This window comes from Mus caroli, unplaced genomic scaffold (assembly GCF_978045245.1).
Source record: "Mus caroli unplaced genomic scaffold, Mus_caroli_1 scaffold_8, whole genome shotgun sequence".
Classification (NCBI taxonomy): domain Eukaryota; kingdom Metazoa; phylum Chordata; class Mammalia; order Rodentia; family Muridae; genus Mus; species Mus caroli.
This window is the reverse complement of record NW_028227263.1, coordinates 128651412-128795590: the sequence shown is the minus strand read 5'-3', so window position 1 is coordinate 128795590 and position 144179 is coordinate 128651412. Positions and strand designations below refer to the sequence as shown.

The 144179-nt window shown below is 38.6% G+C and overlaps 1 protein-coding gene across 1 annotated transcript; it reads right to left on the bottom strand.

Annotated features, from left to right (window-relative positions):
* Positions 1-26820: 26820 nt before the first annotated feature.
* Positions 26821-90113, bottom strand: LOC110287694 (sulfotransferase 2A1). The gene is made up of 6 exons (XM_085842155.1): positions 89930-90113; positions 88658-88866; positions 80579-80705; positions 53530-53624; positions 32448-32625; positions 26821-27059 (listed from the first exon to the last, which is right to left on the bottom strand). Exons 1-6 carry the CDS (start codon positions 90063-90065, stop codon positions 26947-26949), a joined length of 858 nt encoding a protein of 285 aa, XP_085698281.1. The 5' UTR covers positions 90066-90113; the 3' UTR covers positions 26821-26946.
* Between the last annotated feature and the right edge of the window lie 54066 nt (positions 90114-144179).

The window sequence follows — 144179 nt, the reverse complement described above, 5'->3', positions numbered from 1 at the left end:
CTTCCAGTTGCTCTCCATATAGTTTGGTGTTCGCTACTGGTTTACAGTATATTCCCTTTATTACATTTAGATATGGGCCTTGAACTCCTCATTTTTCCAAGTCTTTTAACATGGTAGGATGCTGAATATTTTCAAATGTCTTACAGTACCTAATGAAATTATCATGTGGATTTTTCCTTCAGTTTGTTTATGTAGTGTTTTATATTGGTCGATTGCTGTATGATGAATCACCCCACAATTCTTGAGATGAAGCCTACTTGATCATGGTGAATTATCATGATTGTTTTGATGTGTTCTTGGATTCAGTTTTCGACAAATTTGTTGAGTATTTTTGCATCGATATTCATAAGGGAAATTGGTATAAAGTTCTCTTTCTTTGTTGGTGTTTGTGTGATTTTGGTATCAGTGTAACTCTGCCTTCAAAGAGCAAATTGGGTAGTTTTCCTTCTTTTTCTATTTTGTGGAATAGTTTGAAGAGTAATGGTATTAGGTCTTCTTTGAAGGCGTGATTGATTTTTGCATTATTCCCATCTGCTCCTGGGCTTTCTTTGGTTGGGAGACTTTTAATGACAGCTTCTTTTACTTTAGGGGTTATGGGACTGTTTAGATGGTTTATCTGATCCTGATTTAACTTTGGCATTTGGTATCTATCAGAAACTTGTCCTTTTCATCCAGATTTTCCAGTTATTTGGAATATAGGCCTTTGTAGTAGAATCTGATAATTTTTTGAATTTCCTCAGTTTCTGTTTGTACTGGCTAGTTTTGTGTCAACTTGACACAGAGAAGGGAGCTTCAGTTGAGGAAATGCCTCCATGAGATCCAACTGTAAGGCATTTTCTTAATTAGTGATCAAGGGGGAAAGGCCCTTTGTGTGTGGTGCCATCTCTGGGCTGATAGTCTAGGGTTCTATAAGAGAGCAGGCTGAGCAAGCCAGAGGAGGCAAGCCAGTAAAGAATATCCCTCCATGGCTTCTGTATCAGCTCCTGCTTTCTGACCTGTTTGAGTTCCAGTCCTGACTTCCTTTGGTGATGAACATCAGAATGGAAGTGTAAGCCGAGTAAACCCTTTCCTCCCCAACTTGCTTCTTGGTCATGATGTTTTTGCAGGAATAGAAACCCTGACTAAGACACTGTTGTCATATCTCCTTTTTCATTTCTGATTTTGTTCATTTGGATTGTATTTCTGTGTTGTCTGGTGAGTCTGGCCAATGGATTATCTATCTTGCTGACTTTCTCAAAAAACCAGATCTTGGTGTTGTTGATTCTTCATATTTTCTTTTGTTTCTATTTCGTTGATTTCAACCCTGAGGATAATTATTTCCTGTTGTCGACTCCTCTTGGGTGTATTTGTTTCTTTTTGTTCTAGAGGTTTCAGTTGTGCTGTTAGGCTCCTAGGATAATCTCTCTGAAGTGACATTTGGAGTCACTCAGAGTTATGTGTTTTCCTCTTAGCACTGTTTTCATTTTTTCCCAAAAGTTTGGGTGTGCTTTTTCTTTATTTTCATAAAATTCTAAAAATTATTTAATTTCTTTCTTTATTTTTTTCTTGTCTAATTATCGATGAGCAGGGTATTGTTCAGCTTCCATGTGTATGTGGGATTTCTATTGTCTTTGTTTGTATTGAAGACCAGCCTTAGTCCATGGTGAATTATTAGTGTACATTAGATTGTTTTAATCTTCTTGTATCTGATGAGGCCTGTTTTGTGATCAATTCTATGGTTAATTTTTAGAAGGTACCATAGGGTGCCGAGAAGAAGGTACATCAATTTGTTTTAGAATGAAATGTTCTATAGATTTGGATATGTCAAATCCATTTTGTGCACTACTTCTGTTAGTTTCAGTGTGTCTCTGTTTAGTATCCATTTCCATGATCTGTCCATTGATGACGGTTCGGGATTGAAGTCTTTGACTATTGTTTTGTGATGTGCAATATGTGCTTTGAGCTTTAATATATTTTTAAAAATTAATGTGGATACCCTTGTATTTGGAGCATAGATTTTCAGAATTGAGAGTTCATCTTGGTAGATTTTTCCTTTAACCAGTATGAAGTGTCCTTTCTTATCGTTTTTGGTAACTTTTGGTTGAAATTTGATTTTCTTCAATATTAGAATAGAATAGAATATTAGAGTGGCTGCTTCAATTTGTTTCTTTGGACAATTTGCTTCGAAATTGATTTTCCAGCCTTTTCTCTGAGGTAGTGTCTGTCTTTGATACTAAGGTACATTTCTTGTATGCAGTAAAGTGCTGGGTCTTATCTTTTGTAGGCCTGTTTTGTGGAAAGCTTTGTGTAAATTTGGATTCATCATGGGATATCTTAGTTTCTCCATTTATTGTAATTGGGAATTTTACTGGGTATAGTAGCTGTGCTGGCATTTGTGTTCTCTTAGGGTCACTATAACATGTGCCCTGGATATTCTAGCTTTTATAGTCTCTGTTGAGATGTCTGTTTCAATTCTGATAGGTCTGCCTTTATATATTACTTTACTTTTTCCTCATATGACATTTAATATTGTTTGTTTGCTTTCTGCATTTGGTGTTTTGACTGTCATATGTCAGGAGAAATTTATTTTCTGGTCCAATCTCTTTGGGGTTTTGTAGGTCTCCTGTATGTTCTTGGGCATCTATTTCTTTAGGTTAGGGAAGTTTTCTTCTATAATCTTGTTGAAGATATTTACTGGCCCTTTAAGTTGGGAATCGTTGCTCACTTCTATACCTATTACCCTTAGGATTGTTCTTTTCAATGTGTTCTGGATTTCCTGAATGTCTGGGTTTAGAAGCTTTTTGCATTCTGTATTTTCTTTGACTGTTGAGTCAATGTTTTCTATGACATTTTCTGCCCTTGGGATTCTCTCTTTTATCTATATTCTATTGGTGATGCTTGCAGCTATCACTCCTGATCTCTTGCCAAGGTTTTCTTTCTCCAGAGATGTCTCCCTTTGTGATTTCTGTATTGTTTCTCTTTCCTTTTTTAGATAATGGATGGTTTTTGCAAGTTACTTCACCTGTTTGATTGTGTTTTCCTATGATTCTTTAAGGAGTTTTTGTGTTTCTTATTTAAGTGCTTCTACCTTTTTACCTGTGCCCTCCTGTATTTCTTTGGGGGAGTTATTTATGTCCTTCTTAAAGTCCTCTATCATCATCATGAGATGTGATTTTTCAATCAGGGTCTTGCATTTCCAGTAGGATGGGATACCCAGGCTTGCCGTGGTGGGAGTACTGGGTTCTGATGATGCCAAATAGCCTTGTCTTCTGTTGCTTATGTTCTTTCATTTGCTCTCACTATCTGGTTATCTCTGTTGCCAGCTGGTATTACTGTCTCTGACTGTGGCTTTTCCCTTCTTCTGACATACTGCCTGTATGTCAGTATTCCTGGAAGACCAGTTTTCTCTGGGAAGAATTTGTTTTTGGAGTGCTGTGGTACAGGGTTAGCTCTGGGTGCAGACAGAACCTGGATGGATACTGTACCTGGCTGTTACTAGGTTTCTGTGATCTGATGACTCTGGGTGGGTCCCTCTTGGGTCAGGGATTTAAGCAGAAATGGTGATCTTACGAATGTTCACAGGTATTTTGGCACTCCTGGGCATTCAGCCCTCTCCCAGACATATTTGGGTATGGAGTGATTTTGCATAGGATCAACTTCATGGGCTGTGACACAGGAGGAGTTTTTGGCACGGATGGAATCCAGAAGGAATCAGTCCATGTTTTCCCATTTTGTATTGTCTTCTAGGTTATTTTTTTTAAATTGTGTCTTCTAAAGTAGAGAAACAAGGAGGAATGCCATGTGAGGATATTTGAATCTCACTTAGATGGGGGAAGAAAATATTCATGGAGGCAGATGGAGTGAAGGAACTTTGTAACTTTGTAGAGAGTGGATGGGGGTGGGGGTGTGGGTTTCAGGATCAGGTGTGAGATGTCCAGCTACATGCAGGATAGGGTGTAGTCTCCAGAATAGCTCAGAGGCCTCTCAGGAGGTAGCAGTGTCTTGAAGAAGAACAGCAGCAGTGGTTGAACAATAGTGTGATGTAGGGAGGAAGGCTGCACCCTAGGTATTCTCCTTAGTGGCAGCAAGGTCAAGGTCTGGATCAGCCTGAAGCAGGCTGGGGTGGGAGGGTTACAATTTGCCACCTGTTATTAATATTTTAAAAAAGCTGGACTGAGGCATAAAATTTATTTATGCTCTATAGTCCTGCCTGGGAGTTATGGTGGCTGTCCTGCACACCTGTCTTAGGAAATCTTTGATCTTCCCGAACAATCCAAATTTTGTCTTGGAGGCTAAGTGCAGTGTGCTTGTGTTTATTTCACACAAAACATGGCTAGCATGTGTACCTGTTGTTTCGGTGCCCAATACGATCCTTTTCTTTTTCTTCCCGTGGAGCTCCATACCAAGCAGCGTTCCTCCAGCGTTTTTCTGTCATTTCTCAGGTCCCTGTTTGGACATCAGACTGTTGGAAGTTGACCCGCCGCTCACATGGACCTGGTTTCACCTGGTTGGCAAGCCAGGGCTGAAAAGAGAGGGGAACTAGGAGGTCAAGAGAAAAATGTAGCTAAGTCAAGGTTCCTAATCAAAGCTCAAATGTTTAATAGCAAATGTGCCTATAAACGGGGGCGGGGGAATGAGGTGGGTGGGTGGGGGATGCCCATTCCGCCAATCCATTCTTCCAGCCTGGAACCAGCTTCAGGTGAAGATGTGGAGGATAGGGTGTAGTCTCTGGAATAGCTCAGCAGCCTCTCAGCAGGTAGTAGTGTCTTGATGGAAAACAGAGGCAGTGGCTGAACAATAGAGTGATCTAGAGAAGAAGGCTCCACCCTAGGTAATCTCCTTAGGTGCAGCAAGATCAAGGTCTGGTTCTGCCTGCTTCAGGCTTGGAGGGCAGAGGGGGGGGGTACACAATAATATTGGTAGATTGTGTGAATAGATATATTCAGATTATTTCACCCTAAATTAAAAGAATATACCTTCTTCTCAGCACCTCATTGTGCCTTCTCCAAAATGACCATATAATCTGTAACAGAACAAACCTCAAACAATACAAGATTGAAATAATCCCATGTATTTTATCAGATCACCTTGGACTAAGGCTAGACTTCCATAACAACCAAAAAACAGAAAACTTATATGCCCATGGAAACTTAACAACTCTCTACCTAGTGAGAAATTGGTCATAGAAGAAATAAAGAAAGTAATTAGGTGCCTAGTCCTTTCTGCTGGGGCAGATTCTTGGCTGGTCTACTCCAGTGAAGACACCATTTTCTGATCCATCCTAGACAACCTGATGCACACAGACCAGTTGAGGATCTATTGCACTCAGAGTAGTTGAGGATTGGCTACACTCAGAGAAGTTGTACAACATCTTGAATGCTCCATTGAAGACACAATAGTCTTAAGGCCTCCCAGGAGTTCTACTGAATCCAGTGCAACAGATCAGCAGCTTCTCTATCCCTGTGAAGAGCTCCCAAGTTGAGGCCAACACAAGGTGGTCTGCTATAGCCAAGAGTGCAGGAGACCTGAAGTATCCCAGGGACAAAAGAGGCAGACTCCAGACAGTCACCAGACCAACAAACACCAGGGATATCCTGATGGCAAAAGGCAAATGCAAGACAATCAACAACAGAAGCCAGTATGCATGGGCATCATCAGAACACAGTTCCCTCACAACAGCAAGCCCTGAATACAACAGACCTGAATAATCAGAAAGGTGACACAAAATCATGTCTCGTGAAAATAATAGAGTCTTTAAGAAGGATACAATAACTCACTGAAAGAAACAACCACACACAAAAACTCACAGATAAACAGGAGTAGGAATTGAATAAAGTCATCCAGGCCCTAAAAGTGGAAGTAGAAATAATAAAGAAAACACAAATGGAGGCAAACCTGGTAATGGAAAACCTAAGAAAGAGTTCAGGAGTTACAGATGTAAGTATCACCAAAAGGATACAAGAGATAGGAGAGAATCTCTAGCTGACAGGACCCTGATATAGCTATCTCTTGAGAGGCTATGCCAGTGCCTGGCAAATACAGAAATGGATGCTCACATGCATCAATTGTATGGAACTCAGGTCCCCCAAGAAGGAGCTAGAGAAAGTAACCAAGTAACTAAAGGGGCCTGAAACCATATAGGAGGATCAACAATATAAACTAACCAATGTCCCTCAGAACTGTGTTTCTAGTTGCATAAGTATCAGAGGAAGGCCTAGTCAGCCATCAATAGGAGAAGAGGCCCTTGGTCTTATGAAGATCATATACCCCAGTACAGGGGAATGACAGGGCCAGGAAGCAGTAGTGTGTGTGTTGGGGAGCAGGATGGGGGGAGGTTAAAGAGGACTTTTGTGATAGCATTTGAAATGTAAATGAAGAAAATATCTAATAAAAATGAATTAAAAAAATAAAAAAGTAGAGAGAATCTCAGGTGTAGATGATACCATAGAAGAGATTGACAGCACAGTCAAAGAAAATTCAAAACATAAAAAAATCCTAACCCAAAGCATCCGAGAAATTCAGGACACAATGAAAAACAAACAAACAAACGGAGGAATAATCAGAATAGAGGAGAATCGAAGATTCCCAGCTTATTGGACCTGAAAACTTTTTCAACAAAATCATAGAAGAAAACTTCCCAAACCTAAAGAAAGAGTTGGACATAATGGTATAGGAACCCCATAGGACACAAAATAATGGGACCAGAAAAAAAAATTCTCCTTTAACATTATAATCACAACACAAAAAGCACACACACAAAAAAACAATATTAAAAGATTCAAGGGATAAGGGCCAAGGAACATTCAAAGGTAGACCTACCAGAATTACACAAGACTTCTCAGTAGAGACTATGAAAGCCAGAAGAGCCTGGTCAGAGGTCAAGCAAAATCTAAGAGAACACAAATGCCAGGTCAGTCTACTAGAGGAGAAAAAAACACTCAATCAAGATATATGAAGAAATCAAAATATTCTAGGACAAAATCATACTATATACCAGCCCAGCCCCACAGAGGATCCTAGAAGGAAAACGTCAACACAAGGAAGGCACCTGCACCAAAGAAAGGAGAAGATATTAAGCATCTGTCAACTACACCAAAAGGAGAGAACCACAAGCACAGAAAGACATCCATAAAAACAAACATATCAGGAAACAACAGTCATCTCTCTTTAATATCTCTGAATATTAATGGACTCAACTAACCTATAAAGAAACATAAGCTAACAGATTGGATATGCAAACAAGAGCCAGTATTTTGTTGCATAGAAGAAACACATCTCAATAACAAAGACAGGCACTATCTCAGAGTAAAAGGATGAAAAAAGCTTTCCCAAGAAATGGTCTCAGGAAACAAGCAGGAGTTGCCATCCTATCGTCCAATAAAATAGAATTTCAACCAAAATGTATCAAGTGTGAAGATGGACACTTCAAATTTATCAAGTGGAAAATCCACTAAGAAAAATTGTCAATTCTGAAAATGTTTACTCCAAATGCAAGAGTACCAATATTCATAAAAGAAACTTCACTAAAGCTCAAAACCTGCATTGAACACCACAGAATAATAGTGGAAGACTTCAATACACCACTCTTGATAATCGACAGGTCATTGAAACAGAAACTAAAGAGAGACACGGTGAAACAAAGAGAGGTTATGAACCAAATGAATTGAACAGATAGCTACAGAACATTTTACCCTAAAACAAAAGAATACATCTTCTTCTCAGCACCTCATAGTTCCTTCTCCAAAATCGACCATATCTTTGGTCAGAAAACAACCCTCAACAGATAAAACAAGATTGAAATAATACCATGCATCCTATCAGATCACCCTGGCCTAGGGCTGGTCTTCAAAAACAGCAAAAAATATAGAAAGCTCACATAAACATGGAAATTGAACAACTGTACTCAATGATAACTTAGTCAGGGAAGAATAAAGAAAGAAACTAAAGACTTTCTATAATTTCATGAAAATGTTGACACATCATACCCAAACTTATGGGACACAATGGAAACAGTGATAAGTGGAAAGTTCATTGTACTATTTGCCCTTCCACTGAAATTGGAGAGATCTTTTTTTTTTAATTTTCAATATTTTTTATTACATATTTTCCTCAATTACATTTCCTATGTTATCCCAAAAGTCCCCCATAGCGCCCCCCACTTCCCTACCCACCCATTCTCATTCTTTTGGCCCTGGCATTCCCCTATATTGGGGCATATAAAGTTTGCAAGTCCAATGGGCCTCTCTTTCCAGTGATGGCCAACTAGGCCATCTTTCGATACATATGCAGCTAGAGACAAGAGCTCCGGGGTACTGGTTAGTTCATCGTGTTGTTCCAACTCTAGGGTTGCAGATCCCTTTAGCTCCTTGGGTACTTTCTCTAGCTTCTCCATTAGGAGCCCTGTGATACATCCAATAGCTGTCTGTGAGCATCCACTCCTGTGTTTGCTAGGCCCCTGCATAGTCTCACATGAGACAGCTATATTTGGGTCCTTTCAGCAAAATCTTGCTAGTGTATGCAATGGTGTCCGCGTTTAGAAGCTGATTATGGGATGGATCCCTGGATACGGCAGTCTCTAGATGGTCCATGAAATTGGAGAGATCTTAAGCTAACAATTTAAGAGAATACCTGAGAGCTCTAGAACAAAAAGAAGCATACTCACTTGAGTGGAGTAGAAGGCAGAAAACAGTCAAAATCAGGGACAAAATCAAGAAACACAAACAAAGAAAAAGATACAAAGAATCAACAAAACCAGAAGCTGGTTCTTTGAGAGAATCTGTAAGATAGATTAAACCCCTAGCCAGACTAATTAAAGGAGCAAGAGTCAGTGTCCAAATTAACAAAATCAGAAATGAAAGGGAGGCATAACAACAGAAACAAAGCAATTGCAAAAAAAAAAAAAAATCAGATCCTACTCTAAAAGCCTATACTCAACACACTTGAAAAATCTAAAAGAATTGGAAGTTTTTATAGACAGATACCACATACCAAAGTTAAATCAAAAATAGGTAAACTATCTAAACTGGCCCATATCACACAAGGATATAGAAGAAGTCATTAAAATTCTCCCAACCAAAGAAGCCCAGGGCCTGATAGATTTAGTGCAGAATTCTACCACACCTTCAAATAAGATCTCATAGCAAATTTCCTCAAACTATTCCGTAAAATAGAAAGAGAACGAACACTACCTAACTTTTTCTATGAAGCCATAATTACTCTGACACCTAAACCACACAAGGACCCAACCAAAAAATAAAAACTCAGACCAATCTCGCTTATGAATATCTATGCAAAAATACTCAGTAAGATTCTTGCAAACTGATTTCAAGAACACATCAAAACCATCATTCACCATGAGTGAATTTACCATTCATTGAAGGGTATTGAGGGGTGACATAGGAAAAAGCCCTTAAGAACAATAGAAGAAATGGAAATATGCAATTATGGGTGTAGGATGTAGGAGGACCCTCTAGAATGTACCTACAACCTGGGAGGTGAGAGATTCTCAGGACTCAAAGGGAGGGACCTTAGATAAAATACACAACACTGGGGAGAGGGAGCTTGTACAGTCCACCTCCAGATGAAAGACAGGACATCTATTTGAGAGATGGGTTTGCCATCCCACAGTCAATAACTCTGATCCAGAATTATTCCTTTCTAAAAGAACTTCAGGGGAAAATATGAAAAAAAAAAAAAAAAAAAAAACAAACTGAAGGAAGTGACTAGTCAAATTTGGGATCCATCTCAAGGGGAGGCTCCAAGGCCTGTTACTATTATTTATGCTATGGTGTCCTTACAGACAGGAGCCTAGCATGGCTGCTCTCTGAGAGGCCCAACAAGTAGCTGACTGAGATAGATGTAGATACTTACACTCAACCAATGGACTGAAGTTGGAGACTCCTGTTTCCCTAGAATTAGGAAAACACTGGAAGAAGATGAGAAGGAGGGCAAATCCACAGTAAGACCAGTATTCTCAATTATCCCAGATCCCTGAGATGTCTCAGATACTGAGCAATTAATCCAGGCAACATACACTAACTTGCATGTGACACCAACACACACAGACACACACATATGTATATGTATATATATATATATATATATATATATATATATATATATATATATATATATATATATAAAACAAAAGACTACCTGGTCTGGCTTCATTGAGAGAAGATGAATGTAACCCTCGAGAAACTTGAGGCCCCAGGGATTAGGGATGTCAGAGGGCTGGTGCAGTTGGGGGTTGGAAGTTGGAGGATTTAGAAGAAGGGGAGGAAGAATGGTATGAGGATTTGTGGGAGAGAGGACTGGGAGGAGGGTAATGACTGGATTGTTAAAAAAAATGAAGTTAATAATTAAAAATAAAAAAGTAAAAATTTTAAAATAAAATAAAATAAAATGCCCTGCAGCCAGATCTTATGGAGGCATTTTCTGAATTGAGGTTCCCTCCTTTAAGAAAAGTTGTGTCAAGTTGATATAAAACTATTATGTTATATAATATTATATAGTACAATTAAATTATGGGTATGGGTCATCACTTGTGTGTGGAGGACAAAAAGAACTCTGTGGGGAGTTATTACTCCTTTCTGCTTTATGGATGATATGCAAAGAACTCATTACATCCCACTTGCAAAGCAGGTGCCTGTATTTGCTGTGCCAGCTATTGATTTTAACATTTTTTCCAACTTGAAGAAGGGCACTTTCAAAGTCATGTTAGGAGGCTACTCTGGTGGTCTCTACACTGTACTGGCTAGCCAATGGTAATAATAAATGACCCTCTGCTGTTACACAATTATAGCTCAGGAGAAATAAATGTATTTTTCTTGGTGTGAGGGTTTGGGCAACGTATTTATGTGTGATTGCCAGGGAAAAACACACAGACAATAAAAGGATAGCCAATCTTATTCCTCCCTGACATAATCAATAAGTTTGGCCTAGGGTAGGATTATCAATGAGGGCTGATTCCATCCACACTCTGAGAGGGTGTCAGAGGTTTTGAATTTTCTAAATTCCACTGGATTATGGTCTGAATTCCTTCATTGGATTAATGTGAGAAGAGGAATACACCATCAGAGATGCTATTGGCACATGCAGAAAGTTTCATTTATTTCCCTCACAATTTATTTTTTTATTCAAATTACATCCCAATTGCAGCCTCTCCCTTCTCTCCTCCTATCCTAGTCTTCCCTGAAAATGTGGACCTTACAGCTACTATCCATTTGTTGTGGATTGCCCTGTTGCTGTTTGTATTTTGATGCTAATTCTGCTTACACAAGAGAAGGCTGCCTGGAACAAGGAGTGAAATACTCAGGTGAGTTAAGGTGAAACTTCCTCTAATGAACAAAGATTTCAAGGAATCAATCACTGGGTGAATAGGCAGAACTTCCTGGTTGGAGAAAGGAAAAGGAGAAGCAGGAGAGAGGTCTTTTGAATGGGAGAGTGGATGGAGGACATATGTAGGTACCATATGTTCCATATGTTCTATATGTTCTTCTTCCACGAGAAGAATCAGAGGATCTTATCCAGGACAGTGAGCAACAGGTATTTATGTTAACACTGGCTTCAAACTTCATTTTTTAAAGGTGTTGCTGGAGGTGCGATAAGATACAGGTTAACCAGTGCTGGGTCCACTTAGGTTTGACAGCGAAATATGTGGGGGACTAGAAACTTTGAATAAGGCAGTTGTCCACAGCTTTCAAAAGCTCCTTCAGGCAAGAAGGATAGGGTTTAAAATAATAGAACAGGAGGCTGTCTACAGTCGAGAACTGCATCAGGCTAGAGGAATAGGGTTTAAAATAATAAAATAAAAATAAAATAAAATAAAATAAAATAAAATAAAATAAAATAAAATAAAATAAAATAAAATAAAATAAAATAAAGGAAAATGGATTTTGAAACTCTCCCAGAGACAGAGAGAAAATCGGGGGACGCCCTGCTCTATACTCTCTGGCCCCTTCAGGAGACATTCTTAGATTTGGTTACATCAAGTTCTCTACATTCTCAGTGTTGTTTGTGTTTGGTGCACCAATATTTGTTCATGTGTCAATTCATGTCTCTCTTTGTTTCGTTGTATGAATGACTGTTTTTTGTGTTATCTGTTGGAAAATAAAAATGGCTAAGACTTTATCTGCTGGTTCAGCAGAGCCTGAGACTGGATCACACTTTAGCCAAGAATCAAACACAGCAGGGGAGCAACTGCTGAAAAAAAATGCTTTTAAAGAAAAGGAGTCTGTAGCTTCTTAGTTTTAAGGCAAAAAAAGCTGATAGTTGTTTTTTTCCTAGAAAAATCTCTGGAATCATGTTTATTGTGTTTAGCAAAAGACAAAGTGCTTTTTTGTCTTATAATTATAGCTTTAAAAACTAAAATTCTTTGATTGGTCTAAATTTATAAGACCCTTGTGGCCTCTGCATTTGGTTCTTTACTGGTCTTAAATGTGTAACATTAGTAACAAGACAGCATTAAATTGGTAACTCAAGTTTGGAGTCTTTCAAACAGGTGGCATAAAGTAGGCAAAAATGTAGGCCTCTAAGGATACTTCTAGTTGAGATAATATTTAATGTGATTCTTATCCTAAAAGGTAGACTTAAAGATAAGATTTAAAACAATCATTCTTTAATGAAGCATTAAAATTTGCACTGTCAAGCATTCACAGGTATAAAATGGCAGCCAAAATTTCATAACATGATAGTAATGTTTCTAATATTGATTTTAAAGATGATAAATTGTTTTAAAATTGGGTTTTGCTTTCCCAAGGTTGGAGATATTATCCTAATGTTGCAAAAGAAACATAAAATTATGGTTAAAACTGCCAGTGTTCCATAGACTACCGCTTGCAGTTTGATCACAAATTTAAGATTTTCTACTCACCCATATATTGATAATTAAGATTATTACAAGAGTAATCATCTTATGAGAGCACTAATACAGCTCTCTGTGGCCATAAAGCCATACAAAGCTCAGAGCAGCCTGGGAGAGGCTTGTGTGACTTTGTTTTGCATATGGTATGCCTAAGGAAGTTCTTGAAACTTGCCTCTCCCTGCCTCCAGGGGAATTTCTCTTTAGCTAAAAGAACACTGTTGCAGATCTATCCAGATGTTGTTCTAATGAAGTTCAAATTCAAAGTTTATAAAAGGTCAACCAGACAGTAGGACTTATAAAGGCAATACAATCTGGCTTGCCTACTTCATGTAAAGTTATTATAGGTTTAAAGGTTTGCTTTTTCCTTTGCATCTTGATAATTGTAAAGGGTTTGCTTCTAGTGAACTGGTAATCACTGAAAAATTTTGCCTCCAGGTATGGTTAATAGAGCTTTACATTATGTAAGAAAAATTTTTATTGTCTCTCCTTTAATACAAGAAGCTAGGAGTTTGAATCTTTCACTGTATATTGTTTCCTAAGTGGAAAGCTTTTCATTAGCTAATGCCTCTCAGGGGAAGTTTACTTCAAATATTTGCTCTCACACAATGAGCTTTACAATTCTGGGGAGTAGCTGTTGCTCCAGAAATGATTCAGAGGCAATATCTTTTTAAAATTTAGTGTTTTAGTTATACTATAAAATTGTGGTACAGAAAATCTAGTACAAAAATTTGATTTGCTTCAAAATTTTATTTTCAAAAGCTTCCAGAAGATGGTAATTGGCTTAGGCCTCACCTTAAGTTCTTAAAGTGCCTTAAACTTTTTTCGGATGTTATCTTGAGAGACACAAATTAACTGGTAAAGAACAAAAGGCTTTGCAGAAGATAAAGGAAGCTTTTATAATTATCAATTTTAGTCAATGGTAATTAAATATTAGCTGCTTATTTTAGTTATGGTTATTAAATGTGCCCACAGCAATTCTTTGGCAAGAGAAAACATTGATGTAAAATCATCTTTCTTTGCCTCAAAGTAAAGTTTTAACATCCGATTAAGGCTGCTGTGGTGCTAATAAAGAATTGTAAGATAAATTCATATATTTAAAAAACCTAAAACAAAAAAATTGTGTCTTAAAAAAGTGACAAAATATCTGTTCCTTGTTCCAAACAGCAATTAATTTGGTTATTGCAGTATATTGATATTTGGCCTATTACATACCATCATTTTAAATAAAATTGATAATCATCATCCTAAAGATAAGTTAAAGATTGTTTTTATGCATGCTTTTTTACCATCTATAAATTCATGCATGCATCCCAATTACTGTGTTTAAAAACAGCCCTTCTATGGGAGAAAAGTATATGTGAATTGGATCACATGCTTATTCTTTTGAGTTTCCTCCTATTTCAGCACAGATAATTAAATGTGTGCTGTAGATGGTATTTTAAAATGTTGAATAACCAAGCTTTAATTTGTATATTAATAATCAACATTATATTTCAGAGCTTAAAATTGCTTAAAATTGTTCATCCCTCAGATACTATAAATTCTCAAATTTTCAATGGTTTGTGCATATATAACTCATAAGAAAAAAATGCTGCTCTTTTAAGAAGACTTTTTTTGGACATTTAAGGATTTGCCCTGGATTGCCTGGACATGACCCCTTAAGGTAATGCCATGCTGGATATATATCTCAGGCAGATTACAGGCCTTACATAAGAATAATCTTGTTCTTTACATAATCAAAACAGCATTGGCTTAAGATAATATTTATGTAGCTTTAGAGAATGTTCATACCAAATTGTAAAGAAAAGAATTTGTTCTTGATGTCCTCAGATTCTACCTGTTTCCACATAATGGTATTAATTCTCGAGGACTTATACTTAATCAATTGCTGCAAATGAATGTTCTTATTTCTAATTAATAAATAACTAAATTATGCACATGTGACTATTAATAACTTTTCATGCTTTTTAGTTACAACCGCTCTTCAAGGGAAACAAGTGAAAATGTTGTCACTGTCCATGTTATATTAAAACTAACTATAACAGTCAAGTATTTGAGATGTTTCGTCAACAATTTAATAATTCTCAAAGACAAGGTATTAAACTATAGCTTCTTAAAAAACAGAGAAGGGGAGGAATTATATCCCTGTGCACATTATTTAAATCATATTTTTATTTAAGAATTTTGAAATTTGGATGTCAAAGAACTTAATAAATGCCTTATAGTATCTTAAAACTAGACATAATCATGTCTAGGTGAGATGAAAATGATCTACTTATTGGCATATGGATTGATCCTGAACAGCTACCCTACTGAGGAAAGGGGAAAGTTTAGATTCTCTCCACAGAATGCTGAAGAAGCATGACAACTGTCAGAATGATTTGTGTGACAAACTGACCTGTAAGTTCGCTTAGTGCCCTGACTGTGGTGACAAGAAAGCTGAATTGGGTATATGTTTTTGACCCACCTTTGCTTGCTTTTGTCCCAGATTGGACAGGCTAAGATGCCTTGCTTCAAGCTTTTTAACCTTATGGAACATAGAACGTTAGAGACCATGGAATCTGACTTAGAAAGATTAGTCATAAGAAAGAGTTATAATGATTCTTCTATTTCCTTCAATGTGACAGGTTATTGTAACTCAATCTTAGACTGGTCTAGTAATAATTCCAATATAACAAATTCCTATTGAAGACAGCTAAAAATCTTAAATAACTAGCAAAGTTAATTTGGAGCATAGCCTCCACTTTCAGAGAATCTCCAGCATTTCTGCTACTTCTCAAAACCAGCTCCCCCACACCAGGAGGTCAGAGTCTGAGCTTGATCATTGCTAATTTGCAACTGAATAAAATACCTAGGCTTCCACAAAGAAACTTTTATTCTGTTGCTTTCCAACTATCTAAACTTTGTTTTTCAAGCAGGTCTGTCTCTCCTTATAGCCTGATTTCAGCAAATGTGCAGCCTCGCCTCCAGCAAGCAAAGGTGGCAGAAAATAATCAATATGAAGAAGCATATTCAGTATATATTTGTGGCTTTGGTCTGATTTGAGAATAAGTTGTGCTATGAGGCTTGGAAAGTCAATAACAGGCAACCAGATTTCGTTGCCAGATCAATCTAAGACAGAGGTATATGGCGAGAGGCTGTGGTTTGTTAATAATATACCACAGAGCCATGTTTGTGCAAAATAAACAAAAACAAGCTGCATATATTCTCCTTGGTGGATAAGAATGGCTTGGAAAATCTTAGATCCTAAAACAGATGCGACCACCAGCCACCAAAACTCCCAGGCAGGACTAGGGTGCATAAATAAATCTTATGTCTTGGTACAGCTATTTTTATTATACATTTAGGGAGGAATTGTAGCCTCCCCCAGCCTGAAGTGGGCTGGCACAAACCTTGTTGCCACTGAAGTGGTGCCACCTGCAGTACAGCTTTCCTACTTGGCTGGCTCATTTTTGAAGTGACAACTGCCCTGAGATTCTGCTACCTGCCGAGAGGCTGAACCTGTCTTCCTGAAACATTCATGAGTAAGCAACCAGCCTAGTGACCAAGTGCTGACAAAATGGCTCCAGGCACCAAGAGTGGAATGGGGGGGAATGGGCCTTCCTCCTTATAAGCACGGTCTCTTAGTATATTTGCAGGCCTTGAATAGACATGTGTCATGGTCTCCATTAATTTCTCTCTCAGTCTAAGTCTCTTTCAGCTCCAGCCTGACTCCCAGGTATACGTAGTTCATGTAGGCCATGGGCTGGCATACAAAACAAATTGATAAAAATTAGAGATGACTGTTGCATCCAACTCGATCAGCAAAGAAAACACAACCACAGGTTCTTCTTAAAGCAGTTTACTCAGGCAGCTTCTCTCTTCAAATCCCCCATGCTTCGGGGTATAAGCGTTTTTATCCACTCAAGCCACAACCATGCCTCAACCAATCACCACAGGTCACATCACTTCACCAGGCAGGCTTGCTCAGCCAATCAGGGATTAAGGGTGATCCATCCACCAAATATGGGCTTGTTTACTTCCTGGCATAGATTTCTGGCTGGCTGGCCAGGGAGTCCGGAATGGCTTCCCACAGATGACAAAGGAAGAACCCCTAAAGACCTTGGCTATAGACAAGAAGAAAGAGACAAATTAGGATGAAAAGATAGGTGATGAATATATCTCTGTACATGAAGACAGCTCTAGAACAAGCTGACATTTAAATGTCTATATGTAGCCAATAACACCTATTGGGTATAAAATTCTCATGACTTGTTGTTACCTACAATCCTTTAAGATGTCATTAATAGAAATTTATATATTTTTTGGTTATATGATCAAAGTAACCACTAAAGAAAAACAATTGTCTTTCTTTATTGATCTTCATTAATTAATTTTTGCACCTTAAACCTTTCATATGAAGGTCTTTACAGAGCTATGTGTAGGTTGTAAGGTTTATACATTGCAGAATGAAAGAGGAGGAAGACAGGCCTGACAATATTATGGGACCTTCCATTCCATCTCCTTGATTGATTTTATCTCAACTACATTGAAGCTGTTTCCTCTAAAGACTTCCTTCCAGGACATTTGCAGAACACCTAGCTTGTCCATCTAGCCATTCAGAATATTATAATCAGGATGTCAGCTAAGCTGTGAACTTTCTCAACACATAGAGACTGGAACGCAAATGATGCCAATTAGCCATCCTTTGACAAAACTAATTTTCCTATTTCCTTTAGGGCCCACATAAGGGAATTCTTTTCCCTAATTCAGCTAAAAGCTAGCAAAAGAGTTTTGTTGTTCCAGGCACTTAGTTTGGGATAGATGGTTCTTACTATTTTATAAATTATAGGTATATTTCCATTTTAAGGGAAAATTCACAAACGTGGCTTGGGACTGAGAGGAAATTGAGGAGCATAGAATAAGGGATTTTTACCTTTCCTTTCTTCTTCTCTATCCTTCCTTCTTAGGTAAAGGAAGGGGACATGGGAGTGGAAAAGTAGAGATATAGTAATATATGAATTAGAGGAATAGAAAAATAGGTATAGGTTATCAATTTTACTCTTAAACAAAACATTGTATAGCCATATCTTACACTGCAAAAATCTTTATGATTTGTGCAAATTATTTATAACTCTACATTGGTACAGAATTTAAAGATTATTTAGACCTGTGCCCCATTTTTTAAATGGGGTTATTTGATTTTCTGAAGTCCAATTTCTTGAGTTATTTGCATATATTGGACATTAGTCCCCTATCACATTTAGGATTGGTAAAAATCCTTTCCAAACCTGTTAGTGGCCTTTTTGTCTTATTGATTGTGTCTTTTACCTTTGCAATTTTATTAAGTCCCATTTGTCGATTCTTGATCTTACAGGACAAGCCATTGGTGTTCTGGTTAGGAATTTTTCCCCTGTGCCCATATCTTTGAGGCTTATCCATCACTTTCTCCTCTATAAGTTTTAGTGTCTGTTGTTTTATGTGTAGTTTCTGTAAGCATGTACAACCCGTCTGGCAGTTCCTCAGAAAAGTGAACATAGTACCACTGGAAGATCCAGCAATACCTCTCCTGGGCATATATCCAGAAGATGTTCCAACTGGTAAAAATAACACAAGCTCCACTATGTTCACAGTAGCCTTATTTATGATAGCAAGAAGCTGGAAAGAACCCAGCTATCACTCAACAGAGGAATGGATTCAGAAAATGTGGTACATTTCCACAATGGAGTACTACTCAGCAATTAAAAAAATATGAATTCATGAAATTCTTAGTCAAATGGATGGATCTGGAAGATATCATCTGGAGTTAGGTAATCCAATCACAAAAGAACTTACAAGGTATGCACTCACTGATAAGTGGATATTAGCCCAGAAACTTAGAATACCCAAGATAAAACTTGAAAAACACATGAAAATTAAGAAGATGGAAGACCAAAGTGTGGATAATTGTCTCTCCTTACAATGGGGAAAAATACCCATGGAAGGAGTTACAGAGACAAAATTTGGAGCTGAGATGGAAGGAAGGACTGTGCAGAGACTGTCCCATCCTGGAATCCATCCCTTAATTAACCACCAAACGAAGACATGATTACAGATGCCAGCAAGATTTTGCTGATGTGACTCTGATATAGCTGTCTTTTTTTAGGCTATGCCAGTGCATGGCAAATACAGAAGTGGATGTTCAGAGACATCTATTGAATGGAACACAGGGTTCCCAATGGGGGAGCTAGAGAAAGTACCCAAGGAGCTGAAGGGGTCTATAACCCTATAGTAGAAATAGCAATATGAACTAACCATTATCCCCTGAGCTCGTGTCTCTAGCTGCATATGTAGAAGATGATGGCCTAATTGGACATCATTAGGAGGAGAGGCCTTTGGCCTTGCATAGGATGTATGCACCAATACAGGGGAATTCCAAGGCCAGGAAGTGGGAGTGAGTGGGTTGGGGAGCAGGGCACGGGGGTAGGGGATATAAGGGACTTTCAGGATAGCATTTGAATTGTAAAGAAAGAAAATATCTAATAAAACTCTTATTTGAATGAATAAAAAAGAATATCAAGATTGATACATATTTAAGGTTTTCATTGTTGTGAATTTCTTATATTGATACAAAATTTGAAATTAATATTTGTTGTGTCCGGCCAGCAGATCACAGCCTGGGTTCTAGCCTGGAAAGGCATTTTGGAAACCTGGAAGAGAAGAGGGGCTAGGCAGCAAGAGAAGGGAATGAAGCTAAGACTAGATTCTGATCAAAGCTCAATTTTACTATTTCCAGACACTCAGTTTTAAAGGAAGGGGGAGGGAACCTGATTTCCCGCCAAGTAACTCAGGGTCCAGTAGCAGGACGAACACGTGTGTGCCTCCAGGCAACAAAGCGACAGGGTCCAGCAGTAGGCGTGGCAGGACGAATGAGCAGGAAGCTCCACCCTTGAGCAAGCAGGTTCAAGCAGGTGGGGGGAGACCACAAATATTGTTACCCTTTGATAGGCAATAAGTCTATGCAACTTATCTGAGAATACAAGGCTTAGACCAAGTTCTTCTAATAACCTCCATTACAAACTTTTTAGCATAATTAAGTAACACAAGTTAAAGACCAGATAGTAAACTCACGACTACATTATATTCTGATTTAATTATTATAAAGTGTTTTCAATGTACTCAAATAGACATGACTAAGTATAGTTAGGTTTCACAGTTCAGATATATTTTACATAATCTTCAAAAGTGTCAGAAACCCACAGGATATGACATTTAAGGCCATTTCCTTATTAAAGATCATTTGACTAGTGCCATCTGTGCTCCTGGCAACACCCCATTTTTGGTTCAAAGAAAAAAATGAGCAACAATGGAGTTTCTCCAGTTGTGGCAAGATACCTACTGGGCAAGAATTGCTCTAATTCATCTATTGACAAAAATACTGTGTGGGAAAGTGACACACTATGTGAAATAATCAACTGATAACTCTGACAAGAGAGGGAAACAAGTCCTTCATAATTCTGCTTTACATAGGTCTGTCAGATGATCCTGGGTCAGCACACCAAAGACTGATATTCCAACATTTTGAGGAATGAAGGTAGTCAACTGTCTCTATACATTAGTAATTGCAGGTAATGTATAAGTTGTTCTCATATTCTGACAAGGTTGTAGACTACTTATTGTGCCATACTCAACTCAAGTTGTTTAACATCGAGAGAGATGATATAGATTTGATAGGATAGTTTTCACATGGTAATCCAAGCTTAACCCATGACATAATTCAGGTATAATATTGTAAGCACTTTAAGTTTACATAGATGGTAGAGTGCTTCATCTGAATTCACAAATATAATGGTCTGAGTGTATCTTATACTTTATAATTCACATAATTGTAATGGTTGTGGTCAATTTATATCTTATAGAAAAGAGGCTATTTTTGGACAAAATCGGGGAAAGGTTGTGGATGGCTGTTGGGCTGTGGGTGTGTTTGAGAGAGTAATAGTATAGTTCCCGAGTCCCACCAGAGATCTGGTGGTCTGGATGTGTGGACATGGGAGGACTGCCGGATGCTTTTCACGTGGACCTGGATGGATATCTGGCTGTGTTAAGTCACTGACCCCACATTGTGGATGGTGGACAAGAGGCAGCCTCAGATACCAGATTCTCACCCTCCAGCATTGCATATGGATATGGCAGAGGAGCTGAGAACAGAATAGGGGCCCCAGGGTGGCACTTGGCTCCAGAGATAAGGGAAGAGGAGAGAGGGAGAGGCAGGTGCTGGATGATTCCCACGCAGGCAAGAGTACTTAGTCCGGTCCTTGGCTGCTCCATAGGAAGGTCTTCTGTCAGGAGTTTAGACATGGCTTGTTAGGAGAAAGCATATCCCATTGTTCAAGCATGCTGGGCCTTGATAGTCAGAGACAGTCTATGATTTTAGAGCTTTATGGGAGAAATGCAGGGGGAAAGAGAAAAGGTAGAAAGAGAGAGAGACTGGTCATTGCTATAGGCAAGAAGGGGTCAAGCAGCCCGTCTTATAGTAGGCTAGCTATCTTGCTGTTGCTAGATTAGTTTGAGGAGGAGGCTAGCCAGCATGCCAAAAGCTTGGGACATTGTCTACATGACTGCTAGCCACACGCTTGTGAAGGCTGTGGGTTTTGAAACTTTGTCAGGAGCCGGGGCTCCAGGAGTCATGATCTAACTCCTTCCGACCCATGTAGGTGGAAATTACCACCCATCGGGTCACCCTGGGGTTCAAGCCCTCAGCTTGACTGGAGATCAGGCTGTCTGTGCATAGCTCATTGCCTTACAGGTGGCCCTGGTGCTGTTTGTAGTCTGATGTTAATTCTGCATCCCCAAGAGTGGCTACTTCAATTAATAGTAGATCACATGTGAAATTTCTCCCCATTCTAACTGGTCAAATAAATGGTGGAGCCTGTGATTGGGCAATAGAAGGGATAGTTGGGGAATGGAAGTTTTAGAGAGTGGAAGAAGTTTAGGGCATGATAGAGAAGAAGGACAGAGAAAGAAGAGGTAGAAGGAACATGGAACAGAACCACATGGCTTGGAGCAGCTGCAAGTAGCAAGGGATTTATCTCATCCTAGGGAATAGATTGGTATAGTGGTAGATCTCCCCAATCTAAGCATACAGAATATAAACATAACAACTGAGATGTGTGTTATCTATATGGGCTTATTGGGGTTGAAAATTTACTGCAATATGAATTGACAGTCATTGGTAATTAATATCTCTCAGCATCAATGTACTCAACTCCCCAATACAAAGTCACAGGCTAACAGAATGTGTGTGAAAATAGGATCCATCTTTCTGCTACACACAAAAAATACACTTCAGCAACAAAGATAGACATTACCTCAGAGTAAATGGCTGGGACATGATTTTTCAAGCAAATGTACCCAAGAACCAAGCTGGAGCAGCCATTCTAATGTCTAATAAAACAGACTACCAAAAAAAATGAATCCAGAGATAGGGAAGGACTCTTCATACTCATCCAAGAATAAAATACTTCAAGATGATATCTCAATACTGAAATCCATTCCTAAATGCAAGCGCTCCACATTTATAAAAGAATCATTACTAGCATTTAAATCACACATCAAACTCCACATATTAATAGTGCAAGACTATCACCTCACTCCTACTACTGGGTATGCTACCTAGACAGAAACTCAACAGAGAAATAATGAAACAAACAGATGTTAGAATGACCTGTCCAGCAGGTCCAGTTATTCGAGGGTCTCGAGGAGACCTTTTTCTAAGAACCAAATGGGGGGAGAGAGAGACAAGAACCTTGTGCAATGAACGACACACAGAAGCAGTCTGAGGAGCATCACGGTCTCACTGTATTTAGCAAGGCTCAAGGCTTAAATGCACAAGCAAAAGGGGAAGTACTTCTCAGCAGGAGGAATGAGGCAGTGGAAATGCACAGGCAAAGGAGGAAGTACTTCTCAGCAGGAGGGATGGGGTAGTGGAAATTTTTCTTTTGGCAACTACACTGGGAAGCAGGAACTTGGTGGTATCAGGGTAAATCTTTTGGTCAGGACATCCAGCGCTGACTTAGAGCTGGAAAAATCTGTGGTTGTTCTCAGAGTGGTGCGTCGGTGGCCCTCTTTTGACCCCCTTTTCTTGTTGGGGGGAGAGGCCCAATTCAGAGATCAGGACAATAGTGTTGTATTAATAGCTCCCAACATTATAACTCAAAAGAACCTAACAGATACGTACAGAATATTTTACACAAACATGAAAGAATATATTGTCTTCTCATCTTATAACAGAACTTTCTTTTTTTTTAAATTTATTTTTTATTAGGTATTTTCCTCGTTTACATTTTCAATGCTATCCCAAAAGTCCCTCATAACCACCCCACCAATTCCCTACCCACCCACTCCCCCTTTTTGGCCCTGGGGTTCCCCTGTACTGGGTCATATAAAGTTTGCAAGTCCAATGGGCCTCTCTTTGCAGGGATGGCCGACTAGGCCATCTTTTGATACATATGCAGCTAGAGACAAGAGCTCCAGGGTACTGGTTAGTTCATATTGTTGTTCCACCTATAGGGTTGCAGTTCCCTTTTACCCCTTGGGTAATTTCTCTAGCTCCTCCATTGGGGGCCGTGTGATCCATCTAATAGCTGACTGTGATCATCCACTTCTGTGTTTGCTAGGCCCCGGCATAACAGAACTTTCTTAAAAATTGACCATGTAATCAGTTCCAAAGCAAATTTCAACAGATACAAACAGAACTTTCTTAAAAATTGACCATGTAATCAGTTCCAAAGCAAATTTCAACAGATACAAAAAATCGAAATAACCTCCTATATCTTATCAGATCCCCATGGATTAAGTCTGGGCTTCAACAAGAACAAGAAAAATAGCAGAAAGCCTACAAACTGAAGGAGACTGACAACTCTACTGAATGACTTCTGGGTCATGGATGAAATAAAGAAGAAATTAAAAACCTTATAGAATTCAATGACAATGAAAACATAACATAACAAACTTATGATACACAAAGAAAGCAGTGCTAGGAGGAAAATTCATAGTACTAAATGCTTTCATAAAGAAATTGATGAGTTATCATGCTAGCTACTTAATAATACACCTGAAAGCTCTAGAACATAAAGAAGACAACATACACAACAGGAGTAGATTAGAGGAAATGATCAACCTCAAGTCTGAGATCAATAAATTACAAGAAAAGAGTACAATATAAACATACAATGAAGCAAATGATGGGCTTTTTGTTTGTTTGTTTTTGAGAAAATCAGTAAAATAGACAAGACTTCAGCTAAATTAAATAAAGACAGAAAAGAATTTTCAAATTTTCAAAATCAGAAATGAAAGGGGGACATAACAACAGACAAATAGGAAATACAAAGAATCATTATGTATTACTTCAAAAGCCTATACTTCATAAAGTGGAATATAGAAGTAAAATCAATGATTTTCCTGATAGATTTCACTTAACAAACTTAAGTCAAGATCAGGTAAACAATTTAAATTGAATTATAACCGCCAAAGAAACAAAAGTAGTCATAAAGCTCTTTCATTCCAAGGAAAACAAAGAAAGAAACAAACAGACAGACAAACAAGCCTCGGGAGAGATGGTTTTAGCACAGAATTCTACTAGACTTTCAAAGAAGAGCTAATACTGATAACTTTTCAAATTATTCTACAAAATATAAACAGAAGGAACATTGCCAAATTCATTTTATGAGTTAAATGTCACCCTGATTTCTAAACAACAAAAAGACAAAACCAAGAATGAGAAATACAGATAAATTTTCGTTATAAACATTGATGCAAAAGTACTCAACAAAATACTTGCAAACCCAATCCAAGACCACATCAAAATCATAATCCACGAGGATCAAATAGGGTTCATCCCAGGAACGCAGGGATGTTCAACATACAAAAATCTACCAATATTCTCTACCATATAAACAAACAAACAGAATGTGAAAAATAACATGTGATCACCTTGTCAGATTATGAAAAAAAAACTTTGAGAAAATCCAACATTCCTCCTTTATTTTAAATGTCTTGGAGTTATCAGGGATATATTGTACGTACTTAAACATAATGAAGGTAATATACATCAGGCTAATAGCCAAAATCAAATTAAATGGAGAGAAACCTAATACAATTCCACTAAAATCAGATACAAGATAAGGCTATCCTCTCTCACCATAGTTATTAAATGTAGTACTTGAAGTTCTAGATAGAGCAATAAGACAACAAAGAAGATCATGGAGATACAAATTGGAAAGGAAGAAGTCAAAATATCACTATGTGCAGATAATGTGATAGTATACATAAGTGACCACTAAAATTCTATCAAAGAACACTTATTGATAAACATCTTCAGCCAAGTAGCTGTATACACAAATTAACTAAAAAATTATTAACCTTCCTTTACACAAAAGATGAATGGGCTAAAGGGCGGGCATGGTGGCACACAACTAAATCCCAACAAATGGGAGACAGAGGCAGGAAGATTTCTGAATTCCAGGCCAGCCTGATCTACAAAGTGAGTTCCAGGACAGCCAGACCTATACAGAGAAAACCCTGTCACAAAAAACCAAAAAACCAAAAAAAAAAAAAAAAAAAAAAAAAAGACAAAGAAAGAAAGAAAAATTAGGAAACATATAAAATACATTGGTGTGACTCTAAACAAGCAAGTGAAAGATTTGTATAACAAGAATTTCAAGTGTCTGAAAAGAAATTGAAGAAGAAATCAGAAGATGGCATCATCTTCCATGCTCATATACAAGTAGGATTAACATAGTTAAAATGGCCATTTTACCAAAAGCAATCTATAGATTCAGTGAGACTTCTATAAAATTTCCTACAGAATTCTTTACCCACCTTGGAAGAATAACTCTTCATTTTATGTGGTTAAAAACAAAACAAAACAAGAAAGCTAAAAAATCCTGTACAAGAACTTCTGGGATGTATGACCATCTGTGTTCTCAACCTCTACTACAAATCTCAAGGAGTCTTATGAAAGAATTGTGGGTAAGATTGAAGGAGCTAGAAGTGTCAAGATCAACAGAAGAGAACCCGCAGAGCCAATTAACCTGGGTCTATGGGGGCTCCCAGAGACTGAACCACCAACAAAAGAATATGCACTGATTGGATCTAGGCTGCCTGTACATATGTAACAAGTATGCATCTTAGTCTTCATGTGTGTCTCATGAACACTAATTGAACCAGGGGCTGTCTCTGACTATGACTCTGTTGCCTCCTTTTGTATCCCTTTCCCAAGTTGGACTGCCCTGTCTGGCCTCAGTGGGAGAGGTTGTACTTAGTTCTATGCGATTTGATGCACCAGGGTGGGTTTGTCCCTGAGTGGGTGAATGCAAGGGAACCCCCTTCCTTGAGGAGAGGGGACAGAATGAGGAAGTTGTAAGTGTGCAGCTGGGAGGAGAGTAGCAAGGTGGCTGCAAGCAGGATGTAAATAGAATAAATAAACAAATGATAACATTAAGAATATATATATTTCCTTGCAAATAATGAAGCTGGTATTCATGCAAAGTATGATAAATGTACAAATACTGAGTAATTATTGTGCAATTTCCATAGTGTCACACTTAGAAAATTTTTCATGTCCAATCTCATTCAATAAAACTACAAATAAATGACCTATTTAAATGAAAATAAAATGTTTTAAAGCTGGAATTCTATAAAGTGAATTGGAATTTACTGATAATACACAACAAGACAATAATAATAGTAGCAAATATATGATGACTCAAGATTCCATGGTTCTAGGCTGAAGAGATGACTCTCAAAGATGGAGAGATATTAGTAGTACTGTATGGCTTAGGCAGAGGACCTGAGATGAGTTCCTAGGACCCAAAGAAGGAAGTTTACAGGTACATGCAACTGCAGGTCCCTCGGAACCAAGGCACACTTCTGGCCTCTGAAGGTAGTACAAACAGAAAGGTATACACACCACCACCACCACCACCACTGTTGCTACTAGTAGTATTAGTAACACAAGGTTTTAAAAAATCGCCCTCACAATTCCACAACAGGATTTATTCTATGATCATATCCAGGTATTCAAGATATAGAGCAACAGGAACATTAACATCAGTGTTCATATAATTTTCAAAAGTTTTGAAAACTTATTCCCATGAGAACATCCCTGGAGGGAATCCGGCCATTTTCTCCTGGAAAACTTTATCGAAGGCTTCATCTTGGGCTACTGTGAAGTGATTCTTCCAGTCCCCAGTTGTGCCTGTAAAATGTGAAGGAGACACATAGGTGGAATAATAATGGTTGTAACACTGCACTAGCTCTTCCCATCATATGCTTTTACCTTCTCTTTGATAATGATCACCCAGTTACTATGCTATATCCACTCCAGTAGTGACTCACATTACAGGTTTAGAAATCTGGAAGCAATCCTGAGGCACAGTTTTAATGAAAGAGCCTCCTGGAACCTTGGCATTCCCATAACTAGAATGCACCAGATTTGTTTCTGCAATATTGTGGAGGGTCTTGCATGTTTTCTTATGGTATTTTATTGGAAAAGATTTAGAAGTCTCAGGGGTAGCTTAGCAAAGTATACTTAGAATCTTCATTACAGCCAGGTATAGCAGGTTACATTGCATATTAGAAGCAAGTTGGTGAATTCTTCTGACAAATGGAGATTCCCTACAGACACTTTAAAGAACAGCCAAGTTACAGTCATATGCAAGAATTTACCAAGGCCTAGGATATAGAAGGGTTGTGGTATTATATTACTCATGAGAAGCTCTGCTAGAGCAGAACCCCCTGGTGGTGCTAGCTTTCACAAGGCTCAAAGGAGTAGAAGAAATTGTGACTAGGTTGTGAAGTCCTTACCTGACATTAGCTGACTCTAGGCAGGGCTGTTTTATCTTTACTGTAAATATTACCTAGTTCCTGTAAGTCTTTTGAAGTCATTTCTCTGTTTTGTGTCAGATACTTCAATGTACTTTGCCTGCTGTAACACCCTACTCCTTTCTTTTCTGTATTATATAAGACTAGTGTTTGATTTGTGACAATACATTCAGATTCAGCACACTCTCTCCTCTCTGTGTCTGTCTATGCTCACCTGTTGGAACCTTGATTCCCACAGGTTGAAAGGGGCTGACTGAGTCTGTTCTGTGGCATTAATATATCAAACTACCATTTTCTGTAGAAAATTTCTTCTTTCTTTCTCTCTCTCTCTTTCTTTCTTTCTTTCTCTCTTTCTCTCTCTCTTTCTCTCTCTCTCTCTTCTCTCCCTCTCTGTCTCTCTCTGTCTCTCTCTGTCTCTCTCTGTCTCTCTCTGTCTCTCTCTGTCTCTCTCTGTCTCTCTGTCTCTGTCTCTGTCTCTGTCTCTGTCTCTCTCTCTCTGTCTCTCTCTCTCTCTCTTTCTTTCCTTTCCCTGAAACAGGGTTTCTCTGTATAGCTCTGGCTGTCCTGGAACTCACTTTGTAGACCAGGCTGCCTCCCAAGTGAAGGGATTAAAGGCATGTGCCACCATGCCTTGCCAAAAATTTCTTAAGTCCTGAAATCATATATACAAACTTCTCCCTCTGTCTAAATTATGTCCTACCTTTTCCTCTCCCAACCTATATGCTAGACAATCTAACAGCAGCAACAATGGCTTGATCTTTTTATATATACACAGATTATTCCTGCTTCCCATCAAACCTGTTCCTATCATGCTATCCTACTCAGAAGTGTTTAGCATCTCAATGATCCAAATAGACTTCAACTGTTCTGCTTACATCTTAGTATTTACTTATAGAAGTAAATAATTTTAAAGCAACTTTTAACTAATATCTTAAAATAGTTTCTACTTATGTGTGTGTGGGTTCACATAAATGCTGCAGATACACACAGTTATGAGCAGCATTTCAGCTGTCTTGATTTTCTCACTAGATACAGTGAACCCAGCCCCTCACAGCTGAGGGCATTGAAGGACTCTGTTTTACTCATCCATGCTGTTTTGTGATGCATGAAGATCTGCATAATTTCAGCACATGTCCAATGTAGCACTGTGTCTTCTGACCATATATTGTTTTTCACCGCTCTATTCCAGAATGTCTTTAGTTATAACCTTAGAGATTAATTAACTGTTCATTCTGTGTTGTATCTTCTGTCATCCTAGAGGACTAATAATTTTCATATAATTACATCTTGCTCTTTGTCTTTTTATTAATGACACTGTAACCTTCTCTTCCCATCTTTCCTCCATTTACAACCCAGCAGGCCCCATCCTTGCTTTATTTCCTAGCTGTGACACTGTTATTTGTACCATGTATTTATGCTTTGAATATACACACAGAATATGCATCTAATGTATTTGGAAAGAAAGTGTTTCTGAAATTACTAAATGGTTCATTTTACAGAGTGACTGACATATAGGATATATTCAGTGTGGGATTGTTAAATAAATTTGTGCATACCTGAGAAAGGTATAGGCAGTGCTCTTATTTTGCTGATGAGGAAAAATTAGTCTTTGAGATGTTACCAGTATGACAGTGATGGATGTGTATTTGAATCCAAAAAGAATGACAATAGAAGCCATTCTTTTCTTTATCACATTACTTTCTTTCTGTATCATCACATATGTTAATTTCAATTCCCCAGAGGGCTATATTAAAGAAAATATAAAGAATTCATAAAAATGTAAATCCTTGATACAGCATATTAAAATAATATACTATAATTGATATGAATATAAAAGCCATCTAATGAGATGGGTACCTATTCATATCCATTGCTACTTTCAGGTTCTTTTTTTTTTTCTTTGTTAGAAGACATTTTCTTATTATTTTTTACAGCATGCCTGGATCCTGATAGGCAAAACCAGATATATGCTAGACTACAAGCATCTCAACAAATTCAATATGGATTCCCAATGGAATAAATCAGTCCATCTGAGAAACCACATCTTTGGAGGTACACACATGGAGCTGTAAGTTCACGTATATGCAAATTCTGTGAACCTTATGGATATACTTTTATTTTCATTCCTTGTTTCTAAAAATCTCCCCAAACTTTTGTGTATCAGATGGCTGGATAACCCTAACATGTGGTGTCTTAACTCTTGTTGAAAAAGAACTTCCTCATAGTTCTGGAGGCTGCAGATATCACATCAGAGTATTGTCCAAACCTTTGTAGGATTTTCTTTTTGGCCTGAAGATGGCAGGCTCCTTCCTCTGTCCTTGGGTCATCTTCTCCTTGTGACTCTAATTAATGTCTTCTGAAGGAACCAGTGAAAATGATTAATGGCCCAACTACTATTTTCATTAAACATATACTGTAAAGTAATGAAGGCTCGGAATTTTGAGGTTTGCCAGAATATATTTCCTATATATGTGGCATTGTCTTTACAAAGTCTTCTCAACCAAAAAGTAGCTGAATATATCTATAGTATGCATTCCTATAGAACCTAAATATTGAATTATAATGACTATAATTGCACGTGAAAAAATCATTGCTTGGAGATTAAAACCGGATACATCTCAACAACTTGAATGATTAAGCCTCTGGGATAAAGCTGACAAAGTAGTTCTCCAGAAGCAATAAAAGATAATTTCTTGTGTCTTGAGATAAGAATAATTAAAAGATATGGGAAAATAGGTCTAGTGAATTCCTCCTTGCTCAGGCAAGTCTAACATTTAATACAGCTTTTTAATGCTTTATGATTTACGGAATTAGGTTATCTAATGGTAAATAATGAAATTTGTTTAGCATTATCTTTGATTTGCTTATAGTTTGGTGATTCAAAATGGCACCAATCTGATAGAGGAATTGAGAAGATAAATATTATCTTTATATACATTTTCCTTTAAAAGTTATTTCCAGACATATCCATTTCATCATTCTCTATAATGAATTAGTGAAGCAAGTGGGTAATGTATTTGGTGTCCCCCATCAGTGACCTGGTTTCCAGAGTTACAAGGCTTACTGGCTATTGGTGTCACACTAGTATAAGAAAAATAATCCTCAAAATAAAACCTGTCTTCAAATGCAAAAAAAAAAGCTACATATAATTACTAGGATAATTAAATTTCAAAAGACTAATGAAATCTTATCAAGTAGTTTGGCAGAACTTTATTATAATTACTGTATGTATGTATGTATGTATGTATGTATGTATGTATGTATGTATTCCTGCTATCATCTGTGCTGCATGACAAATAGTATTTGTATTTAGAAGAGATTAAATCCAAGTGTGGTCTGATCATAAAAGAATCTTCCTGGAAAAGCAGAAACAACAGTTGTCTTCATGGAATTTTGTCTTAAATTCTATTCCATCTGCTCTGATTTGTCTCTGCTAATGCTTTTGCTTGTCAGTTTCCTTATTCCTTTGCTGTTAACAGAGCTACTTCATTCCTTTAGGTATGTAATAACAGACTTTTATTTTCTTACAATTTTTTAACTCTGTCAAATTCTCATTCATTATAGGAAATCAAGAAACAGAACACTTTGCTTTGGTGAGACTTTCATTTCTAGTGCAGAGAAATATGTCTCCACAGAGTCTGGAGTGCACGAGTCTGAGGGAAGCTGGGAAGAACAGTTTATTCTTCTACATGCCTTGATCTTTAGTGTATAGATTTCCATGTTCTTTTAGTGAGTGGTGACATATCTTTATGTTTAAATCTCAGTCACAATATACTATTATCTGGATAGTAAGAAAACTGGATTAAATATAATCTGGTAAATATTTTGACTTCATTTTTTTCTATGAAAACTCCTGATATCCACATATTGTTAGTATCCAAATCTCACACTCCAAAGCAGTCCATTCAAGGTAAAGGCTGAAACATTTAAATTATGGATAAAGAAAATTAAACTCATAATTTTTACTTCATTCATTTATACCCATGTTTTTATTCAGTGTTAAATATCTGATGACTGACACATTCTTTCTTCTACTCTTCACCTATCATTATCGAATTAGGTCTGGGTGAGGCTCAAGGTCTGATTCATTCTGGCAAAGTCACTCCAGAACTGTACACCTATGAAACGACACACACAAAATCTGCTCCCAGAATAGAGATTATTTAGCACACAAATAGAGAGGACTGAAATTCCCCTTCCAGGAGAGATAATTCCAAAGGAGAGAGGGATCATTAACCTAATCTGAACATAGGTTGGCAAATAACATCAGATTTTAACACTAGAAAAATTTTTTAGTCCTATTGGAGTATAATCTTGGCTTACACTGGGCAGCAATCTTGACCTGGTCAACATCTTTTCCAGCTGTTAATATAATTTTTGTGGTTCTATAAATATCATCTTAGATATATCTTTGGTCTCCTGCATTACACTTTTTTATTTTATATTTTAGAGATGAGGAATATGATACAGGGAACTTGACAGTGCCTCACAGAACACTGACTACTTTCCCATTCTTTTCATTGAAGTTATTGGACATGACCATCTCCAATCCAAAGTTCATCTCCCAGAGTAAATGAACATTGCAGAGTGTTTGAAGCCAACATCTTCTCCATAAAAACAAACCTTCCCTGTAATGTCTGTGAGAATCTATCAGTGATGAGCAGTGACTTTCAGTACATTTCCAACAACTACTTAGAGCTTCATTGGCACAACAAGCCCTTCACATGTTATGACATATTCTAAAGCTAGATGATCTCTTTACCTTTTCTCATGAGCTTCAAGCCATTAGTAATCTCATCTTCGTTAATGAGACTATAATTGGACATGTTGTTTTCTTTCATGGCTTGGAAGGAACTGTACTTGAGAACGGGATCCAGCTCTTCTGGTTCTAAGTTTTTCCCTAGGAACTCACAGATCTTCTTTATGGTTCCCTTTGTATCCTAAAAGAAGAAATGAGGGCAATAAACAGAGAGCACTGAGAGAAAAGATTCAAAAATGGGATCTGTGGATGGGGATGATCAAAGCCTTGTGAAAAGGGCATCATCAAATTAGAGAGCATGAATATATATTAGGCAATAAAAGAAATGGAACAAAGGCGGGAAGGACTCACACTCAACATTTATATATTGAGTGGGTTTGCGATGTGGCTCATCTCTGGTCTCTAAAAGACAAAGGTTGGGGATTCTTTTTGGGGAGGAGAAAATGAAAGAGAGAGGTTCTCATAGAACCAAGGTTAAATTTAAACTTGCATTTTAGAGGCTCATGACCTTGTATTTCAGACCCTACTAGGTCCATCTCCATAGCGCTGAGGTCACAGTTGTGTGCTGACAAAGTCACTCAGTATACTGAGTTATTTTTCTTAAGACAGGGTCTCACTATGGAGTTTTTTCTTGTGTTTTGGAATTTGCTGTGGAGTTCAGTATATGTCAAGCTCACACAGATCAGAAATCCATCTATCTGGCTTTTTCCTTCCAAGTGCTAGCATTGAAAGTATGTACAACCATACCTAACCTGCACTGGGACATTTAAAGAAACTTATAGAAATGCTACTAGACAATGATCAAGGTAAATGAAGACATGTGTACAAAATCCTCAGCAGATATTAATGTTAGTGCCAGATAATACTGTTTGCTTAGGCTAACTGAGAACAATCCAGATTTTATGACAGATTCATAGAAATGTTCTCAATATTTAATACTTGAGGGTACTTCTGAGAGAATTTGTTTAGAGTAAGCATCTCAGGTTTTGGCTTATGTGGGCATCACATTCCCAATTTTTCTGTCTCAGATCTCTGTTGCAATGATATCAGTGTATTACTACAATTAATTTAATCTTCGGATATAATCATTACAAGGTAAAACCTTAGAACATCAAAAATTGTGCTTTCAATCCTAGCCCTCCCCCTGGGGACATGAGGTTTTATTTGTTTAAAACTTTTTTAAACATATTTATCAGAGTTCTGCTTAATATTTCATACAAATGTAAACAATCATGACATTAACTGAAAAGAATTTGTTAATGGTCAGATAGAAGACTTATTGGAATGTGCAGTAGTGTGTAGCAGACAGCTAAGTAGTGATACTTTCTTCGGAAAACTGAAGTTAATGATGATAAAGTAAAAGATTCTACATATGGAAAAAAGAGTGTGATGAACCTTATTTATTTTTTAAAATTGATTTATTTTGTACAGTCTGTATTACTAAATCCGATCTACCCTATGACTGTTCCACATCACATACCTCCTCCCCACCACCATGTCTCTCCGGGGACGTTCTCCCCAACCCAACTGATTTCTAATCTCCCTGTGTCCTTCAGTCTCCCAAGTGTTAGGTGCATGATCTCTGAATGAACACTGACCAAGAAGTTCTCTACTGTATATATGTTGGGGGCCTTATATCAGCTGGTGCATGCTGTCTGTTCGGTGGTCCACTGTTTGAGAGATCTTAGGGGTCCAGATTAATCAAGACTCTTTGTCCTCCTAAAGGATCACCCTTCTCTTTAGCTTCTTTCAGCCTACTCTGATTCAAAAACAAGTGTCAGCTGCTTCTGTCCAATGGCTGGATGCAAACATCTTCTTTCATCTGCTTGCTGGCTTTTTCAGAGGACATTCATGATAGGACCATTTTTGTAAGCTATCCATAGCCTCAGATAGTGTCAGGCCTTGTGACCTCCCCTTGAGCTGGACCCCACTTTGGGTCTTTTGCTGGACCTTCTTTTCCTCAGGTTCCTCTCCATTTCCAACCCTGTCATTCTTTCAGACAGGAAGAATTATGGGTCAGAATTATGACTGTGGGATGGGCCCACTCTCCCTCATTTGATGCCCTGTCTTCCTGCTGGAGTTGGAGGTAGGGTCTATAACATCCTTGTCCCTAATGCATGGCATTTCATCTAAGGTCTCTCCTTTGAGTCCTGGGAGTCTTTAACTTCCGAGGTCTCTGTTGCATTCTTGAGGGTTCCCCCAACCGCCTATTTAAGAGGATGCCTGTTTCCATTCTTTCTGCTGGACATCAGAGTTTCAGTCCTTTTCCTTTACCCAATACTATATCAGGTTCAAATCTCTCCCCCATCCCAGTCCTCCCATACACTTTTCCTCCAAGGTTCCTCCCTCCTGCTTCCTGAGAGATAACACTACGAGGTCAGATTTATTTTTGAATAATTTCATCTTTCAGTTTTTGTCTGGTTGCACCTTTTCTTTTTATTAAGTATTATCTCCATCCCTTCAGGGAAGCAGGTAGGCTGACAGCAGATTGTTGACTTTCTCTCTGCTTTTCTAGGTCCCATGCCCAATTTGCATCTTTTTGTTGTTGTTGTTGTTGTTGTTGTTGTTGTTTTTCAAGACAGGGTTTCTCTGTGTAGCCCTGGCTGTCTTTGAACTCTGTAGACCAGGCTGGCCTCAAACTCAAAATTTCGCCTGCTTATGCCTCCCAAGTGCTGGCATTAAAGGTGTGAGCCACCACGCCTGGCTTCCAATTCTCATCTTTAGCTATGCAGCAGAAAATCTTTGGCATCATTTTCCTTCTCTAGTGGACCCAAAGATCTCTCCCTTCTTAAATTGCTCCCTCAAATCTTTGCATTATGCAAATTCATGACTCACTGGGAACTCACAAACCACTCTAGCCAGGGAAACAGGTAGGCTATTAGCAGACAGGTCTTCAGTTTGCCCTATGTGTCTCATAGTTAAACCACACAGACTCATACTTAACTCTGCAGCAGAACACCAAACTTTGGGGGGTGAATTGCTTTGTTCCAACTTCAGAATGACCGCCAAGGAAACCATGGCTCATTATGACAAAGGAAGCAATTAGGTTACACCTTCAGATCTTTATCTCTCCCTCCATTCTTCAAATTCAATCCCTAAGTATCATCCCCTCCTGTTACCAAACCTCCTGCTGTGGCCTCTTCTCAATATATGGCCCTCTTCCCTGGAGATAGTCTAAGCAGATCCTAGAGAAACATCCTGCTTTCTTCCCTCTTTAGAAGTCCCTCTGCCATGTCCAACCCATCCCATTCCTAACTCTCAGGTCTCCCAACCCATAAACTCATCTTACCTGGTAGCCCAATGTAGTTCCTACAGGCTACATAGGACCAACTCAAACTCATAATAACCAAAGTGAAACAGAAGCCAGATAACAAAACTCCCATACAATAATGACAAGACCAGATATCAGCCCCTAGAATTATTATCTTCCTAATCTAATATGCCTAAATGCCAGTATAAGATCAAATCAATAACAACCAGGGCAATATATCTCTACTAGGCTCCACCAATCATAACACAGCAGGTCCTGAATATTTCACCATAGCTGACACACAAGAAAAAATCCTTTAAACAACTGTATGAATATGATAGTGGTCTTTTAAAAGGAAATGAATATATCCTTAAAAAAAAAGGCTATGAAACCACAAAGAAATCATGGAATGTATTGAATTAATCTGATTTACACCAGAGTAGAAATAGAATCAATGCAAAAAATCCAAATTGAAGGAAATCTCAAAATGAAAATTTTAATAACTCAAACAGGTATCATAGTGGCAATCTTCACTAACAAGTACAATATACAGAGACCTTCAGTTATTGAAGATATGATAGAAGAAATAAATATATTAAAGAAATTATTAAATATAAAATACTACTGGCACATAATATCAAGAAAACCTAGGTCACTACAATGAAAAGACCAGATCTATGAACAAAAAGAATCAAAGAAGAAAAGGAAACCCATGTTAAAGAAACAGAAAATATTTTCAAGAAAATCATAGAAAAATACTGTGAAGAAAGAGATGCTTATCAAAGTCTATGAAGCCTAGAGAACACCAAGTAGATCATACCAGATAAGAAAGTCTGCTGAGCACATAATAGTCAAAACATTAAATGTACAGAACAAATTATGAAAGGATGTGGAAGGGCTAGGATGGGGGAATCAAGTGGGAAAGGGGAAAGGAGAGGGGGTTGTGGAGGTGAGTACAGGGAGAGACAGGTAGAGTTATTTGAGAAGAAGAATTGAAACCCAGTACAGTGGAAACTTCCTAAAATCTATGCACATGTGAAGGTAATCAAAGTGAAATCCCAAAATAATGCCCATCTCATGTCAGGAAGATAAAAGAATGAAAAATTCCATTAGTAGGATTGGGTTACAATTAAATGAGTTGTTGGCCAAATAGACCCCATGGGAATTCCTCTCAAAAAAAAATAAAATAAAAAACCCAGACTATTGCTAAGAGTATAATTTGCTCTCTATAGTTTGACAGCAAGCCCCATATTGCTATAAATAGACCTATACAAAATACTGGATGTGAAAATGTCAAGGTTGTCCTTACAGAGAACCTCCACTCTCACATCCTAGTGTCTTAATATAGAAAGGCACTCTTCATGCTCCACAAGGAGAAATATATACATTATACTAGACACAAATGTTTCTATCTATAGTGTAGTACTACTTTTGAGACAAGCTAAGTAACTGGTGGATCAAAACTTATGGGAATAAGAAACAAACAACTGATTTTTTTTTTTTTAGGTTTTTCTTTAATTACATCTTTTCCTCAATTACATTTCCAATGCTATCCCAAAAGTCCCCCATACCCTCCCCCCTAATTCCCTACCCACCCATTCCCATTTTTTTTGGCCTGGCGTTACCCTGTACTGGGGCATATAAAGTTTGCATGTCCAATGGTCCTCTCTTTCCAGTGATGGCCGACTAGGCCATCTTTTGATACATATGCAGCTAGAGTCAAGAGCTCCGGGGACTGGTTAGTTCATAATGTTGTTCCACCCATAGGGTTGTGGATCCCTTCAGCTCCTTCTGTACTTTCTCCAGCTCCTCCATTGGGGGCCCTGTGATCCATTCACTAGCTGACTGTGAGCATCCACTTCTGTGTTTGCCAGGCCCTGGCATAGTCTCACAAGAGACAGCTATATCTGGGTCCTTTCAGCAAAATCTTGCTAGTGAATGCAATGGTGTCAGCGTTTGGATGCTGATCATGGGATGGATCTCTGGATATGGCAGTCTCTAGATGGTCCATCCTTTCCTCACAGCTCCAAACTTTGTCTCTGTAACTCCTTCCATGGGTGTTCTGTTCCCAATTCTAAGGAAGGGCATAGTGTCCACACTTCAGTCTTCATTCTTCTTGAGTTTCATGTGTTTAGCAAACTGTATCTTATATCTTGGGTATCCTAAGTTTTGGGCTAATAGCCACTTATCAGTGAATACATATTGTGTGAGTTCCTTGGTGATTGTGTTACCTCACTCAGTATGATGCCCTCCAGGTCCATCCATTTGCCCAAGAATATCATAAATTCATTCTTTTTAATAGCTGAGTAGTACTCCATTGTGTAAGTATACCACATTTTCTGTATCCATTCCTCTGTTGAGGGGCATCTGGGTTCTTTCCAGCTTCTGGCTGGAAAGATTATAAATAAGGCTGCTATGAACATAGTGGAGCATGTGTCCTTCTTACTAGATGGGACATCTTCTGGATATATGCCCAGGAGAGGTATTGCTGGATCCTCTGGTAGTACTATATCCAATTTTCTAAGGAAACGCCAGACTGATTTCCAAAGTGGTTGTACAAGCTTGCAATACCACCAAAAATGGAGGAGTGTTCCTCTTTCTCCACATCCTCGCCAGCATCTGCGGTCACCTGAGTTTTTGATCTTAGCCTTTCTGACTGGTGTGAGGTGGAATCTCAGGGTTGTTTTGATTTGCATTTCCCTGATGATTAAGGATGTTGAACATTTTTTCAGCTGCTTCCCTGCCATTTGGTATTCCTCAGGTGAGAATTCTTTGTTCAGTTCTGAGCACCAATTTTTATTGGGGTTATTTGATTTTCTGGAGTCCACCTTCTTGAGTTCTTTATATATATTGGATATTAGTCCCTTATCTGATTTAGGATAGGTAAAGATCCTTTCCCAATCTGTTGGTGGTCTTTTTGTCTTATTGACGGTGTCTTTTGCCTTGCAGAAACTTTGCAGTTTCATGAGGTCCCATTTGTCATTTCTCGATCTTACAGCACAAGCCATTGCTGTTCTATTCAGGAATCCTTTCCCTGTGCCCATATCTTCAAGGCTTTTCCCCACTTTCTCCTCTCTAAGTTTCAGTGTCTCTGGTTTTATGTGAAGTTCCTTGATCCACTTAGATTTGATCTTAGTACAAGGAGATAGGAATGGATCGATCCGCATTCTTCTATATGATAACAACCAGTTGTGCCAGCACCATTTGTTGAAAGTGCTGTCTTTCTTCCACTGGATGGTTTTAGCTCCCTTGTCGAAGATCAAGTGACCATAGGTGTGTGGCTTCATTTCTGGGTCTTCAATTTTATTCCATTGGTCTACTTGTCTGTCACTATACTAGTACAATGCACTTTTTATCACAATTGCTCTGTAGTAAAGCTTTAGGTCAGGCATGGTGATTCCACCAGGTTCTTTTATCCTTGAGAAGAGTTTTTGCTATCCTAGGTTTTTTGTTATTCCAGATGAAGTTGCAGATTGCTCTTTCTAATTCGATGAAGAATTGAGTTGGAATTTTGATGGGGATTGCATTGAATCTGTAGATTGCTTTTGGCAAGATAGCCATTTTTACAATGTTGATCCTGCCAATCCATGAGCATGGGAGATCTTTCCATCGTCTGAGATCTTCTTTAATTTCTTTCTTCAGAGACTTGAAGTTCTTATCATAGAGATCTTTCACTTCCTTAGAGTCACGCCAATCCCCCTTCTGAATTAAATTTAATAAGGCCACACTTAACTGAGGTGATCAAATAATCTCTTCATCTTCAGATGAGCGGGCATTACCATGGCTGGGGGGACATTGACCCGATTCCTCCCGTGGGTGCTGTCACAGACCCACACTTGTGGCTCTTGGTATCTTTTGGGGAGGTGAGGCAGAGCCTTAGAAAAATTATTAATTGTAACTGAAATTAGATACCAACCTCTTCCCAAACCGGGTTTGTCTCTCAGGGAACTCAGAAATGGTCTATATGGACCTTCCCCTGCAATACTTAGTTTGCACCCATGCTGGGCCCATACCAGATTCGCATTTTTAACGAACCAGCATGCACAATTCTGAATTTTGTGCAGTTCTCATAGGAGAATTATCAACCTCAGACTCAGTAAGGCCTCTACAAGAATTATGTCAATTGTAACGCCACAATTTGTGGCTCTTAAGCTATAATAGGAGCTGGAGGTCACCCTTCTTTGTCCCTATTGTCTCCAAAACCTAAGGAACCAGGGGGACTCTGCATTAGCAGCAAGGGTGGAAAATTGGAGACGAGTCGCTGTTCCTGTCTCGGTGGGAGGAGGATCTTCTTCGTCTGAGTCCTGGATATCCAGCTGATGGTAGTGGACTGCAACTGGCTTACTTAGAGCAGCTTCAATCTGTGACTTAACAAAACTGGTTAGTTTTTTAAAGGCCCAGGGGCCAAAAGACAAAAGCAGCAAAATACCCAAGAAAGGTCCCAAAAGTGTGGGAAGCAAGGTAGTGACCCAGGGAGAAGTAGAAAACCAATTTTTATACCAATATTCTTGTTTCTCTCTGCTGCGTTTTCTCTCTTCCAAACTAGCTCTAACTTTATCTATACTATCTTGAACTAAGCCGGTCTTGTCAGAGTAAAAACAACATTCTTCTTTGAGGGCTGCACACAACCCTCCTTCTTTAAGGAACACTAAATCAAGACCTCGCCTGTTTTGTAATACTACTTCAGACAGAGAGACCAAGGAGTCTTTTAGATTTTTTAAGCCTCTCTGTAACTCTTGAATATCTCTGTCCACAGCAAGGTGGAGCTGAGTATACTGTTGTTGGGAAGTGACCAAAGATGCAATACCTGTTCCTGTGCCTGCAGCTCCTAAGCCTAGGATTACTGCTAAGGTTACTGCAGAAATAGGCTCTCTCTTATCACGGAATAGGTCTGTGTCACTCTTCCAGAGCTGGAGGAGGTCTTCTGCATGGTGTACTGTCAGCTTCGGGAGAAGCTGAACTACAACACAATAATCTCTGTCATTTAAAAATGTCTGAGTGACTATATAGGTAGTAAGTCCAGTAGAACATGCTAAATAAGTACCATTAGGTGTTCCTAGATATCTAGAGGTGGCCTCTACTATAATAGTCTGATTGCAAACCTCTAATAAGGCCTGAGGAGGAAGCATGGAAGGCCCTAAAAGGCATAAGCCTATGCCAGACACCTGACTTAAAGTGAGTCCATCATGGCTCTCGGGGTGCCATCCAAGCTTACTGGAATCATTAATTGCAACAACTGATCTGAATGTTGCCACCCCTTCGTAAAAGGGAGGTTGGGGAGAAAAGCACACCCAACATTCTTCATACTGAGTAGCATTGGCTGCATGTATAGTAGTAATCGATGCATTAACTAAGGATAAAATTAATTCTGCGGAGGAGGGAGATCCAGCAGGTAAAGTGGGCTGGAATATAGAAGTCCCAGGTGGACCTAAGGTAACAGTTTGTGGAATATTTGGTTTTTTAGGATAAGAGGAATGTAAAAAGAGATTGGGGCCTATAGCAGCCGACCCTAAGGATGGGGTGTTCTTAAGTAACTGGATTTTGAAAATTACTCCGAAGTCTTTTTCATTTTTATAGATACGTAAACCCCACTCAGCTCCTCGTGTATTTTCCCAATTAAATTTTTTCCCTGTATCAGTAAAGGAGATCTCTAAGGTGTTGCACCATCCTTTAGAGGTCTGGTTGGAACTATCACAGGCAGCATAATCTGGCTTGCTCTGGACCTTTATTAGGTCCCAATTGGAAGTGGGTTTCCAATAGGTGTCTCCCGTGGTCTCACAGCCCCAGGAAGCACAAAAATAATCAGGGGTGGAACCACATTTATAATTAAGAGTGCGACTCCTGTGACTGGGGCCAGGACAAATATACATACCCCATCTTTTTAAAATATTGGCAAGTGTTTTCCTACGACTTAAACTGGCACATCCAGGAGTGGTATAGGCAACTTGTCTAGGATCGTCAATAGCTTGTTCTTGTGGCAGGAATTCTAAGTGAGTTCCCCAATCATTATGACCTCCTAAGACTAATTTACAGAGGTCAACTCTCAGGATGGGCCATGGGACAGAACCTTCAATCTTGGAGGTGGCATTAGCTATGTCACCTGCCTCGTTGATGATCAACCAGGTGTAATTATAAAGTCGATAAGGACTTTTCTTAGCTTGGCCTACCACTGACGATACGCCTTTTATCAGGCAGAGACACAGCCAAATCTTGATGATTAGAAGCGACTTCTTTCTTGGCACTTTCATTTTTCTGTAAAGAAGCACATTTAGAAATTTCCTCAGGGTTTTTCTTTCCTGGACAGTTATAAGGTTTAATCAGACGCTCAGGGAGCCATCTAGCATTTTGTGCTTTTGAATCATAGATGCAAGCATGTCCTTTGCCCCATATGAGGACTGGGTCTGGACCTTGCCATTTGTTGGACAAGGGATCTCTCTACATAGCTTGTGCATAGTTATTAGCAGTAGAAGGGTGCCAGAGGCGATCTGCAGCAGACTTGCCTGCATTGTCGTAGGTTAGAAAGTTTAAAACAAATAATGCATGATTTAAAAGCATCTTGGAGTTACCAGACTGAGGATATAGGACTTCTCTTTTAGACTGTAATTTGAAAAGCATATTTTTAAGGGTAAGATGGGATCTCTCTACAACACCTTGACCTTGGGGATTGTAGGGAATTCCAGTAATGTGTTTAATGCCCATTTGAGCACAAAACTGTTTAAAGCTGGCACTAGTATATCCTGGGCCATTGTCTGTCTTGAGGATTTTAGGCTGTGGCACAGCCGCCAAGCAGGAGAGAACATGGCTGATAACATGTTTAGTGGCTTCTCCCGTTTGTAAAGATGCACAAATAAATCCACTAAAGGTATCGACAGAGACATGAATATATTTTAATTTTCCAAAGGGAGTGTAATGGGTAACATCCATCTGCCACAGTTCACCAGGAATTAGTCCTCGGGGGTTGACTCCCACATGTGGCTCTGGCAAAAGGGTCAGGCAGCCCTTGCACTGTCGGACAATTTGTCTAGCCTGTTCACGAGTGATGGAGAATTTAAGTCTCAAGGTATGCGCATTAAGGTGATGTAAATCATGAGCCTGTTGAGCAGCAGCAAGAGGGGTAATAGACAAAGCTGAAGCTATTATCTGAGTGGCCTGATCAACTATATCGTTGCCTTTAGACAAAGGTCCAGGCAGGCCAGAATGAGCACGAATATGCCCAATAAAAAATGGAAAATTACGAGTAAGAATAAGACCTTGAAGCTTAGCAAACATTGGAGATGCATTGGTAGAAGGGCGGATATAAGGAACAGTTTCTAAAAGAGGAACAGAGGCAGCCACATAGGCGCTGTCTGTATATAAATTGAAGGAAGCTTCAGGCAACAATTCAAATACTTTAACAATAGCTGCCAATTCAACAAGCTGTGCTGAGGAGAAGTTTGTCATAAAACGTGAGACCTTTCCATCGATATTAAAAGCAGCCATACCTGAGGAAGACCCATCAGTAAAAACTAACATAGCCCCAGGAATCGGGTTTGACTTTGTTCTCTTAGGGAAAACCACAGGTGTCCTATGTAGAAACTGAACCAATTTATCAGCAGGGTAATGATTATCAATTACACCTTGAAAGGAAATACAATTAACTGCCCAATCATCATTATTTTTAAGTAACCACTGAACTTGAGATGCATCATAGGGGAGAACAATAACATCTGGATCTCTGCCAAAAAGCTTAAGAGCAGCTTTTCTGCCTAAGCGCAGAACATTAGCAACTAACTGAGGATATGTGGGCAGCACCTTGGAGGGAGAAGCTGACATGTGGACCCAAAACAGAGGTTTGAGCTGCCACAGCAGACCTGTAGGTGAAAAGGGAGTAGGGAAGACAAGAAGCTGAAGTGGAAGTTCTGGGGAGAAATACCCAATATTTTGTTCACTGATGGCTTGTTCAACTCTGGCTAGTGACATTCGTGCCTCTTGAGTTAATATGCGTGGAGAGGATGGATCTGGGTCTCCTCTCAGGATGTCAAACAAAGGTTTTAACTCTCCTGTTGTAAGTTTTAGATAAGGACGAAGCCAATTAATATCTCCTAGTAGACGTTGAAAATCATTAAGAGTCTGCAAGGAATCCTGTCTCACCTGAACTTTTTGAGAGAGAATTTTGTTAGGAAATAACTCAAAACCTAAAAACAAGTGAGGAGGGTGGATCTGAACTTTTTCTGGAGAAACCTGGAGTCCTTGATTTTGAAGGGAATTAATAAGCTCTTTTAAGTCTTTGAAACGCAGTTTACGAAACTCTGTCTGTCTGATAGGAACAGTCAATTGTTCACCTGGCTCATGCTCTATTTCATTGTCACTCTCAGAACTTGTTCTGTCCTCACTGTTACTGTCTGAAAGATCGGCCTGGGGAGCTCTTGAAGGCCCGATTTCCACAGAAGCAGATCTGGTACGGATGGTTGAGAGCTGTTCCTCTCCCGTAGAGGTGGGCGGGTCACAGCTAGCAGCTCCTGTAGAGCGGGTGATTACAGGAAAAGCTAATGCTTTGTTTTTCACAGCTCGCGCGCGGAGCCTTCTTATTTACGTTGCCCGAGGCTGTGGCCGAGGGAGGGGCAAGAATGGTCTCTTTTAAGGAATTTTGGAGTGACGCAAGCTCTGTGGACAGGCGAGCGTACTGTTGCTGTAACTCTAATACTTCTCTTAATCCTGCTACTTGAGATGCGAGCTTATCTTTGGCATCAATGAGAGTGGGAACTGGTAAAGCTTGAGGCCATGGCGCGGGAGTGCAGATCGGCGGCAAGTAGGGAGGGGGATTGAGAGGAGGAGCTGAGGCACCCTGTAGCCGCTCCGGTTTACGGGGCCGGACTACTTGTTCTTCTACCTCTTCTGAGTCTCTAGAAATTAAAGGACCCTCTGCCAAAGATTTATTAAAGACTGGATTGATTAGTGGCGGGTTGGCAGGGGCAGGCTGCGTGAACTGTGCAGGCAAGACGCCTACTGGGACCTGCGGATAAAGAGTAGCCTGTGGAACTTTAGGCCCTTCTGCAGCTTTTGGAGCATTAGTAGTAGGGAGGGAGCCCTCTACAGCTTCCCGAGACAAGGGACGGAGGCAAAATTCTGCCACTGACAAAAGTTGCTGTTTCTCTGGATCATCAACTGCATTTTCTACCAAATCACGGATCAAACTCCAATAAGTAAATACATTTGCAGGGACCGCCTCGGGGCCCTGCTTTGCTAAAATGTCATTTAATTCTCTACCTACTCTTCTCCATTTCTTACAATGTATGTCCGCTCCATCTATAATGAACCACGGGCATACCTGCCACTTATCCCGTCCTGCGGGATTCAGTTATTCGTGGGTGCGAGGGGGACCGCGAACCTGGAAGGAAATGGGAGGAAAAGAAAGAGAGGCGGAGACCAAGTAGAATTGTACCTATCAAGGTCTCGTTTATTAAGCTGAGGTGCCTTCTTTTTAAAGCATACATCGCGGAGAATATGGGAGGGGTCGAGGGGGAATTATACAAAGAACAAAGAAGTGGGCATCTGCTGACATGGGGGCTGAGGTCAGGCGCCAAACTTGCGGGCACTCTGCATCTTATCTCTGGAACATAGATCTTCCCTGACAGCCTTGGGTGTCAGGCTGGGCTCAGGCGTAACTCATGTCCTTGGATGTCATGGGAACTCAGGAAGAGATAAGGAAGAGGGGACCATTATTCAACTTTACAGCCTTAGGTGTTAGGAAGGGAATAAGGAGAAAGGGGGGTGGCAACCAGCTCTTAGCACAAGGCCATTTGATTTGTTAAAGAGATTTGAGAAGGGATCATCTTCTCACGGGATGGTCTCTGACACGCCAAGATATTTTATATAATTTGTGACTATTGAGAAGGGTGTTGTTTCCCTAATTTCTTTCTCAGCCTGTTTATTCTTTGTGTAGAGAAAGGCCATTGACTTGTTTGAGTTAATTTTATATCCAGCTATGTCATTGAAGCTGTTTATCAGGTTTAGGAGTTCTCTGGGTGGAATTTTTAGGGTCACTTATATATACTATTATATCATCTGCAAAAAGTGATATTTTGACTTCATCGTTTTCAATTTGTATTCCCTTGATCTCCTTTTGTTGTCGAATTGCTCTGGTTAGGACTTCAAGTACAATGTTGAATAGGTATGGGGAGAGTGGACAGCCTTGTCTAGTCCCTGATTTTAGTAGGATTGCTTCAAGCTTCTCACCAATTATTTTGATGTTGTCTACTGGTTTACTGTAGATTGCTTTTATCATGTTTAGGTATGGGCCTTGAATTCCTGACCTTTCCAAGACTTTTATTATGAATGGTTGTTGGATCTTGTGGAATGCTTTTTCTGCATCTAAAGAGATGATAATGTGGTTTTTGTCTTTGAGTTTGTTTATATAATGGATTATGTTGATGGATTTCCCTATATTGAACCATCCCTGCATCCCTGAAATAAAACCTACTTGGTCAGGATGGATGATTGCTTTAACGTGTTCTTGGATTCGGTTAGCGAGAATTTTATTGAGTATTTTTGCATCAATATTCATAAGGAAAATTGGTCTGAAGTTCTCTATATTTGTTGGATCTTTCTGTAGTTTAGGTATCAGAGTAATTGTGGCTTCATAGAATGAGTTGGATAGAGTTCCTTCTACTTCTATTTTGTGGAATATTTTGCGCAGAACTGGAATTAGATCTTCTTTGAAGGTCTGGTAGAACTCTGCACTAAACCCATCTGGTCCTGGGCTTTTTTTGGCTGGAAGTCTATTAATGAGTGCTTCTATTTCTTTAGGGGATATGGGACTGTTTAGCTCCTTAACTTGATCCTGATTTAATTTTCATACCTGGTATCTGTCTAGAAATTTGTCCATTTCGTCCAGGTTTTCCAGTTTTGTTGAGTATAGCCTTTTGTAGAGGGATCTGATGGTGTTTTGGATTTCTTCAGGATCTGTTCTTATGTCTCCCTTTTCATTTCTGATTTTGTTAATTAGGATGTTGTCCCTGTGCCCTCTAGTGAGTCTAGCTAATGGTTTATCTATCTTTTTGATTTTCTCAAAGAACCAACTCCTCATTTGGTTAATTCTTTGAATAGTTCTTCTTGTTTCCACTTGGTTGATTTCACCCCTGAGTTTGATTATTTCCTGCCATTTACTTCTCTTGGGTGAATTTTCTTCCTTTTTTTCTAGAGTGTTTAGATGTGTTGTCAAGTTGCTAGTGTGTGCTCTCTCTAGTTTATTTTTGGAGGCACTCAGAGCTATGAGTTTCCCTCTTAGAAATGCTTTCATTGTGTCCCACAGGTTTGGGTAAGTTGTGGCTTCATTTTCTTTAAACTGTAAAAAGTCTTTCATTTCTTTCTTTATTCCATTCTTGACCAAGTTATCATTGAATAGAGTGTTATTCAGTTTCCACGTGAATGTTGGCTTTCTATTATTTATGTTGTTATTGAAAATCAGCCTTAGTCCATGTTGGTCTGATAGGATGCATGGGACAATTTCAATATTTTTGTTATCTGTTGAGGCCTGTTTTGTGACCAATTATATGGTCAATTTTAGAGAAGGTCCCGTGAGGTGCTGAGAAGAAGGTATATCCTTTTGTTTTAGGATAAAATGTTCTGTAGATATCTGTTAAGTCCATTTGTTTCATAACTTCTGTTAGTTTCACTCTGTCCCTGTTTAGTTTCTGTTTCCATGATCTGTCCATTGATGAAAGTGGTGTGTTGAAGTCTCCCAGTATTATTGTGTGAGGTGCAATGTGTGCTTTGAGCTTTACTAACGTGTCTTTTATGAATGTGGCTGCCCTTGCATTTGGGGAATAGATATTCAGAATTGAGAGTTCCTCTTGGAGGATTTTACCTTTGATGAGTATGAAGTGTCCCTCCTTGTCTTTTTTGATAACTTTGGGTTGGAAGTCGATTTTATTCGATATCAGAATGGCTACTCCAGCTTGTTTCTTCAGACCATTTGCTTGGAAAATTGTTTTCCAGCCTTTCAATCTGTGATAGTATCTGTCTTTTTCCCTGAGATGGGTTTTTGTAAGCAGCAGAATGTTGGGTCCTGTTTGTGTAGCCAGTCTGTTAGTCTATGTCTTTTTATTGGGGAAATGAATCCATTGATATTAAGAGATATTAAGGAAAAGTAATTGTTGCTTTCTTTTATTTTTGTTGTTAGAGTTGGCATTCTGTTCTTGTGGCATTCTTCTTTTATGTTCATTGAGCGATTAATTTCTTGCTTTTTCTAGGGCATGATTTCCGTCCTTGTATTTTTTTTTTTCTGTTATTATCCGTTGAAGGGCTGGATTCGTGGAAAGATAATGTGTGATTTTTTTTTTTTTTTTTTTTTTTTGTCGTGGAATACTTTGGTTTCTCCATCTATGGTAATTGAGAGTTTGGCAGGGTATAGTAACCTGGGCTGGCATTTGTGTTGTCTTAGTGTCTGTATAACATCTGTCTGGGCTCTTCTGGCTTTCATAGTCTCTGGTGAAAAGTCTGGTGTAATTCTGATAGGCCTGCCTGTATATGTTACTTGACCTTCTCCTTACTGCTTTTAATATTCTATCTTTATTTACTTCATTTGTTGTTCTGATTATTATGTGTCGGGAGGAATTTCTTTTCTGGTCCAGTCTATTTGGAGTTCTGTAGGCTTCTTGTATGATCATGGGCATCTCTTTCTTTAGGATTGGGAAGTTTTCTTCTATTATTTTGTTGAAGATATTTGCTGGCCCTTTATGTTGAAAATCTTCATTCTCATCAACTCCTATTATTGGTAGGTTTGGTCTTCTCATTGTGTCCTGTATTTCCTGGATGTTTTGAGTTAGGATCCTTTTGCACTTTGTATTTTCTTTGATTGTTGTGCCGATGTTCTCTATGGAATCTTCTGCACCTGAGATTCTCTCTTGCATCTCTTGTATTCTGTTGCTGATGCTTGCATCTATGGTTCCAGATTGCTTTCCTAGGGTTTCTATCTCCAGCATTGCCTCACTTTGGGTTTTCTTTATTGTGTCTACTTCCCTTTTTAGGTCTAGAATGGTTTTATTCATTTCCATTACCTGTTTGGATGTGTTTTCCTGTTTTTCTTTAAGGACTTCTACCAGTTTGGTTGTGTTTTCCTGTTTTTCTTTAAGGACTTTTCCCAGTTTGGTTGTGTTTTCCTGTTTTTCTTTAAGGACCTGTAACTCTTTAGCAGTGCTCTCCTGTATTTCTTTAAGTGAGTTATGAAAGTCCTTCTTGATGTCCTCTAACATCATCATGAGATATGCTTTTAAATCTGGGTCTAGATTTTCGACTGTGTTGGGGTGCCCAGGACTAGTTGGGGTGGGAGTGCTGCATTCTGATGATGGTGAGTGGTCTTGATTTCTGTTAGTAGGATTCTTACGTTTGCCTTTCACCATCTGGTAATCTCTGAAGCTAGCTGTTATAGTTGTCTCTGGTTAGAGCTTGTTCCTCAGGTGACTCTGTTAGCCTCTATCAGCAGACCTGGGAGGCTGGCTCTCTCCTTAGTTTCAGTGGTCAGAGTATTCTCTGCAGGCAAGCTCTATTCTTGCAGGGAAGGTGCCCAGATATCTGGTGTTCGAACCTGCCTCCTGGCAGAAGTTGTGTTCCAATCACCAGAAGTCTTAGGATCCCGTGGGGAATCCTTTGTGGGTCCTTGCAGGTGTCTGGAGACTCCTCTGGCAAGGCACCCCGATACTCGAGTGGACCGGAAGGGACTTGTGCCCCAGCAGAGGCCAGGTTGCCTGCTTCCCTAGTTAATGTAGTCTCAGGTTCCGCACGATTGGATTGGAGCAGATGCTGTGTTTCACTCACCAGAGGTCTTAGGATCCCGTGGGGAGTCCTGTGCGGGTCCTTGCAGATGTCCGGAGACTCCTCTGGCAAGGCACCCCAATACTCGAGTGGATTGGAAGGGACTTGTGGTCTTCTTTCTTCTTGTCCTTTCATATGGTCTGTGATTTGTGTCTTGGGTAGTCAGTACTTCTGGGCTAATATGCACATATCAGTGAGGACATGCCATGTATGTTCTTTTGTAAGTGGGTTACCTTACTCAGACAATCAGTTTCCTTAAAGAACTAAAAGAGGGCAGCTTTCACAAGAGGCTGGGCTCTCCATCTTCAATCAATGACTAAGAAAGTGACTTGCAGATTGTCGTACAGCCTGATCTTATGAAAGCATTTTTATAATTAAAGTTCTGTCCTCTCAATAGATGCCCATGAACATACAGGAAGCCTACAGAAATCCAAATACACTGGACCATAAATGAAATTACTCCAGTCACATAATAATCAAAACACCAAATGAACTAAACAATGAAAGAATATTAAAAGCATTAAGGAAAAATTCAAGTAACATATAAAGGGAGGCTTATCAGAATTATACAAGATTTCTCACCAGAAAATATGAAAGCTAGAAGATCCTGGGTAGATCTCATACAGACCCTAAGAGAACACAAATCCCAGCACAGGCTACTATACTCAGCAAAGTTCTCAATTATTATAAATGGATAAAACAAGATATTCCATGACCAGGCCAAATTTACACAAATCTTTCCACAAAGCCGGCTATACAAAGGATCATAGATGGAAAACACACACAAAAGGAGGGAAACTAAACCCTAGAAAAAGCCAGAAAGTAATTTTCCAACAAACCAAAAAGAAGATAGCCACAAAAATATAATTTCACCTTTAACAACAAAAAGAATAGGAAGTAACAATCACTTTTCCTTAGTATCTTTTAACATCAATGGACTTATTCTCCAATAAATTACTTAGACTAATAGACTAAATATGCAAACAGGACCCAGCATTTTGTTGCATACAAAAAACACACCTCAGTGACACAGATAGACACTACCTCAGAATAAAATGTTGGAAACAAATTTCCAAGCAGATTATCCTAAGAAACAAGCTAGAGTAGCCAATCTAATATTGGATAAAACCAAATGTCAACCAAAAGTTATCAAAAAAGTAAGGACAGAAACTTCATACTGGTCAAAGGAAAAAAAAATATACCAATTCTGAACATCTATGCTCCAAATGGAAGGGCACCCACATTCATAAAAAAAAAAAAAAAAAAAAAAAACTTTGCAAAGCCCAAAACATACATTGCATCCCACACAATGATAGTGGGAGTCTTCAACTCCCCACTCTCAGCAATGTACAGATCATGAAAATAGGAACTAAACAAAGACACAGTGAAACTAATAGAAGTTATGAACTAATTGGATCTAACAGGTATTTATAGAACATTTCATCCTAAAGCAAAATAATATACCTTCATCTCAGGACCTCATGATATCCTCTCCAAAACTGACCATATATAATTGGTCACAAAACAGGACTCAACAGATACACGCTAGAAAAAAATTCCCATGTATCCTATCAGATCACCATGGACTAAGGCTGGAATTCAATACCAAGAAAAAAAAAAAGAAAGGAAAGCACACATACACATGAAAGCTGAACAACACTCTACTAAATGATAACTTGTTCAAGGAAGAAATAAAGAAAGAAATTAAAGACCGTTTAGAATTTAATAAAAATGAAGACACATCATACCTAAACTCATGGGACACAATGAAAGCAGTCCTAAGAGGAGAACTCCTAGCACTGAGTGCCTCCAAAAAGAAACTGGAGAGAGTTTACACTCGATGCTTGACAGCATATCTAAAATCTCTAGAACATAAAGAAACAAATACACTCGAGAGGAATAGACAACAGGAAATAACACCAAACACTGGGCTGAAATCAAACAAGTGGAAACAAAAAGAACTATACAAATAATCAACAAAACCAGCAGCTGATTCTTTGAGAAATTCAACAAGATTAAGATAGACCTCTAGCCAGACTAATCAGAGGGCAAAGAGACAGTATCCAAATTAAGATCAGAAATGAAAAGGGAGATATAACAACAGAAATTGAGGAAATTTTTTAAAAAATCATCAGATTGTACTACAAAAGCTTATACTCAACAAAACTGGAAAATCTAGATGAAATGGACAGTTTTCTATACAGATTCCACAGTTATAACAGGATCAGATAACCCATCTAAACATTCCCATAACCCCGAAAGAAATAGAAGCAGTCAATAAAATTCTACCAACCAATAAAAGTCCAAGACCAGATGGGTTTAGTGGAGAATTCTATCAGACTTTCAAGGAAGACCTAATACAAGTGCTCTTCAAATTATTCCACAACATAGAAACAGAAGGAACACTAACTAATCCATTCTATGAAGCCACAGTTACACTGTGTATCATCTCTTGGTGATGGATCTATTTCTGTCTAATTGGGAACTTGTGTAACAATTTCCTTTCATAGAGAGCTTCATTATAGATTTTTTTCTACTTCTATCATGTTTAAAATTCCAAATATATTTTATAAAGAGACTGAGTACATATTACTTTTAACTCCCAAAAATATCATGCAAATTCAAGAGGCATTTAACTATTATAAATTATTACAATTTTTTTTACAGATACTGAGATACAGTTCACAGAGCTCAAAAAGGTCAACAAGCTGAAATGCCCAAGTGAGGATGCCTCAGCCCCACTTGGGAGGGAGAAGTAAGCTATCACAAGTGGGAAGGAAGGAGGGACCTAAGAGAGAAATGGAATGGGGGGAGTGAGGTGGAAAGGGGTACCTAATCTGGTATTGGGTAAAGGGAAAGGACTGAAACTCTGATGGCCAGCAGAAAGACTGGAAACAGGCATCCTCTGGAAATAGGAGGTTGGGGTGACCATCCAGAATTCACTGGAGACCCGGGAGGTGAGAGTCTCTTAGGACTCAAACTGAAGGACCTTAGATGATAATAACAGGCATTAGTGAGAGGGAACTTATAGAGCCTACCTCCAGCAGTAAGACAGAGCATCAAATGAGGGAGAATGGGCCCATCCTACAGTCATAATTTTAACCCACAATTGCTCCCGTATGAAAGAATTACAGGGATGGAAATGGAGAGGAACTTGAGGAAAAGAAGGTCCAGCAACAGACCCAAAGTGGGGTCCAGCTCAAGCGGAGGTCCCAAGGCCTGACACTATTATTGAGGCTATGAAGTGCTCACAAAAAGGGACTTAGCATGACCACAATCCAGAAGACCCAACAAGCAAATGAAAGAGTAAGATGAAGATATTTGCACCAACCAATGGACAGAAGCATCTGTCCCCTGTTGTTGAATTAGGGAAGGCTGAAAGAATCTGAGGAGCAGGGCGACCCTTAGGAGGACCAGCAGTCTCAATTAATCTGGATCACTGAGATCTCTCAAACACTGGACCACCAAGCAGTCAGCATACACCAGCTGATATGAGGCCCCCAACACTCATACAGTAGAGGACTTCCAGGCCTGTGTTCATTCAGAGATGATGCACTTAACTCTCAAGAGACTGGAGGCCCTAGGGTGTTTACAGGTCAGGTTGGGTGGGACATGGGGATATCCACATGGAAACACGCAGTGGATAGGATGTACGGGTTGTTGGACATGTAGGAGGATGGATAGAAAGTGGGAATAAAATGTAGAGTGTAAAAAATAAATTAATTCTTTAATTATAAAAAATAGAAAAATAAAGTAAAAAATGCTAATACTGAGTTGCATATTTTAAAATACTTTTTTAGTTTAATAAAAATACACAATTCCAAAAATTACACTATGACATTAAAAAGAAAATAAAACAGGAGCAAAAATAAATGACTGACTGACTGAATGAATAAATAAATAAAAGATTAAATAAATAAAATACAGTTCACTACTTGCAGGTGATAATATTTTTAAAAGTCAAAACAAATATACAAATCACAGTTCTCAGTAACTTTCCTCAATAGGTTCTCGTTCTTAACTGAGTGATGACTGTAAGCTCACCTTTTTCATGTCTTCATAGTACAGTACCAAGATGTTGTCCCATTCTCTCATGGACAGCCAGCCACGGACATGCTCAAACCATGATCCATATAATACTGTGTGCAGGAAGAAGTAGAGTGTGTCAATTACAAAGTAATAACACAGGGTCTGCTTGACTTTTTTCATTTTCTGAAAGCAGCAGCAGAAAGCTTCACTAAGAAAAATCTAACTAGTCTGTATTTATAGCATTAAACATGATGTTTGATGTTGATACACAAATAGAGAACTGATAAAATCAAGTTCATTATCAAACTCATTACCACACAGATTTACCATTGATGCCATGAGGAGATATTCTACTGCCAAGGTGCAAGGACAGAGGTGTGTGCTGGGGGAAACCTATCACACCAATACAGAAATCCAGAGGTGATTCCTGTAAGTACCTGCCTCCTGCTGAGGTGTATGAAGTCAACAGAAAGATTTGATAACAGAGATGGGAGAACAGTATTTTATATGGTGTTGGAAAGAAAGATTCCAATTTATACAACAACCTACTGGCAGAAATCTAATAGATGTATGAATCAAAGCTATATGACATCATTAATAATCACATCAACAAAATTAGTTAAGGGGATAAGGCACCTTTGTGTGTGTGTGTGTGTGTGTGTGTGTGTGTGTGTGTAAGGGAGAGAGAGAGAGAGAGAGAGAGAGAGAGAATGTTTGTGAAGTTTTATAATTATCTTAGCATATGTATTGGATGCAAATCTGTTGCTTATGAAAACTATATAAGGCACTGCCAAGTGGGGAAGACAAGAGACAGAAGAATTTCAACAGAATCCCTCAACTCAGCATACCTATGTCTACAATTCCCTTTGGGAGTATCTGGGGGTATCCTTTCCTGTAGCATTCCCCAGCCTGAAGTGGGATGGTGCAGACCTTGTTGCCACTGAGGTGGGGCCATGTGCCATGAAGCTTCCCAACTTGGCTGGCTTCTTTTGTTTGTGTCAACTACTGCTGTGCTTCCCTGGGATCCTGCTGACAGCTGAGACACCTTTGAGACAATCCACGTTGCACAGCGTCTTTGGGCTGGATCCAGGTACCTGGATGGACTGGCAGGGGGATAGGCCCACCCCCTATATAAGCTTAGACTCTAAGTAGACTTTAAGGTGCCTTGAACAGAGTACTTTTGTCTTGGCATCATCATTTCTCTCCCCATCTAGTCTCTTTCAGCCCCGGCCTGCCTTTCCGGAGTATCCAGTTCATTTAAGCTGCAGGCTGCTTACAACTACAGATTGGTGCCTCGAAAACAGACCTGAAAACAGTGGGTTACGGGACCTCTGTCTCACGTGGAGATCCATGAGAAGGGAAGAATAAGAAGATCGTATCCGGCACAGTGAGCAACAGGTATTTATGCTAGCGCTGGTTTTAAACTTCATTTTTTAAAGTGTTGCTGGAGGTGCGATAGGATACGGGCTCAGTTGGAATAGTGCTAACCTGGCGCTGTTTCCACCTAGGGTTTGGCAGCGAAAAATGGGACTAGAAACTTCAAAACAGGCGGCTGCCCGCAATAAAGAACTGCATCAGGCGAGAGGAGTAGGGTTTAAAATAATAAAATAAAGTAAAATAAAATAAAGTAAAATAAAATAAAATAAAATAAAGGAAAATGGATTTTGAAACTCTCCCAGAGACAGAGAGAAATCGGAGGACACTCTGTTTTATTCTCTCGCCCCTACAGGAGAAGTTCTCTACCCTCTTTGTATTGTCTAAGTTTGGTGCACCAATCTGTCCACGTGTCAATTCATATATGATTTTGTTTCATTCTCTGAATGACTGAATGTTCTGTGTTTCTTGTTGGAAAATAAAAATGGCTAAGACTTTATCTGCTGGTTCAGCAGAGCCTGAGAGTGGCTCACACTTTAGCCAAGAATCAAGCACAGCACGGGAGCCACTGCTGGAAAAACTGCTTTTAAAGAAAAGGATTCTGTACCTTCTTAGTTTTAAGGCAAAAAAGCTGATAGTTGATTTTTTCCTAGAAAATTCTCTGCAATCATGATTATTGTGCTTATCGCATGACAAAGTGCTTTTTTATCTCATAATTATAACTATAAAAAGTAAAATTCTTTGATTGGTCTAAATTTATAAGACTCGTGTAGCCGCTGCATTGGTTTTTTACTGGTCTTAAAGGTGTAATATGCTCTGCGTATCTTCATCATAGAGTTTTAGCTTATAAGTTATTGGGTATGATTAAAAGGATGTAACATTGGTTATAAGACAGATTTATATTGGTAACTCAGGGTTGGAGTCTTTCAAACACATGGCATAAAGCAGGCCAAAAAAACTAGGCCTCTAAGGATACTTCTAGTTGAGATAATATTTTACGTGATTCTTATCCTAGAAAGTAGACTTATAAAGATAAGATTTACAACAATGTCGCTTTAATGAAGCATTAAAATTGGCACTGTCATGCATTCATAGGTATAAATTGGCAGCCAAACTTTGTAACATGATAGTGGTATTTCTAATTTTGATTTTAAAGATGATAAATTGTTTTAAAATTGGGTTTTGATTTCCCAAAGTTATAGTTATTGTCTAATATGGCAAAAGTAACTTAAAAATTCTAAAATCTGTCCTCATGGCAAGAGGAACAAAGCTCAGAGCAGCCTCAGCAGGGCTTGTGTGGCTTTCTTTTGTTTTGCAAAGAGTGCATAGGGAAGTTCTTGCCTGCCTTCAGGGTAATTTACTTTTAGCTAAAAGAACATTGTTGCAGATCTATCCAGATGTTGTTCTAAATAAAGTTGAAATTCAAAATTTAAAAAATTTATAAAAGACTGTAGAACTTATGAAGGCATTACAATCTGTCTTGCCTACTTCATATAAAGTTATTATAGATTGAAAAGTTTGTTTTTTTCCTTTGCATTCTGATAATTGTAAAGAGTTTGCTTCTAGCAAACTGGTAATCACTGGAAAATTTTGCCTCTAGGTATGGCTAATATAGCTTTATATTATGTAAGAAAAATTTTTATTGGCTCATCTTCTATACAAGAAGCTAAGAGTGTGAATCTTTCAGTGTAGAAAGTATTTTATTAGCTAATGCCTCTAAAGGGAAGTTTACTTCAAATCTTTGCTCTCACACAATAAGCTTTAATGTTCTGGGGAGTAGCTGTTTCTCCAGAAAAGATTCAGAGGCAATATCTTTTTAAAATTTAGGGTTTTAGTTATACTAAAAAATTATGTTACAGAAAATATAAGAATGAAAAATTGATTTGTTTCAAAATTTTATTTTCAAAAATTTTCAGTAAATGTTAATTGGCTAAGACCTCACCTTAAGGTCTTAAAGTGACTTAAACCTTTGTTGGATGTTATCAAGAGAGATACAAATTAACTAGTAAAGAACAAAAGGCTCTGCAGAAAATAAAGGAAGGTTTTATAATCATTATCAATTATAATCAATGGTAACTAAATATTAGCTGCTTATTTTAGTTATGGTTATTAAATGTGCCCACAGCAATTTTTGGCAAGAGAAAACATTAATATAAAATCATCTTTCTTCACCTCAAAGTAAAGTTTTAACATCCTTTTAAGGCTGCTGTAGTGTTAATTAAGAATTGTAAGATAAATTCATATATTTTAGAAAACCTATAACAAAAAATTTTGTCTTAAAAACCTGAAGAAGTGTCTGTTCCTTGTTCCAAACAGCAATTAAATTGGTTATTGCAGAATATTGATATTTGGCCTATTGCATACCATCATTTTAAATAAAATTGATAATCACTATCATAAAGATAAATTAAAAATTATTTTATGCATGCTTTTGTACCTTCTATAAATTCATGTATGCATGCATCTCATTTACTGTGTTTAAAAACAACCCTTCTATGGGAGAAAAGTATATGGAAATTGGATCACATTCTTATTCTTTTGAGTTTCCTCCTGCTTCAGCACAGATAATTATATTGTGTGCTGTAGATGGTGTTTTAAAATGTTGAATAATCAAGCTTTAATTTGTATATTTAACAATATATATCTCAGAGATTACAATTGCTTAAAATTGTTCATCCCTCAGACCCTATAATTTCTCAATTTTGCAATGGTTTATGCATATACAACTCATAAGAAAAACTGCTCTTCTTTTCAGAAGACTATTTTTGGACATTTAATAATTTGTCCTAGATTGCCTGGACAAGACCTTAAGGCAATACCATGCTAGATTTATATCTCAGGCAGATTATAGGCCTTACACATAAATAATTGGCCATATAATCTCATTCTTTATATAATCAAAGCAGTATTGGCCTAAGATAATATTTTGGTATTTGAGAGAATGTGCATGTCAAATTGTAAAACATTTGTTCTTAGTGCCCTCAGTTTCTACCTGTTTCCACATAATGGTGTTAATTCTTCAAATCTTATACTTAATCAATTACTGCAAATGGATACTCTTACTTCTGATTAATAAATAAATTATGCACATGTGACTATTAATACCTTTTCAAGCTTTCTAGTTACAACTGCTCTACAAGAGAAACAACTAAAAGTATAGTTAGCCATTTCCTATGTTAATTTTTTTTATATACTTGGTGTTACAAATTAGATTACAACAGATATTGGAACTGGCTATAATTTGCAAGTATTTGTGATGTTTTGTCACAGCAGAGTTGACAGCAGTACTGAATGTTTTTCAGTCTGTAAATGATGTTTTTAATATTTTTACTGATAGTTTATATATTGCATAATCAATTCCCTTATTGGAGACTTGTGGTACGTTTAACTTTAATACACCAGCAGGATCTCTGTTTTCACAATTGCAAAACATCATTCTTGCCCGAAAACAACCATTTTATATTGGTCATATAAGAGCTCATTATGGTCTTCCTGGACTTTCAACTGCAGGCAATGATTGCATCGACAGAGCTCTAATAGGAGAAGCCTTAATTTCAGACCCTGTTGCTTTGGCTAGACGTGATCATGATAAATTTCATCTCTCTAGACATACCTTAAGGCTCTGACAGAAGATCACTAAAGAACAGGCAACAATGATTGTAAAACAATATCCTAAATGTATTACACATCTCCTATGCTGCATTTAGGAGTTAATCCACTAGGTCTTATGCCTAATCATATTTGTCAAATGGATGTAACTCATGTGGAATTTGGAAAATTAAAATATATACATGTTTGTATTGACACTTGTTTGGGATTTCTTTTTGCTTCTCTCAATACAGGAGAGGCCTCTAGAAATGTAATTCACAATTGTTTACAAGCCTTTAATGCTATTGGATTGCCTAAACTCATTTGTCGCGTCCAACTCGACCAGCAAGAAAAACGCAACCACCGGTTCTTCTTAAAGCAGTTTACTCAGGCAGCTTCTCACTTCAAATCCCCCAGCCTCTCTGGTTACAAGTGTTTTTCTCCACTCCAGCCACAACCACGCCCCCACCAATCACCACAGGTCACATCACCTCACCAGGCAGGCTTGCTCAGCCAATCAGGGATTAAGGGCAGGCAATCCAACGAACATGGGCTTATTTACAGCCTGGAATAGATTTCCATCCGGCTGGCCAGGAAGTCAGGAATGGCTTCCCACACTCATTAAGACAGAAAATTGGCCATCCTATACTGACAACAATTTCACTTCATTTTGTAAGGAATTTGGTATCAAACATAAAACTGGAATTCCTTATAACCCTATGGGACAAGGAATTGTTGAACGTGCTCATTGAACTCTGAAAAATTGGCTTTTAAAAACAAAGCAGGGGCCCTTCCAATCCATGCCAGCACTGAGGTTCCTTGGCCGCAGACTCTCTGGACACCTACAAGGACCCCACAGGACACTCCATGGGATTTTAAGACCTTTGGTGAGTGGAACACAGAGTCTGCTCCAATCCAATCGTGAGGGACCTGAGACTGCATTAATTAGGGAAGCAGAAAACCCAACCTGATCAGGGTCACAAGTCCCTTCTGGTCCACGCCAGCACCAAGGTTCCTTGGCTGCGAAGTCTCCGGATACCCACAAGGACCCCACAGGACCCTCCATGGGATCTTAAGACCTCTGGTGAGTGGAATACAGCATCTGCTCCAATCCAAACTCGCATGACCTGAGACTGCATTAATTAGAGAAGCAAAAAACCTGGCCTGATCAGGGTCACAAGTCCCTTCTTGTCAATGCCAGCACCGAGGTTCTTTGGCCGCAGAGTCTCTGGACACCCACAAGGACCCCACAGGACCCTCCATGGGATCTTAAGACCTATGGTGAGTAGAACACAACTTCTGCCAGAAGGCAGGTTCGAACACCACATATCTGGGCACCTTCCATGCAAGAGGAGAGCTTGCCTGCAGAGAGTACTCTGAACACTGAAACTAAGGAGAGAGCTAGTCTCCCAGGTCTGCTGATAGAGGCTAACACAATCACCTGAGGAACAAGATCTAACCAGAGACAACTATAACAACTAACTTCAGAGATTAACAGATGGCGAAAGGCAAATGTAAGAGTCTTACTAACAGAAACCAAGACCACTCACCATCATCAGAACGCAGCACTCCCACCCCACCCAGTCCTGGACACCCCAATACACCTGAAAAGCTAGACACGGATTTAAAAGCATATCTCATGATGATGGTAGAGGACACAAGAAGGACTTTAAGAACTCACTTAGAGAAATACAGGAGAGCACTGCTAAACAGGTAGAAGACCTTAAAGAGGAAACACAAAAATCCCTTAAAGAATTGCGGGAAAACACGACCAAACAGGTGATGGAATTGAATAAAACCATCCAAGACATAAAAAGGGAAGTAGACACAATAAAGAAAACCCACAGTGAGGCAACGCTGGAGATAGAAACCCTAGGAAAGAAATCTGGAACCATAGATGCGAGCATCAGCAACAGAATAAAGAGATGGAAGAGAGAATCTCAGGTGCAGAAGATTCTATAGAGAAAATGGACACAACAATCAAAAAAAAAAAAATACAAAACGCAATAAGATCCTAACTCAAAACACCCAGAAAATCCAGGACACAATGAGAAGACCAAACCTACCGATAATAGGAGTAGATGAGAATGAAGATTTTCTACTCAAAGGGCCAGCAAATATCTTCAAAAATATTATAGAAGAAAATTTACCAAACCTAAAGAATGACATGCCCATGAACATACAAAAAGCCTACTAAACTCAAAATAGACTGGACCAGAAAAGAAATTCCTCCCAACACATAATAATCAGAACAACAAATGCACTAAATAAAGATAGAATATTAAAAGCAGTAAGGAGAAGGTCAAGTAACATATAAAGGCATGCCTATCAGAAATAACCAGACTTTTCACCAGAGACTATGAAAGACAGAAAATCCTAGACAGATGTTATGCAGACACTAAAAGAACACAAATGCCAGCCCAGGCTACTATACCCGGCCAAAATCTCAATTACCATAGAAGGAGAAACCAAAGTATTCTATGACAAAACCAAATTCGCACATTATCTTTCCATGAATCCAGCCCTTCAAAGGATAATAACAGAAAAAAAAAATACAAGGACGGAAACCACGCCCTAATAAAAGCAAGAAAGTAATCCCTCAACAAACCAAAAAGGAGACAGTCACAAGACCAGAATGCCAACTCTAACAACAAAAATAATAGGCAGCAACAATTACTTTTCCTTAATATCTCTTAATATCAATGTACTCAATTCCCCAATAAAAAGATATAGACCAACAGACTGGCTACACAAACAGGACCCAACATTTTGCTGCTTACAGGAAACCCATCTCAGGGAAAAAGACAGACACTACCTCAGAGTGAAAGGCTGGAAAACAATTTTCCAAGCAAATGGTCTGAAGAAACAAGCTGGAATAGCCATTTTAATATCAAATAAAATCGACTTCCAACCCAAAGTTATCAAAAAAGACAAGGAGGGACACTTCATACTCATCAAAGGTAAAATCCTCCAAGAGGAACTCTCAATTCTGAATATCTATGCTCCAAATGCAAGGGCAGCCACATTCATTAAAGACACGTTAGTAAAGCTCAAAGCACACATTGCACCTCACACAATAATATTGGGAGACTTCAACACACCACTTTCATCAATGGACAGATCATGGAAACAGTAACTAAACAGGGACACAGTGGAACTAACAGAAGTTATGAAACAAATGGACTTAACAGATATCTACAGAACATTTTATCCTAAAACAAAAGGATATACCTTCTTCTCAGCACCTCACGAGACCTTCTCTAAAATTGACCATATAATTGGTCACAAAACAGGCCTCAACAGATACAAAAATATTGAAATTGTCCCATGCATCCTATCAGACCACCATGGACAAAGTCTGATCTTCAATAACAACATAAATAATGGAAAGCCAACATTCACGTGGAAACTTAACAACACTATTCTCAATGATACCTTGGTCAAGGAAGGAATAAAGAAAGAAATTAAAGACTTTTTAGAGTTTAATGAAAATGAAGCCACAACATACCCAAACCTATGGGACACAATGAAAGCATTTCTAAGAGGGAAACTCATAGCTCTGAGTCCCTCAAAAAAGAAACTAGAGAGAGCACACACTAGCAGCTTGACAACACATCTAAAAGCTCTAAAAAAGAAAAAAAAAAAAAAAAAAGGAAGCAAATTCATCCAAGAGGAGTAGACTGCAGGAAATAATCAAACTCGGGGCGAAATCAATCAAGTGGAAACAAGAAGAACTATTCAAAATTCAAAGAATCAACCAAACAAGGAGCTGGTTCTTTGAGAAAATCAACAAGATAGATAAACCCTTAACTAGACTCACTAGAGGGCACATGGACAGCATCCTAATTAACAAAATCAGAAATGAAAAGGGAGACATAACAACAGATCCTGAAGAAATCCAAAAGACCATCAGATCCTTCTACAAAAGGCTATACCTAACAAAATTGGAAAACCTGGACGAAATGGACAAATTTCTAGACAGATACCAGGTACCAAAGTTAAATCAGGATCAAGTTAATGATCTAAACAGTCCCATATCCCCTAAAGAAATACAAGCAGTTAGTAATAGTCTCCCAACCAAAAGAAGCCCAGGACCAGATGGGTTTAATGCAGAGTTCTACTAGTCCTTCAAAGAAGTTCTAATTCTAGTTCTGCACAAACTTTTCCCCAAAATAGAAGTAGAAGGTACTCTACTCAACCCATTCTATGAAGCCACAATTCCTCTGATACCTAAACCACAGAAAGATCCAACAAAGATAGAGAACTTCAGACCAATTTACCTTATGAATATCAATGAAAAAATACCCAATAAAATTCTCGCAGGATCAATATAGTAAAAATGGCTATCTTTCCAAAAGCAATCTACAGATTCAATGCAATCTTCATCAAAATTCCAACTCAATTCTTCAACGAATTAGAAAGAGCAATCTGCAAATTCATCTGGAATAACAAAAAAACCTAGGATAGCAAAAATCTTCTCAAGGATAGAAGAACCTCTGGCGAATCACCATGCCTAACCTAAAGCTTTACTACAGAGCAATTTTGATAAAAACTGCATGGTACTGGTATAGTGACAGACAAGTAGACCAATGGAATACAATTGAAAACCCAGAAATGAGCCCACACCTATGGTCACTTGATCTTTGACATGGGAGCTAAAACCATCCAGTGGAAAAAAGGCAGCCTTTTCAACAACTGGTGCTGGCACAACTGGTGGTTATCATGTAGAAGAATGGATCAATTTGCAATAATGCGAATTGATCTTCTCCTATCTCCTTGTACTAAGGTCAAGTCTAAGTGGATCAAGGAATTCCACATAAAACCAGAGACACTGAATTTTATTGAGGAGAAAGTGGGGAAAAGCCTCGAAGACATGGGCACAGGGGAAAAATTCCTGAGTAGAACAGCAATGGCTTGTGCTGTAAGATCGAGAATTGACAAATGGGACCTCATGAAACTGCAAAGCTTCTGCAAGGAAAAAGACACCGTCAATAAGACAAAAAGGCCACCAAAATTTGGGAAAGTATCTTTACCTATCCTCAATCAGATAGGGGACTAATATCCAATATATATATAAAGAACTCAAGAGGGTAGACTCCAGAAAATCAAATAACCCCATTAAAAAGTGGGGCTCAGAGCTAAACAAAGAATTCTCACCTGAGGAATACCAAATAGCTGAGAAGCATCTGAAAAACTGTTCAGCATCCTTAATCATCAGAGAAATGTAAATCAAAACAACCCTGAGATTCCATCTGACACCAGTCAGAATGGCTAAGATCAAAAATTCAGGTGACAGCAGATTTTGGCAAGGATGTGGAGAAAGAGGAACACTCCTCCATTGTTGGTGGGACTGCAAGCTTGTACAACCACTCTGGAAAACAGTCTGGTGGTTCCTCAGAAAACTGAACATAATATTACTGAAAGATCCAGCAATTCCTCTCCTGGGCATATACCCAGAAGATGTTCCAACATGTAATAAGGACACATGTTCCACTATGTTCATGGCAGCCTTATTTATAATAGCCAGAAGCTGGAAAGAACCCAGATGCCCCTCAACAGAGGAATGGATACAGAAAATGTGGTACATTTACACAATGAAGTACTACTCAGCTATTAAAAAGAATGAATTTATGAAATTTCTAGGCAAATGGATGGACCTGGAGGTCATCATCCTGAGTGAGGTAACCCAATCACAAAAGAACTCGCACAATATGTACTCACTGATAAGTGGATATTAGCCAGAAACTTAGTATACCCGAGATATAAGATACAATTTGCAAAACACATGAAACTGAAGAAGAATAAAGACTAGTGTGGACACTTTGCCCCTTTTTAGAATTGGCAACAAAATACCCATGGAAGTAGTTACAGAGACAAAGTTTGGAGCTGAGACAAAAGGATCGACCATCTAGAGAATGCCTATCCCGGGATCCATCCCATAATCAGCCTCCAAATGATGATACCATTGCATTCACTGGCAAGAGTTTGCTGAAAGGACCCAGATATAGCTGTCTCTTGTGAGACTATGCTGGGCCTAGCAAACACCTAAGTGGATGCTCATAGTCAACTATTGGATAGATCACAGGGCCCCCAATGGAGGAGCTAGAGAAAGTACCCTAGGAGCTAACGGGATCTGCAACCCTATAGGTGTAACAACATTATGAACTAGCCAGTACCCCGGAGCTCTTGACTCTAGCTGCATATGTATCAAAAGATGGCCTAGTTGGCCATCACTGGAAAGAGAGGCCCATTGGACATGCAAACTTTATATGCCCCAGTACAGGGGAACACCAGGGCCAACAAGTGGGAGTAGATGGATAGGGGAGTGGAGGAGATGGTATGGGAGACTTTTGGGATAGCATTGGGTATGTAATTGAGGAAAATACCTAATAAAAATATTTTAAAAAATAAAAAAAAAAAACAAAAAACAAAACAAAACAAAAAAACAAAACAGGGGCAATTATACCCCCCAAGGTCACCAAAGACACATCTTGCTTTTGTCTTATTTGTTCTAAACTTTTTCAAACTGATGTTAAAGATCAGTCTGCAGTGGATTGCCACTGGCATCCATTTACTTCCAATTCTTATCCAATGGTTAAATGGGGAGACCCATTAAGTAATCGTGGAATGGTCCAGACCCCATTTTATTCTGGGGAAGAGGTTCAGTCTGGTTTTTTTCACAAAAAGAAGATGAGGTGTGATGGCTGCCTGAAAGACTGGTTCATCAAGTGGGCACAGATCCTGAATCTTCTAGTAAGTATGATTACAAACTCGATGTTGGCTAAAAATCCTTTTTAGCCAGAAAAGTTAATTTGGAGCACAGCCTCCATTTCCAGAGAATTTATAGCCTTTCAGTTGATTCTGAAAGCCAGCTCCCCCACACTGAGAGGTCAGAGTCTGAGTTTGACTGTTGCTAATTAGCAACTGAATAAAGTACCTGGACATCCCCAAAGAAGCTTTTATCCTGTTGTTTTTCAACTGTCTCAACTTTGTTTTTTCAAGCAGGTCAGTTTCTCCTTATAGCCTGATTTCAGCAAGCAGGAAGCCTTGCCTCCAGCAATCGCAGGTGGCAGTAATTCATCATTATGAAGAAGCATTTTAAGTATATATTGTGGCTTTGGTCTGATTTGGGAATAAGATGTGCTATGAGGGCCGGTCAGTCAATGATGGGCAACCAGATTTCAGAACTATATCAATCTAAGACAGAGGTAAATGCCAAGAGGCCGTGGTTTGTTAACAATACACCACAGAGCCATGTTTATGTAAAATAAGCACAAACAAGCTGCATATAGCTCCTTGATGGATAAGAATAGTTCACTAAAATCTGAGTCCCCAAGCCAGGCAGTGCCACCAGCCACCATAACTCCCAGGCAGGACAATGGAGCATAAATAAATTTTATGTCTCAGACCAGCTATTTTTATTATATACTTAGGGAGGAATTGTAGCCTCCCCCAGCCTGAAGTGGACTTGTGCAGACCTTGTCACCACTGAGGTGGGGCCACCTGCGGTGGAGCTTTCCAACTTGGCTGGCTTCTTTTGTTTGTGTCAACTGCCTCTGTACTTAGCTGGGATCCTGCTGCCTGCTGAGACACCTTTGAGACAGTCCACATTGCAGGGTGTCTTCAGGCTGGATTCAGGTGCCTGGATGGACTGGCAGGGGATGGGCCTACCCCCTATATAAGCATAGACTCTAAGTAAACTTTAAGGTGCCTTGAACAGAGTACTTTTGTCTTGGTGTCATTATTTCACTCCCGTCTATTCCCTTTCAGCTCCAGCCTGCCTTTCAGGAGTACCCAGTTCATGTAAGCTGCAGGCAGCTTACAACTACACTTTCCATTTCTCAATTTTCAATTTTCAGTCCCTGATTTTTCACATAATGTTCTTATCCTGAATTGAAATCACATACTACAATATAGATGTGCCAGGCCAGATGTCTCTGTAGTGCAATAATGACACAATTGTTATGGGGTTACTTAAATGATGTCTGATTGGATTTGAGGCTTGATCCTTGAGATGGAATTCATGCCTGGTACTATAATTCTGGTCATGAACCCATGGTTGATGATGTCATACTTCCAAACTAGGGTTTCTACTGTCATTTTACTAAATGATCATATTGTCAAACTACAGTCTAAATATTTGTTTCTATACCCATGAATTTGTGCTGTTCTATATCTTTGTTAGACATTAATTTTGCAACTGGCTCTGGTTAATGTAGACTCATAAGTGATCAAACTGTGCAGCATAATTATGAGTGCTCAGTCAGTGATATATCATTCCCTACCCAAGGCTCAGGAAATACCATGGAACAGGAAGTAGAAAGTAAAAGCTAGAGAATGTGGTGGAGTGCTTCAAAATTTTCCTTTGTAAATATTGTCCTTTGAACATGAATTGGCTGTTATGCAAATGTGCTCATATCACCAATGGTTGACTATAGAAATACTCCATAACATAAAGCCAGTTAATATTCCACGATGCATGGGAGAGGATGTCCTAAAACTACACTCCTCACTGAATATCTATTTGCAGTTGATGACTACTAGATGAGAAAGACTTCCACACCCTTTTCATATAGGACCACTGTTATGTTTCTAGTGCCCACATGGACGGCCCCATGTCCATACACATATGAGAATCACAAATTAGCATTAGTGGGTTGTATTGTTTTGAAAAATATTAAGTTGCAGTATGGACATGTTATGCAATGTATAGTGCGTTGGAATGCACACTGGCAAATCTGGTACAATATAATATAACATTCATTTTTTAAATTTTTCAAAAATAGCAATATTACATAAAAACACAAAAAAAATTTTAAAAATTAATCAAGTACAAACAAAGGACATTGGAATATCTAATGGTTGTCTAAATTTAATTCTAGAAGCAGATAATTCAGGAAGAAGGAGCCAATATATGATGCTAATTCATTTTACTTCTGAAGGACACCAATTCCAATATCTAAGACCTATTTATTCCAAGAATGAGTTTTTAAATCTTTTTCAGAAACCACCTCATAATGAGTTTTCATGATAGTTTATCTCTCATCCACCATCAGAAAAGGTTATCCATGTAGTAAACAGAGATTAAGTCACAGACCCACAGCTCCTAATGGTGCAGACAATAAGACACTTTGGAGTGGTAAGCACTAAATTTGGCTTCTATACTAAACCTTTTTCTCCAATGTTCAGAGAACATTTAGGATGTGATGTGAATGTGATATATTATAGAGGCAGAGGTGGTGGATGACTTTACTAAAACTGTGTTTTCTGAACACTTCATGGCAGTTCAACACATGAACTCAGCAGTTGTGACAGTATGTGCAAGACCTGTATAAGTTTAAGCCAGACTGAGTCCCTGCATGGAGCAAGAGGTTGGTCATGATGTGCCAACTATGAAGAACTACTAGTAATTGATAGCTTCCTGAAGAGAGTCAATTTACTTTGTGACTGTTTATCCAACTACAGTGAATATGCATATACCCAAAAAAATATATAGGCAGAATTAATTGGAATGGATGGTTTTAAAAAGCAGTAGAACTGGAGAGATGGCTCAGGATTTTGCTACTCCCACAGAAGGTGTTGGTTCAGTTCCCAGTACCAACATGGTGACTCACTATCTTCTGTGACTTCAGTTTCAGAAGAAAATTTATACTCCTGGACACTGTGGGTAATGGTCTCATTATGGTTCAAATACATACATACAGATAAAAGGCACCTAGACATAAAATAAAACTAAATCTTAAAAAAATAATATACAAAGTTGGATGCTTATGGAATTAGAGCTGTATATGGGAGGAATCAGGAAAGGGAATGAATGTGATGTAAATGCAATGTACAAGATTATCAAAGAGTTAAAAGATATATTTAAAGACATTTTATACAAAGATCACAGAGATACTTAGTTAACTCAAAGAACATTAGTCTTGTAGCCTGTTACAAGGAAGATCAATGGAAGGAATGCCTCATTTTACAACTATATACATGGAGATTCAGAGAAAATAGTAAGCCCTAAATAGTTGAAGTTAATGAAATCATTTATAAGGATTTATTTTATTTTTTATTTCCGTATATGCCTGTGTGAATTTTGTGAGATTGCATGGCTGTGTGGTTATATTTGCAAAGGAGAGAGGAGGATGTCAGTTACTCTGACTCTAGAGTTATAGAAAATCATGACCTACGCAGGGGTGTGAGTGTGGGGAACCAGACTCAACTCCTCTAAAAATGCAGCCAGTACTATAGATCACTGAGCCTTCTCTCCAGCTCCTAATGGTATCACTTTTAAAAGAAAGATATGAGCAACTTTATTGAACAAGGAAAAGTAGAAATTAGTTAAATTTGATTTTTAACATTCAAAATTTTAAATGAAATGAATAGATTTACAAAAGGGAATGAAGGGATTGTTTTATGGCTCAAGGTATAAAAGTGTTTATCATATAAGCCTTATGATCAGATCTCAGTTTCTGTAACCTGAATAAATTAGAAGGAAATACTTGACTCCACAAAGGTGCCCTCAGGTCATCACTGATGTTCTGTGACATGTGTGCATCCACAGAGGCACTATGCACACATACAACCCAGATAATAATAAAGAAAATATCATTAAAAGAAAAAAAGAAATAGGAAACTGGACACAATCTATAAATATCTCAGAAGACAGTCTTAATGAGGAATCATGTAGATACTATTGGCATGTGTGTAAGTTTTTAAACATTTTCCTGATTGTTAATTGATGATATAGAAGGATAATGTATATTGTGGGCAGCACCATTTCTTACTCAGTGGGATCCTCAGAATTATAAATGGAGAAAAAATCTAAATAAAGGACAAAAAGCCATGGCCTATATATTTATTCTCTTCTTGTTCATGACTGTGTAAACAAAGAAAGTACATTGAAATCAGTGAGAGATCTGCTAAGCCAAATATAAAGGAAGGCATCTCAGAAAAGGAGACTCATTAACAATTCTAAAAGGCAGGAAGGCTGCAAATCTGTATTTCAAGTTCTAAAACGTTAACCACTTACAAGTCAGAGTACTATATCTGCCATTGCTACTTGTCATAACTGAAGGAGAAATAAATAAAGTTTATACATTGAAAAGCATATGAAATGAATTAATGGCCACCAAGTCTCTTCTACAAAATAGACTTGGGAAAAACAATTTTATCTTTAAAGCCACAACAGTATGAGTTAGTTCCAGCAGTCAACCTGATACTTACCAGTGTCACCTTAGACTCTAAGTTAAGAGATTGTCCCCATCAGATTTGCCTATGAATGTTTATTTGAGTGATTTTATTTATTGATCATTGAGGTGGTAGGGCCCACAGCATAAACATGTGGACCCGGACTGAATGAAAAAAGTGAGAGTGAGGCATTGAGAATAATAGTAAGCTGATTTGTAAACTGGTTTCACTTTGGTTCCTTCTCAAGATCCTCCCCTGATTTCTCCTGTTGATAGATTTTTCACCTGAAAGTGTAAGTCAGATAAACTCTTTCTGCTCTTAAGTTGCTTCTGGTAAGAGTATTTATTTTATCAGTGAAACCATAAACCAAGCTAGACCAATAGTTAAACAAGAAATAAGAGAACAGCTTGTGTACCTTAGCAAAATCATCAATATGACAGGCATTGATAGTAAACTTTCCATGATAACTGCATATTAATGTCACTTTTTTATTTTTATTTTTTATTTTAAGTTTTATTGCATTATGATGAGGAAAGATAATTTCAATTTATCTGAAATTAACATTTAACATTTTTAAAACATTTAAACTTTAAGTGTTAAAATTTAAATTAAATATGTTAATATATTTAACATTTAAAAACATATTTTGAGTAAATACATATACATCACATTCTTCTTTTCCTTTTTTACCCCAACTCCTCCCAGAGAACCCCTACAATACCTGCCATATCTTTCAGGATTTTTTATCATATTTTTTAATTTGTAAAATAATATAACAACAAAAATGAGTACTTTAAAATTGTTTGATATAAAACAACAATCAATTGAACATTCTTATATAGATTCTTGTCTACTGCAATACTAAAAATAAATACGTTATTCTCAATATAAATTTTAAATAAGTCCAAATATATTAACTGTATCATATTTTAAAATAATATATCACCCCTTCAAGTCCATGCCTACTCCTTGCCACCTCGTGTGCGAACTCAGCAGAAGTCCAATGGTCTCCAGAGGATTCTCCACTCTGTAGGTGCCCTAGCATGCACAGGATCTTAGGATCACTGGTGAGTCAAACACAACATCTGTTCCAAAATCTTCATGACAGGCCTGTGCCAGCAGGAGCAGGGACACAAAAAAACCCACCTAACCAGGGGGCATGGGTCCCTTGTGGTAAGTGCCAGCATGGGGCCACCTTGGCAGGAACTCTGCAGATCGTTCTACAGTACCCAGAGGACTCTCCATGCCTAAGGTGCCCTAGCACTCCCAGGATCACTGTTGAGTGGAGGGTAACATCTGTTCCAAAACAATCATGATGGGCCTGTGCCAGCAGGAACAAGGACACAGGAGCCCTGCCTGACAAGCAGCTCGGGTTCCTTCTGATCAGTGCTGGTCTACCTTGGTTTCGAACATAGTGGACAGCCCCATGGTCCCCAGAGAAGATACCAATTCCAGGCTCTGCAACACTCCCACAATCTTAAGATTTCAGGATCCGAGGTCCCAGGAGCTTGGTTACAATAGGATTTCAGGATCTCAGAGGAAGCTTGACTGTCAAGAACTCTGACACACCCAGAATCTCAGGTTCATAGGATCTCGGAATCATAGTATCATAGAGAAAGCTAGACGCTGAGGAGTCCTGAATCAACTGGGATTATAGGAAGGATAGTTTCCAATCAAGTATATTGAGGGTAGCAAGCACTTGAGATAATCAGATGATAGGAGACAAGCATAAGAGCAGAAGCAACAGAATCCAAGGCTACTTGGCATCATCAGAACCAAACTCTACCACCATAGCAAGTCCTGGATACACCATCACACAAGAAAAGCAAGATATGTACCTAAAGTCACTTTTCATGATGATGATTGAGGGCTATAAGAAGGAAATAACTCCCTTAAAGAAATACAGAAGAACACATACAATCAGGTGAAAGAATTGAACAAAACCATCCAGGATCTAAAAATGGAAGGAGAAACAATGAAGAAATCACAAAGGGAGACCACTCTGAAAATAGATAACCTACAAAAGGAGTCAGGAGCCATTGATGAAAGTATAACATACAGAATACAAGAGATAGAAGAAAGAATCTCAGGTGCAAAGATACCAGAGAAAACATTGACACAACAATCAAAGAAAATGTCAAATGCAAAAAGATCCTAACCCAAAACATCCAGGAAATCCAGGACACAGTGAAAAGAACAAACCTAAGGGTAATAGGTAGAGAAAATAGGAAAGATTTCCAACTTCAAGGGCAAGTAAATACCCTCAACAAAATTATAGAAGAAAACGTACCCAACCTAAAGAAAGGGATGTCCACAGATTCACAAGAAGCCTACAGAACTCTGAATAATTTGGCCCAGAAAAGAAATTCTTCCCATCACATAATAATGAAACCACCAAACCCACAAAACAAAGAAAGAATATTAAAATCAGTACAGGAAAATGTCAAGTAACATATAAATGCAGACCTATCAGAATTACACCTGACTTCTCAAAAGAGATTACAAAAGCCAGAAGAACATTGGCAGATGTCATACAGACCTTAAGAGAACACAAATGCCAGCCCAGGCTACTTACTATACTCAACAAAAGACTCAATTACTATAGATGGAGAAACTAAGGTATTCCATGACAAAACCAAATTCACACAATATTTCTCCACAAATCAAACCCTTCAAAGGATAATAAATGGAAAGCTTCAACACAATGAGGAAAACTAAGGTCGAGAAAAAGAAACAAATTGATCTTTCAACAAACCTAAAGAACATAGCCACATGAACAGTATTCCAAATCTAAGAACAAACATAACAGGAAGCATTAACAACTTTTCCTTAATATTTCTTAATATCAGTGGACTGAATTCCCCAATAAAAGACATACACTAACAGTCTGGTTATGTAAACAGGACCCAACATTTTGCTGTATACAGGAAACCCACTTCAGTGACAAAGACAGACAGTACCTCAGAGTAAAAGGCTGGAAAACAATTTTCCAAGCAAATGGTCCCAAGAAATAAGCTGGAGTAGCCATTATAATATCACATAAAATGGACTTTCAAACTAAAGTTCTCAAAAAAGATAAGGAGGGACACTTCTTACTCATCAAAGGTAAAATTTACAAAGATGAACTCTAAATTATAAACATCTATTCTCCAAATGCAAGGGCATCCACATTCATTAGAGAAACTTTGCTATAACTCAAAGCATACATTATACCTCACACAATAATAGTGGGACACTTCAACATCCCACTCTCATCAATAGACAGATCCTGGAAACAGAAACAGAAAATAAACAGAAACACAGTAAAACTAACAGAAGTTATGAAACAAATGGATTTAACTGATATCTATACATATTTCATTCAAAAATGAAAGGATATACCTTCTTCTCAACATGTCATGGTACCTTCTCCAAAACTGACCATATATTCAGTCACAAAACAGGCCTCAGCAGATACAATAAATATGGAATTAATTCCATGCACCCTATCAGATCTCCATAAATTAAGACTGATCTTCAATAACAACATACACGTAGAAGCTGAACAACACTCCACTCGATGATAACTTGATCAAGGAAAAAATAAAGAAAGAAATTAAAGACTTTTTAGAGTTTAATGAAAATTAAGTTACAACATACCCAGACTTATGGGACACAGTGAAAGCAGTTGTATGAGGAAAACTCATAGCCCTGAGGGCCACCAAAAAAAAAAAAAAAATCTGAAGTGAACATACACTAGCAGCTAGACTGCACACCTAAAAGCTCTAGAACAAAAGGAAGCAAAATCACCTAAGAGGAGAGGATGGCAGGAAATAATCAAACCCAAGAGTGAAATCAACCAAGTGAAAACAAAAAGAACTGTACAAATAATTAACCAAATCAGGAGCTGGTTCTTTGAGAAAATTAATAAGATAGATAAACCCTTAGCCAGACTAAATATAGGGCACAGGGACAGTATCCTAATTAACAAAATCAGAAATGAAAAGGGAGGTATAACAACAGAATCTGAGGAAATCCAAAAAAATCATCAGATCCTACAACAAAAGTCTATACTTAACAAAACTGGAAGACCTGGATGAAATGGACAATTTTTTAGACAGATACCAGGTATCATGGTTAAATCAAAATCAGATTAACATTCTAAACAGTCCCCTATCCGATAAAGAAATAGAAATAGTCATTAACAGTCTCCCAACCAAAAAAAAAAAAAAAAAAAAAAAAAAAAAAGCCCAGGACCAGATGGGTTTAGTGCAGAGGTCTATCAGACCATCATAGAAGGAGTGTTTCCATTACTCCTCAAACTACTCCACAAAATAGAAACAGAAGGTACTCTACCCAATTCATTATATGATGCCACAATTACTCTGATACCTAAACCACACAAAGATCCAACAAAGAAAGAGAACTTCAGACCAATTTCCCTTATGAATATCCACGTAAAAATAATCAATAAAATTCTCGCAAACCAAATCCAAGAACACATCAAAATGTATATCCATCATGATCAAGTAGGCTTCATCCCAGGGATTCAAGGATGGTTCAATATACAGAAATCCATCAATATAATCCCCTATATAGACAAACTCAAACACAAAAAAACACATGATCATCTCATTGGATGCTGAGAAAACATTCAACAAAGTCCAACACTGCTTAATGATAAAAGTCTTGGAAAGATCAGGAATTCAAGGCCCATGCCTAAACATAATAAAAGCAATATACAGCAAATCACTAGAAAACATCAAACTAAATGGTGAGAAAATGGAAACAATCCCACTAAAAGCAGGGACTAGAAAAGGCTGCCCACTCTTTCCCTACCTGTTCAATATAGTACTTGAAGTCTAATTAGAGCAATTAGACAAAAAAAAAAAAAAAAAAAAAGGAAGAAGTCAAAATATCACTATTTGTAGATAATATATATAAGTGACCTTAAAAATTCCACCAGAGAATTCCTAAACCTGATAAACCACTTCAGTGCATTAGCTGGATATAAAATTAACTCAAATAAATCAGTGTCCTGTCTCTACACACAGCATAAACAGGCTGAGAGAGAATTTAAGGAAATAATCCTCTTTAAAATACTCAAAAATAATATAAAATACCTTGCTGTGATTCTAAATAAAGAAGTGAAAGATATGTATGTTAAGAACTTCAAGTCTCTGAAGAAAGAAATCAGTGAAAATCTCAGATCATGGAGTGACCTCCCATGTTCATGATTGCCATGATTAATATAGTTGAAATGTCTATCTTGCCAAAAGCAATCTACAGATTAAATGCAACCCCACTGAAAAATTCCAAGTCAATTCTTCACCCTGTTAGAAAGGGCAATTTGCAAAATTCATCTGGAATAACAAAAATCCTAGGATAGCAAAAACTATTCTCAACAATAAAAGAACCTCTTGTGGAATCAAAATCCCTGACTTCAAGCTGTACTACAGAGCAACTGTGATAAAAACTGCATGGTACTGGTACAGTGACAGACAGATAGATCAATGGAACAGAATTGAAGACCCAGAAATGAACCCACACAACTAAGGTCACTTGATCTTTGACAAAGGAGCTAAAACCATCCAGTGGAAAGGAGACCGCATCTTCAAAAATTGGTGTTGGCTCAACCCGCAGTTACCATGTAGAAGAATGTGGATTGACCCATTCTTATCTCCTTGTAATAAGCTCCAGTCTAAATGGATCAAAGAACTCCACATAAAACCAGGGACACTGAAACGTATAGAGCAGAAAGTGGGGATGATCCTCAAAGGTAAGGGCACAGGGGAAAGATCCCTGAACAGAACACCAATAGCTTGTGCTATAATATCAAAAATTAACATAAAATTTTAAAGCTTCTTTAAAGCAAAGGACATTGTCAATAAGACCAAAAGGCAACCAAGAGATTGGGAAAAGATATGTACCAATCCTAAAGCAGATAGGGGGCTATTATCCAATATATATAAAGAACTCAAGAAGTTGTACTACCTCTCCTTTCTACTTTCATATTCCTTTTCTTTGTGTGTGTGTGTGTGTGTGTGTGTGTGTGTGTGTTTTACTCATTGAGTTCCATTAGGGTTTGTTACTGGAGCAAAGGAAAGAGTCATTTTTATTAACATGGGTACCTTATCAATAGCTACTCTACTGAAAAAAGACCTCCCTCCACCAGAAGCCACTAACATAATATAGAGGCTGGAAGGAGGGAGGTCTCATGAGCCCTGCCCCTATCTACTGTTAATTGCCTATAAATCCTCAAGAAATGGGTAGGGGTTTGGGAGTACCTCCTCTCACCTTGATAGAACATTGAAGGGCAAAATTTTGGAAGTCTTGAGCAATAGTCACAGATAATATGAGTTCAAGATTGCTGTGGCCAAGTCATATCTAGAAATCAATGTTCCACATCATTCTATCCCATCTTTGGCTCTTAAATCATACCTTTTTCCGTGGTGTTTTCTAAATTTATACTATGAACTATAGATGTCTCACTTATGGTGATCACTAAAAGGGTACTTATTCTCAGCACATTGGCTAGTTTTGAGTCTCTGAAATTACCTTTTCTTTTAAAAGAAGAATTTTTTAATCAAGTTGATGGTAGAGCTATATAAGCAGAAAATCATGACTACTTAGAAGACAAGATGATGTTCACATTATATCCATTTACCAGAATAACAATGACAGCTTCAACACTATGATCTATCCCCTCAACAACATGGATATTTAACCATGTTGAATAAGCATATGTGAATTCTTCTCAATGAAAGTAAAAAATGACTGTTTACTCCAGAACACAATAGCCATTATTAAGCATATCTTGTGAAGATGGTTGAAGTATAGATTAAAGTGTCCACAGCTGAGTAAGTGTTAATGACAATCTCCTAATAACATCCTGACTGACACTGTGAGGGGTATTCAACAGGAAGGCATAGTCCATCCTACTCCCAGCATGCTTCCTTTATAGCCCATGACAACCACATAAGGATGTCTTTAGCAATCGGGTCTTACCAACTACTTTTTATGGGCACATGACAACAGTGACAATTGCTTGTATTATTTGAATCCTCACACATTTTCCAGGCAACAACTCCTAGGGAGGGATGCCTTCCAACACTAACAGTGGAGTTTTCATTTAAGAAGCTATGGCTTCTACAAGCAGTATTTTCTACCTATATAATGTGTCTTGACTAATATATTAATGAGCTTTCAAACAAGTTAGTTTTCATAAGGCATTTTCATATATTCTTGTTTTGATTATTTATATCCTTCATCTTACCCCCCATCTTTGCTTATACCACCCCACTCTCATATTCATTCCTCTACTCTCATATTATAAGTATTTTGGAATGTCTGTTTGTTGTTCTCCTTCAAATGGCCCCTTGCTGAATTTCTGTCCTTTATATGTACTTAGATTTCAACACAATAAGAAATTATGTAGGATACTCATATGACTAACAACGAATACTGTTTGTCTGTGTCTAGGTTACCTCATTAAGTATATTTTTCAATTGCATCTACTTTCCTAAGAAGCTCAAAATTTATTTTTATACCTGAATGAAATTTCATTGTGTAGTGTACACACATTACAATTTCATTATCTATTTTTCAGTTGATGGGCATATAGGCTGAACCTATTTCCTGGCTTTTGTGGGTAAAGTTGTAATGAGCACAGATGTACAGCTGTCTATTAGTATTATATATCTAAGTATTTAGGAATATATACCTAACTACATAGTAGTATATTACTAAGTATGTATTAAGGATATAATAGTATACTTTCTCTCTCTCTGTCTCTCTCTCTCTGTCTCTCTCTGACATATGTATATATATTAGTATACATCTAAGTGTGTAGTAGTATACACCTAAGTGTATGAGTATGTACTTAATTTTGGACAGATGGGTTACATGAAAATGAGTTTTCAGCTGTTTGAGTGAACTCCACAGTGATTTCAATAGTGATGGTACAAGTGTGAACTACAACCAGTGTTTCTCTTTTTTCCACATTTTCTTTTTAATTTTTTTAAAAGTTCTTATAAAAATTTTAAGCATTTTAAGTTTATTATAAAGAAACTTCAAACAGAGGAATGGATACAGAAAATGTGGTGCATTTACAGAATGGAGTACTACACAGTTATTATAAACAATGAATTTATGAAATTCCTAGATAAATGGATGGATGGGGAGTATGTCATCCTAAGTGAGGTAACCCAATCACAAAGGAACACATATGATATGCACTCATTGATAAGTGGATATTACCCAGAAGCCCAGAATCCTTCTTAGAAGGGGGAACAACATACCCATGGAAGGAGTTACAGAGGCAAATTTAAGAGCAGAGACTGAAGGAACGATCATTCAGAGACTGCCCCACTTGGGGATCCATTCCATAAACCACCATCAAACACAGACAAAATGGTAGATGCCAACAAGAACTTGCTGACAGGAGCCTGATATAGCTGTCTCCTGTGAGGCTCTGTCAGTTTCTGGCAAATACAGAAGTGGATGCTCACAGACATCCATTAGACGGAGCACGGGTTCCCAATGAAGGAGATAGTGAAAGTCCCCAGGGAGCTGAAGGTGTCTGAAGGAACATCAATATGCACTAACCAATACCCCAAAGCTCCTTGGAGCTATACCACCAATCAAAGAAAATAGATGGTGGAACTTGTGGCTTTAGCTGTATATGTAGCAGAGGATGGCCTGGTCAGTCATCAATGTGAGGAGAGGCCCTTGGTCCTATGAAGGCTCTGTACCCCAGTATAGAGGAATGCCAGGACCTGAAATGGGAGTGTGGGGTTTGGGGAGCATGGTGAGCAGGGAGGATATAGGTGATTTTCAGAAGGGAGACTAGGAAAGGGGATGACATTTTACATGTATATAAAGAAAACATATCATAAAAGTTAAAAAAAAAAAAAGAAAGAGGTAGTTGGAAAAAGGATTAGAATCATCCAGAATGGAAAAAAGGCAAGAATGGCAAGAATGATAAATCGGCTATACTGAGATCAAAATACCCGTATACATGTATGGAAACATCAATAATAAAACACTTTATTATAGGTGATTAATATATTTCAATAACAATTTAAATCAAAACAGTGTATCAAAATTCACTACCCCAACTCTGTAAATATTTCAGAGACAAATAGGAGATTAGGATTTACAATATTTAGAAAGATGCCTTTTAAGGAAATGATGGATTATCAGGCTAATATATAAGATGTATATGAAGTCATTACAAAAAGAATAAGAAAATCTACAAATGGGAAGCACGGTAGGAAGAAAGCAGCATTTGTTATTTTTCTGTTCTGTGATAAAACACCATGATCAAAGGCGACTTAAGGAAGAGAGAGCTTATTTGTGTCAGGTGCAACTATAGGAAAGGAAAGCTGGGATATCATTTCCTCAACTATATGCAAGAAACAAATGGAGTACACTGGAATTGGTTTGAGTGTTTATTGTCTCAAAGCCCACCTTGAATGGAATACTTTCTCCAACCAGGCTGTGCCTCATAAACATTCTGAAAAAGTGCCACCAATTGGGATCAAGTGTTGAAATTTGGGGGCCTATGTGGGCCATTTCTTACTCAAATGATGACCAGTGTCAATATCAAGATTAGGTTTGCAAAGACTAGACACTCCAAATGGTGCTTAAATATTATGACACTGGACAATTTGTGTCTGTCTCCTGTACTGTGGTGATTGTGAGAACAGAAAGACTTCACAATCAGTGTTGAAATGATGATGAGTCCTGGGCCCATAGACTTGTTGAATATAGAGAGATAAAATGGAGCCTAGAGAATATTAAAAGACTACAGATGTAGGCAAGTTAGGTATCATACATGAAATTGTGTGGTTGAGCTCCAGCACAAAATAAGCAGAGTATACAGTAGGTGCTTGTAGTCTTAGAACTCAAGAGGTAGGAGAAGAAGGAACCATACTTCAAGGTCTTCCCAAGGTATATAGAGAATTCAAGGCCAACCTAAGCTATTTCTCACTTTGTCTTTAAAAAAATACTCTGAGACTTGGAACTGGGGAGACTCCAGAGTCTCTATGGTGTTGTCTCAATCTGAAACTCTTAACAGTAAGCGACATGGAGCCTGAAGTGCCACCTCCATTAGGCAGGCAGGAATCCCATTGGAGGGATAAGAATAGCAACTCATTCAGAAAACCTTTGGCCCCCAAAGTGTCCTAACTACAAGATGTCCAGCAACAAAGATGGAGCAGAGATGGAAAGAATGGGCAATCAATGACTGGCCAAAATTGAGACATACACCATGGGCAAGAAACAATCCATGACACTATTACTGATACTCTGATATGCTTGCATACATGAGCCCAGAATAACTGTACTATGAGAGGCTCCACCCAGCAGCTGAGTAAAAGAGATTGTATACGTCCACAGCCAAACATTAGTTAGAGCTCTGGAAGTCTTTTGGGAAAGTTGGAGAAAGGATTGAGGGACCCAACAGGGTTAAGAACTCCAGATGAAGACCAGAAGAGTCAACTAACCTGGAACTTTTAACACTCTCAGTAACTGAACCACCTACCAAAAAGCTATCATGAGCTAGAACTAGGGGCCCTGTACATATGGAGCAGATGAGCAGCTTGGTCTTGAGCAGGTCTCCAAACAACTGGTGCTGGGTCTCTCCCTTAAACTGTTTCCTGTCTGTGGATCCCATTCCTCTTGTCTTGTCTCACTGGGAGACGACACACTAAGTCCTGGGGAAAATTGATGTGTCATGATAGGGAGGTACCCTAGGGGAACCTATCCCTTCTCAGAGGAGAAGAGGATGGTTATAGGAGCTATGAGTAGGGGTAATTAAGAGGAGAGGGGTGCTTAATATTGAGATATAATATGAATAATTTAATTTATTAATTAATAAATTAATTAATGAAATAAATGTCTCTGAGTTTCCCCCACCTCCTATATTTCACAGCATACTCACCATTTCCTTTGAGGAACCATTCAAAATATGTTCTGAGTGACCCTGGATTCTTCACAAGGTTTGTGTTACCATAGAAAAAGTAACCAGACACAAGAATATCTCTGGGATTTCTGATGAGATAGATCGCCTTGAATGGAAAAAATGTAAATGAAAGTCAACAGTTATTCCTCACCTTTTAACTGTCACAATTTACATGAAATATTCAATTATCTAATGGTTTCTAAAATATTGTTATTTTTATGTGGGGCAAACATATACACAAGTGAAAAATCTACAGTCATAATTTCTATTTTCTAATTTTATTTGATTTGTAAAAATGGAACAACAAAATGGCTAGTTCATTAATAGTGTAAAAAAACACAGACTGATTCAAAAGTTCTAAAGATTACAATAACAATTGGTTATCCAACATCAAATGCCGAGCCTATAAAATATACATACAAGTAATACTGTAGTGACTGAGAAGAATGTACTGAAGTGTTTTGGGATATACAGATTTATTTAGGAATATATTGATTATTTATTTATTTAAGAATATATATTGTATACATTAGAAGCATGCAAATATATATTCATATAGGAATACATGAACATAGGAATATATTTAGGAATATATATATATGTATATGTATATGTATATGTATATGTATATGTATATGTATATGTATATGTATATGTATATGTATATGTATATGTATATGTATATGTATATGTATATGTATATGTATATATGCAACATGAATTAATGAAAAAAGAAACCATAAATTAGAAAGAGAGTAAAAGGGGATATATTAATGTTTTCAGATGGAGAAAAGGGAAGGGGAAATGATGTACATAATTATATTTTATTATAATAATTTCAAAACATAAAAGAAATAAATTAAAAGAAATAATTAATTTCTTTTATAAAGATTTATTTATTTTATATACGGAGTAAACTGTCACTGTATTTAGACATACCAAAAGACATTGGATCCCATTACAAATGTTCATGAACCTCCATGTTGTTGCTAGGAATTGAACTCAGTACCTCTGGAAAACCAGTTACTGCTCTTAACCATGGAGCCACCACTTCAGCCCATAAAGTAATCATTTTTAATAAAAGGAACTTTATAATTTGTACCAATTATTGTAGATCTCATCTTTTTTTAACTTCAAAAATATTGATTTATGCACGACTGAGTTCACACATTCATTTTTGCACACCATATGTGGACTGAAACCCACAGACATTAAGAAAAAGGGGGGGGGTGGATGCCCTGGGACTAGAGTTGCAGACAGTTGTGAGACACCATGTGGGTGTTGGGAACTGAACCTAGGTCCTTTGCAAGAGAAGCCTGTACTCTTAACAGCTGAACCATCTATCTAAGTCCTCTTAAAATTTTTAAATATTTTTTGTTGGATATTTTTTATTTACAGTTCAAATGTTATCACCTTTTACAGCTTCCCACTTCCTTCCTGGAAACTCCCAATCCAATCTCCTTCCCCCTGATTCAGCGAAGGTGAAACACCTTCCACTGACCCAACCATCCACTCCTACTTCCCAAAGATAGCAAAAATTATTCTCAACAATAAAAGAACTTCTAGGGGAATCACCATTCCTGATCTCTAGTTGTATTATATAGCAATAATTATTAAAACCAAACCAAAACAAAACAAAACAAAAACCCAACTCTATGCTATTGGTACAATGAAATGCAGGTAGATTAATGGAATAGAATTGAAAACACAAAATTGGACCCACACTCCTATGTTCAGTTGATCTTTTGCAAAGCTTCTAAAATCATCCATTGGGAAAAAGACAGCATTTTCAACAAATGATGCTGGTTGAATTGGCTGTCAGCATGTGGAAGAATGGATATCAATCAATTCTTATCCCCTTTTACACAGCTTAACTCCAAGTATATCAAGAACTTCCTCATAAAACCATATACATTAAAACTTATAGAAGAGAAAGTGGGGAAGAATCTCAAATACATGGGCACAAGGAAAAAGTTCCTGAACAGAACACAAATGGCTTATGCTCTAAGATAAAGAATTGACAAATGGGACCTCATAAAACTGTATAGTTTTGTAAGTCAAAGAACACTGTCATTAGGACAAAATGGCAACCAACAGATTGGGGAAAGATCTACATCTGATAGAGAGCTAATATCCAATATATACAAAGAACTCAAAAAATTAGGCTCCATAGTAACAAATAACCCTATTACAAATGGGGTACAGAACTAAAAAAAGAATTTTCAACTGAGAAATATGGAATGGCCTAGAACCTAAAAAATTGTTCAACATACTTAGTCATCAGGGAAATGAAAATGAAAATGATCCTGTAGGACCCCAAATCTAAGGACCCCCACTCTAGTTCAGGGACAGGAAGCACCCACGAACACAAGAATCCTCTCTTGTTGCAAGACGCACGAGGCTTTATTGGCAGAGCTCTGGGTCGACACATACCTCACACAGGAGGCAGGGGAGTCGACGCTGAGGCTCGGAAGCTAGGGGTTTTTTAAGAAGCAAAGGGTTAGGAATACAAAGAATTTTGACAAAGGCATGGGATTGATTCATTAACAGAAAGATTACATGTCAGCAAAAGGGGCATCAGAGCTTTGTTCCGGTGGGCTTGGGGCTTATCTTTGTACCCGGCACCAAGGGGTAATAGACAGAAGGGAGGTTCCGGCCAGATGGTGTGGACTTAGATAAGATGACTCTGCCTGTCTTCGGATTGAGGGGAGATTCCGGCCAGATGGTGTTAGCTTAGATAATGTAGCCCCATTTGTCCTTGAATACCTTTTCATCTTTACAGCCAAGATGTTCTTAGGAATGCCTTAACAACAGCCCTGCCCTGGCATGCCTGGGGGCTGTTCTTCTTTGTTCTCAGTCCCAGATTAGGGCTGTGGGCTCCTAAACAAGTTACAATATTTCATCTTCCTTCAATCCTGAGATTCCACCTCACACCAGTCAGAATGGCTAAGATCAAAAATTCAGGTGACAGAGATTCTGGTGAGGAACTGGAAAAAAGGAACACTTCTCCATTGCAGGTGGGATTGCAAGCTTGCACAACCACTCTGGAAATCAGTCTGGTGGTTTCTAAGGAAACTGGACATAGTATTACATGAGGACCCAGTTATAGCACTCCTGAGCTTATACCCAAAAGATGCTACAACATATAACAAGGATATATTGTCCACTATGTTCATAGTAGCTGTATTTATAAGAGACAGAATTTGGAAACAAATCAGATGTCCTTCAACAGAGGAAAGGATACAGAAAGGGTGGTACATTTACATGATAGTGTACTACTCATCTATAAAAAACAATGACTTCTTGAAATTCATAGGAAAATGAATAGAAATGGAAAATATCATCGTGAGTGAGGTAACTCAATCACAAAACTATACGAATGGTATGCATTCCCTGATAAGTGGATATTAGCCCAGTAGCTCAGAATAACCAAAATACAATTCACAGACCAAATGAAGCTGTAGAAGAAGGTCGACAAAAGTGCTGATACTTCCATCCTTCTTAGAAGAGAAAACAAACAAACAAACAAAAAAATCATGGGAGGAAACATAGAGACAAAGTGTGGAGCAGAGACTGAAAGAAAGGCAATACAGATACAGATACAGATACAGATACAGATACAGATACAGATACAGATACAGATACAGATACAGATACAGATACAGATACAGATACAGATACAGATACAGATACAGATACAGATACAGATACAGATGGATCTGGGGATCCATCCATATTCAGTAACCAAACCAAGACACTATTGTTGATGCCAAGAAGTGCATGCTGGCAGGAGCTGGATAGAGTAGTTTCCTGAGAGGCTATGCTAGAACCTGCCAAATATAGAATTCATCTCTTCAAGCTTCAGTTTCCCTAGTCAAAATTTTCCAAATCCAGATAAGACACACACTAGCAAAATTTTGCTGAAAGGACCCTGATATAGCTGTCTCTTGTGAGACTATGCTGGAGCCTAGCAAACACAGAAGTGAATGCTCACAGTCAGCTATTGGATGGATCACAGGGGCCACAATGGAGGAGCTAGAAAAAGTATCCAAGGAGCTAAAGGGATCTGCAACCCTATATAGGTGGAACAACAATATGAACTAACCAGTACCCCCCTTCCCCCCTCCCCCAAGAGCTCATGTTTCTAGCTGCATATATATCAGAAGATGGCCTAGCCGGCCATCAGTGGAAAGAGAGGCCCACTGGTCGTGCAAACTTTATATGCCTCAGTACAGGGGAATGCCAGGGCCAAGAAGTGGGAATGAGTGGGTAGGGGAGTGGGGGGAGGGTATGGGGGACTTTTGGGATAGAATTGGAAATGTAAATGAGGAAAATACCTAATAATTTTTTTTAAAAAGATAAGATTTAAAGCAATGTCTCTTTAATGAAACATTGAAACTTGCACTGTCATGCATTCATAGGTATAAATTGACAGCCAAATTTTGCAACGTGGTAGTGAAGTTTTAATGTTGATTCTAAGGTGATAAATTGTTGTGAAATGGAGTTTTGCTTTCCCAAGGTTGTAGTTATAGTCTAATATTGGAAAAGAATCTTTAAAATTATGAAATCTGTCCTCACAGCAAGAACAAATCACAGAGCAGCCTCTTTTGTGTGACTTTCTTTTGTCTTGCAAATGGTGCCAAAGGAAGCTCTCCTTGCCTCTCCTTGCCTTCAAGGAAAATTCCTTTTAGCTAAAAGAGCACCTTTGCAGATCTACCCAGATGTTGTTCTAAATAAAGTTTAAATTCTACGTTTATAAAATGTCAATCAGGCTGTAGAATTTATCAGGACATTGCGATTTGACTTGCCTACTTCATGTAAAGTTATTATAGATTTAAGAGTTTGTTTTTTCCTTTGCATCCTTAAAATTGTAAAGAGCTTGCTTCTAGTCAGCTAGTAACCACTGGAAAATTTTGCCTCTAGATATGGCTTATATAGCCTTACCTCATGTACAAAAAATTCTTAGTGTCTCTGCTTCAATACAAGAAGCTAACAGTTTGAATCTTTCAGTGTATATTGTTTCTAAGTGGAAAGTATTTCATTAGCTAATGCCTCTCAAGGGAAGTTTAGTTTAAATCCTTGCTCTCACACAGGAGCTTTTAAGTTCTGGGGAGTAGCTGTTGCTCCAGAAAAGATTCAGAAGCAATATCTTTTTAATACTTAAGGTTTTATTTATACTATAAAATTGTGGTACAGAAAATCTAGAATGAAAAATTGATTTGCATAAAATTTTTATTTTCAAAAACTTCCAGGAGATTTTAATTTGCTAAGACCTCAACCTAAACTTACCACGTAATATCTTGCCATATTATGAAGCAGTAGCTCAGATGATTATCCTTGGAATGAAGCAGGCACTAACTTATTTTGGCAAAGAGCCAGATATTATTGTTCAGCCTTACAGCGTAGGTCAAGACACTTGGCTGAAACAGCACAGGATGGATTGGCTGCTTGCTCAAATAGGGTTTAAAGGAACTATAGACAGCCACTACCCTCAAGATAGGTTGATAAAATTTTTAAATATATATGAGGTAATATTTCCTAATATAACCTCTTTACATCCCTTACACAATGCTGTTCTGGTGTTTACTGATGGCTCCTCTAAAGGGCCAGCTGAATATCTTATAAATAATCAACAGGTAATCATAAAGACTTCTGGCCTCTCAGCTCAATTAGCAGAATTAACAGCAGTACTGAATGTCTTTCATTCTGTGAATGATGCTTTTAATATTTTTCCTGATAGTTTATATGTTACACAATTGGTACCCTTATTGGAGACTTGTGGTACATTTAATCTGCTTCTCTGCATACTGGAGAAGCCTCCAAAAATGTAATTGATCATTCCTACAAGCCTTTAGTGGCATGGAATTGCCTAAACTTATTAAGACAGATAATGGGCCATCCTATTTTAGCAAAAATTTTACCTCATTTTGTAAAGAATTTGGCATCAAACATAAAACTAGAATTCCTTATAACCCCATGGGACAAGGAATAGTTGAATGTGCTCATCACAGTTAAAAAAAATGGCTTTAAAAAACAAAACAGGGGCAGTTATATCCCCCAAGGTCACCAAATGCACATCTTGCTTTTGTCTTATTTGTTCTAAATTTTTTGCAAACTGATATTTAAGGTCAGTCTGCAGTGGATCGCCACTGGCATCCAGTTACTTCTAGTTCATATCCCGTGGTAAAGTGGCAGGACCCATTAACTAATGAATGGAAGGGTCCAGACCTGGTCCTAATCTGGGGAAGGGGCTCAGTCTGTGTTTTTTCACAAAAAGAAGACAGAGCGCTATGGCTGCCTGAAAGTTTGTCAACTGGACACAGATCCTGAATCTTCCAGTAAGTATGACTCTGACCATGATTATAGCTAAAAATCCTCTTTAGCCAAAAAGTTAATTTTGCAGAAAAGCCTCCTCTCCCAGAAAGTTACAGCCTTTCTGTGATTCTCAAAGTCACCTCCCCAACAGCTGGAGCTCTAAGTCTAAACTTGATCTTTGCTAATTTGCAATTGAATGGAGTACCTGGACTTCCCCAAAGAAGCTTTTGTGCTGTTGTTTGTACTTTGTTTTTCAAGCAGGTCAGTCAACACCATTCAGCCTGACTGCAGCAGGTGTGCAGCTTCGCCTTCTTCATTGAAGAAGAATTTTAAGTATATATTGTGACTTTGGTCTGAATTGGGAATAAGGTGTGCTAATGAGGACCAAACAGTCAATAATGGGCATCCAGATCTTGGAACAATACCAATCTAGGACAGAGGTATATGCCAAAAGGCCATGGCTGTTGATAACACACCACAGACCCATGTTTTGTGTGAAATATAACACAAACAAGCTGCCGTAGCCTCCAAGATGGAACTGGATAGTTCGGGAATATCTAAGATTTCCTAAGACAGGCGTGGCCGCCAGCCACCATAACTCCCAGACAGGACTATAGAACATAAATACATTTTATACCTCAGTCCAGCTTTTTTAAAATATTAACAACAGGGGGCAAACTGTAACCTCCCTGAGCCTGAAGCAGGCTAAGCCAGACCTTGACCTTGCTGCCATTAAGGAGATTACCTAGGGTGGAGCCTTCCTCCCTAGATCATTCTATTGTTCAGCCACTGCCACTGTTCCTCCTGCTGAGAGGCCCCTGAGCTATTCTGGAGACTACACCCTATCATGCAAGTCATCACCTTGTAGCAGATTCCAGGCTCCATGGATGAATTGGTGGAAATGGGCCTCCCCACTCTCCTTTATAAAGCCCATTTGCCATTAAACATTTGAGCATTGATCAGGAAACATGACTTAGCTCCATTCTTTCTCTCGACCACCTAGTTTCCCCTCTCTTTTCAGCCCCAGCTTGCCTCAAAGGTGTACTCCATTTCTTGTGAGCGGTAGGCCGGCTTCCAACACACACACACATATACGAATGGCCACAAATTCCTTGTGCCATTTTAATGAGAGATTATTCTGTTTGTATTTGTAGTTGCAGCATAAACTATAGCTTTTATGGATGGAAGGATATACAGAAAACTTCCTTACTGACTAGAAGCTGTGATAGGTCAGTATGTGGATATCTCTAATTCCATCTACTGATCTTCTTTCCATTTCATGGGAGATTCCTGTGGCTACTGATCTCAATAGACAGCTAGACACATGATGACACTGTATATACAACTGATCTTTGAACATTGATGCTTGGTCTGTTTGCTTCCCCCATGAGCAATTATGTCTTAGGTGTTTCACACACAGGGCTTAGGGTATATGTTATAAATAAGATTCACACTTTGATGGCAATGATATACTAATATTCACTGTACATTAGAGTTTGAACTCTGTTTGGCCTATATATGTAGTTCCTGAAAGTTTCAGTGTGATATTTCACTTTATTTTTTAAAGCTGCCCAGGACCACTGTGTGCTGGTCCACAAATATAGTCCGATGTGGGGAAACATCAGCATCACCTAGTGCATGAGAATCCCATCTTCACATTTCAGCAAGACCTCTAGGACTTGTCAGATAAAATAAGTTGAAAGAGTGTTTAGTCAAAGAAAATCTCAACCACTGGACACTGACCTTGGCCTTGGAACTGAACAAAGACTTGGGGAAGAGATGGATGGGAAGATGGGAGGTTATGAGTCGTGGTCCTTCTTTATTGATTAATGCAGGATATCCTGAATCAGTCTCTAGCCAGGGTGAGCGGTCCCAAATGGGCACAGTTTGGATCCACTTCGGATCTCCCTTGGTCTGAATCAAGCAGACAATCTCAATCAGCCAGTGTGTTCCTGAATGAAAAGGAAAAGTGACTGTCACTCATTTCAACATTACTTGTGAAAAAGCCTCAAGTACAATATAAGCCCATACAATTTACAGTGCTGCCCATTTTCAAGCACACAGACTTGTGTTCACAATATCCATGTGACATAAGTGCAAAGTATATTCACTTTTCATATTCTAGACTTCATTTTGTAAAACAGGGACCCTATACTCAATAAACAGCAAACTGGCAATGGAATTTCTCCTCCAGCCCTGGGCCAACATCATTCTACATTCTGGTGGAATGAATTTGACTATCCCAGATATTTCAGAATGTTGTAATCATAGCACATGCCCTCTGAGACTACCTCCTTTAATTTAATTCATTGTCACTGGTATGCACCCATGCTGTAGTGTATGACTGAGTTCTTCTTTTTAAAGTGAATCAATTTCCTTGTGCATATTTATCACACACCCTTGCATTTGTGTTTATGTGTTCATTTGTCAGTATATGTTTCTCTAGATTTGTTCTCTGAGTTTTTGTCTGGTACTTTTTTCCTATATTCCCATTGCATTTGTAATTTCTGTGTCATTTTCCTTTCAATGCCAGCAGCCTAATATTTACTCAATGTTCAGTGTGTGTTCCACACAGCAAACATCCATACACCAAACTACCATGATGTCACTTTTGGTTTCTTGAGTTTTCAGACTCTTTCTACATCCTGGACAAGTTCCATAGTAATTCTACCTCAAACTGTCCTCTCCTCCACATATCCTCACATACATGCCTTTATCTTTTAATGTTATTTCTTGTATTTATTCTCATCACTCTCAGTCTTCTATCTCTTCCACAGAGAGAGGGACCAATGGCATATTCTGCCTCAGGGAGCACTATCATTGTTCTGGAGCCATAGCTAATCTCCTCTTTCCACTTAGGTCAGACTGAGTGGAGCACACACACAAATCTCCATGCCCACAAGTCATTTTACACATTAATATATAGAACACTCTACTCATCATACAAAATGAATTAAGATCAAAGTACTAACCTCCCATATACATTTCCGAATTAGTCTTACTGATGATTCTTACCTGACTTGGGGTAAGTCAATATAAACAAGTCTTCTTCTTTCACCACAAACTTACTACGGACATCTTCCAAATTTTCTCTTTGATATCCTATGGCAGGAAAAGGTATCCCTTCAAACCAATAATAGTCTGACATCATGAATAGCTCCTTGTAGGTGCTGTTAGAATTCCAGCCCAGGACACCTATTCAGCTAATGGCCAATTCTGAGAGGTAAGATTTATAGTGCAAGTAAAAAATCATTAACATCATCTTGCTTGTTGTGAAATATTTACTGATATGAAGAAATAAATATTGCAACCTACAGTCAAAGGTTACTATATTGAGCAATTTTAAAGTTGTACAAATAACATTCTGCAAAATTTGTGAGACCATGTTCATTACCCCAAACTGTAAACTCAGTAAGATGTAATAGGACATAGAAATGCAAGTTAATTTAAAGTGTCTAGTAATACAATTTAGCTTTCAGAATGATTTTGAATATGCAGAAAACAGAGATCATACAGAACCTTTCCAATGGAATTTCTTTTTTTTTTTTAAATAGTGATTACTTTTGAGAAACTCATAGTACATTGCCAAGGGACTCCAGTGGAGCCAGCTTGAGGCAGTAATGCCAAAAAGCTGCTCATGAGAAATGAATTCCTAAAACTCTCTTCCTGGCAGTCAGCACTCCAGTTTGGATGAGTTTGACAGGCGAAAAGCCTGGAAGCTGTTCATGAGGATCAGAGTTCCATGGTAATTTCTCTCCCGGAGGTTTGGCGTTTTCTCCCAACCCATAATATTCTAATTTCCACCGCGTTAGTCTAATGTATAGATTCACATGCACTCTATTTAGTATTACCTTATTGTAATGCCTTTTAAGATTGAATTCTAACATAGCTAAAGCCTTTCCCAGTGTTCTAAGATCCCAGATAACAGCAAGGAGCTTAACCTATTCAGTAACTAATTAAGCACTGCTATAAAAAAATAAAAAAAACTAGCCATTAATCCAGCTGTCTGCATAAAGAAGACTAAAAGTCTCACTGAGATAGAAATCTTTACTACAGGTTACATTCCATGTCAGGAGTGACTTAATATACTATCCTGATAAGTAAGAAAGTCTCCAGACAAGATAAAGTTTTACAAGACCTAGAATTTAGAGCTCCGCAATACCACATTATTCTTGAGGCCTGTCAAAGAGTTAAACCCCCTGGTGCTATTAACTTTAAAGTGTGAAATTCCTGCCTGGCATTAGGCTTTTCCCAGGCAGGGCTTGTTATCCCTAATGTAAACATTTAACTAGTTCCTGCAAATTCTTTTCAGTTGTATCTGGTAAATTTCAGTGTACCTTGTCTTACTTGTGATTTGTAGCTCCTGATAATTCGCTGTAATATAATAGTCTCATGTTTTACCAGAAAATCACATTCAGATTCAACACCTCTCTTGTGTGCTTGATTCTGTCTGCTGCCATCTGACTCTTTGCCCATCTGCTCGAGAGACTCGTTCTTACGCAGGCACAGGAAAAAGAAGGTCTGCAGCAGTACATTAACTACCCTTCTTCTTCCACTCAAAGCCTTCCCTCCTTTTCCCATATTTTTGGTCTTTACTTTAATATTTGTTGCTATTTATATATGCACACATGTAAAGTCAACCTACTTAGTCCATGCATTTGAACGTGTATGCAATGTATCCTGAGGCATGCAGTTGAGGTTAGAAAAATCAATGTGGGATTTAATCTCCAGATACAGCCTATTCTCCGTATCTTAACAACAATTGATATGAAGTATTTCTTCTTATAGGTTAAATCATATAGAATTTTTCCTGGCCTCTTTAGTATACCTACTAGTGCCATTATGCTGGTTTGTTTGGATAACTATACTGTTAAAAGTTAATGTGTCTATTTTCCTGTTGTGTCTAAAAAAGACATATTCTATCAACAGGAACCTTGGGCTTTTGAGGGAACAAAAAAGCCCTCTTCTGTGACTTTTTCTCTGAGTCTCTGATGTTGTAAGGATTTATTTCAGATATATCAGTTTGTGTTGGGCACCTTTCTAATATTATCTATATTTTGGCCCATTGTGGATCTTTGCCAGAGTCACCATATGTTACAAAAGGAAGTATCTTTGACAAGGGGTAAGAACTGTATTTACCTGTGGGTATAAAACAAGTACTTAGAAATCAGCTGGAAATTACACTGGTTTAGGGAACTGTTGGTAATGAGACTCATGGGGATTTGCTTTTTCCAGTCCACGAGGTTGTTTATGTTTATAATACCAGACATGGCTTCCCTATTTTTTAATAGGCTTAAGGTCCAAATATATAGCCTTTGATTACCCCAAGATAAAAGTGCCACCGCTTTGTTCCTTTGGATGTCTTGTCAGTCAAGTCATTCTTCTGGCTCACAGGCTTCATATCTGCATAGTTTGAGTGATTGTGCCTCTCCCTGGCAGAATGAGCAATGTCTTAAGTTATGAAAACCACTTCACTTGCAAGAGATTTCCAGGCTATTTTAACTCAATTCCTCCAAATTGTCTGAAGTGCATCATGTCTTCAGCAACATAATCTTATCTCCAAGTACTGCGAGGCAACCAAGAGCATCAATAACTGATGTTTTTTTTTTTTTTTTTGGGGGGGGGATTCTCAGATTCTCCTGACCAACTATTTTAGAGAATATTTCTCATGCATGATATTGGGGTTTTGTTATATAGTCCATAGTTCTTGTGGAGTTGTGGAGAACATTATCATTCCAAATAGCACTATCTTTAAAATACATATTAATGTTTCACACACACACACACACACACACATAGTATATATATATATATATATATATATATATATATATATATATATATATATACTATATGTGATTTTAGATAAATACTGGATACCATGATTTTCTATGTTATTTTCAACATCCTTGGTATTATTTATCCTTTTGTCTCTTCTGTCACTGTGCACTAGACTGTGTCTGTCCAAAATACACTCTGTCCCATTTTCCCCATTTCTCCCTCTGTAACACCTGTGTGCTATTCCAGTGTCTAAAATTTCTCTCTCAAATGATACCTTTTAACTTTCCTGGTTACTGTTGTTACTCCAAGTTATAAGCACATAGTTACAGATTCAAAGCCAGTAAGTACAAATCTCTTTTAGATCCACCAGTTTGCCTAAAAGTTTCATCATTTCATTTATCTCTACAGCTAAGTAGAATTTCATTGTACATATGAACCACACTTTCATTAGTCATTTATTAGTTGGAGGACATTTAAGTTGTTTTCATTTTCTAGTAATTATGACTAGAACAGTAACAAACATGGCTGAGAAACTATTTGTGGAGGAATATATCAAGTTCTTTCACATATGTCAAGGAATATTGTATCCGTGCCATATGATATATTTTTCACACTGAATTTCAGAGAGATGTCATCAGAATGAAATGCAGTTAAGTGCAGGAGAGTCCCCAAGTTCCCAAATTATTACAATCATTTATCTCACCTGCATTTGTTGTAAGATTTTTGTTTGTTCATATTATTTCTGACTAGAGTAGATTAAATCTCAAAGTTGTTAAATTTTTATTTCCTTAATTGCTAAAGTTTTTGACCAATTAAGAAGCTATATCTTATTTTTATTTTTATTTCTTCTCTTCTGAAGAAATAAAACTGGCCAGAGGTAAAGGCCAGTACTTTTTATAATTTTTTTATTCGATATTTTCTTCAGTTACATTTCAAATGCTATCCCAAAAGTCCCCTAGATCCTACTCTGGCCCTGCTCCCTTACCCACCCACTCCCACTTCTTGGCCCTGGCATTACCCTGTACAAGGGCATATAAAGTTTGCAAGACCAAGTGGTCTCTCTTTACAGTGATGGCCAACTAGGTCATCTTCTGTTACATATGCAGCTAGAGACATGAGCTCTGGGTGTACTGGTAAGTTCATATTGTTGTTTCAACTATAGGGTTGCAGACCCCCTCAGCTTCTTGGGTACTATCACTATCTCCTACATTGGGAGACCTGTGTTCCATCAAATAAATGACTGTGCGAATCCACTTCTGTATTTGCCAGGCACTGGCATAGCCTCACAAGAGACACCTATATCAGAGTCCTTTCAGCAAAATCGTCCTGGCATCTGCAATAGTGTCTGCGTTTGGTGGATGATTATTGGATGGATCCCCAGTTGGGTCAGTCTCTGGATGGCCCATCCTTTGGTCTCAGCTCCAAACTTTGTCTCTGTAACTCCTTCCATGGTTATTTTGTTCCTTATTCTAAGGAGGATTGATGTATCCACATGTTGGTCTTCCTTCTTCTATATTTTCTTGTGTTTTGCAAAATGTATGTTGGGTATTCTTAGTTTCTAGGCTAATATCCACTTATCAGTGAGTGCATATCATGTGAGTTCTTTTGTGATTGTGTTACCTCACCAGGATGATATCCTCCAGTTCCAGTCATTTGCCTGAGAATTTCATAAATTTATGGTTTTTAATAGTTGAGTAGTACTCCATTGTGTAAATGTACCACATTTTCTGTATCCATTCCTCTGTTGAGGGGCATCTGGGTTCTTTCCAGCTTCTGGCGATTATAAATAAGGCTGCTATGAACATAATGGAGCATGTGTCCTTATTAACAGTTGGAACATCTTCTGGATATATGCCCAAGAGAGGTATTGCTGGATCCTCCAGTAGTACTATGTCCAATTTTCTGAGGAACTGCTAGACTAATTTCCAGAGTGGTTGTAAAAGCTTGCAATCCCACTACAAATGGAGGAGTGTTCCTCTTTCTCCACATTCCAGCCAGCATCTGTTGTCATCTGAATTTTGGTTTGTAGCCATTCTGACTGGTATGAATTGGAATCTCAGGGTTGTTTTGATTTGCATTTCCCTGATGATTAAGGATATTGAACATTTTTTGAGGTGCTTCTCAGCCATTCGATATTCCTCAGTTGAGAATTCTTTGTTTATTACTGTGCCCCATTTTTAATGGGGTTATAAGATTTTCTGGAGTCCATCTTCTTGAGTTTGTATATACATTGAGTATTAGTACCCTATCTGATTTAGGATTGGTAAAGATCCTTTCCCAGTCTCTTAGTGACCTTTTTGTCTTATTGACAATGTTTTTTGCCTTACAGAAGCTTTGTAATTTTATGAGGTACCATTTGTCAATTCTTGATCTTACAGCATAAGCCACTGCTGTTCTACTCAGGAATTTTTCCCCTGTGCCCATATCTTTGAGACTTTTCCCCACTTTGTCCTCTATAAGTTTCAGTGTCTCTGGTTTTATGTGGATTTCCTTGGTCCACTTAGACTTGAGCTTAGTACAAGGAATTAAGAATGGATCAGTTCACATTCTACATGATCACCGCCAGTTGTACCAGCACCATTTGTTGAAAATGCTGTCTTTTTTCCACTGGATGGTTTTAGCTCCCTTGTCAAAGATCAAGTGATCATAGGTGTGTGGGTTCATCTCTGGGTCTTCAATTCTATTCCATTGGACTATTTGTCTGTTGCTATACCAGTACCATGCAGTTTTTATCAAAATTGCTCTGTAGTATAGCTTGAGGTCAGGCATGGTGATTCCACCAGAGGTTCTTTTATCCTTGAGAAGAGTTTTTGCTCTCCTAGGTTTTTTGTTATTCCAGATAAATTTGCAGATTGCCCTTTCTAATTCGTTGAAGAATTGAGTTGGAATTTTGATGGGGATTGCATTGAATCTGTAGATTGCTTTTGACAAGATAGCCATTTTGACTATATTGATCCTGCCAATCCATGAGCATGGGAGATCTTTCCATCTTCTGAGATCTTCTTTGATATCTTTCTTCAGAGACTTCAAGTGTTTATCATACATATCTTTCACTTCCTTAGTTAAAGTTATAGCAAGGTAATTTTTATTATTTGTGACTATTTTAAAGGGTGTTGTTTCCCTAATTTCTTTCTCAGCCCGTTTATCCTTTGTGTAGAGAAAGGCCATCGATTTGTTTGAGTTAATTTTATATCCAGCTACTGCACTGAAGCTTGTTATCTAGTTTAAGAGTTCTCTGGTGGAATTTTTAGGGTCACTTATATATACTAACATATCATCTGCAAATAGTTTTATTTTGATTTCTTTCTTTCCAGTTTGTATCCCCTTGACCTCCTTTTGTTGTGTAATTGCTCTGGCTATGACTTTGAATAATATATTGTATAGGTAGGGAGAAAGTTGGCATCCTTGTCTAGTCCCTGATTTTAGTGTGATTGCTTCAAGCTTCTCTCCATTTACTTTGATGTTGGCTACTGGTTTAGTGTAGATTGCTCTTCTTATGTTTAGGTATGGGCCTTGAATTCCTGATCTTTCCAAGACTCTTATCATGAATGGGTGTTGGATTTTGTCAAATGATTTCTCAGCATCTAACATGATGATTATATGGATTTTTTCTTTGAGTTTGTTTATATAGTGGATTCCGTTGATGGATTTCTTTATATTAAACCATCCCCGTATCCCTGGAATGAAGCGTACTTAATCTTGATGGATGATTGTTTTGATGTGTTCTTGGATTCGTTTAGTAAGAATTTTATTGACTATTTTTGGATAGATAGTCATAAGGGAAATTGGAAGTTCTCTATCATTGTTGGGTCTTTATGTTGTTTAGGTGTCAGAGTAATTGTGGCTTCCTAGAATGAATTGGGTAGAATACCTTATGTTTCTATATTGTGAAATAATTTGAGAAGAACTGTAATTAGGTCTTCTTTGAAGGTCTGATAAAACTATGAAATAAACCCATCCGGTCCTGGCCTTTTGTTGTTTGTTTATTTGTTTTTGTTTGCGAGAATATTAATCAATGTTTCTTTTTCTTTTTGGGATATAGAACTGTTTAGGTTATTAATATGATCCTGATTTAACTTTTGTACCTGCTATCTGTCTAGAAATTTGTCCATTTCATCCAGGTTTTCCAGTTTTGTTGAGTATAGCAATTTCTAGAAGGATCTAATGGTGTTTTGGGTTTCCTCCGGATCATTGTTATGTCTCCCTTTTCATTTCTGATTTTGTTAATTAGGATGTTGTCCCTGTGCCCTCTAGTGAGTTTGGCTAAGGGTTTATCTATATTGTTGATTTTCTCAAAGAACCAGCTCCTGGTTTGGTTGATTCTTTGAAAAGTTCTTTTTGTTTCCACTTGGTTGATTTGAGCCCTGAGTTTGATTATTTCCTGCTGTCCATTCCTCTTGGGTGAATTTGCCTCCTTTTGTAATAGAGGTTTGTTTTTTGGGGGGAGGGGGGGAGGCTTTTGCGATAGCATGGGAAATGTAAATGAGGAAAATACCTAATTTTTTTAAAAAAATAGAGGTTTTGGGTATGCTGTCAAGCTGCTAGTGTATGCTTTCTCTAGTTTCTTTTTGGAGGCACTCAGTGCTATGTGTTTTCTTCTTAGGACTGCTTTCATTGTGTCCCATAAGTTTGGGTATGTCGTGGCTTCATTTTCATTAAACTCTAAAAAGTCTTTCCAGTCTTTTACTCTGAGGAAGAATCTGTCTTTTTCCCTGAGGTGGGTTTCCTGTAAGCAACAAAATGTTGTGTCCTGTTTGTGTAGCGAATCTGTTAGTCTATGTCTTTTTATAGGGGAATTGAGTCCATTAATATTAAGAGATATTAAGGAAAAGTAATTGTTGCTTCCTGTTATGGAACTCACTGGGTCTAAAACAAGCACACACAAAGAAAAGAAATATGAAAGTAGAAAGTAAAGTTAGTTGGAAATAGGAGCAAGAGCAGCAAGAATGGGCAAAAGGCAAGAAAGGTAAGTGGGCTATTACTGAGATCAAATCCTTGTACACATATATGGAAAATCAATAATAAAACACTTTATTTTATATAATTTACATATTTTAGTACAAATTTAAGTAAAAATAATTTATCAAGAATCTCCTGCCCTACCTCTGAAAATATTTTAGAGACAAATAGGAGGTTAGAATTTACAATATTTAGAAAGATACCTTTTAGAAAATGTTTGATGATCAGGCTAATGTATAAGATATATAAGAAGCCATTACAAAAAGACAACGAAAATCCTCAAATGATAAGCATGGTAGGAAGAAAACAGAATTTTTTATTTTTATGTTGCTGTGATAAAACACCATGATCAAAGGCAGCTTAAGGAAGAGAGAGCTTGTTCGTGTCAGGCAGAGTTATAGGAAGGGCAAGTTGGGATCATTTCCTCAACTACAAGCAGGAAACAGATGGAGTATACTGGAAGTGTCTTAAGGGTTTAATCTCTCATAGCCCACATTGAATGGAATACTTCCTCCAACTAGGCTTTGCCTCATAAACATTCTGAAAAAGTGCCACCAATTGCTCAAATGTGTGACCCTATGTGGGCCATTTTTACTCAAATGATGACTGATGTCAGTATCAAGATTGGGTCTGCAAAGACTAGAGTCTACAAATGCTGCTGAAATAGTATGTCATGGGGCAAGCTGTGACTGTGCCCTGTTCTGTGATGGTATGTGAGAAAAGACTTCATAATCAAGTTTGAAATGGTATGAGCCCTAGGTCCTTCAATTTTTTTTTTTTAATTAGAGAGATAAATGGAGCCTACAGAAGATACTAAAGGGCTGGAGATGTAGGCAAGTTAGGTAACATATATGAAAATTTACATTTTAGCCCAGCATCAAACAAGAAGACTATACAGTAGGTGTTTATAGACTTAGAGCTCAAGAGGTAGCAGAAGAAGAACCATGGTTCAAGGTCATCCCTAGCTATATAGAGAGTTCTAGGCCAACCTAAGCTATATCTCACTTTGTCTTTTTTTAAAAAGTCTCTGAGACCTGAAACTGGGGAGAATCCAGAGACTCTATGTTGGTGACCCTATGTGAGACTCTTAACAATAGGTGATATGGAGCCTGAAGTACCACCTCCTGTAGCCAGTTGAAGAATAAGAGCAGCAATTCATCCACAAGACCCTTGGCCCCAAATGTGTCCTGCCTACAAGATGTTCATGGACAAAGATGGAACAGAGATGGAGAGAATGGGGAATCAATGACTGGTCAAAATTGAGACACACACCATGGGCAAGAAACAGTCCAAGACAGTGTTATTGATACTCTGATATGCTTGCAGGCAAGAGCCCAGAATAACTGTACTCTGATGGGCTCCACCCAGCACCTGACTAAAACAGAAATTAGAGTGCTGGGAGTCTTTTGGAAAAGTTGCGGAAAGGATTGAGGGATGCAAAGGGGTTAAGAACTCTATATGAAGACCAGCAGAGTCAACTAACCTGGATCTTTTAGCACTCTCAGAGACTGAAACACCAACCAAAAAGCTATCATGAGCTAGATATTGGGCCCCTGCCTATATGTAGCATATGTGCATCTTGGTCTTCATTTAGGTCTCTTTTCAACTTGATCTGGATATGGCTCTGCATCTTTTTTCTGTCTGTGGATCCCATTCCCCTACCTGGGCTGCCTAGTCTGGCCTCAATGGGAGAGGATTTACCATGTCCTACAGAGAATTGATGTGTCATGGTGGGGAGATACCCTGGAGACACCTACCCCTTCTCAGAGTAGAGGGAGGATTGGGAAAGCAGCTGTGGGAGGGGGACATTGAGAGAGGAGGGATGTTGAATATTGGGATATAATATGAATAAATATTTTAATTAATGAAATAAAAGTCTCTGAGTTTCCCCTATCTCCTATATTTCACAGGATACTCAGCATTTCTTTTGAGGAACCATTCAAAATATGTTCTGAGTGACCCTGGATTCTTTACAAGGTTTGTCTTACCACAGGAAAAATAACCAAACACAAGAACATCTTTGGGATTTCTGATGAGATAGATTGCCTTCAATGGAAAAAATATAAATGAAGGTCAATAGCTATTCCTCACCTTTTAACTGGCATAATCTACATGAAACATTCAAGTATCTAATGATTTCTAAAAAACATTTATTATTTTTTGGGACAAAACCTATGCACAAGTGAAAAAATCTATAGTCATAGTTTTCTTTTATAATTTTATTTGATTTGTAAAAATGTAACAGAAAAATGATGAGTTCATTAATACTGATAAAAACAAAACAAAACAAAACAAAACAAAAACCAGACTGATTCGATAGTTCTAAAGATCACATTAACAACTGGTTATCTAACACCAAATGCCCAGCCTGTAAAATATACAAATAAGTAATATTGTACTGACTAAGAGTGATGTACTGAAGTATTTTGGAAAATATAGATTTATTTAGAAATATATTGATTATTTACTTATTTAGGGGTATATATTGTATACATTAGAAACATGTAAATATATATCTATATAGGAATACATAAACTTAGGAATATATATATGTATATGTATGCAACATGAATTAATGAATAAAGAAAGCACAAATTTGAAAGAGAGAAATAAGGCATATATCAATGGGCTTGGAGGGAGAAAAGGGAAGAGGAAAATGTTGCACATAATTATATTTTATTATTATAATTTCAAAATGTAAAAGAAAAAACTTAAAAATCATTCCTTTTTAAAAATTAGATATTTTCTTCATTTACATTTCCAATGCCATCCCAAAAGTCCCCCATATCCTCCCCCCCACTCCCCTACCCACCCACTCCCACTTCTTGGCCCTGGCGTTCCCCTGTACTGAGGTATATAAAGTTTGCATAACCAATGGGCCTCTCTTTCCACTGATGGCCGACTAGGCCATCTTCTGATACATATGCAGCTAGAGACATGAGCTGCGGGGGGATACTGGTTAGTTCATATTGTTGTTCCACCTACAGGGTTGTGGATCCCTTTAGCTCCTGGGGTACTTTCTCTAGGTCCTCCAATGGGGGGCCCTGTGACCCATCCAATAGCTGACTGTGAGCATCCACTTCTGTGTTTGCTAGGCCCCGGCATAGTCTCACAAGAGACAGCTATATCAGAGTCCTTTCAGCAAAATCTTGCTAGTGTATGCAATGGTGTCAGCGTTTGGAGGCTGATTAAAATCATTCTTATTTTAAAAAGATTTATTTATTTTTGTATAGGAGTTCACTGTCCCTGTCTTCAGATACACCAGAAGGCATCATATCCCATTACAGATGGTATGATCCACCATGTTGTTGCTGGAATTGAACTCAGCACCTCTGGAAGAGCAGTTACTGCTCTTAACCACTGAGCCATCTCTCCAGCACCCAAAGTAATCATTTTTAATAAAAGGAACTTTATATTTTGTACCAATCATTCTAGAGCTCATTTTTTTAACTTCAAAAATATTGATTTATGCATGTCTGAGTGCACACATTCTTTTTCAAGCACCATATGTGGATAGGATATCACAGACATTAAAAAATGGGGTGGGATGACATGGACCTAGAGTTGCAGACAGTTTTTAACTACTATGTGGGTGTTGGGACCTGAACCTTGGTCCTTTGAAAGAGCAGCCAATACTCTTAACAGCTGAGACATCTCTAACTACCATTCGAATTTTAAAAATATTTTATTGGATATTTTTAAATTTACATTTCAAATGTTATCCCCTTTCCCATCTTCCTGCCACCTCCCTGAAAACCCCCTAACCAAACCTCTCTCCACTGCTTTTATGATAGTATTTCCCAACCCAACTATCTACTCCTGCCTCCCAAGGATAACGAAAATTATTCTCAACAATAAAAGAAATTCTGGGGGAATCACCATCCCTGATCTCATGCTGTATTACAGAGCAATAGTGATAAAAACTGTATGGTATTGGTACAATGAAAGGCAGGTAGATAAATGGAATAGAATTGAAAACCCAAAAATGAACCCACACACCTATGTTCAGTATTTTTTTTTTTATTGCAAAGCTTCTAAAACCATCCATTGGGAAAAAGACATTTTCAACAAATGATGCTGGTTGAATTGGCTGTCAGCATGTAGAAGAATGGAAATTGATCCATTCTTATCTCCTTATACACAGCTCAAGTTCAACTGGGTCAAGAACCTCCCCATAAAACCAGATACACTGAAACTAATAGAGGAAAAAAGTGGGGGAAAAATCTCCAATACATGGGTACAGGGGAAAAGTTCCTGAACAGAACACCAATGGCTTATACTCTAAGATTAAGAATTGACAAGTGGGACCTCATAAAATTGCAAAGTTTTTGTAAGTCAAAGTATACTGTCAATAGGCCAAAACGGTAACCGACAGATTGGAAAAATTTCTTTACCAATCATACATTGGATAGAGTGCTAATATCCAATAAATACAAATAACTCAAGAAGTTAGGATCCATATTAACAAATAAGCCTATTAAAAATGGGGTACAGAACTAAACAAAGAATTCTCAACAGAGAAATATTGAATGGCACCTAAAGAAATGTTCAACACCCTCAGTCATCAGGGAAATGCAAATCAAAATGACACTGAGATTCCACCTCAAACAAATCAGTATGGCTAAGTTCAAAAAGTCAGGTGTCAGGAGATTCTTTTGAGGATGTGGAAAAAAGATGAACGCTCCTCCATTGTTGGTGGGATTGCAAGCTGTTATAACCACTCTGGAAATCAGCCTGGTGGTTTCTTAAAAAATTGGATATAGAATTACCTGAGGACCCAGCTGTACCCAAAAGGTGCTCCAACATATAACAAGGACACATGCTTCACTATGTTCATAGCAGTCTTATTTATAAGAGACAGAACTTGAAAAAAGACAGGTGTACTTCACCAGAGAAAAGGATACAGAAAAGGTGGTACATTTTCAAAAGGGAGTACTAATCATCTATAAAAACAATGATTTCACAAAATCCATAGGCAAGTGGATGGAACAACAAAATATCATAGTGAGTGAGGTAACCCAATCACAAAATATCACCCATGATATGCACTCAATGATAAGTGGATATTAGCCCAGAAGCTCAAAACACCGAAGATACAATTCTCAAAACACATGAATTTCAAGAAAAAGAAAGAGCCATGTGTGGACTCTTTGGTCTTTCTTAGAAGTGGGAACAAAATACTTATGGGGGGAAATACAGAGAAAAAGTGTGGAGCAGAGACTGAAGGAAAGGCAATACAAAGACTGCTACACCTGGGGATGCATCCCATATACAGTCATCAAACCAAGACACTATTGTTGATGCCAAGAAGTGCATGCTGTTAGGAGCTGGATATAGCTTTCTCCTGAGAGGCTCTGCTAGAGCCTGCCAAATATAGAACTCATTTCTTTAGGCGTCAGTTTCCCCAGTCAAAAGTTTCCCCAGTCCAGATAACACACACACACACATATTCATATATATATTTCATTGTGCCATTTTAAAGAGCGATTATTCTAAGTTTGTATTTGTTGCTGCAACATAAACTATTTATAGCTTTTCTGGATGGAGGGATTTAAAGAAAACGTTCTTACTAACTAGAACCCATGATAGGTCAGAACGTGGATATCTCTGATTCCTTCTAATGATTCTCTTTCAGTTTCATGGGAGATTCCTGTGGCTACTGATCTCAATAGACAGATAGACACAGGATAACACTGTATGTACAAGTGATCTTTGAACATTGATGCCTGATCAGGTTGCTTCCCCTATGAGCAATTGTGTCTTAGGTGTTTCACCCTCCAGGGCTTGGGATATATGTTACAAGTAAGATTGGCTCATTGACATTGATGACAATATTATAGCAATATCAACTGTACATTAGAGTTTGAACACTGCTTGGCCTACACATGTAGTTCCTGAATGTTTCAGAGTGATATTTAAGTTTATTTCTTAACATTGCCCAGGATCACTGTGTGATGGTCCACATCCTGGTACTCTGAGTTGTAGGAAACATCATGTAGTCTGAGTTGGGGAAACATCAGCATCACCTCATAAGACTCCTACCTTAACATTTCTGCAAGAGCTCCAAGGCCTGTCAGGTAAAATATGTTCAGAGTGTTTGGAGAAAGAAAATCTCAACCGCTGGACACTGATCTTGGCCTTGGAACTAAAGAAAGACTTGGAGAAAAGATGGATGGGAAGATGGGAGGTCATGAGTCATGGTCCTTCCTTATTGACTAATGCAGGGTATCCTGTATCAGACTCTAGCCAGTTTGACCGGTTCCAAATAGACACAGATTAGATCCACTTGGGATCTTCCTTGGTATGAATCAAGCAGACAATCTCAACCAGCCAGTTCATTCCTGAATGAAAAGGAAAAGTGACTGTCATTCATTTCAACATTACTTGTGAAAAAGCCTCAAGTAGAATATATACCCATACAATTTACAATGCTGTCCATTTTCAAGCACACAGACTTGTGGTGTTCACAATGTCCTTGTAATATAAGTGCTAAGTAAACTCACTCAGCATATTCTAGTCTTAATTTTGTAAAACTGAGACCCTATACTCAGTAAACAGCAAACTGCTGATGGAATATCTCCTCCAGCCCTGGGCCACCATCATTCTCTTTTCTGGTGGAATGAATTTGTCTATCTAATATATTTTACTGTTATATAATAATAACATCTGCCCTTTGAGACTACCTCCTTTAATTTAATTCATTGTCATTGAGATGCACTCATGCTGCAGTGCATGACTGAGTTCCTCTGCTTAAGGTGAATAAATTCCCTTGTACATATTTATCACACACACTTGCATTTGTGTTTATGTGCTCATTTGCCAGTGGATGTTTCTCTAGCTTCCCTCTCTGAGTTATTGTCTGGTGTTTTATTTTTGTTTTGTTTTGTTTTCTTTTTCTCTATTCCCACTGCACTTGGATTTTCTATGTCATTTTGCTTTCAATGTCAGCAACCTAATACTTACCCAATGTCAGTGCTTCTTCCACACAGAAAACATCCATACACCAAACTACCATGATGTCACTTTTAGTTTCTTGAGTTTTCTGACTCTTTCTACTTCCTGGACGAGTTCCATAGTAATTCTACCTGAAACTGTCCTCTCCTCCACATATCCTCACATACATGCCTTTATCTCCTTTTGTTATTTCTTCTGCTTATTCTCATCGCTCTCCCTTTCTATCTCTTATCCACAGAGAAAGGGAGAGAGAGAGAGAGAGAGAGAGAGAGAGAGAGAGAGAGAGAGAGAGAGAGAGAGAGAGAGAGAGAGAGAGAGAGACCAGTGGTAGATTCTGCCTCAGAGTTCAATATCATTGTTCTGGTGCCATAGTTTGTCACCTCTGTCCACATAGGACAGACTGAGTGGAACACACACAAATCTCCTTAATCATAAATCATTTTATATGTTGGATATGTAGAGCACTCCATTCATCACCCAAAATGAATGAGGATATAATCCTTAACCTCCCTTATACAATTCAAAATCACTCATACTGATGGTCCTTAACTGACTTGGAGTAAGTCAATATAAACAAGACTTCTTCTTTCATCACAAATTTATTACAAACATCTTCCACATTTTTTTTTGAAACATTATGGCAGAAAAAGATATTACTTCAAACCAAGTACAGTCTGACATCATGAATTTCTCCTTGTAGGTGCTGTTAGGATTCCAGCCCTGGATACCTCTTCAGATTATAGCAAATGCTAGGAGGTAAGATTTATAGTTCAGGTCAAAAAAATCATTAACATTCTCTGGTTTGTTGTGTAATATTTACTGATAGGAAGAAGTAAATATTGTAACACACAGTCAAACGTTACTGTATTGAGCAATTTTAAAGTCATATAAATAACATTCTGCAGAATTTGTGAGAACAAGTTCATGACCCCAAACAATACTCAGTGAGATATAATAGGACATAAAAATGCAGGTTAATTTAAAATCTCTTCTAATAAAATTTAGCTTTCAGAATGATTTTCAATGTGCATTAAAATGACAGAGATCATACAGAAACTTTCCATGACAATTCTTTCTGTTTTCTTTGTATAGTGGTTGCTTTTGAGAAAATCATAGTAAATTAACTGCCCTTCTGCTTTACCTCAAAGCCCTCATCTCTTTCGCATATTTATGATCTCTTCTTTAATATTTGTATATATATATATATATTTGTATATATTTGTATATTTGTGTATATATATCTATATATACATACATACATAAATGTATAGTCAACCTTCTGAGTCCATTCATTTGGGATTTTATGTGATGTATTCTGAGATGTGTAGTTGAGATTAGAAAATCAATGTGGGATTTAATCTCCAGACACAGCTTACTCTCCATCTCTTAGTAGCTATTGGCATGATGTATTTGTTCTCCTAGGGTAAAACCATGCAGAATTTTCCCTGGTTTCTGTTGCTTCTGTTCTTACACTTGCCTCCCACCATCTGATTATCTCAAGTGCTTGTTGCCCTTGATATATCTGATTGGAGCCTTTCCTTCCTGGAATCACAGTTGAGTCAGAACTTCTCAGAGTACAGCTGTCTTTGTGATTCTGTGATTCTGTGATCCTGTGATTCTGAGATTCTGGATGTGTCAGAGTTCTTGGCAGTCAAGCTTCCTCTGAGACCCTGAGATCCTGGTGTGACCAAGTTCCTGGGATCATGGGATCCTAAGATCCTGGGCATGTTAGAGCACCTGGAAGTGGTACCTCCTCTGGAGACCATGGGTCTGTCTGTTGAGTTCGATACCAAGGTAGACCAGCGCTGACCAAAAGGAAGATGAGCCACTGATCAGTTTGTTATACGATGTCTGTGCTCCAGCTGTCCCCAGACACTCCTGGTTCTATTGGAACAGATGTTGTGTTTCACTCACCAGTGATCCTAAGATCCTGGGCATGCTAGGGTGCCTGTGGGGTCGAGAGTCCTTTGAAGACCATGAGACTTCCCACCGATTTTGGGCCCAAGGTGGCCAGGTGCCACATTTCAAAATGTCTTCAGTACTAAATTTAGAAAACAACAGTCCTGAATATCTATTTTCTGTTTGTGTATAAAAATTTGACTAAGCCCATTATTTTGATATTCTATCAGATACCATTTTGAAGAAAATAATGGATATTAGCACTATATAATAAATCAGATGAAAATACTGAATCATCTTGAATTACTTTCTAACAAACTGTTCTCTTCTGAGGTGCCAGATCTGATTATGATAGGCGAAGAACCAAGATATTAGACCATGGAGAGCCAGTATTTCCAGAATTCATAGCATAAGCAAATCTTTTTGGACAGTATGTTCATTTTACAAACAGACCTTAAAATCAGGGAGGCAGGATACGGATCAGTGGTTAAAAGCAATTATTGCTCCTCCAGTGAATCCAGGTTCCATTTTCATCTAAATGCCACTGTCTGAAACTGCAGCTCCTGGGAATTTGATGATCAATCCTGGCTTCTATAGACACCAAGTATTCATGAGGTACACAGACATGTATGCAAAAAGCCACACACATAAAAGTAAAGGAAATGTAAATATAATTGCATTTCTTTTTAAGGAACGAAACTAGTATGGTAATTGCAACATGTCTGTAGATTTCCTTTGGTACTTTAGTCATTTTCATAATATTGATTTTGTCAATCTGTCAATGATATGTGTGGATGTCTTCCCATCTTGTATTATTTTTCAGGTGGCTTTTTTTGGGGAACAGAGCATTTAATTGGAATTTAAAAACAATAACCAACATAAAATTTGGGGTTGAAATTTTATATACTATAAGACAACTACAGTTTGAAATATTTTGCATAACATAATATTCACAGGTACTCCAGAGAGTATTTTCATAACTAATAAAAGCATGATGCACATAAAATAATCAGTTGAGGATGTCAGCATTAAATATATTAAACATAATACACAACCTTTAAGAAAAAATTAAAAAATGTTAAAGTGTTCTTCACAAAACTAGTGACATGGTGATAAAGAAATGTACATGACTATATATCAAAAATAATTATTATTATGAATGTGCATCTTTTATTAGTTTTTATTAGCATTAATTATACATAGTAGTGGGCTTCATTATTGCATTTTCATGCATACATATAATATATTTGAATTATGTCTATTCTTCATTATTTTCTCCTTTTACTTTCATGATTAGTTTTTGTTGTTTTGTGACTCAGTGAGTTTAATTAAACTCAGGTGGCTTTTTAAAATGGTGTCTTCCAAAGAAGCTAAACAAGAAGGCAGGCCCAAGTGAGGATTTTTGAATCTCACTTAGAAGGGGGAACAAAATAGTCATTGAGGCAGATGGAGGGTAAGAAACTGGGTAGAGAGGGGTTGGAAGGGGAATGTGGGTTTCAGGATCAGGTGTGAGGAGGGACAGGAAAGATGGTAAGATGGCTATGAGAATGAATAGAAATCTGCAACTGACAGAGGTGGAGAGGTGGGGATCATCTGGAGGACATGCCAGAGTTCTGGGATGGGGAGGCATTCTAACTGTGACTCACAGCATTGGAGATGTGAAACCTGAAGTGGTCACATCCTATAGACAGGTAGGCTCCCCAATGGAGAATAGGTATACCAATGTACTCACAAAGCTTTTGACCCAAAATTGAGCCTGTCTACAAGAAATGCAGGCAGGGAGGGTGGAGGAGAGTTGGAAGGAATAGCCAACCAATAACTGGTCCAACTGGTGACCCATCCTATAGGTAAGCATGAATCCTTGATACTATAAATGATATTCTTCTATGCTTGCAGATAGGAGTCTAGCATGACTGTCCTCTGAGAAGCTTCACCTAGCAGTTGATTCAGATAGATGCAAAACACACAGCCAAACAGATGATGGAGACTGGGGACTCTTGTGGAAGAGTTGGGGAAAGGATTGAGGGATCCAAAAAGAGATAGGAACTGTGAAGGAAGACCAATAGAGTCAACTAAGCAGAAAGCTTGGGGCTTTCAAAGCCTGAACCACCAACTAAGAACACAAGCTGGACCTAGCTTCTACCCCACCCTACTACACATATGTAGCAGATTTACAATTTGGTCTTCATATGGGTCCCAAACAACTGGAGCCAGGGCTATTCCAAAAGTTGTTGTCTATCTGCAGGATATGTTATTTTTGCTGGGCTATCTTGTCTAGCCTTAGTGGGGGAGGAAGTGCCTAACCCTGTAGAAATTTGTTGTGTTAGGGTTGGGGGAATAACAAAGGAGGGGCTCCACCCTCTCAGAGGAGAAGGAGAGGTGCAATGTGGGAAGAGTTTTGGAAAAGGGTGATTGGGAGGAGGGCAGAAATTGGGATATAATGTGAAAAAATTAAAAAATGGTGTCATAAATATTTCCTGTCAATGTTCATGTCAAATGTCAAATGGTGTCATTGTTCAGGATTATTTAAAGTATATTCTAAAGTATTATGAATGAGATATTTTTCTAAACATGTTCATTTTGATATTTAGGAATACTAATTTTCACATATTGATTTTGATTAAGCTAACAGCTTGGATAGGCAAGCAAGATATAACATTTTACTGTCTACAAGAAACACCTCAATGACAAAGACAGATATTACCTCAGAGTAAAAGGATGGAAAAATGTCTTCTAAGCAAATGATCCCAAGAAACAAGCTGGAGTTGCCATTCCAATAGCCAATAAAATAGTCTTTCACACAAAAGTCATCAACTGAGAGGGGTAAGGACACTCATATTCATCAAAGGAAAAACCAACTGAGATCAAGTCTCAATTCTCAACATCTATGCCCCCAAACAAGGGCAAACACATTCATAAAAGCAACTTTATTATTAAAGCTCAAAACAGGCATTGAATACCACATAATAATATTGGGAGACTTCAAGCCCCGCTCTCACCAGTGGGCTCGTCATTGAAACACAAACTAAACAGGGATACATTAAAAGTACTATTATTTTTACTTAAAGTATTAAAAGTACTATTACTATGTATTACTAACGTAATACATCGAGGTTATGAACCAAATGGATTAAACAAATATATACAAAACATTTTACCATAAGAAAAGAATATACCTTCTTCTCAGCACTTCATGATACCTTCACCAAAACTGACCATAATCAGTCATAAAACAAGCCTCAAACAATACAAGAACATTGAAACAAACCCATGCTCCTGATCAGATCACTACGGACTAATGCTAGACTTCAATAACAACAAAAGCAACAGAAAAAACATATACCCATGGAGACTGAACAACTCTCTACTTGATAACTTGGTCAGGGAAGGAATAAAGAAAAAAAAAAAAGAATACTTTCTGGAATCCAATGAAAATGATCACAAAGCATACCCAAACTTATGAGACAATGGAAACAGTGTTAAGAGGATAAGTCATAGGACTACATGCCCTCATAAAAAAATGGAGAGATCTGAACACCCTAGAACAAAGTGAAGCAAACACACCCCAGCAGAGGCATATACATCAGGGAATAGTCAAACTTAGTGCTGAAATCAACTAAATAGAAACAAAGAGAATGATACAAAGAATCAACAAAACCAAAAGCTGGTTAGCTGAGAAAATCAAGAGGATAGATAACCCTCTAGCCAAACTAACTAAAGGGCCCAGAGACACTGTCCAAATTTACAAAATCAGAAATGAAAGGGAGACATAACAACAGAAACAGAAACAAAAAATCATCAGAAACTACAAAAAGTTTATAGTCAACAAAACTGGAAAATCTAGATGAAATGGTTGATTTTCTAGACAGATATCACGTACCAAAGTTAAGACAAGACCAGGTAAACTATTTAAACAGGCCCATATCTCTCAAGGAAATAGATGGAATCATTAAAAACCTCTTGACCAAAAAAAGCCCAGGGGCAGATGGCTTCAGAGCAGAATTCTACCAAACCTTCAAAGAAGAGTTAATACCAAAACTCCTCCAACTACTCCACAAAATAGAAACAGAAGGAACAATATCTAATTTATTCTCTGAAGCCACAATTACTCTGATACCTAAACCACAGAAAGACTTAACAAAGAAAGAACGCTTCAGACCAATTTCTCTTATGAATACTGATATAAAAATCAATAAAATTCTAGTAAGCTGAATCCAAGGACACATCAAAAACATGAGTCAACATGATCAAGTAGGCTTCGTTCCATGGATACAAGTTTAGTTTAATATACGAAAATCCATGAATGTAATCCACTATTTGAACAAAATCAAAGGAAAAAAAAATCACACAATCTTCTCATTAGATGCTGAAAAAACCTTTGACAAAATACAACAACCCTTCTTATTCAAAGTCTTGAGAAGATCAGGATTCAAGGCACCTACCTAAACATAGTGAAAGCAATATAGAGCAAACCAACAGACAATATCCAATTATATGTAGAGATAATTAAAGCAATCTCACTAAAATCAGGACTAAGATAAGTCTGCCCCCTCTCCTGGTATCTGTTCAATATAGTACTCAAAGTTCTAGCTAGAGCAATAGGACAACAAAAGAAGATCAAATTGGCAAATAAGAAGTCAAGAAATCACTATTTGCAGATTTTATGATAGTATATATAAGCGACCCCAAGAATTCTTCCAGAGAACTTCTACACCTGATAAACCACTTGAATAAAGTGCCTGAATATAAAATTAACTCAACCAAAGCAGTAGCCTTCATTTATAAAAATGATAAATGGGCTGAAAAAGAAAATAGGACAACAACACCCTTCACAATAGTCACAAATAATGTAAAATATCTTGAGGTAACTTTGACATGTGAAAGATTGTTTCTTCTTTAGGGTTTACTACTATGAACAGGCCATAACCAAGTGAACTCTTTTTTTTTTTTTAAGAATTACTTATTTATTTTATGTATATGAATACACTATAGCTGTCTTCAGACACACCAGAAGTCATCAGATCCCATTACAGATGGTTGTGAGCCACCATGTGGTTGCTGGGAATTGAACTCAGAACTTCTGGAAGATCAGTCAGTGCTTTTAACCACTTGAGCCATCTCTCCAGCCCCCCAACTCAACTCTTATAAAAAACTACATTTAATTTGGCCTTACTTACGAGTTCAGATGTTCACTCCATTATCATCAACATGAAAGCATGGCAGATTCCAGGCTTGCATGCTACAGGAGGAGCTCTTCATGTGAAGGATTCTAGCATAACACTGTGTCCAGGCATCTAGAATGAGGATCTTAAAGACCACACCCACAATGACACACCCACAGCAACAAGGCCACACCTACTCCAACAGGGCCACACCTTCTAATAGTGTCAAGCTTGTACAAACCATAACAATCTATACAACAAGAACTTCAAGTCTCTCAAGAAAGAAATTGAAGAAAATATCAGAAAATTGAGAGATATCCCATGCTCATGGATTGGTAGGATTGACATAATAAAAATAGACATCCTACCTAAAGCAATCTACAGATTCAATACAATCCCCTTCACAGATCTTAAAAAACAAGGAAAAAGCAATTCTCAATTTCATATGGAAAAATAAAAATTAAAGATAGTGAAAACATTTATTAAAAATAAAAGAAATTCTGGGGGAATTACCATCCCTGACCTCAAACTGTCCTACACAGCAACTGTGTTAAAAAATGCATGATATTAGTACAGAGACAGACACGTTGATCAATGGAATAGAATTGAAGACCCAGAAATAAAAACACAAACATATGGACACTTGATCTTTGACAAAGAAACCAAAAATATACAATGGAGAAAGAAAGCCTGTTCAATAAATATTGCTGGTCTAACTGGCAGTTGGTATTTAGAAAAATGAAAATAGACCCATATATGTCACCTTGCACAAAGCTTAAGTCCAATTGTATCAAGTATCTGAACATAAAAACAGATACTGTGAATCTGATACAAGAGAAACTAGGAAAGAACATCACACTTATTGGTATGTAGGGAAATTTCTTAGAACTCCAGTGTCTCAGGATCTAAAATCAAAAAATTGATCAATGAACCTGATGAAAATAAAAAAGCTTCTATAAGGCCAACGACATAATCAATAGGACAAATAGGCAAACTTCATGATGGGAAAAAAATCTTCACTAACTCCACTGCCAATAGAAGGCTAATATCCAAACTATACAAAGAACTCAAGATAATCACACACACACACACACACACACACACACACACACACACACACAAAACCCAAACAACCCAATCAAAAAATGTAGTCTAGAGCTAAACAGAGAATGTACAAGAGAGGAATCACAAATGGCCAAGAAACACTTAAGGAAATGTTCAAAGTACTTAGTGATTAGGAAAATGTAAATGAAAAGGACCCAGAGATTCCTCCTTACACCAATTAGAATGGCTAAGACAAAAAAAGTCAGGTGGCAACACATGTTCAGAAGGATGTGGAGAAAGAAACACTTCACCATTGCTGGAGGGAATGTAATATGATACAACCATCTGGAATCAATCTGGATTTTCCTCAGAATATTGGAAATAGACCTCCCTGAAGATTCATCTATACCACACTTGGGCATATACCCAAAAGATCCCCCAACATGCCCCAGGAGCATGTGATCCATTGTGTAAACTTGACACAGCTGAAGTTATCACAGAGAAAGGAGCTTCAGTTGAGGAAATGCCTCCATGAGATCCAACTGTAAGGCATTTTCTCAATTAGTGATCAAGGGGGAAAGGCCCCTTGTGGGTGATGCCATCTCTGGGCTGGTAGTCTTGGGTTCTATAAGAGAGCAGGCTGAGCAAGCCAGGAGAGGTAAACCAATAAAGAACATCCCTCCATGGCCTCTGCATCAGCTCCTGCTTCCTGACTTCCTTTGGTGATGAACAGAAGCATGGAAGTGTAAGCCGAATAAACCCTTTCCTCCCCAACTTGCTTCTTGGTCATGATGTTTGTGCAGGAATAGAAACCCTGACTAAGACAAATTGGTACCAGGAGTGGGGTATTCCTGTGACAACCTGATCATGTTTTGGGGAGGACTGTAGAAGGACTTTGGAACTTTGGGCTTTAAGATCCATTTGTTGTTAAGAGCTCTGTCAGATGTTGTGTAGGAGCTTGGAAGATAGTGTTGAAAACAGTGCAGAAGATGGAGGTCTGGTTTGTGAAATTTCAGAGGGAATTTTAAAGACTCTTTTCAGGGCCATTGCTGTTTTGATTGTGAAGATTCTGTAGTTCTGGTTAGCTGGGGCTGAAGAATCAGCTTTGGTTAACAAGATATCAGAACTACTAAAGCAAAAACTTTGCATTACTGGGACTATTGATGCTAGTTAGCTGGAGCTAAGAAATTAGCAGTGATTAAGAAGAGACCAGCATCATTGAGGTGACATCTTCTGGGAAGTGTTTTCTGAAAGCACTAAGAGGCTGTGTTCCAGAGATAGCCAAGGTTGTACTCCTGCTGCAGCGGGACTTGATAATATGTAAGGGTCACCCATGTGGTACTGGTTTTGAAGGGGTCACACAGAGCAGCTGAGGCCCGGCACTGTGAAGGTACAGCCTCAGTTGCAATTGAAGGCCCAGGACTGAAGGGGTCATGCAGTGTTTTGGAGATGCCAGTACCATGAGATGACCACCAAGAGTAGCAGCAGCAGTGGAGTGCAGGCATCTGGAGCCTAGAAGATGAGGCGTGTGCTACAAAGGGCATGGCTGGAGAAGTGACCCAAGCCCTTGGAGGAGCCCAGAAGATCGTGAGTTGGATCCCAGACATTGGACAGTTGGAGATTGATTTTTGCTTTGATTGTGACTGTGCCCTGATATTTTCCCTCTTGAAGGAAGAAATTGTTTTAGTGGAGCCCACAGTTAAGAGACTTTTAGTTGTAAAAAGACTTTGGATTTTAAAAGAGATGGATATTTTAAAGAGATTGAAATTTTAAGAATATGTAAAGACTGTGGGACTTTTAAAGTTATTTAGATCTTGGGGATGAATAAGAATGTAAGCGTTGAGGCTTACTAGTGATGTGTTTGTGTGTCAAGTTGACAAGGGGTCAATTGTACTGGCTAGTTTGTGTCAACTTGACACAGCTGGAATTATCACAGAGAAAGGAGCTTCAGTTGAGGAAATGCCTCCATGAGATCCAACTGTAAGGCATTTTCTCAATTAGTGATCAAGGGAGAAAGGCCCCTTGTGGGTGGTGCCATCTCTGGGCTGGTAGTCTTGGGTTCTATAAGAGAGCAGGCTGAGCAAGCCAGGAGAGGCAAGCCAATAAAGAACGTCCCTCCATGGCCTCTGCATCAGCTCCTGCTTCCTGACCTGCTTGAGTTCCAGTCCTGACTTCCTTTGGTGATGAACAGCAGCATGGAAGTGTAAGCCAAATAAGCCCTTTCCTTCCCAACTTGCTTCTTGGTCATGATGTTTGTGCAGGAATAGAAACCCTGACTAAGACACACACCAAAAGGACACCTGCTCATCTATATTCATAGCATCTTTATTAATGATCACCAGATACAGGAAACAACTTGGATGTCCTTAATTAGAAGAATGAATAAAGAAAATGTGGTACATTTAAATAATGGAGTATTACTCAGATGTTAAAAAAATAACATGAAAATTTTAGGTAAATGGCTGGAACTATGAAAGTCACCCTGAGTGAAGTTACATAGCCCCAGAAAGACAAATATTGTATGTACTCAGTTATAAGTATGTTTTAGCCATGAAGTACAAGATAATCATGGGAAATCTACAGTCCAAGAGGGACTAAGTAATAAGGAGGGATAAAGGAAGGGACATGTATATCTTTTCAGGATGGAGAAATAAAACAGATTGTTTCGGTGCACTGGAGGCATGTATGGATCAGAGGTACTATGAAGCAGGGAAGATGGATGTAGGGAGACAGTACTAAGGAGACTTCTAAAATTTTAGGACATTTTGGGGTCAAGTCAGAAACCTAGGGCAATGAAAACTCTCAGAAATCTATTACAGTGATCCTATGTAAGACTCCTAATAATGTGGTATATGGAAACTAAACCAGCCATCTCCTGTAACCAGGCAAGACTCCCATTGAAGGGATTGGAACACCAACCCAACCACAAAAGTTTTGGTTTAAAATTTGTCCTGCCTGCAAGATGTGCTGGTGTAAACGTAGCACAGAATGAAAGTGGCCACAATGAGGCCAGACAATCAATGGTGATACCAGATTGAGATGTATACCATGAGAGGGAACCCACTCCTGACATTGCAAGGAGAGTAAAAAACTAGATGCTGGATGGCCCAGAGACCTAGGGTAGAAGCAAACATGGCAGCCCAACCACACCAGAATAATTACTAGTAATATTATGATATGCTTGTAGGGAGCAAGATTACCATCAGAGAATCTCCAAGCAAGAACTGATGGGGAAATAGATGCAGAAACACATAGGAAAATATCAGGTAGAGTTTGTTGAATCCTACTTGGAAGAAGGAGAGGAAGGGTTGCAAGAGTGAGAGGCATCAAGAACACCACAAGAAAAACCACAGATTCAATGAACCTGGACTCATAGGGACTCATATAGAATGAACCTACAATCATGGGTCTGACCTATGCCCTCTGCATGTATGTTTGGTTGTGTATTTTCTAGGACTCTTTTTTTTTTATTAGATATGTTCTTTACATACATTTCAAATGCTATCCCGAAAGTTCCCTATACCCTCCCCCCACCCTGCTCCCCTACCCACCCACTCCCACTTCTTGGCCCTGGCATTCCCATGTACTGAGGCATATAAAGTTTGCAAGACCAAGGGGCCTCTCTTTCAAGTGATGGCCAACTAGGCCATCTTCTTCTACATATGCAGCTAGAGACATGAGCTCTGGCGGTACTGGAAGTTCATATTTTTGTTCCACCTATAGGGTTGCAGACCCCTTCAGCTCCTTGTGTGCTTTCTCTAGCTTCTCCATTGGGGGCCATGTGTTCAATCTTATAGATGACTATGAGCATCTGCTTCTGTATTTGCCAGGCAATGGCATACCCTCATATGAAACAGTTATACCAGGATCCCTTCAGTAAAATCTTGCTGGCATATGCAATACTGTCTGGGTTTGGTGGCTGATTATGGGATGGATCCCCGGGTGGGATAGTCTCTGGATAGTCCATCCTTTCATCTTAGCTCTAAACTTTGTCTCTGTAACTCCTTTCATGGATATTTAGCTCCCTATTCTAAGGAGTAATGAAGCATCTACTCGTTGGTCTTCCCTATTCTTGATTTTCTTGTGTTCTGCAAATTGTATCTTGGGTGTTCTATGTTTCTGGGCTAATATCCACTTATCAGTGAGTGCATATCTAATGACTTCTTTTGTGCCTGGGTTACCTCACTAAAGATGATATCCTCCAGATATATCCATTTGCCCAAGAATTTCATAAATTCATGGTTTTTAATAGCTGAGTAGTACTCCATTGTGTAAATCTACCACATTTTCTGTATCCATTACTCTGTTTTGGGGGACATCTGGGTATTTTCCAGCTTCTGGCTATTATAAATAATGAACATAGTGGAGCATGTGTTCTTATTACCAGTTGGAACTTCTTCTGGGTATATGCCCAGGAGAGGTATTGCTGGATCTTCCATTAGTATTATGTCCAATTTTCTGAGGAACCTCCAGACTGACTTCCAGAGTGGTTGTACAAACTTGCAATCCTACCAAAAATGGAGGTTCATAGCATATACTGCCTTCTGAAGAATTCTGCCCCATCCCTTCATGCTCTTGCCACCTAATTGGCACTGTAACTCTGTCTTCAAAAGGTCATTCCATCTTTCTATCAGACCAACTGCTTCAGGATGGTGGGGAACATTGTAAGACCAGTGAATCCCATGATCATGAGCCCACTGTACTGTTTCTCTGGCTGTGAAGTGAGTTCCTTGTTCAGAAGCAATACAGTGTAGAATACTGTGATGATAGATCAGGCATTCTGTGAGTGCAAAGATGGTAGTACTGGCAGAAGCATTATGTGCAGGAAAGGCAAATTCATAACCAGAATAAGTACCTACTCCAGTAAGAACAAAATATTGTCCTTTCCACGGAGGAAGTGGTTCACTGTAGACAACCTGATGGACATCTCCAGGAATGGTGCCATAACTGGGACTCAGTGTTGTTTTCTGCTGTTGGCAGATCTGGCATTCAGCAACAGCTGTAGCCAGGTCATCCTTTGTGATTGGAAGTTCATGTTGTTGGGTCCAAGCATAACTTCCATCTCAACCACCATGACCACTTTGTTCATGTGCACATTGAGCAATGACAGGGATGGCTGGGAAAAGAGGCTGACTACCCACAGAGCAGGTCATCCTATCCACTTGATTATTGAACTCCTCCTCAGCTGAAGACATCTTTTCGTGAGCATTTACATGGGACACAAATATCTTCACATCCTTTGCCCATTTGGAGATGTCTATCCACATACTTCTTCCCCAGATGTCATTTTCACCAATTTTCAAATCATGATCTTTCCAGGTCTCTGACCATCCAGCCAATCCATTGGCTACAACCCATGAGTCAGAGGACAATCATACATCTGGCCATTTCTTCTTCTAAACACACTATAATACCATGTTTACTGCCCAAAACTCTGCACACTGTGAAGATTTTCCTTCATCTGTATCTTTCAGGGTTGTCTTGGAAAGGGGTTGTAATGCTGTAGCTGTCCACTTCTTGGTTGTGCTTGCATAATGTGCAGAGCCATCAGTCTTCTCTTCTTCAGTCAGCTGATCATAGGGAACACCCCATGAGGCTATAGGTGCATGCTTGGCAACATATTTCATTGTAACAGGGTTAGAAATCATGGACATTTGAGCAACTTCTTCATGTAACTTGCTTGTGCCTTCAGGACCTGCTCTGGCCAGATCACATAAATACCACTTCCATTTGATAATAGACTGCTGCTGTGCACGTCCTACTTCATGATTTGCACCCAGCTAATGATGGGTAGTTCAGGTTGTATAGTAACTTGGTGTCCTATTGTCAAGCATTCAGTTTCCACTAAGGCCCAATTTCAAGAGCTGTTTTTCAAAGGGATAATAGTTGTCTGCAGATGATGGTGGAGCTTTGCTCCAAAATCCAAAGGTATCTTCTGTGATTTACCTACAGGGCACTGCCAGAGGATCCAAACAGCATCTCTATCTGTTACTGACACCTAAAGTACCATCGGGTCTGCTGGATCATATGGTCCATGTTGTAGAGCATACTGAACAGCAGCCTGGACCTGTGGAAGAGTCTTCTCCTGTTCCAGGCCCCACACAAAACTAGCAGCTTTCTGAGACACTTGGTAAATAGGCTTGAGTAACACACCCAAGTGAAGAGTGTGCTGACTCCAGAATCCAAATAGACACACTAAACATTGTTCTTCTTTCTTGGTGGTGGGAGGACCCAGGTGCAATAACTCATCTTTCACCTTAGAAGGAATATTTCTGCATTCCCTACACCACTGGACTCCTAAGAATTTCACTGAGGTAGATGGTCCTTAAATTTTGGTTGGATTTCTTTCCCATCCTTTGATATGCATACATGTAACCAATGTGTCAAAAGTTGTTGCTACATCCTACTTGCTTGGTACAGTCAGCCTAATGTCATCAATATAATTCACCAATGTGATATTTTGTGGAAGAGTAATGATCAAGATCCCTTCTAACTAAGTTATGATGCAGGGCAGGAGATTTAATATATCCTTGAGGCAATACTGTAAAGGTATACTGCTGGCATTGCCAACTAATAGCAAAATGCTTCTGGTGGTCCTTATCGATAGGTACAGAGAAGAAGGCATTTGCCAAATCAAAAGCTTCATAACAGGTAACAGGAGATGTGTAATTTGCTCAAGTAGTGAAACTACATCTGGTACATCAGCTGCAATTGGAGTTACTTATCTGATTTAATTTCGATAGTCAACTGTCATTCTCCATTATCTCTCTGTCTTCTGAACTGGCCAGGTAGGAGAGAGAGTTAAAGGGAGATGTGGTAGGAGCTACTACCCTTGCATCTTTCAAGTCCTTGATAGTGGCAGTAATTTCTTGAATTCTTCCAGAAATACAATACTATTTTTGATTCACTATTTTCTTTGGCCTTTCCAATGATAATAGCCCTCATTCCACAGGTCAGGGAACCAATGTGATAATTCTGCCTAATTTTTTTTTTAATTTTTCCCCCAGTGTTTCCTATACCTTCCCCCAACCCTGTTCCCCAACTCACCCACTCCTGCTTTCTGGCCCTGGCATTCCCCTGTATTGGGGCATATGATCTTTGCAAGACCAAGGGCCTCTCCTCCCTTTGATGGCCTACTAGGCTATCCTCTGCTGCATATTCAACTAGAGACAAAGATCTGGGGGGTACTGTTTAGTTCATATTGTTGATCCTCCTGTAGGGTTGCAGACCCCTTTAGCTCCTTAGGTACTTTCTCTAGCTCGATCATTAGGAGCCCTGTGTTCCATCCAATAGATTACTGTGAGCATCCACTTCTGTATTTGCCAGGCACTGGCATAGCCTCACAAGAGACAGCAACATCATGGTCCTGTCAGCTAAATCTTGCTGGCATATGCAATAGTGTATGGGTTTGGTGGTTTTATATGGGATGGATCCCCACATGAGACAGTCTCTGGGTGATCCTTTCTTCTGTCTCAGCTCCGAACTTTGTCTCTGTAACTCCCTCCATGGGTATTTTGTTCCTCATTCTAAGAAGGAATGAAGTATCCACACTTTGGTCTTCCTTCTTGAGTTTCATGTGTCTTGCCAATTTTATCTTGAATAGTCTAAGTTTCTGGGTAAATATCCGCTTATCAGTGAGTGTATATCATGTGTGTTCTTTTGTGGTTGGGTGGTACATTTACACAATGGAGTACTACTCAGCAATTAAAAGCAATGAATTTATGAAATCCTGCCTATTTCTGAATATATCTATCCGAATTATACATTCTGGAATTGGGGAAATGACCACAGGATGTATTCAGGGACTTATTGGACCTATTGTCATATATCAGTCAAAATTCCATTAACCATCTGTCCTCCATAAGTCCCTACTTTAACTGGAGGGCCACAATGTGTCTTGGGATCTACTGGAATCAGTGTCAATTCAGAACCAGTATACAATAGACCCTGAAAAGCATGATTATCTCCTTTCCTCCAGTATACAGTTATGAGTGTAAAAGTCTGTAGGTTCCTCTGGGCAAGAACTGGATAAAGGCTAATAGCAAAACTTTTAAAGGTGTTTTATCAGGATCCTTCTTTAGGGAAACCTGGCCACCCCTTCATTCAAGGAGTTCTGGATCTGCAAACTGGCTCAAGGCTGGAAATTGGTTCATTGGTCAAGATTGCCTTTTGCCACTATCCAATGTAGTCTTTCTTTCATTTGTTTGAGAATTTTTCTGCTTATACAGAGCGAACAGTTATGCAGTGGGCTTGCTATCTGTTTCATGCCTGGAAATGCCATGATTGTTTAGCCAGTGCTAAAGGTACAAATGAGTCATGCCATTATAACTTTCACCTCTCCTGTACAGACCATTATGGGGTATGTCGTTATAAACTTTGTTTTCTCTATGTTGTCTATTATAATAACAATGATCACCTTGTCTCTGTCAATTCAATGCTGTCACCTGGCCCTTGTTACCTCAGGGCACAGTTAAACCAATTGAATTTAATTCATCGAATTGAGCAGCAGCATCTCCAACCCTAAGGTCTGGCACAAGGAAAAGGGCAAGAACAAAACCCTTCAAATGTGCTAGTGCTCCTCTTACCAGTTTGTGTCTTATAGGTGAAGGGTATATCTCCTGGACCTTCCCATTGTGGAGGATTAGGTTTTACACAACATAATCACTCTAGCATTGCAATTTTCCTAAGCCTTAAAATCCTTTCATAAATACTAAGCCAAGGGATATCAGGCATCTGCAACTCCTTTTCAGTAGGCCATCTTTTGATAAGCACTTCAGCCAACCATTCAAACAAACTTCTGACAAGTTTTTTTAACTGTGCAAGCTTCCATATTAAACCTAGAATCTCCACTTAGAGGGCAGATGTCAATAATCTCAGCTTGCTCTAGTTTTATGTTCCTTCCATGATTATCTCAAACTCTTAAAATCCATTCCCACATATATTCCCCAGGCTTCTGCTTGAATCAGTTAGCAAACTCATTAAGTTCCTTTTTTGTGTAGTGAATTTCCTCATGCAGTACACTTTCTACCTCACCTCTAGTGGCCTGTGTTGCCTTGAGTCTGGTTAAAGGTCTAGAAGAAACTAGTAGTGGTCCTTGAGAAACATCAGTATTGTCTTGTCTGCCATTTTCTTCATTGAAAGTCACTGCTGGTTTATCAGACTCTGGGGGATTAATTTCCTCACGTGTGGAAGGCATTATTTCAAGGGGTGGGGTTGAGGGTACTACTTCCTCAGGTGGGGCAAACCCTTGAGAATATGAGGATTCAAATTTTTCAGCTTCAACAGGATCTTCCCATACATTTCCATCCCAAGTTATAGGATCCCATTCTTTTCCAATTAATGCACTTACTTTAAGGGCTGGCACCCTTTGAAGCTGAGACTTTAAATTTCATTGTAATTCAGCCAACCTTACATTGTAGGCTTCAGTTTGATTTTCTGCAACTTGAGCTCTATGACTGCTGGAGAGAAAATTCTCTTCAAGGACACACTTAGAAACTTTTATATTGTTTACTTGCATCTGGAGCAAGTAAATGAATTTAAATTTAAGATTCCTCCTTACACCAATCAGAATGGCTAAGACAAAAACATCAGGTGACAGCACATGTTGGGAAGGATGTGGAAAAAGAGGAACACTCCTCCATTGCTGGATGGATTGGAAAATGGTACAACCATCTGGAAATCAATCTGGACTTTCCTCAGAATACTGAAAATAGATCTAATTGAGGAACCAGCTATACTACTCTTGGGTATATACCCAGAAGATGCCCCAAAATGTTCCAGGGGCATGTGCTCCACTATGTTCACTATGTTCATCTGAAAACAAATCAAATGTCCTACAACAGAAGAATGATACAGAAATTGTGGTTCATTTTGACAATGGGATAACATTCATATATTAAAAATGAGGACATCATGAGTTTTGCAGGAAAATGGACAGAACTAGAATATATCACCTTGAGGAAAATAACTCAGACACCAAAGTACATGCATGGTATGTGCTCACTAATAAGTGTATATTAGCCAAAATATATGGAATATCCAGAATATAATCCACAGAACTCATGAAGGTTAACAAGCAAACGGACCAAAATGAGGATACTTCAAATTGCACTTGGGAGGGAGAAGAAAACAATCATAAGGCAGAGGGAGGGAGGGATCTGCATGGAAGAGGGGAGTGGGAGGGGAAGAGGGAACACAATCAGGTATTGAGGGGTATAGGAAAGAAACCCTGAGGGCCAGTAGACAGAATGGAACTATGCAACCTAAGTGATGGGAGGTGGGGGGACCATCTAGAATATAAGTATGACCTGGGAGGTGATAGATTCTCAGGACTTAAAGGAAGGTATCTCATATGATATATCCAACTCAGGGAAAGGAGAATATGTAGTGTCAACCTTACATGGGTTTGCCATTCCACAGTCAAGCACTCTGGCCCAGAATTGTCTCTTTCTAAAAGAACTGCAGGGAGAAAAATGGAGAAGAGACTTAGGGAAAGGTGGTACAGTGACTGGCCCAATTTGGTATCCATCTCATGGGGAAGCTCCAAGGTTTGATAATATTACTGAAGCTATCTTGTGTTGTGTCCAGCCAGCGGCTCACATATCTGGGTTCTAGTCTGGAAAGGCATCTTGGAAACCTGGAAGAGAAGGGGGGGTGGTGGCTAGGCAGCAGGAGAAAAAGATGTAGTTAAGACAGTAATTCTGATCAAAGCTCAATTTTTTATTTCCAACACTCTGTTATGAGGCAGGGAGAGAGGCCTCATTCCCACCAAATCATCTTGGAGTAGGTTGCAGGTGAGCAAGTGATGGCTCTGGAACAGCAAAGCAGCAGGCTCCAGCAGTGGGTGTGGCAGAATGATTGAGCAGCAAGCTCCACCCCGATGTAAACAGTGAAACCTGAGCATTTAAATTTAAAAGCAAGCAGGTTTCAGGCTGGGGAGGGGAGGCTACAATCTTGTGTTTGCAGACAGGAGCCTATTATGTCTGTCTTCCAAGAGCCCCAAAAAGCATGTGAATGAGATAGATACTTATACTCAACCAATGGACTGAAGTTGGAGACCCCCTGTGGTTGAATTAGGGAAAGACTGGAAGAAGCTGAGAAGGAGGGCAACCCCATAGTAAGACCAGAAGTATCAACTAACCCAGACCCCTGAGATATCTCAGACACCAAGCCACCAAACGAAGCAGCACACACTAGCTACCATGAAGACCCCAACACATTTACAGCACAGGACTGCCTTTTCTGGTTTCAGTGAAAGAAGATGCCTATAACCCTCAAGAGACTTGAGGCCCCAAGTGAGGAAGTGGGAATGATAGGCAGTTGATGTGCTGGGTGTTGGGAGGTTGAGGAATTGGGGAGACCCTCTTGAGTGGGATTAGGAATGGGGGGAGGGTGGACCTGGAGAGGGATAATGACTGGACTGTAAAATAATAAAATTAATGAGAAAAAAACAAAAAAAATTAAAAATTAAAAAAAAAAGAAATGAAAGAAAATGGCATGCAGACAGAATGTATGGAGGCCTTTTCTGAATTGAGCATTCCTCCTTTAAGATAACTTGTGTCAAGTTGACATAAAACTATTATATTATATAATATTATATAGAATAATTATGTTGTGGGATATGGGTTATGGCATGTGAATAGAGGATAAAAAGAACCCTGTGAAAATTCCTCATTCATTTCTGTTTTATGGATGATATGCAAGGAATTCATTACATCCCATTTGCAAAGCAGATGCTTGTATATGCTGGGCCAGCTATTGATTTTAACAGTTTTTCCACCCAGACCATAAAAACCCATGGTGTAGCATTTTCCCATAAGTGAGCAGAATTGTATCTTGAGGCTTTTATTTTCATCAGACTTCTGGATATCATTGAATAGGGCGTTATTCAGCTTTCATGTATATGTGGGCTTTCTGTTGTTTTTGTTGCTATTGAAGACCAGCCTTAGTCCATGCTGATATGATAGGATGCATGAGATTATTTCCATCTTCTTATATCTGTTGAGACATTTTTTGTGTCTGTTTGTGGAGAAGGTACCATGAGGTACTGAGAAGAATGTATATTCTTTTGCCTTATAATGAAATGATCTATAGATATCTGTTTAGTCCCTTTGGTTCATAACTCCCATTAGTTTCAATGTACCTCTGTTTTGTTTCTGTTTCCATGATCTATCCATTGATGAGACTGGGGTGTTGAAGTCTCCCACTATTATTGTGTGAGATGGAATGTGTGCTTTAAGCTTTTATAAAATTTCTTTTATGAATGTATTTGCCCTTGCATTTGGAGCATAGATGTTCAGAATTGAGACTTATTCCTGGTAGATTTTTTTTCCTTTTATGAGTATGAAGTGTCCTTACTTATACTTGTTTATAACTTTTGGTTGAAAGTTGATTTCATTTGATATTAGAATGCTTGGAAAATTGTTTAGCAGTCCTTTGTTCTGAGGTAGTGTTTGTCTTTTACACTGAGGTTCGTTTCATATGTGAAGAAAAATTATTGGTCCTGTTTGTTAATCTATGTCTTTTTATTGGGGAATTGAATCCACTGATAATAAGAGATATTAATTAATAGTGATTGTTGCTTCCAATTATTTTTGATGTTAGTTTTATGATTTTGTGTCTGTCTTTTTTAGTGTTTCTTAAAAGAGGATTACTTTCTTGCTAGCATGTATTTTCCCTACTTGTGTTGGTGTTTTCCATCTATTATCCTTTGTAGGGCTGGATTTGTGAAAAGATATTGTGTAAATTTGGTTTTGTCATTGAATACCTTGGCTTCTCCATCTATGGTAATTGAGAGTTTTTCTGGGTATAGTAGCCTGGGCTGACATTTGTGTTCTCTTAGGGTATGTATGAGATCTGCCCACTATCCTCTAGCTTTCATATTCTCTGCTGAGAAGTCTGGTGTAATTCTGATAGGTCTGCATTATATATTTCTTGACCTTTTCCCCTTACTGCTTTTAATATTCTTTCTTTGGTTTTTGCATTTGGTGTTTAATAATGGTCATAACACTACTCTGGCTCCTCCTATCATATGCTTTTACCATTTGTTTGATAAAGATTACACAGTTAATAAATCAAACTTCCATTTTCTATAGAAACCTTCTTAAGCCTTGGAATCATATATATAGACTTCTCCCTCTGTGGAAATTATGTCCCACTTTTTCTCTCTCCCAACCTATATGCTAGTTAATCTAACAGCAGCCACACTGGCTTGACCTGTTTATATATCCTGATTATTCCTGCTTCCCATCATGCTATTCGACTCAACATTGTTTACCATCTCAATGATCCAACCAGACTTCAATTGTTATGCCTACATTTTAGTATTTACTTATAGAAGTTCTTCACTTCATGAAAGCAACTTTTAAAGAGTATCTTAAAATAGTTTCTATTTATGTGGGTTCACATAAGTGCTGCAGATACACACAGTTATAAGCAGCATTTTAGCTGTCTTGATTTTCCCACCAGATACAGGGTACCCAGCCTCTCCCAGCTGAGGACATCGCAGGATATCTGTTTCACTCAGCCATGGTGTTTTGTGATGCATGAAGATCTGTATAATTTCAACCCCTGTCCTTTGTAGCACTGTCTCTTCTGATCTCACTTTGGATTTCATCACTCCATTCCAGAAGATCTTTAGTTTGAGCCTTAGAGATTGTCCAACTGCTCATGATGTGCTGTGTGTTAATTCATCCCTGTTATATGACTACATCTTGCTCTTTTTCTCCTTATTAATGACACTGTAACTTTCTCTCCTCATCTTTCCTCCATTTACAACCCAGAAAGCCCCATCCTTGCTTTACTTCTTAGGTGTGGCATTGTAATGTGTACCATGCATTTCTGCTTTGAATATACACAGAGAATATAATTGAAAAGAAAGTGTTTCAGAAATAACTAAATGGTTCAATTGGCAAAGAGTGTCAGACATATAAGACATGTCTAACATTTAATACAGCTTTTTAATGGTTATGATTTAGGAACTTTGGTTATCTTATGGTAAATAATGAAATTGGTTTTAGCATTAAGCTTTGATTTGTTCATAACTTGATGATTCAAAAATGGTACATATCTGATAGAGGAATTGAGAAGACAAATATTATTTATATACTTTTTCCTTTCAAAATTGTTTCCAGACATATCCATTTCATTATCCTCTATAATTAAGTAATGAATGAAGCAAGTGGGTAATGAAGTTGGTATCCTGTATCAGTGACCTGGTTTCCAGAGGTATATGGCTTACTAGCTATGTATCACACTAGAATAAGAAAAATAATCCCCAAAATAAAAGTTATCAAATGAAAAAACATATGCTATATATAATCACTAGGATAATTACATTACAAAAGACTAATGAAGTCTGATAAAGTATAGTTGACAGAACTATATTATAATTACTGCATGTATGTATGCATAGATGCATGTATATAAGCATGTTTTCTTCCTATCATCTATTCTATATGACAAATTAACAGAGCGTCTTCATTCCTTTAGGTATTTAATAACATATTTTTATGCTCATATACTGCTTTACCTCTTCCAAATCTTGATTAATTATAGGAAATCTAAGAGCAGAACACTTCTCTTAGATCAGACCTTCAGTTATAGTGCTCAGAAATATGTCTTCACAGAGTCTGGAGTTCAGGAGTCTGAGGGCATCTGTCAACAGTCAGAGGCCTTAATCTTAAGTGTATAAATACCCATTTTCTTGTGGTGAGTGGTGAGATACCATTATGCTTAAATCTGAATGAAAATTTCCTATATGGGGATATTAATATTATTGTATTAAATACAATCTGGTAACTACTTTGACTTCATTTTACCTATGAAAACACTTCATATCTTTATATCGTTAGTATCCAAATATCATATTCTGGAGCAGAGGACTGAAGATAAAGGTTGAAGCATTTAAATTGTGGGTTAAAGAAAATTAAACCTATAACACTTTACTTCCTTAATGTATACCCTTGTTTTTATTCATTGTCAAATATCTGATTACTGAAAAATTCTTTCTTCTACTCTGACTTCCATTTTCCCTACTATCAGGTCTTACACTACCTAATCAGGTCTCATAGGCTCAAGGTTTGATTCAATTTAACAAAGTCAGTCCTTAACTGCACAGCTATGAAACCATACACCTAATGCCCTCCTAGCATAGAGAGGTGGCACAGGCATACAAAAGATTAATTTTTTTCTTCCAGGAGAGACAATTCAAAAGGAAGAGAGTGGTCAAGAATCTAAATGTAGATTGGAAAATACCATCAGATTTTTACCCTAGAAATTTACTTAGTCCTTTTGGGCTTTAATCTTGGCTTACGCTGGGAATAAATCTTGACCTGTTTAACATCTTTTCCAGCTATTAAAGTAATTTTTGTGGTTCTATGGTTATCATCTAGGATATGTCTTTACTGCATTACACTTTTTTTATATTTTAGAGTTGAGGATTATGATACAGGGAACTTTACAGTGCCTCATAGAATCATGACTACTTTCCCATTTTATCATTGAATTTATTGGACATGACCATCTCCAATCCCAAGTTCATCTCCCAGAATAAATCAACTTTTTAAAGTATCTGAGGCCCACATCTTCTCCATAAAAACATTCCCCTGTAATGTCTGTGAGAAGCTATGACTGATGAGCACTGACTCCTAGTACATTTCCAACAACGACTTAAGAGATTCATTGGTACAATAAGCCCTTCACATGTTCTGACCTATTCTGAAGCTAGAAAATCTCTTTACCTTTACCTCTTTTCTCATGAGGTTCAAGCCATTAGTAACCATATCCTCCTTAAAGAGACTAAAATTGGACATTTTGTTTTCTTTCATGGCTTGAAAGGTGCCACGTACTTTGGTTGAGTCAGTTTGACATAGCAAAAGCTAGGAAGCTGACCGATGAAGCAATGAGTTTCAAGGAAACTCTCTTCCTGGAGTCTGGCACTTTTCTCCCATAATCCTTATAAACTATAATAACCATTCTCCACTCCCAACATTAGCCTAGTGTATAGATTCACGTGCACTCTATTTAGTATTACCTTAATGTAATGCCTTTTAAGATTGTATTCTAACATAGCTAGAGCTTTTTCCCAGTGTTCTAAGATCCCAAATAGCAGCAAGGAGCTTAACCTATTCAGTAACTAATTATGCAGGCAATAAAACAATAAAGCACCAGCCATTAGCTCAGATATCTGCAGAAAGAGACTGGAATTCTCACTGAGATAGAAATTCTTATTACAGACTACATTCCATGCCAACAGCAAATTAATATACTATACTGATAATGGGAATTCTCCAGACATAGATAAGAATTAACAAGACCTAAGAATTCCAAGGTCCTTGACACTACTTTATTCCTGAGGCCAGGCAAGAGTTAATACCCCCCTAGCCCTATTAACTGTGTGAAATTAAAAGTGTGAAACTCTTGCCTGGCACAGGGCTGATCCTAGGCAGGGTGATAATCTCTAAAGTAAACATTTATCTGGTTCCTTTCGAAGTCACTCCTCTTGCACCTGGAAAACTTCAATGTGCCCTATTCTGTTACTCTGTATTATAAAAGGTCTGAGTCTCCACCAGAAAATTACATTCAGATTCAACACCTCTCTTGTGTGTGTGTGTCTGTCTGTCACTCCGTTCTAAGCTTTGCCCACCTACTCTAGAGAACCGTTTTACGCAGACACGGGACCCAGAGGGTCTGCGGCAGGAAGGAGCTGTAATTGAGAACCAGGTCCAGCTCATCTGGCCCTAATTTTTTCCCTAAGAAGCCACAGATCTTTATGGTTCCATTTGTATACTAAAAGAAGAAGAAACAGAAATGAGAGTCAGAAACAGAGAGCTCTGAGAGATCAAATGCAAAGCAGGGATCTGTGGATGGGGATGAGAAAAGGAGTCTGAAGAAAGGGTATCAGCAAATGAGAGAGCATGAATGAAGTTTAGGCAAGAAAAGGCAATGGAACAAAGGGAGGAAGGACTCACACACAACATTTACATATTGAATGAGATTGCAATGTGGCTGATCTCTGGTCTCTAAAAGACAGAGGCTGGGGCTCCATTTGAGGGAGGAGAAAATATTAGAGACAGGATCTCATAGAAACAAGGTTAAACTTTGCTTTGCAGAGGAAAATGACCTTGAATTTCAGACCCATCTGTCTCTATCTCCATAGTACTGACATCACAGGTGTGTGCCAAAAATTCACTAAGTATACTAGGTTTTTCTTCTTCTTCTTCTTCTTCTTCTTCTTCTTCTTCTTCTTCTTCTTCTTCTTCTTCTTCTTCTTCTTCTTCTTCTTCTTCTTCTGTTCATTTAAAAAACCCTTTAGTTTATTTGAAGCATTTCTCACTAGTTAGACCACAGAGCACTGACAATGAATCAATTGCCATCCAAAAAGAGGAAACTCATCTATGGTAAATTTCACTATCATAAAAAGCCAAACACTTGATTTAAATAAGGAAAATAATGTACACAGAAGCAGTACCATCCAATCATCGTCAGCCGTCATATCTTTTCTTGAGTTCTTCAACAGAATCATCCTTCAGTTCTGATTTTTCTAAGTGACTGAATAATACATTTGTGAGCTTTCTCTCAGGTCCTGACATAAACATCACCGCTATGTCAAACCTCAGTTGAGAAAGTCTTTCAAAGAGTTCAAAGATTCAAGTTGGCTTTTCCCTTTCAATGTAAAAGTCATGTAAAATTTTAATGATTTGATCGAATACATCTGGTTCTAGGTTTTACTGAATCAACTTTGGATACAAAGGTGGTTTGATTTTCTTTATAGTGGTACATACAGCATCTTTGGAGACCTTCTCAACTGTCTGAAATCAGACTTGAGCTAGAAAGAGTTGGCAGGAACTGGAGACAGAACCACAGTGGCCAACTGACCTGGTGTCTGCTCTAGCCTCACAGAGGTCTTCTCACTCACATGCTTACACACATGATCTTAGGATCACTGGTGAGAGGAACACAACATCCGTTCCAATCCAGTAGTGCTGGGCCTGATCCAGCAGCAGGGAAGCAGAAAACCTGCCTGACCATGGGGCACAAATCCCTTCTGGTTGGCACCAGTTCCAGGTCCCCTTTGGTCATGAACTCTGAGGACGGTCCCACCATCCACAGAGGACTCTCCATGTAATCTTCAGATCACTGGTGAGTGGAACACAACATCGGTTCCAATACAATTGTGATGGGCCTGTGACACCAGGAGCAAAGACACAGGAACCCTGCCTGACCAGCAGCTCACATACTGCTGCAGACCCTCTTGGTCCCTTGTCTGCTTGGAACAGGTCTTTGGTCAGAGGTGGGCAAGGAGTCGGTGGGAACTGACAGACAGACTCAACACAAGGGAGTGTGGATCTGAATGTAATTTGTCAAATGGAGCATCAAACTTTTTATACAGAAGAAAATAAGGAAGTTGACACACCGGCAAGGTACAAAGAGATTACCGGATTCTTACACAAAACAGAGGAACACAAACATGGAAGAACTGGCAGGAACCAACTGGGGTAAAACTCAATGTTAACAACTGGGATCAAAAACAACTCCACCTAAGGTCCACTTAATCTTCATGCCCTTGCCATAGTTCCTACTCTAGCCTATTGTATAGTCCACCTTCCCCCTAGGCCATTATAAATACTTGTTTTTGTATGGGTGTAACTCAGCTATCTACAGTTCTAAGTACCTAATCTGGTTCCTCTTTAGGTCACAAACTTCCTTCTACCTAGATAATGGTAAATTTCTGTGTAGGGCAGTGACTTAGCTATCCATGCCCAAGGTCGGATCAAGGACTGCCTAGAATCTAACTTAGCTATATGTCAAAATATCGATCCTTAGTAGCACTTGTAATAAAGCAATATTAAGGGAAAGCACACAGATCCGTTTACCAACTAAAGCAAGGACATTGGAGCATTCTTTAAACAGGATGCCACAGTTCCAGGAGACTGTTTCCATGAACTTTTCGCCTCAGGACAGTGCCCAGGTTTTGGGGGCCTGTCACGCTTGTTACTACCGGAGTAGATGTAGCAACATACCTCTTGATCAGTACTGGTATACCTTGGTTTCGAACACACCAGACAGCTTCCCCAGTCCTCAGAGGATACACCACTTCCAGGTGCAGTAACACACCCAGGATCTTAGGATCTCAGGATCTCAGGATCCCAGGAGCTTGGTCACACCAGGATCTCAGGGTTTCAGAGGAAGCCTGACTGCCAAGAACTCTGACACACCCAGAATCTCAGGTTCACGGGAGCTTGGGATCACAGGATCAGAGAGAAAGCTGGACTCTGAGGCGTCCCGAATCAGCTGAGATTATAAGAAGAACAGGCTTCATTCAGATATTTTGAGGGCAGCAAAGCCCTTGAGATAATCATACAGCAGGAGGTAAGCATAAGAACAGAAGCAAAAGAAACCAAGGTTACTTGGTGTTAGTGGAACCAAATTATCCCAACATAGCAAGTCCTGGATACACCATCACACCAGAAAAGCAAGACATGGATCTAAAGTCACTTCTCATGATGATGATGGAGGACTTTAAGAATGAAATAGAGGGAAACACAGGTAAACAGCTAGAAGCACTTAAAGAGGAAACACAAAAATCCCTTAGAGAGTTACAGGAAAACACTACCAAACAGGTGAAAGAATTGAACAAAGCCATCCAGGATCTAAAAATGGAAACAGAAACAATAAAGAAATAAAGAAATAACAAGGGCAGACAAAGAGATAGAAATCCTAGGAAAGAAATCAAGAACCATTAGCAACAGAATAAAAGAGATAGAAGAGAGAATCTCAGGGGCAGAAGATTTCATAGAAAACAAAAAGATCCTAACTTAAAACTTCCAGGAAATTCAGGACACAAAGAGAAGACCAAACCTAAGGATAATAGTAATAGATGATAATGAAGATTTTCAACTTAAAGGGCCAGTAAATATCTTCAACAAAATTATGAAAGAAAACTTACCTAACCTAAAGAAAGAGATGCCCAGGAACAACAAATGCACTAAATAAGGATAGAATATTAAAAGCAGTAAGAGAAAAAGGTCAAGTAACATATAAAGGCAGACCTATCAGAATTTCACCAGACTTCTCACCAGAGACTATGAAAGCCAGAAGATTCTGGACAGATGTTACACAGACCCTAAGAGAATACAAATGCCATCCCAGTCTACTATACCAAGCAAAACTTCATAGATGGAGAAACCAAAGTATTCCATGACAAAACCAAATTCAAACAATATCTATCACTGAATCCAGCCCTTCAAAGGATAATAAAGGGAAAAGTCCAACACAAGGAGGGAAATGACGCCCTAGAGAAATCAAGAAAGTATTCCTTCCACAAGCCTAAAAGAAAATAACCGCAAGAACAGAATCCCAACTCTAACAACAAAAATAACAGGAAGCAACAATTACTTTGCCTTAATATCTCTTAACATCAATGGACTCAATCTTCCATTAACGTGACATAGACTAACAGATTGGATACGTAAACAAAACCCAGCATTTTGCTGCAAACAGGAAACTCACCTCAGTGAAAAAGACTGACACTACCTCAGAGTAAAAGGTTAAAAAACAATTTCCAAGAAAATGGTCTCCAGGAACACTATCTTCTGTAACTCCAGTTCCAAAAGATATTTTGTACTCCTGGCCACTATGGGTAATGCACTCATTGTGGTTCACATACACACATGCAGATAAATGGCTCCTAGATATACAATAAAAGTAAATATTAAAAAATAATACACAAAGTTGGATGCTTATGGAACTAGAGCAGGATATGGTAAAATCAGTGAAGGGAATGAATATGATAAAAAATGCAATGTATGGAATTATCAAAAAGTTAAAAGACATATTTAAAGAATTTCATACAAAGATCATAAAGATACTGAGTGAACCCAAAGAACATTATTCTTGTACCACATTAGAATGAAGTGAGAAGAATGCCTCATTTTACAACTATATACATGGAGATTCAGAGAAAATGGAAAGCCCTAGAAAGTTGAAGTTAATTAAATATTTTATTTATAAAAATTTATGTTATTTTTTATGTTTGTGTATGTGTAACCTTTCCTCAGCCTGAAGCTGGCTGAGCCAGAACTTGACCTTACTACCTAGGGTGGAGCCTTCCTCCCCAGATCACTCTATTGTTCAGGCACTGTCACTGTTCCTCTTCAAGATACTGCTACCTGCTGAGAGGACCCAAAGCTATTCCGGAGACTATGCCCTATCCTGCACATCATCACTTAAAGCTGGTTGCAGGCGCCAAGGATGAATTAGCTAGAATGCGCCTCCCCCCCACTTTTATAAGTGCATTCGCCATTAAACATTTGAGCCTTGATCAGAACACTGTCTTAGCACCATTTCTCTTTCTCGTCCACCTAGTTTCCCTCTCTTTCAGCCCTGGTTTGCTTCCCAGGTGAAACCCAGTTCATGTGAGCCGCTGGCCAGTTCACAACAATCTGGCGCCCAAAGTGCGGCTTGAGGAATGGCAGAAGACACTGGAAGAAACACTGCTGGTAATGGAGCTCCACGGGAAGAAAAAGAACAGAATTGTATTGGACACCAAAGCAACAGGTACACATTCTAGCGCTAGTTTAAAACTTCATTTTTAAGGTGTTGCTAGAGGTGTGGGAAGATACGGGCTAAGGTTGGTTAGAATTTGGTGTTAACCCTGCGCTGGATTCTCTTAGGTCTGCAGCGGAATTATTGGAACTAGGAACTGATCAGGTGGTTGTCTGTAGTTTTTGAAAAACTGCTTTAGGTGAGAGGAAAAAGGGTTTAAAGTAAATAATCAGGCAGATGTCCTCAGACGAGAGCTGCATCAGGCGGCAGAAACAGGGTTTGTAATAATACAATTATATAGAGGAAAATGGATTTTGAAACTCTCCCAGAGGCAGAGAGAAATGTTGGGGGACACCATGCCTTTTTCTCTCTAGCCCATACAGCAGAGGTTCTCTGCCCTCTTTGTGTTGTGTAACGTCTAATGTCTGGTGCACCGGTCTGTTCACGTGTTCAATCCATGTGTGTTTTGTCTCGTTGTTTGAATGACTGAATGTTCTCTGTTTCATGTTGGAAAATAAAGATGGCTAAAACTTTATCTGCTGATTCAGCAAGAGACTGGCCACACACTTTAGCCAGGATCAGACATAGCAGGGGAATCACTGCTGGAAAAGCTGCTCTCAAAGAAAGGGAGTCTACAACCTCTTAGTTTAAAGGCAAATTGGCTGGTAGTTTTTCCTTCCTAAGAAAATTCTCTGCAATCGTGATTATTGAGTTTACCTAATGACAAAGTGCTTTTTATTATATAATTATAGCTAGAAAAATTAAAATTATCTGAAGTAGCCACTTCATTTGTTTTTTTACTGGTAATATGCTCTGTGTGTCTTCACAAGGGTATCAGCTCATAAGTTATTGGTTATGATTAAATAATTGTTACATTGGTAACAGAAGGTTAGCCTTAAATTGGCAACTCAGGAGTCTTTTCAAACACATGGCATAAGCAGGCCAAAAAACTAGGCCTCTTAGGGATACTTCTAGTTGAGATAATATTTAATGTGATTCTTATCCTAAAAGGTAGACTTAAAGAAAAGATTTAAAGCAATGTCTCTTTAATGAAGCATTAAAATTTGCACTGTCATGCATTCATGGGTATAAATTGGCAGCCAAACTTCATATCATGATAGTAATGCCTCTAACATTTATTCTAAGGTGATAAATTGTTTTGAAATTGGGTTTTGCTTTCCAAAGCTTGTAGTTATAGTCTAATATTGCAAAGAAACTTAAAAGTTCTGAAATCTGTCCTCACAGCAAGAGGAACTAAGCTCAGAGCAGCTTCTGTGAGGTTTGTGTGACTTTCTTTTGTCTTGCAAACGGTGCCTAAAGAAGCTCTGGAAATTTGCCTCTCCTTGCCTCCAGGGGAATTTTCTTTTAGCTGAAAGAATACTGTTGCAGACCTACCCAGATGTTGTTCTAATAAAGTTTAAATTCTAAATTTATAAAAAGGGTCAATCAGGCATAAAATTTATCAGGACATTGCGATTTGACTTGCCTAATTCATGTAAAGTTATTATAGATTTAAGAGTTTGTTTTTTCCTTTGCATTCTGATAATTGTAAAGAGTTTTGTTTCTAGTGAACTGGTGAACACTGCAAAATTTTGCCTGTAGGTATTGCTAACATAGCATTCCATTATAAAAGAAAAATTCTCGATCCGGCCGGATCAGCGCCGGGGTAGCGGGAGCGCAAGGTTGCCTGACACCCGCCAGCTACCCACGACCCCCGCCGCAGGATTTTGGGACTGCTGGTGAGTGGAACACAGCTTCTGCTCCAGTCCAATCACGCGAGACCTGAGACTGCTCTGGTTGGGGAGAGAGAAATCCGGCCTACATAGGGCCACAACCCTCTTCCGGTCAGAAAAGCACCGGGGCAGCTGGGGCGCAGGGTCTGCTGACACTCGCCAGCTACCCACAACACCCGCCACAGGATCTTAAGACTTCTGGTGAGTGGAGCACAGCTTCTGCTCCAATCCAATTGCGCGGGACCTGAGACTGCATTAGTTAGGGAAGCAGAAACCAGCCTGAGTAGGACCACAGGCCTCATCCGGCTGGATCAGCGCCGGGGTAGCGGGAGCGCAGGGTTGCCTGACACCCGCCAGCTACCCACGACCCCCGCCGCAGGATTTTGGGACTGATGGTGAGTGGAACACAGCTTCTGCTCCAATCCAATTGCGCGGGACCTGAGACTGCATTAGTTAGGGAAGCAGAAACCGGCCTGAGTAGGGCCACAGGCCTCATCCGGCCAGATCAGCACCGGGGTAGCGGGAGCGCAGGGTTGCCTGACACTCGCCAGCTAACCACGACCCCCGCCGCAGGATTTTGGGACTGCTGGTGAGTGGAACACAGCTTCTGCTCCAATCCAATTGCGCGGGACCTGAGACTGCATTAGTTAGGGAAGCAGAAACCGGCCTGAGTAGGGCCACAGGCCTCATCCGGCCAGATCAGCGCCGGGATAGCGGGAGCGCAGGGTTGCCTGACACCCGCCAGCTACCCACGACCCCCGCCGCAGGATTTTGGGACTGCTGGTGAGTGGAACACAGCTTCTGTTCCAGTCCAATCACGCGGGACCTGAGACTGCTCTGGTTGGGGAGAGAGAAATCCGGACTACATAGGGCCACAACCCTCTTCCGGTCAGAAAAGCACCGGAGCAGCTGGGGCGCAGGGTCAGCTGACACTCACCAGCTACCCACAACACTCACCACAGGATCTTAAGACTTCTGGAGAGTGGAACACAGCTTCTGCTCCAATCCAATTGCACGCGGGACCAGAGACTGCATTAGTTAGGGAAGCAGAAAAACGGCCTGTGTAGGACCACAGGCCTCTTCCGGCTGGACCAGCACCGGGGTACCGTCAGCTACCCACGACCCCCACCGCAGGATTTAGAGACTGCTGGTGAGTGGAACACAGCTTCTGCTCCAATCTTTAAACAGTGACAACGATAAAAACTAACCCCAGAGATTACCAGATGGCGAAAGGTAAACGTAATAATCTTACTAACAGAAACCAAGACCACTCACCATCATCAGAACCCAGCACCCCCACTTCGCCCAGTCCAGGGCACCCCAACACACCGGAAAAGCTAGACACGGATTTAAAAGCATATCTCCTGATGATGATAGAGAACTTCAAGAAGGACTTTAATAACACACTTAAAGAAATGCAGGAGAACACTGCTAAACAGGCAGAAGACAATAAAGAGAAAGCACAAAAATCCCTTAAAGAATTGCAGGAGAACACTGCTAAAGAGTTACAAATCCTTAAAGAAAAACACGATAACATAATCAAACAGGTAGAAGTCCTTACAGAAAAACAGGAAAACACATCCAAACAGATGATGGAAATGAACAAAACCATACTAGACCTAAAAAGGGAATTAGACACAATAAAGAAAACCCAAAATGAGGCAACACTGGAGATAGAAACCCTAGGAAAGAAATCTGGAACCATAGATACGAGCATCAGCAACAGAATACAAGAGATGGAAGAGAGAATCTCAGGTGCAGAAGATTCCATAGAGAACATCGGCACAACAATCAAGGAAAATGTAAAATGCAAAAAGATCCTAACTCAAAACATCCAAGAAATACAGGACGCAATGAGAAGACCAAACCTACGGATAATAGGAGTGGATGAGAATGAAGATTTTCAACTCAAAGGACCAGCAAACATCTTCAACAAAATTATAGAAGAAAACTTCCCAAATCTAAAGAAAGAGATGCCCATGAACATACAAGAAGCCTACAGAACTCCAAATAGACTGGACCAGAAAAGAAATACCTCCCGACACATAATAATCAGAGCAACAAATGCTCTAAATAAAGATAGAATACTAAAAGCAGTAAGAGAAAAAGGCCAAGTAACATATAAAGGCAAGCCTATCAGAATTACACCAGATTTTTCACCAGAGACTATGAAAGCCAGAAGATCCTGGACGGATGTTATACAGACACTAAAAGAACACAAATTCCAGCCCAGGCTACTATACCCAGCCAAACTCTCAATTAACATAGATGGAGAAACCAAAGTATTCCACGACAAAACCAAATTCACACATTATCTCTCCACGAATCCAGCCCTTCAAAGGATAATAACAGAAAAAAACCAATACAAGGACAGGAACCACGCCCTAGAAACAACAAGAAGGTAATCCCTCAACAAACCTAAAAGAAGACAGCCACAAGAACAAAATGCCAACTTTAACAACAAAAATAACAGGAAACAACAATTACTTTTCCTTAATATCTCTTAATATCAATGGACTCAACTCCCCAATAAAAAGACATAGACTAACAAACTGGCTACACAAACAAGACCCAACATTTTGCTGCTTACAGGAAACTCATCTCAGAGAAAAGGATAGACACTACCTCAGAATGAAAGGCTGGAAAACAATTTTCCAAGCAAATGGCATGAAGAAACAAGCTGGAGTAGCCATTCTAATATCTGATAAGATTGACTTCCAACCCAAAGTCATTAAAAAAGACAGGGAGGGACACTTCATACTCATCAAAGGTAAAATCCTCCAAGAGGAACTATCAATCCTGAATATCTATGCTCCAAATACAAAGGCAGCCACATTCATTAAAGAAACTTTAGTAAAGCTCAAAGCACACATTGCACCTCATACAACAATAGTGGGAGACTTCAACACACCACTTTCACCAATGGACAGATCATGGAAACAGAAACTAAACAGGGACACAGTGAAACTAAGAGAAATTATGAATCAAATGGATCTGGCAGATATCTACAGAACATTCTATCCTAAAACAAAAGGATATACCTTCTTCTCAGCACCTCATGGTACCTTCTCCAAAATTGACCACATAATTGGTCACAAAGCAGGCCTCAACAGATATAAAAATATTGAAATTGTCCCATGCATCCTATCAGATCACCATGGCCTAAGGCTGATCTTCAATAACAACATAAATAATAGAAAGCCAACCTTCACGTGGAAACTGAACAACACTCTTCTCAATGATACCTTGGTCAAGGAAGGAATAAAGAAAGAAATTAAGGACTTTTTAGAGTTCAATGAAAATGAAGCCACAACATACCCAAAGTTATGGGACACAATGAAAGCATTTCTAAGAGGAAAACTCATAGCTCTGAGTGCCTCCAAAAGGAAACTAGAGAGAGCACACATTAGCAGCTTGACAACACACCTAAAAGCACTAGAACAAAAGGAAGCAAATTCACCCAAGAGGAGTAGACGGCAGGAAATAATCAAACTCAGGGGTGAAATCAACCAAGTGGAAACAAGAAAAACTATTCAAAGAATCAACCAATCAAGGAGCTGGTTCTTTGAGAAAATCAACAAGATAGATAAACCCTTAGCCAGACTCACTAGAGGGCACAGGGAAAGCATCCTAATTAACAAAATCAGAAATGAAAAAGGAGACATAACAACAGATCCTGAAGACATCCAAAACACCATCAGATCCTTCTACCAAAGGCTATACTCAACAAAACTGGAGAACCTGGATGAAATGGAGAAGTTCCTAGACAGATACCAGGTACCAAAGTTGAATCAAGATCAGGTTAATGATCTAAACAGCCCTATATCCCCCAAAGAAATAGAAGCAGTCATTAATAGTCTCCCAACTAAAAAAAGCCCAGGACCAGATGGGTTTAGTGCAGAGTTCTATCAGACCTTCAAAGAAGATCTAATCCCAGTTCTTCACAAACTATTCCACAAAATAGAAACAGAAGGTACTCTACCCAACTCATTCTATGAAGCCACAATTACTCTGATACCTAAACCACAAAAAGACCCAACAAAGATAGAAAACTTCAGACCAATATCCCTTATGAATATTGATGCAAAAATCCTCAATAAAGTTCTTGCTAACCGAATCCAAGAACACATCAAAACAATCATCCATCCTGACCAAGTAGGTTTCATCCCAGGGATGCAGGGATGGTTCAATATACGGAAATCCATCAACGTAATCCAGTATATAAACAAACTCAAAGACAAAAACCACATGGTCATCTCCTTAGATGCGGAAAAAGCATTTGACAAGATCCAACACCCATTCATGATAAAAGTCTTGGAAAGATCAGGAATTCAAGGCCCATACCTAAACATGATAAAAGCAATCTACAGCAAACCAGTAGCCAACATCAAAGTAAATGGTGAGAAGCTTGAAGCAATCCCTCTAAAATCAGGGACTAGACAAGGCTGTCCACTTTCTCCATACCTATTCAACATTGTACTTGAAGTCCTAGCCAGAGCAATTCGACAACAAAAGGAGATCAAAGGGATACAAATTGGAAAAGATGAAGTCAAAATATCACTTTTTGCAGATGATATGATAGTATATATAAGTGACCCTAAAAATTCCACCAGAGAACTCCTAAGCCTGATAAACAGCTTCGGTGAAGTAGCTGGATATAAAATTAACTCAAACAAATCAATGGCCTTTCTCTACACAAAGAACAAACAGGCTGAGAAAGAAATTAGGGAAACAACACCCTTCTCAATAGTCACAAATAATATAAAATATCTTGGCGTGACTCTAACTAAGGAAGTGAAAGATCTGTATAATAAAAACTTCAAGTCTCTGAAGAAAGAAATTATAGAAGATCTCAGAAGATGGAAAGATCTCCCATGCTCATGGATTGGCAGGATCAACATTGTAAAAATGGCTATCTTGCCAAAAGCAATCTACAGATTCAATGCAATCCCCCTCAAAATTCCAAATCAATTCTTCAACGAATTAGAAAGTGCAATCTGCAAATTCATCTGGAATAACAAAAAACCTAGGATAGCAAAAACTCTTCTCAAGGATAAAAGAACCTCTGGTGGAATCACCATGCCGGACCTAAAGCTTTACTACAGAGCAATTGTGATAAAAACTGCATGGTACTGGTATAGTGACAGACAAATAGACCAATGGAATAGAATTGAAGACCCAGAAATGAACCCACACACCTATGGTCACTTGATCTTCGACAAGGGAGCTAAAAACATCCAGTGGAAGAAAGAGAGCATTTTCAACAAATGGTGCTGGCACAACTGGTTGTTAACATGTAGAAGAATGCGAATCGATCCATTCCTATCTCCTTGTACTAAGGTCAAGTCTAAGTGGATCAAGGAACTTTACATAAAACCAGAGACACTGAAACTTATAGAGGAGAAAGTGGGGAAAAGCCTTGAAGATATGGGCACAGGGGAAAAATTCTTGAATAGAACAGTAATGGCTTGTGCTGTAAGATCGAGAATGGACAAGTGGGACCTCATGAAACTGCAAAGCTTCTGCAAGGCTAAAGACACCATCAATAAGACAAAAAAACCACCAACAGATTGGGAAAGGATCTTCACCTATCCTAAATCAGATAGGGGACTAATATCCAATATATATAAAGAACTCAAGAAGGTGGACTCCAGAAAGTCAAATAACCCCATTAAAAAATGGGGCTCAGAACTGAACAAAGAATTCTCACCTGAGGAATACCGAATGGCAGAGAAGCACCTGAAAAAATGTTCAACATCCTTAATCATCAGGGAAATGCAAATCAAAACAACCCTGAGATTCCACCTCACACCAGTCAGAATGGCTAAGATCAAAAATTCAGGTGACAGCAGATGCTGGGGAGGATGTGGAGAAAGAGGAACACTCCTCCATTGTTGGTGGGATTGCAAGCTTGTACAACCACTCTGGAAATCAGTCTGGCGGTTCCTCAGAAAATTGGACATAGTACTACCGGAGAATCCAGCAATACCTCTCCTGGGCATATATCCAGAAGATGTCCCAACCGGTAAAAAGGACACATGCTCCACTATGTTCATAGCAGCCCTATTTATAATAGCCAGAAGCTGGAAAGAACCCAGATGTCCCTCAACAGAGGAATGGATACAGAAATTATGGTACATTTACACAATGGAGTACTACTCAGCTATTAAAAAGAATGAATTTATGAAATTCCTAGCCAAATGGATGGACCTGGAGGGCATCATCTTGAGTGAAGTAACACAATCACAAAAGAACTCACACAATATGTATTCATTGATAAGTGGATATTAGCCCAAAACTTAGGATACCCAAGATATAAGATACAATTTGCTAAACGCATGAAACTCAAGAAGAATGAAGACCAAAGTGTGGACACTGTGCACCTTCTTAGAATTGGGAACAAAACACCCAGGGAAGGAGTTACAGAGACAAAGTTCGTAGCTGTGATGAAAGGATGGACCATTTAGAGACTGCTGTATCCAGGGATCCGTCCCATAATCAGCTTCTAAACGCTGACACCATTGCATACACTAGCAAGATTTTGCTGAAAGGACCCAAATATAGCTGTCTCTTGTGAGACGATGCCGGGGCCTAGCAAACACAGGAGTGGATGTTCACAGTCAGCTATTGGATGTATCACAGGGCTCCCAATGGAGAAGCTAGAGAAAGTACCCAAGGAGCTAAAGGGATCTGCAACCCTATTGTTGGAACAACATGATGTACTAACCAGAACCCTGGAGCTCTTGTCTCTAGCTGCATATATATCGAAAGATGGCCTAGTCGGCCATCAATGGAAAGAGAGGCCCATTGGACTTGCAAACTTTATATGCCCCAATATAGGGGAATGCCAGGGCCAAAAGAATGGGAATGGGTGGGTAGGGAAGTGGGGGGTGCTATGGGGGACTTTTGGGATAGTATTGGAAATGTAATTGAGGAAAATATGTAATAAAAATATAAAAAAAAAAAGAAAAAAAAAAAGAAAAATTCTCAGCACATCTGCCTCAATATAAGAAACTAAGAGTTTGAATTTTTCAGTGTATATTGTTTCCTAAGTGGAAAGTATTTTATTAGCTAATTCCTCTAAAGGGCAGTTTACTTTAAATCCTTGCTCTCACACAAGGAGCTTTTAAGTTCTGGGGAGTAGCTGTTTCTCCAGAAAAGATTCAGAGTCAATATCTTTTTTAATACTTAGGGTTTTAGTTATACTAGAAAATTGTGGGACATAAAATCTAAGAAAGAGAAATTGATTTGCTTCAAAATTTTATTTTCAAAAGCTTTCAGGAGATGTTAATTGGCTAAGACCTCAACTTAAACTTACCACAGGAGAACTTAAGCCCTTGTTAGGTGCTGTTAAGTGAGATGCAAATTAACTGACAAAGAGCAAAAGGCTTTGCAGAAAAATAAAGAAAGCTTCTATAATTGTTATCAATTATGATCAATGGTAATTAAATATTAGATATGCCACCAGCGATTCTTTGGCAAGAGAAAACATTATTGTAAAGCCATTTTTCTTCTCCTCCCAGGCGACCCTTGGCCCATGTGAAGCCAGCCGGCTGCTGGCTGCTGGCTACTTTGGGGTGGAGCTTTGGGGTATGCAGATTTCCCTGAGCGGTAGTGGCACGGGAAGCTGCCAGAAAGCGGATGCCTTTGTAGCAAACTCAGAGGAGGGCCGATCTCGCCATTGCCTCCATGAGCCTCCAACTGTCCCCACCAGGGGTAGTCATATTTTTCCTGCTAGAATTCTGGGTGCTCTGCCGCCCTTGCTTGGGATTTCTGGCCTACAACAGATTGGGCCGCTTCAGTGTCTTCAGCCTGAGAGGAAGGCCGGGGGCAGACGAGACCAAGGTGGCATTCACCTCAAAGCACAGTTTTAACATCCTACTAATGCTGCCATGGTACTAATAAAGAATTGTAAGATAAATTCGTATATTTTAGAAAACATACAACAAAAACTGTGTCTTAAGAACCTGACTAAGTGTCTGTTCCCTGTTCAAAACATCAATTAAATTGGTTATTACAGAATATTAATAATTGACCTATTGCATACCATAATTTTAAATAATAATAGATAAGTTAAAAATTGTTTTTATGCATGCTTTAGCATCTTCTATAAATTCATGCATGCATGCATCCCAGTTACATTGTTTAAAAACAACCCCACTATGGAAAATAAGTAGATGTGAATTA

Coding starts and splice junctions, on each gene's coding strand:
- LOC110287694 (XM_085842155.1), bottom strand. CDS start 90,065: ATGATGTCAGACTATTATTGGTTTGAAGGGATACCTTTTCCTGCCATA. Junction 32,626..53,529: donor ACTATGAAGACATGAAAAAG/GTGAGCTTACAG, acceptor TTCTTCTTTTAG/GATACAAAGGGAACCATAAA. Junction 27,060..32,447: donor CTTGAAGCTCATGAGAAAAG/GTAAAGAGATCA, acceptor CACATTTTACAG/GCACAACTGGGGACTGGAAG.